The sequence below is a fragment of the Pocillopora verrucosa genome, chromosome 14, assembly GCF_036669915.1.
Source record: "Pocillopora verrucosa isolate sample1 chromosome 14, ASM3666991v2, whole genome shotgun sequence".
NCBI lineage: Eukaryota > Metazoa > Cnidaria > Anthozoa > Scleractinia > Pocilloporidae > Pocillopora > Pocillopora verrucosa.
Window position 1 is genome coordinate 15,509,753 of NC_089325.1, and position 132,808 is coordinate 15,642,560.

General features: G+C 38.6%; 17 protein-coding genes, 1 long non-coding RNA gene and 1 pseudogene across 27 annotated transcripts; 9 read left to right on the forward strand and 10 right to left on the reverse strand.

The window, feature by feature from the left end:
• Positions 1-469: 469 nt before the first annotated feature.
• LOC131785801 (beta-2 adrenergic receptor-like) lies at positions 470-1,513 on the reverse strand. The gene has a single exon (XM_059102745.2). It carries the CDS (start codon positions 1,511-1,513, stop codon positions 470-472), a length of 1,044 nt encoding a protein of 347 aa, XP_058958728.2.
• Positions 1,514-5,430: 3,917 nt separating this feature from the next.
• On the forward strand, positions 5,431-6,408 carry LOC131785780 (trace amine-associated receptor 9-like). The gene has a single exon (XM_059102722.2). The coding sequence runs from the start codon at positions 5,431-5,433 to the stop codon at positions 6,406-6,408; it is 978 nt and encodes a 325-aa protein (XP_058958705.2).
• A 1,459-nt stretch (positions 6,409-7,867) lies between these two features.
• LOC131785788 (protein SDA1 homolog) lies at positions 7,868-28,149 on the forward strand. The gene is made up of 24 exons (XM_059102731.2): positions 7,868-8,019; positions 9,567-9,671; positions 9,996-10,094; positions 10,333-10,388; positions 11,205-11,331; positions 12,369-12,527; positions 13,054-13,134; positions 13,709-13,810; positions 14,060-14,132; positions 14,827-14,930; positions 15,494-15,551; positions 16,038-16,096; positions 16,898-16,974; positions 17,205-17,302; positions 17,667-17,743; positions 18,133-18,216; positions 18,753-18,804; positions 19,137-19,216; positions 20,301-20,405; positions 20,876-20,991; positions 21,604-21,688; positions 27,186-27,269; positions 27,389-27,475; positions 27,810-28,149. Exons 1-24 carry the CDS (start codon positions 7,930-7,932, stop codon positions 27,852-27,854), a joined length of 2,103 nt encoding a protein of 700 aa, XP_058958714.2. The 5' UTR covers positions 7,868-7,929; the 3' UTR covers positions 27,855-28,149.
• Positions 28,150-29,217: 1,068 nt separating this feature from the next.
• On the forward strand, positions 29,218-36,264 carry LOC131785794 (transforming protein p54/c-ets-1-like). The gene is made up of 5 exons (XM_059102735.2): positions 29,218-29,493; positions 29,614-29,758; positions 30,316-30,391; positions 33,380-33,496; positions 34,422-36,264. Exons 1-5 carry the CDS (start codon positions 29,471-29,473, stop codon positions 34,691-34,693), a joined length of 633 nt encoding a protein of 210 aa, XP_058958718.1. The 5' UTR covers positions 29,218-29,470; the 3' UTR covers positions 34,694-36,264.
• An 893-nt stretch (positions 36,265-37,157) lies between these two features.
• LOC131785804 (putative beta-lactamase-like 1) lies at positions 37,158-55,108 on the forward strand. 7 transcript variants are annotated; one of them, XM_066161438.1, is made up of 15 exons: positions 37,158-37,386; positions 38,524-38,586; positions 41,682-41,801; positions 46,788-47,028; positions 47,880-47,906; positions 48,709-48,849; positions 49,521-49,661; positions 50,144-50,265; positions 50,735-50,896; positions 51,475-51,603; positions 51,805-51,919; positions 52,467-52,542; positions 52,899-53,039; positions 53,548-53,657; positions 54,145-55,108. In XM_066161438.1, the coding sequence occupies exons 4-15, from the start codon at positions 46,828-46,830 to the stop codon at positions 54,523-54,525; spliced, it is 1,746 nt and encodes a 581-aa protein (XP_066017535.1). In that variant the 5' UTR covers positions 37,158-37,386; positions 38,524-38,586; positions 41,682-41,801; positions 46,788-46,827; the 3' UTR covers positions 54,526-55,108. The 7 variants fall into 7 exon arrangements, with proteins under 7 accessions (XP_066017535.1, XP_066017532.1, XP_066017534.1 ...); XM_066161435.1 differs by having other exon boundaries at positions 37,159-37,386; positions 46,785-47,028; XM_066161437.1 differs by lacking the exon at positions 38,524-38,586 and having other exon boundaries at positions 37,159-37,386; positions 46,785-47,028.
• Positions 55,109-55,571: 463 nt separating this feature from the next.
• LOC136278213 (uncharacterized) lies at positions 55,572-61,884 on the forward strand. 4 transcript variants are annotated; one of them, XR_010716253.1, is made up of 3 exons: positions 55,572-55,784; positions 56,270-56,368; positions 60,908-61,884. XR_010716253.1 is itself a non-coding variant. In XM_066161676.1 (2 exons), exon 2 carries the CDS (start codon positions 58,560-58,562, stop codon positions 60,033-60,035), a length of 1,476 nt encoding a protein of 491 aa, XP_066017773.1. In that variant the 5' UTR covers positions 55,572-55,784; positions 56,256-58,559; the 3' UTR covers positions 60,036-61,884. The 4 variants fall into 4 exon arrangements, 3 of the variants coding, with proteins under 3 accessions (XP_066017773.1, XP_066017775.1, XP_066017774.1); XM_066161676.1 differs by having other exon boundaries at positions 56,256-61,884; XM_066161678.1 differs by having other exon boundaries at positions 56,267-61,884.
• A 1,966-nt stretch (positions 61,885-63,850) lies between these two features.
• LOC136278263 (uncharacterized) lies at positions 63,851-66,955 on the reverse strand (annotated as a pseudogene).
• A 746-nt stretch (positions 66,956-67,701) lies between these two features.
• On the forward strand, positions 67,702-68,775 carry LOC131785781 (adenosine receptor A3-like). The gene has a single exon (XM_059102723.2). It carries the CDS (start codon positions 67,702-67,704, stop codon positions 68,773-68,775), a length of 1,074 nt encoding a protein of 357 aa, XP_058958706.2.
• Positions 68,776-71,340: 2,565 nt separating this feature from the next.
• Positions 71,341-72,393, forward strand: LOC131785782 (histamine H2 receptor-like). Its single transcript, XM_059102724.2, has one exon. It carries the CDS (start codon positions 71,341-71,343, stop codon positions 72,391-72,393), a length of 1,053 nt encoding a protein of 350 aa, XP_058958707.2.
• Positions 72,394-75,797: 3,404 nt separating this feature from the next.
• LOC136277968 (uncharacterized) lies at positions 75,798-77,565 on the reverse strand. The gene is made up of 3 exons (XM_066160933.1): positions 77,541-77,565; positions 77,316-77,362; positions 75,798-76,837 (listed from the first exon to the last, which is right to left on the reverse strand). The coding sequence occupies exon 3, from the start codon at positions 76,833-76,835 to the stop codon at positions 76,182-76,184; it is 654 nt and encodes a 217-aa protein (XP_066017030.1). The 5' UTR covers positions 76,836-76,837; positions 77,316-77,362; positions 77,541-77,565; the 3' UTR covers positions 75,798-76,181.
• A 435-nt stretch (positions 77,566-78,000) lies between these two features.
• Positions 78,001-81,021, reverse strand: LOC131785791 (uncharacterized). The gene has a single exon (XM_059102733.2). It carries the CDS (start codon positions 80,858-80,860, stop codon positions 79,703-79,705), a length of 1,158 nt encoding a protein of 385 aa, XP_058958716.2. The 5' UTR covers positions 80,861-81,021; the 3' UTR covers positions 78,001-79,702.
• A 475-nt stretch (positions 81,022-81,496) lies between these two features.
• On the reverse strand, positions 81,497-83,548 carry LOC131785799 (uncharacterized). Its single transcript, XM_059102743.2, has one exon. It carries the CDS (start codon positions 83,425-83,427, stop codon positions 82,075-82,077), a length of 1,353 nt encoding a protein of 450 aa, XP_058958726.2. The 5' UTR covers positions 83,428-83,548; the 3' UTR covers positions 81,497-82,074.
• Positions 83,549-85,888: 2,340 nt separating this feature from the next.
• LOC131785783 (uncharacterized) lies at positions 85,889-89,595 on the reverse strand. Its single transcript, XM_059102725.2, has one exon. The coding sequence runs from the start codon at positions 89,236-89,238 to the stop codon at positions 86,968-86,970; it is 2,271 nt and encodes a 756-aa protein (XP_058958708.2). The 5' UTR covers positions 89,239-89,595; the 3' UTR covers positions 85,889-86,967.
• Positions 89,596-91,735: 2,140 nt separating this feature from the next.
• Positions 91,736-93,139, reverse strand: LOC131785796 (ubiquitin-like modifier-activating enzyme 5). The gene has a single exon (XM_059102740.2). It carries the CDS (start codon positions 93,093-93,095, stop codon positions 91,806-91,808), a length of 1,290 nt encoding a protein of 429 aa, XP_058958723.2. The 5' UTR covers positions 93,096-93,139; the 3' UTR covers positions 91,736-91,805.
• A 1,296-nt stretch (positions 93,140-94,435) lies between these two features.
• LOC131785792 (uncharacterized) lies at positions 94,436-98,135 on the reverse strand. Its single transcript, XM_059102734.2, has 2 exons — positions 97,374-98,135; positions 94,436-96,133 (listed from the first exon to the last, which is right to left on the reverse strand). Exons 1-2 carry the CDS (start codon positions 98,044-98,046, stop codon positions 95,031-95,033), a joined length of 1,776 nt encoding a protein of 591 aa, XP_058958717.2. The 5' UTR covers positions 98,047-98,135; the 3' UTR covers positions 94,436-95,030.
• Positions 98,136-102,742: 4,607 nt separating this feature from the next.
• Positions 102,743-105,577, forward strand: LOC131785805 (caveolin-1-like; the record flags this gene model as incomplete). The annotated part of the gene is given in 3 exon segments (XM_059102748.2): positions 102,743-102,776; positions 102,779-102,852; positions 104,999-105,577. Coding segments are annotated over 3 exon segments (462 nt in total), but the record flags the coding sequence as incomplete, so codon positions are not given.
• A 7,314-nt stretch (positions 105,578-112,891) lies between these two features.
• On the forward strand, positions 112,892-114,937 carry LOC136278154 (uncharacterized). Its single transcript, XR_010716222.1, has 3 exons — positions 112,892-113,007; positions 113,157-113,294; positions 114,233-114,937. It is a non-coding gene; the product is annotated as an uncharacterized lncRNA (long non-coding RNA).
• Positions 114,938-118,353: 3,416 nt separating this feature from the next.
• LOC131785790 (mitotic spindle assembly checkpoint protein MAD2B) lies at positions 118,354-123,814 on the reverse strand. The gene is made up of 9 exons (XM_059102732.2): positions 123,669-123,814; positions 123,145-123,263; positions 122,596-122,667; positions 121,406-121,444; positions 120,770-120,837; positions 120,500-120,594; positions 120,063-120,136; positions 119,497-119,586; positions 118,354-118,957 (listed from the first exon to the last, which is right to left on the reverse strand). Exons 1-9 carry the CDS (start codon positions 123,712-123,714, stop codon positions 118,889-118,891), a joined length of 672 nt encoding a protein of 223 aa, XP_058958715.2. The 5' UTR covers positions 123,715-123,814; the 3' UTR covers positions 118,354-118,888.
• A 2,729-nt stretch (positions 123,815-126,543) lies between these two features.
• LOC131785784 (melanopsin-A-like) lies at positions 126,544-127,506 on the reverse strand. Its single transcript, XM_059102726.1, has one exon. It carries the CDS (start codon positions 127,504-127,506, stop codon positions 126,544-126,546), a length of 963 nt encoding a protein of 320 aa, XP_058958709.1.
• Between the last annotated feature and the right edge of the window lie 5,302 nt (positions 127,507-132,808).

A 132,808-nucleotide genomic window follows, 5' to 3' on the forward strand; every position in this document is an offset into this window, starting at 1 on the left:
GATCAGTTTTCTACTCCTAGAGAAGCGTTTCATCCTCATCATGTTGGTCATGGATATATTTTTGATGCCTCTAAGTACCTTATTTGTATTATATATTCAACTCGCGATCTCTTTTTTGATTGGCCGAAAGCGTACAGTGAATTTCGAAATCAGCGCATGGGACGTCATCTAGCTGCAAATTATACAATAATCATGTCAAGGACACTTAAGGTTACGGGTAATCATGTCGTGTACGACCGCGGTGCATGAGTTTGTAAGGGTAGTTATGTCAAGTTGGCCTACTTTGGGTTGCTTGCTGATGCTTACACGTTTGGAAACAAATTATCAGCTTCACTTACTCTCGTGACAATTTTCATTTCGTTCGGCTTCGGCTGATAACCCCTACCTCGACCTTGATTATTCTGGATATCACAAACACCTCATCCAATTATGGTATAATATCGATCAGGTTGAAAGTTTTTCTCCCACCTTAGCCGGTGGGAGCTACCGGCAAAGCATCACTGGGATGGGGTCGATGATTATTTCGCTGCGTTTGCAATTCCACGTCCAAGCTGTCTTGTGCCCGCCTTAAATGCAGTATGTCAAACAACGCTCCACGAAGCTTTTCCAGTCGCCAGCAATAAATCAGTGGATTGAGGAGAGAGCACAAGAAGGCAAATGTGTAGGACCATGTTGACAATACGTACAACATATGCGGCTCCACCAAACCATCTAAGAAAGTTGCACTTCCAAAAAGTACGGTTACGGGCAGGTAGGAGAAGAACAGCGCCGTTAAGATGATTGTTAGAGTCTTAGCTGCCTTGTGGTTCTTTTTAAGGCGCTTTGCTTCTTCGTCAGGTAACTGCTCAGTTTGCAGACGACGTTTATGCTTTTTGGCTTCCAAGAAGACAGCTGTATGGGTGAAGACAATGATAACAATGTAAACAGTAATAACGACTATGAACATTAAATCGTTTGCGACCAGCAGTATTGAATATAAATCTGATTCAGTGTTTATAGACGCAAGAAGGATCATTGCAATTATGCCAACAGCTGAAACTAACCAGACCGTCACCACGCCAGTAAGGACTCTCTTCTCTGTTACGATGTCGTCATATCTGAGGGGGAACTTTATGGAAATATAGCGTTCAACACTGATCAACATAAGATGGCCAACTGACGCCAGGCACAATCCAATGCCGACCACCCCCAGTACTGTATCGAACATACAAAACGGCCCAAGACCAAAGATGTGCTTAATTTCTGCCGCCACGGTCAAGGGCTGCAAGAGCAAGCCAACTAGAACGTCCGTCACGGCCAAACACGCCAGGAGGATGTTGTACATAGTTCTCAACTGTTGTTTGGTCACTACCAGTAAAACAACCAGAGCATTTAACACAATGCAGATGACGGCTGAGGTAATGTTGACGCAGATAACAGCAACAAGATTATTATAAACAGTTTCTTGTAAGTATCTTGGCCGCCAAGCCGAGAAAGTAAGATGTGGGCAAACGTCTGATGACTTTTTGGCCATCAGAGGAGCTTTGCTAATCGCGTTCTATAGGGTTATTTATGAAGTGACTGGCCACAAGTTTTGGGAGTCCTTTTATTTAATGAGGACCAGTTCACTTTTGTCTTTCTCCAGGAAGTATAACGTACTGACGTTGAGTACATAGCCGCTTATTGGTGCATGTAATGTCACTTTTTAAGACTTTTAAAGATGAATTAAAAACTCAGACTCTTTTTTTCCTTTTGTTTGCTGTTAATAGTTTTTGGGAAACATTTGTAAAACTAAAGAAATCAAAATCGATTCTTCTTTTGCAAGCACCTCACAGGTGCTATTGCACTCTTTTCACTTTTGCACGCGCACAGAGTAAAAAACCCGCCGGCTTATTCCTTTCAACCAGAGCATCTGACTCTACCTTAAAGTTTTTTTCTTGATGAAATTGTAATAAGCTTTGATATACGAGCAAGCCATCACATTTAAGGTGAGGCAAGGCACCGATCAAGACCCTTTTATTGTCGCCTTCTATTTGGCAAATTTTTTTTTACAGTATTTCTATCTTCATCTAATGAGTCGACTCGAATGGCTTGCACCACCTGCGTACTTTTCTCATTTTTAAGGTGTCTGTTGTTGACCGTTGTTGAATTATTTTGGGAAAATAGAGATTAGTTTCGAGATAATTATGAATTCAATGTCCAATTTACCCCCTTTTGAAGTCACAAGCGTGTTTTTCTTGCACACATATGCTGTAAAAACAAAGTTTCACCTAGAAACCTTTTAGCTACTCTTAACGAAAACATTTTGAACTTTGGTAGTAGTATGAGCTGGTTCACTGACTAAAACTCTGTGGTTTTGTTGTATCGTAATACGTGTTTTGCAATATTGCTATCATGGTGAATCTGCTGAAACGTCCGCCACTGATATCAATAGATTATTCATAAAAGTCTCGTTTTACCTAGTTTGTGCGTATTCTCCTCTAATGAAGAGGAATCTAATGCTCAATTGCAGACATGGTAAATAAATCTCTTTTCTCACCTAGCTATGAATATAATTGTGAAAACTAAATATATACCCAAACACTTTGGATCCAGTTAAGACAAGCCGGTTTACTAAAGAAATTCCATACCTGGAAGTTGTTCAGCTAAGCACTTGCACCACATTAATTATAATTTATGTGCTGTAAATAACAAAGTTTAGTCGTTCTTTTTATCTGAATTTGGTCTTTAGAACAGGTGTACTGTGGCAATTCAAATGTTTTTTTGAGGTTCGGTTTCGCCATTAAAATTATGTGAGAAAATCAATATATTGATCAAATTTCTGTAATTAATTTGTTTTCATAATTGTGCGGGAATGAGAACAGGAAAAAGGTGCAGCTGTTATTCCTCTTACAGAAAGATACAGAAAGGAATATTGGTACTTGTTGTGTTCACTGAGTTGTTTCCAATCAATTTTCAACTCGTGCTACAAAGGAGAATGAAAGATAACTCACAACCCATGCATTTTTCTATGGCTAAATCAACATTATGGTAATTCAAAGCACTTGCATATGAATATCAGTGTGTTTATTTGGATGAATTTTGTTTTGGATTGAAAGTTCGTTCTTTGAAGAAACGTGTCCTCTAAAAATAATTTCACAAATTGATTGATTAACCTGTCTGCCGTTTATTGGATTTCAAAATTAAATCTTTTTAAACTAGTATCACACGTTTCAATGCTTGTCGAACGATTCGATTCAAAGAAAACAAAAAGATGTTCATACTTCTTTCTAAATGGCGGCTAAAAAGCTTCAGGAGCCATCATTGCCATGCTATTAAATGCGCTGGTTATCATCGTCCTAGCGACAAAACAGCAGCAGAGAACTCCTCACACCATCCATAGCGTCTTTGGCAGCAACAGGTTTTTCTGATTGGCGCGATCGTGCAACCTTTGTTCGTGGCAGCAGAAATTAAGCCCATCCTTGGTCTCGGGCTGTTTTGTATTTTCGATACAGTGGTGGAGATGGCCGGCATTGTAGATTGTCTGGCGTCAGTTGGCCATCTTGTTGATCAGTGTTGAGCGCTAAGTTTCATAAAGCTTCCCGTCAGATATGACGACATCGTAACAGAGGAGAGAGCTATTACTGGCGTACTAAGAGTTATCTACGGAATGTGTTCTTTGTGTTTACAGACCACTTAAACTATATCTCCTTAAGCTAACAAGTCTGTCTATGGATCTTCAAAAACAAATTCTACGCTTGATTGGTTCAATGATGACGAGGGACTATTCTGGGTTGCCATGGGGATAAATGGAACACCATTTGGTAAAGATGATAGTGCTACTAGTAGGCTAGTGTAGTGAACTAGTGTAGTGCAGTGTACAAGATACAAATCTAAATGCTCCCTGTAAATTAAATATTCTAAAAAAATGTCTACCTATATGTGGAGAAAAGGAAGAATAAAAATTGAATGGAATTCACTGTGTAAGTAAGGGCTCGTATAAACAATATTATTTATTATTACTAGTTACATATACTTGACTGTTGTTTAATCAGGTTGGGAAAGTGTAGTTTAGTATTAAGATAAAAATAAATTCATTGTCCAATTTACTCTCCTTTGAAGTTACAAGTGTTATTCTCAAGCGCGCATAACCCGTAATTAAGAACTCATTTTACCTTTCCATCAACATGCAATTCAGTCTGTAACCACACATTTTACTTTGGTAGTAATGTGAGCTAATTTCTTGACTAAAACCGCTCTCTGGTATTTTGTACCATAATAAGTGTTTTGCAATATTGTTATCTTAGTGAATCTGCCGAAACGTCCGCTACTGATATCATTAGATTACTTATCTTAATCTCGTTTGTCAGAGTTTGTGCGTATGAAGTTTGCCATGTTAATTGAAGTTCGATGCTATCCTCCTCTAATTAAAGGGTATTTGATGCTCATTTTCCGGTCTGGAAAATTACCCTATCTCCTCGTACCTTCTAACCACTAATTTGAATATCAAAACGAAGTAAGAACCAAAGTAATCCTAATTACTTTCGACACTTCATTGGAAATCGCTCTATCAGGCCCCACATAAACAATGTTACAGTATAACAACTACTGCAGCTGCAGATCGCTATGTAAGGGTAGTTGAAAAAATAAAGTTGTGGAAGACAACGAATGAAAAGACATATACAGAGGTGGTTCGATGCAAAGATTTTTTTAGATGAAATATTGTTTTTACAACAATATTGTTTTTGTGCAAGAAAAACACGCTGGTGACTTCCAAAAGGGGGTAAATTGCCGGACATTGAATTTATATTTATCTCAAAACTAATCTATATTTTCCCAAACTGATTCAACAACAATCAACAACAGACACCTCGACAACGATAAAAATATGCAGGTGGTGCGAGCCATTTGGGTCGACTCATTAGATAATGATAGAAATATTGTTAAAAAAAAAAGTTTGCCAAATTGAAGGCGACAATAAAAGGGTCTTCATCGGTGCCTTGCCTCGCCTTAAATGTAATAACTTGCTCGTGTATCAAGCTTATTACAATTTCATGACAAAAAAGTATGAGGTAGAATCAAGTGCTCTTGTTTAAAGGAATAGGCCGGCGGGTTTTACTCTGTGCGCGTGCAAAAGTGAAAAGAGTGCAATAGCACCTTTCAGGTGCTTACAAAAGAAGAATCGATTTTGAATTCATCTTTAGTTTCACAAATGTTTCCCAAAAACGATTAACAGCAAAAAAAAAAAGGAAAATAAGAGATTCTGAGGTTTTAAATTCATCTTTAAAAGTCTTAAGAAGTGACATAAAATGTAACAGTAAGCGACCATATACTCAACGTCAGGACGTTGTACTTCCTGGAGAAAAACAAAAGTGAACTGGCCTTCATTAAATGAAAAGGACTCCCAAAACCTCGCTGTGACCAGTCACTTCATAAATAACCTTGCAGAACACGACTAGCAAAGCTCCTCTTATGGCCAACAAGTCATCAGACGTTTGCCCACATCTTGCTTTCTCAGCTTGGCAGCCAAGATACTCACAAGAAACTGCTTCTAATAATCTTGTTGCTGTTATCTGCGTCAACATTACCTCAGCCGTCATATGCATGGTGTTAAATGCGCTGGTTGTTATAATGGTAGTGACCAAACAACAGTTGAGAACTATGTACAACATCCTCCTGGCGTGTTTGGCCGTGACGGACTTTCTGGTTGGCTTGCTCGTGCAGCCCTTGTCCGTGGCGGCAGATTTTAAGCGTATCTTTGGTCTTGGGCCGTTTTGTATGTTCGATACAGTACTGGGGATGGTCGGCATTGGAGTATGCCTGGCGTCAGTTGGCTATCTTATGTTGATCAGTGTTGAACGCTACATTTCCATAAAGTTCCCCCTCAGATATGACGACATCGTAACAGAGAAGAGACTTCTTGCCTGCGTGGTGATGGTCTGGTTAGTTTCAGCAGTTGGCATAATTGCAATGATCCTTCTTGCGTCCATAAACACTGAATCATATTTATATTCAATACTGCTGGTCGCATACGCTTTAATGTTCCTAGTTGTTATTGTTGTTTACATTGTTACCATTGCCTTCAGCCATACAGCAGTCTTCTTGGAAGCCAAAAAGCAAAAACGCCGACTGCAAACTGAGCAGTTACCTGACGAAGAAGCCAAGCGCCTTAAAAAGAACCACAAGGCAGCTAAAACCCTGACAATCATCTTGACGGCGCTGTTCTTCTCCTACCTGCCCGTAACCGTACTTTTTGGAAGTGCAACTTTCTCAGATGATTTGGTGGAGCCGCATGTGTTGTACATATTGTTCGCATGGTGTTATACTTCTGTTTGCGTCTGTTCAATCTTTAATCCACTGATTTACTGCTGGCGAATGAAAAAGCTTCGTGGAGCGCTGTTCGATATATTGCATTTAAGGCGGGCACAAATCAGCACGGGCATGGAATGATAATTAACTCCAGCAGAATATCCAACCAGTTCCTTGTAATGAGGCATGGGTTACAACCACTAATGGCTTAGAACTGAGTGTCGAACGAGCATAGCTATACAGAGAACTGTGTGTGTTTATCTTTTCGTAAATTCTGCAAGTTTAAGTGGTAATTTGGGTAACGTAGACATAAGAATACTCCCCACATTTTCTTTAACAAAGCAGTGGTAAAAACATGGTTCATGTGTATCCCTAGAGAAAGTTACAAACGGGTCAACTAGAAGCTATTTCACACATTCCCTTACATGAGTTCATTTCTATTATATAGATATTAGATTTTCAAACGATTTTTTTTGGTAATGGAGGTAGTGTCTCTGCCGTTTTATTTTGGAACTTCCTAAGTTCTAATGATAAATAATTAGCATGTAGTTATTTAATTTCTATTGTATTTCTAGTTTTCGTTTGGGAATGATTCATGTAGACTAATGTATTTGTCCAAATTAAACAAACTCAAATTTTCGTCTAACTTGCGTTAATTTGTTTTCGTGTATAAAGAAAGGTCGGCAAATGTAACCAGCAGCTGTTCAGCTCGTGTTGCCGGCTGACCGCTGTGCTACGATAATCCTCTAAAAGTGTGAGAAAAAAAGGTGTGAAGTGCCGGGGTAAAATTGATGCGATTGGGTTTCGGGGTTTTGATGTGGTAGAGAGTGTTGAAAATTTCTCAAGTCTCGTGAATGTCTATTGAACTACAAGGTTTTTCCTTCCCTCTTTGATATCTTTTTTGTACTTACACGCGACGCGTGGGATCTGATCATTGAGACAGTCACTTCCTCAGAACTTATAATAGAGTTTCTAAATGTTCAGTGTTGGAAACTATCTATTCCGCATCCATTGTTTACGAAGTCAAGAGAGCAGGGCTGAGGGAAGGGAGGGTTGTAGCTGAGGAAAGGGGAGAATATCTCCCTGTATCACAAATAGAGTTTGACGTAGTAAACCACTGACAAAGCTACTGACTCGGTTGATGTTGTGTGCTCGCCGAGACGCCTCGTCACTACGCGATCGGAACTAAATGGGTGATTCTCCGTCTGCAGTCTATGAACTATCGGTTTTCTTAGGGAATGGACTGACTGACAACCGATTTACAGTGTCTTGGTATGCCCCGAGTGTGGTGTTGATTGGAAATAGGACCCGAACTAAGTGTAATGCATTGTTAACTTGCGAAGAATTTGGGGTGATCACCTTTCATTACGTAATTTATGTAATTAGCAGTATAGATATCTTCAGTTGTCCATGTTGTTTAGGTTAGGTTAAGCAGCGATTAAAGTCTTTTCATGTTCTTTTTAAGCCTTGTTCGTTGCTTTATGCTTAGATCAAAGCGAACTTGACTATTGCAATCCACCGCTGAGTAAAAATTCCGCCATGTCACGCCAGCAGGTTTTGTTGTACAGCAGTCATCTTCATAAATACCTCACAACGAGGCTATAACATGGCGGATGATCACGATCATTTTATTTTAGTTATTTATTTGTTGAGAAAGTCGATATGAGCGACAGAAACAGAAACAAGTTACCAAATAACTTACCTCAGTTGCAGAATTTGGTGAAGAGGGATCCTGACTCGTATAAGGAAGAGGTAAGTGTGTGATCGGGCGCGTGTATATGGCAGCATTCCGAGCTCTCCGGAACATACACGTGTTCTGTATTCATCGTCATCATCATCATCAGGTCGAGCTTGCTCGGTATTCCATGACACGCTCCCTCCACCTTTCTCTGTTTTCCATTGCAATTGGTAGTTCTTCAAGTCTGCATCCTGAGTCATCCATCAATTGGTCAATGTAGGTCTTTTTTGGGCGTCCTCTCGGCTGATGTCCATGTTGGTGGTGTTGGCTTCTAGAGTAATACATCCCCTGCTAGTTCCTCTTTACTGCGCCAACAATGCCCTGGGAATCTCATCCTTTGTTGCTGTAGCGATTTACTGATTGGCGGGATGTGGCCGTAGAGCTCTTAGTTTGTGGTCCTTACACGATCTGTTTAAGGTTTGATTTCCATATCTTGTCCAGTTCATCTAGAGCATCCCACGCCTTTCCTAGTCTGATGTTAACATCATGTTTGGTAGAGGCGATGTAGCTTCTTAGGTATTTAAAATCTTCCACTTGCTTTATCTTCTCACCATTGAGACTCTTCATCTCTTCTGACGCATCTTGATTGAAGCAGAAGAACTCTGTTTTATCTGCATTGAGGTAGAGCCCTATCTCCTTTGCTGTTCTTAGAACCAGGATTTGAAATGGATGTTGAATAATTCATTTTTTCTCGAGTATCTAAATCTTTCATGGGTATTTGAACCAGCGAGTGATTTTCCAAGTGGTCACAGAATATGAGATCCTGGTAATTTGGTTGGGTGATCTTGGAACACTGTGTCTATCAAGGTTTTCTTTGGTTATATTTCGTTCATTTTAATTTCATGACCAAGAGAGAATTTCTCCTTACTATACCTATCCAATATCATTCATGGACAAGTGATGAGGATAAAGAAAAATATCAATATATCAAGTATCAAGTCAAATATCAAAATATCAAGTACATTTGACTGACAACAACCTTTCACTTGACTCTGATGATGACTTCCGCTCAGGTTGTCGAAATTTTAGTCACCATTACCGACAACAGTCCTTCTCAGGACTACACTCACCCGGATGATCAAACTACACTATTAGGGGATTGTTAGTTGTTAAAATACCAAATTCTCTATACTAACAGCATAGGAATTGTATGATAGAGAGCTGGAAGAATTTGTAAAGAGATCTTGGCAATGTTAGGGTTAGATATATGACCTGCAGATGCATCTATCCTCATACAAAGTTTTGGATCAGATACAAAACATTTAATACCCTCATTGGAAAGGCTGTGTTAAGGTGTTGTCAAGCTTGCTCCTTTGAAATATTTCACTTTGATCCTTGATGTCCATGCAATTTGTACATGCATGCACGTTTGGGAAAGATCTCTTCATAACCCTATACTGATCTAATTGTTTTGGTCATTGTTTTCTCTATCTAAGAACTGTATGTATAATGAGGTATGGAGCTGTGTGCAAATCTTACCAGTGTATGTAATATAATGGTGGAATTATCTGGATTGTGAATTAAAGTAACGTTTGTTCTCATTTTACTGTTTTTCTCATAGTTTGGTCAGCAGTTCCGGCACTATGAATCAAATCTTCAGATCTTTAAGCTTGATCCATCCAGTGCTAACAAAACCTTAGCTGATTTGGTTATGTTTCTCAGCCAGGTAAAGTTTATGCATAATGAATGCAGGCAAGTATATTTGTTGTGGGAGATATGGTAATCCAACAGTTAGTTTGCAGGACTCAGTTTAAACCCCTTAAGTTTGGTCCTATAATAAACTACTTACTTGCTTGTGTGGGCTGTGCTGGGGAATGTGCTAAGTTTTGGAAGTCTTTAAACAGACCGTGCTGGACTTGGTCTGTACTGCCTCAACCTCAGGCCAACATTCCCCAGTACAGCCCTCATGCTTTATTTATTTAATAAGAAGCTGATATTTACTTTGTGAAGTATTACTCTTGCATTTAAACATATTTTGTTGTATTTTTAGGTTGCGCACTGCTACACATATGAACTGGAACATTTCCCTCAGGAACTTATTGATGTCTTGCAAAGACATCACAGTGTTATGGATGCTGAGCTCAGAATGGTACAGTAATTTTAATGTTTATTGGCATCAATGTATGATAGACATCATTTATACCTGATAATTTGGGACTGAGTAGCATAGGCTGGTTTTATTTCTAGAAGTATCTCAAAGTTGTTTTGGTGATTTTGATTGGTACCTCTGATGACAAAGAAGGACAACTCACAATCAAAAACTCACCAACATGTCTAGCCAGCCTGTTTTGTAATGTGTGTTTCCATGTATGAAACATTTTTTGCAGACACTTTGTAGAGCTCTTATTCTCCTTCGAAACAAGAACTTACTGTCACCAACAAGGTAGAGGCAATTTGTTTAATACTTTAATTCTATTATATACCCCAAAATTGTATTAATTTTAATAATTCTCCATATCCCATTAAATAAGAAGACAAACCACACAGCCTCAAGTCCAAAATTTCTCCTAGTATCTGTTTGGAGCACTTTACCAGGTAGCTACAAGAGGGACCAGCATGGTGATTGGGGAGGTCTGCTAGTATTTATTTCAATTTTTGTGCAGTAGTCTTTTCATTAGTGCTTCCTGTTCCTACACTAAGTTCTAGAATTGTTCACAAATACAGTTTACATATAGAACCACTCAATTTTAGATGATGGTCCCTTGAAATTTGAGCTTCCAAACTTTATTCTTGTTTCTCTGGACTTCTGAGAATAAATGCTTGAGTTCTAAGGAACAGAAATCTCACATTTGAGTTGTACTGTATGCATGATCATAGTAGAAACCACACTGACTGTTCTTATACATGCCCTCTGTTGAAATTATTTTGACCATTTCAATTGACTACATTTTGATGTAGAGGAATTTATTCAACTGTGTAAACTAACTGGCACTGGAATTGAGGCTGCACTCTAACCCTCAACACGATAAGATCAGTGTGCATATTCTCCATACTGCTCTCAATACATTTCCTAAGGTGCTAACATGGAGAATTTGTTTAATATCAAGAGCCTCTTTAGTTGCTGAGCATTTCTTTTATTCTTGTGATGTTAGTGTGTGATTTTGGGGTGATGTTGTAAGGAGAAGCAGTAATATTATCGTCACTCTTGGGGGAAAGGGTCAAGTGAGCTAATCATAGATATTTTTTTCCTATTCCTCAGTCTCCTAGAGCTCTTTTTTGCATTGTTCAGATGTAAAGATAAATTACTGAGGCAGGTGTTGTACAGTCATATTGTCTCAGACATCAAGAATATAAATGCCAAACACAAGAATAATAAAGTTAATAATGTAAGTAATAAATTGCTGTACATTAGTTAATGTATGAAATGTAGGTGAAACTTAGAATCATGGTCTTTTTTGGAACTGCAAAAATCAATAATGATGATAATCATAGTAACAATAATTATTACCAGTAACAGATCCATGATTATTATCCTTTTGTCATGGTATTGGGCAGATTCATGAAATAACCTTTAGAACATTTTGACTTTGCACTGAATGGCATTTAGTCTGACTTACTACCAGTAATGACTGATAGACTGACTAGCTAATGGACTGACTGACTGACTGACATACTGACTGACTGACTGAATAACTGACATACTGACTGAATGACTGACTGACATACTGACTGACTGACTGACTGACATACTGACTGACTGACTGACTGACTGACATACTGACTGACTGACATACTGACTGACTGACTGACTGACATACTGACTGACTGACATACTGACTGACTGAATAACTGACATACTGACTGAATGACCGACTGACTGACTGATTGGCTGACTGATTGATGAACTGACGGATGGACTGACTGACGTACTGAATGACCGACTGATGGACTGAATGACAGACTGACTGATTGGCTGACTGACTGACTGACTGACAGATTAACTGACAGACTGACTGACTGACTGACTGACCAATGGACTGACTGACCAATGGACTGACTGACTGATGGACTGACTGACTGATGGACTGACTGACTGATGGACTGACGGACTGGCTGACTGACTGATTGGCTGACTGACTGACTGACTAGCTCACTAACTGACTGGGTGACAGACTGACTGACCAACTGACTATCCAATAAGTAAAGGGGGTGGGAGAGTATAACTTAGGAGAGTATAACAAAGCCTCTTCCACTTGTGACTTGTGGGCTGACTGATTTCACCAAGTAATTGATTGGAACGGACTTGTTAATTAATTTATTCATTGACAAACTGATTGACCTAACAACTGATCAATTGATTAATGGTTTGATTTATTGATTAATCAGTCATATGTAATGGCTTTCACCTTTCATTTTACTTCAGACTCTACAAAACTTCATGTACACAATGCTGCGAGACAGTAATGTTTTAGCTGCAAAGAAATCGTTGGATGTGATGGTAGAACTTTACAGAAAGAATGTTTGGAATGATGCAAAAACAGTCAATGTCATTACAACAGCTTGCTTTTCAACTGTTACAAAGGTAGTTACTTTATATGAATCAAATAAAAGCCTTTAGAAGTGTTTAGTATTGAAAAAGCATCAATTTTAAGCTTAAGTACTCAACTCTTTGACCCTCTAAGAGAGACTTGCATCTAATTTCTCGTCACAATATCACCCTTGAATTAAGCATTCTGATCACAATAATGAAAGAAATGATCACCAAATAAAGAAGCTGTTGATTGTTAAACAAATTCTCCTTGTCAGCGCCTTACAAAATTTATAGGGAACAGTAGGAAGAACATGTACTCTGATGCTATGGTGTAAAGAGTGAATAGTATTTCTCAAATGGTGATTTGCACTGATATTCCTCAAAGGAGATGCTGAAGAATAGTTTTTGGAGAAGAGTATTGTTCTAATTCCAGAATAAAGAAAAGGTACAGCAATGCAACTGTGGATTACTTGTGATACTCAATTGGAATTCCCTCTGTATATCTCACCTGGTGCAAATTCTTGTGCCGGTAAATTAGTCAGATTTGTGATTTATTTTTTTATTTTGGTGCCTTTAGATTGTGGTTGCAGCTCTGACATTTTTTCTCGGCAAAGATGAAGAAAATAAAGAGAAGGATGACAGTGACAGTGACCAAGAGGTAACAGTACTTTCTATTAACCCTGTAAGTCCCCAGATCTGATTGTTAATTCTCCCCTCCAGCTGCAACACATCTTCTTGTAAATTAGTTGCGAGAATTTGGTGTTGGATCAAGATAACAACTTCCACCTGATTAGTTTGAGTATTCTTACTACCTGTATGCAGGTTAATGTATGGATATTATAGGGAGAAGTTACATGCTAATCACTTCTGGGAGTTGAAGGGTTAACGTACCAGTCTTTACTCATCACCTGGAGGGAGGGGAGGGGGGTGTGCTCTGTTATATTCTTATGACACCCTCTCCCCATTGGCAGTTAATTTGCAGTCAGTTTTCCTTAGTCCCCTCCCCTTTATTCTCTGTTGGTGACGACTGATTTTCCCCTCCGTTTCTCTTGATGACCATGTGATGCCCTCCCCCCTAAAAAAAAACAAAATTTAAAAAATTCCTCGCTCTTCCAGGCGATAAAGAAATTCTAGTCGCCAAGGTACATGTACTAGATTCCCATTGCCAGTCTTGGAATTGTAACGATAATTTACATAAACTGTAGAAATTCATTTTGATAAAATTTCACCAGTTGGACCAGTCTGCTGTTCGAAGGATGCTCCATGCTGGTGGGGTGAACAAGAAAACGTTAAAAAAGAAACACAAAATTGAAAAAGCGATGGCAACGATAAAGGTAGTGACCTACATTTCTGTTAATCATTAAACATATTTACGCAATCTTACAAAACTTAACCGCTTACAATTTTTTTTGCTTTTAAAATTACTATTGACTGCAAACGGAGAGCCTTTGTTCCTACCGGCACCTCTGCTGGGAAGGATCGAAAACTGGACCCGAATAAGCGGCGGAGATCGAGCTCAGCCATGTACAGTCAAGGATGTTAGTTTATTTCAGAATAACGTTACTCTAAAATCTGTTTTTCAGAAACAAAAGAAGAAACACAAAAATCCATCAGCGGTAAACTTTTCAGCTCTTCATCTCATTAATGACCCCCAGGGTAAGACATACAACCACGCAAATGAAAATGTATTTAACAATGTTAACACTTTTCGCAAAGCTACTGCAAATCTTTTACCCTCAGTGTAAAGTGATCAGTTAGGAAATACAACTGAGCTAGGGTTCAATAACTTTTCCAGTGGCTGCTGATGGCGCGGTAGGCGACAGTGCCCGGAAAGGGACTGCAAGGTGAAACGCAAACGCGAGACCCTGCTAGCGAGCTAAACAGAAGGCGGAGGGAAGTCTTACAGGCGGCAGTAGACGGCCGTGAACCGGCTGTTAACCCTTTAACCCCTAAGAGTGACTAGCATCGAATTTCTCCTTACAATTTCACCCCCAAATCACACATGAAGGTCACAAGAACGAAGGAAATGATCACCAACGAAAGAAACTCTCGATTGTTAAGGAAATTCTCCTTGTCAGCACCTTAGGAAATGTATTGAGAACAGAATGGAGAATATGCATACTGATGTTAGGGTGTAAAGGGTTAATGATCTTGACATCTGTTTTGGCTTGATTTAACCACCAGAAGTTAAAAAAATAAATAAATGAAAAATAAATAAACGAAATGAAATAATAATGGAAAGGGTGTTTGGCCATCCTTGTGGATAAAGGTCTCTTCCGGGTTTGCCATTGAATTGCTAAATGGAATTTGTGTCAAACAAAGCTTGATGAATATGTTATATAATCCACAGGTTTCAGCGAAAGGCTGTTTAAGCAGCTTGAATCATCAACGGAAAGATTTGAAGTGAAACTGATGATGATGGACTTGATATCGAGACTTGTTGGGATTCACCAGGTGAGTCGGACATGTTGTCTACAGGACTTAAACCAAACTGAACAATTTACACCATAAAGCATTTGAGTGTCAAAAGCGATTTGGATCGCAAAAGCAAAATGGATCGCAGTAGTTTTGCTTTTTATCGCTCTGTGATTGGTCTGGAAAATCCGTGGAGCTCTCTCAACCAATCAGAAGGATTGTTTTTTCTGTTCATCGCCCTCTGATTGTTCTAGAAAATTCGCGTCAACTTCTCAACCAATCAGACGCAAAATTAGTATTAACGCGCCTGTTGCTTTGAGTTCTTGGCTCCTGTGATAGCTTCCTCCGCTCTCGTTCGTCTTTGTGATTACCTTGGATTTCGTTGCCCAGACACTAAATCGAACCCCTTAAGAAATGTTTGACCTTTTACTCTTAAGATTAAAAAAAAATCCCTTTTCTTTAAAGTATATCGTACTTTGCTTACATTTTTATCCAGCAGAATTTGGTGTAATATTAAAGAGTATCCCATAGTTAATATTTTTATTTTCTGTCATCGCGTTTTTGGTTAATTAATTGTCATTTTCACTCTTGTTTTCTGTCAGCTTTTTCTGTTCAATTTTTATCCTTTCGTCCAACGATATTTGCAGCCACATCAGAGAGGTAACTTGTGAAAACTTTGTTATTGTCTTCGATTAATATTTAGGAATTTTATCTTTGAATCTAAATAGAGCTAAAAATAAGAAAAAAAATGTCCTCTTTTCGGTTTTTGTCGCATAAAGCGACTAAAAGTATTGCAACTCCCCTTTTCCGTACCACGGAATAGTCAGGTCTTGAAGACCTCGGTGCTACACACGTCCCTGAAATGTTCCCCTCCCGCCTCACCTGTTTGCTGTTGCAGTTCCGCCATCTTCATGTTAACTGTGCGCTGATGAAATGGCCAACCACCCAGAACAAGATTTTGTGTCCCCTCGTCCTAATGAGTCCCTTTGGATATGCCTTTAGTGTCCAATTCCCCCCATGACTAATTGATCTACCTAATGAGTTGTATTCGGTATTCTTTAAATTATGCTGTCATTTTGTTTTCATGATATGTAGTCTGATATGCTCGTGTCTACATAAATACACGTTTATTTTGTAATTCAACAGAAGTGACCAAACTACTGACTTACTTTGCTCAGGCTTGTCATGATTTGGTTCCTCCTGAGGTTTGTCGTCACGAGCATTTAAACTTAGAGTTAGGTACCTTTACGAGAAAATAACGGTAAATAGAGGACGGCCCCTGTTGCATGTCTTTAGATATGCCGATTCTGATGATTTTTGTTTTATTTAATAGTATCTAGAACGGAAGTTCGTTTTCCGGAACGTTTGCATCATGGCTAAAATCGATCCGATGCCCCCCTACTGAGAGCAATATAATAGCAGAAAACTTGGAGACTGGTTTTATCGATGAAAAAGAATAATTATTCGTCAAAAATGGAAAATTAGAGAATGCCTTAGCGCAAATGTTTGGGAGACAACCTTCCTTTTCCGTTTGAAACTAAAATAACTTTGGTCGAATTCACACATCCCAGCCAACACATTGATGGTTCCTCTCTGTTCCCAACGTTTTCTCTTGGTAACTGAGGTCAACGGGAAAACGTTTCATAAATTGATGTTTGTCGTTATCGATAGATAATTTAATCCCATGTTTATATCTTCATGGACTAATTTGGTTGGGAGGATGGCTTGCAATTCCAGACTGACCAAAATCTATCGATTAGTTTCAACCTTGATAAATTTAAATTACGTATGAAATTATATCGATTATTTGTGTTGCTACACCTCTAGGTGTGGATTATTTTTAAGATTAGTGTTTAATTACTTATCTATTTCATTATTCACATTCATGTTCGTCTTATTAGTAATTAATTACTTTTCTCTCATTCATGTATGCCCTTTTAAAGATTTATTTTCGAGATATTTATTTTCTATAATTACGTGTTTGTTTGTCCGTTTTCTTTTTTCAGGTTATCGAGTCAGGTTTAAAAGCGATTGTAAATAATTTTGTGACTGAAAGGAACTCTAACGAAGTAATGGCCGTTGGGTGAGTTTCTGTCGTGTGTCGCTGTGGTGACGATTTAGTTATTTTTTTATTGCAGGTTTTTGTTGATTGTTATGGGATTGTTTTCTCAAAGCAGTTGCGCTATCTAGGTTTGTTAAGAACACATTTCATTGACAGACACGCGAAGTTTTCAAATTAACCACATACTTCCACACTAAAGAACTAACAAACTTCCTCTGACTGCTAATAACACGCTGCACTCTTCCATCTAGTTTGAACGCTGTCCGCGAAGTTTGTGCAAGATGTCCCTTAGTAATGACAGATGAGTTACTTCAAGATTTAGCGCAGTACAAGACATCTAAAGACAAAAGTAAGTTGTCCTACAAAACACGTTCCCTCTGCCCCTCTCTCTCTCTCTCCTGTCAGGGAAATCTCAAATGTTCCTTTGGCGATTTGAAACCAGATATCATTCAAATCATGGAGGACTGAGAGGGTTGGAGGTTTTTTTTTTTTTGGGGGGGGGGGGGGGATCACAGTCAGGGGAACAGAGGGGGAATCAGTCGTCGCCAACAGAGTATTCAGGTAAATTTTTACTGTGACACAACCAAAATCCTCCGACCCCTCCCCCCCTCCAGGCGATAGATAGATTATCGTTCCAGTGATTCCTTGCGAACTGCTCTATTTTGTTTTTCATTATAAAATTGTGATAATGGATTTGGATTTATTATTCACAGGTGTTATGATGGCAGCGCGATCGCTCATTCAGCTCTTTCGGTCCGTGAATCCAACTCTTCTTCACAAGAAAGACAGGGTAAGTAAAGAATTCTGTGCTTAAACTTTTTAACTCCTACGAGTGACTGAAGTATAATTTCTTCTTACAATATCAGTAATGAATCAAACACGGAAGTCATGAGAAATAAAGAAATAATAATCGACCTAAGAAGCTCCTGATGGTTAACAAATGCTCCATGTCAGCACCATACTGACGCTGGGAAAACGCGTCGACCAAGTCGTGATTGGTTTTAGTTTTTCGTCCAATTGGTTGGGAGAGTGGCACGAGTTTTCTGGACCAATCACAGAGCCAAATGAAACAAAACCAATGCAATGCCGGATTACTTTCGACACTATTGAAAAGAGCTTTATCCAGCGGTATATATCGGGGAAATTTTGCTTATCTGTTTTTATTTCGCGCTAAATAAGGGCAAACCAACAGAGGCAAGTAAAGAGATGACAGTGAAGCAGTATGGGGAGCTAAAAACAACAGACTTCGTTCCAGGGACAGAGGTAAATTGTTTGCGTAGATGAGATTACAGAATTTCGAAACCTGTGCACCATCCGTGGGATTGTAGTCTAATGTTACTGCGAAACCCTGTTATCCTCTAACAGTGATCCTTGAGATACATGATAATTTAAAGACTTGGTATTTATTGTGATTATATGACTACTCTGTAAGAGACAGAGTGATGTTTTTTCATCGACGGGGACTTGACTCTGTAGATGTTCACCTCACCCCACAAGCTTCACAAGTGGATAGCTTGAACGCAGCCACCCCTCCCACAATCTTCTAATGCCTGCTAAATTTTGTTCCTCTCAACCTCGTTTTGGGTTAAACTGACCTTCTCCCCAAATTCCCCCCTCCAATAGACCAAGAAGCTAAGATTTAACTTGTTATCGAGGAATGCCCCCCAACCCTCCCCACTTCCCGTTATTTTCTTTGAGGGGAGGACACTGCACTGTTTTGTCACTCGATTGTCAGTCTGATCTCGCGACGTGAGTTGATGAATGATGTAGGTAACAACTCAATACTTTAATTGCAATAGGTACTTGATGATGATCAGGATGAAGAGAAGCAAAACAGTAACGAAAACCAAGGTAAATTTGATTTCATTAGAGATCCAGCGTCATATCACTTGTTGTTCATTCTTCCTTTCAGCAAAATTATTAGTGATGGAAAGGGGGAAGTCGTGGGAATGATAACCTCAGTACAATTAAAACCAAAACAATAAGAAAAAAAATTAATTAGGAAAAAAAAAAAGGAAAAAAGGCTGTTTCGGTCTATGTATGGCATAGCTTATGTGATAGCTTTGGGTTCCCACAAACAGAGATGCAGAGGTCTAGATATATCTAACGCTGTAAGTGCTTTTACTAGCTAAAAGTAAATGTATACACTATAAAACTACAAAGGCGAGAGTTTTTTCCCCTAGACGGGTGGGAGAGTGACGAAGATGATGACGACGATGGTGAATGGGTGGATATTTATCATTCATCGGACGAAGAGGAAGAGGTGCAGTTTGTCTATTTTAGATTTGTTGGTTTGAATGTTTGCTTTTAGTTGACCTGCACTTTTATGTTGTTACTTTTCATAAAAGTTCAAAGCGAAACTAATTTTGGAGTACTAGAATAACTTACTGGAGATGCATTCCTGTTTTAAAGAGTTTTATACACTGCGCTTGGTTAGTTTATGTTGTAGTGCACCGGACTGCCGTGCGGCAGGTCGAGGGTTTAAGTACCAGACCGGACCAACACTCAGGGTCTTAAAATAACTGAGGAAAATTTGCTATTTTTGCTATAACATCCGCAAATGGTTGGACATTTTAGTCCCTTCGGGTAAGGACGAGAAACTGTAGGTCACGTCTCTTACATCTTCTCTGTACTGGTTAGCAGGGGACGTTAAAGAACCCTCACACTTCTCGCAAAGAGTAGGGAACTTAGCCTATGGTGTTGTGATCTGGTCTTGTTATTGTTTATACAGGTCCCCATGGTAACCAGCTTTAAAAGCTGAACGGGGCCAGCCTGTCTCAATATCGCAAATAAATAAATAAATTCACTCAGATGGTAGTGTATTGTACCTACAGTAAAGAAAAACAAGAAACTAAAGTGATGCAACAGGATTAGCATTAGTGACGTCCAAATAGTGGTCATTAATTCTTTCTAACTGATACAAGATATGATGTTGAATAATTTTGTTAATGTTCAAGCGCTTTACGGTTGAGTGTCGTAAAATCAAAACATAAGTAATCACAACGACCAATCAAAAGAAAGGAAAATACCTTTAAGAACCAATGAGAATCAAAGTAACCACAAGCAAACTGCCTAAAGTGCGGGAAAACGCGGGCGACCAAGACGAAATCGATCTTAGTTTTGCGTCTGATTGGTTGAGAGAGTGGCGCAAGTTTTCTGGACCAATCACAAAGCAGCTTAAAGCAAAACCACTGCAATCACGGATTACAGTACTATAAACGCTCAATTGGGAATAGCCCTGTCAGGGTCAAAATTTCACTTGTAAAAACATGTTAAGGTAATGATCTTTGATGCCCAGTTGGCACCCTGTACATAAAAGATGTTTTGTCTTTAATCAATTTGAACAGAATGAGATGCAGGATGAGGAAGGGGAAGAAAGCAACGAAGAGAATGAAGGAGAAGATGGAAGCGAAGACTTGAAAACTAAGGCAGCAAGAATAAGCCAGTCAAGAGTAAGAAATATTGTTCGCTTCTTGCGTTTTTCAGTTATTTCTCCTCAATTTTCCTTTTTTTTTCAAAGCGCTATTGCGGAGTATAACTGTATTATGAGTTAACACCGCTTCAAAGGCTGGTAGACATTACCAGCAGATAAAATAAAAATTTTTGCTGACATCGTGCTTAAATCAGCCAAGACTTCATTTGTTTTTCGAAATGGCGACTCGAGCCTGTGACGCTCATGATTCAGTCAATTTTGTTAATGATAATATCATCACTTTTTTGCTGCTTAAATAGACTTGTTCAGTTATTCATGATAACTCCACAGGCCTCCACAGCCAAAGAGGTGCCCGATAGTCATTAGCAGAGACTTTGTCATGATATAGAGCCTCTTATATCAAATAAAGGGTTTATTTGTTTGTTTGCTCGTGTTTATTTGTGGCTTTTATTTCACGAAGCATATCTATTGTTTACCCTTTTTCTGTAGTTTCTCACAGATGACGACTTCAAGAAAATCAAAATGCGTGAAATCGCACGTCAGATTGACCCCAAAGCGGGTAAGAAGCGAAAGAGGACTTCAGACACCACTGGGCCAGCTGAAAGGTTAGTATTTCTCTGTGAATAATAAAATATCTATGAGCTGTGGAGACGACAGTTTAATGTATATTGGGGTGGTAACAAAAAACATCTGGCACACTCATTTTTGTGGCTACTACCTCTTATAGGAGGCAAAGTTACATGTTTCGTCGAGATAAGTGAGTGAGTGAGTGAGTGAGTGTCACAACAGAATTACGATCTAGACCCAATTTTGACCCGATGTTCCCGGCGCTACTTATTGTTTGTTTCGGAGTATCTTAGTTGTTCGGACATTCGCACTCAATACACAGGCTAAATCTGCAGGATACCTGTATTGCTTTGAGTTGGAAGTCTCGAGTTTCCCTTTTCCCTGGTGTTGTTTCTTTTACAGATTTCTATGAACGTTTCAACTATCTTGCAAGACCACAGTTGTTTCTTATGTTTTCCTTGAAAATTTTGCGTGGGAAAGAAGCGCATGCTCGACGTTTGACCGCTGTGCCATGCGCTGGTTTATTTACCAACTCATTTCCTTTCATGTGTAATTCTATTCGCCTGTATTTTAGGTTTGTTGGTTTGACTATTTGGGTGCTTTTATATTCTTTAGCTCATTTATTTGTTTGTTTTCACCTCTTTTCACAGAAACGAACTTATTTCCGTGGGAGACATCGAAAATATTCACAAGAAGAGGAAACACGATAAAGAATCCAGACTCGAGACCGTGATTGTAAGTAGTCAGGAACTAACGGTAGATCAATACTGTTATTCTCTTCTGTGTTCTCTTTACATTTCCTATGGTACTGACTAAGAGAATTTGTTAGACAATCAGGGGCTTCTTGTAACTGATGATCATTTCCTTTATTCTTGAGACCTCTATATTTCATTCAACGGTAATATTTTAAGGAGAATTAGAAGTCAGTCTTTCTTATGGAATGAAGTGTTAAAGAAATAAACGCGATGCCAGTATGATCCGAACTTTTTCAAAGGTTGTATAACGCTATCCTTTGGATAAATCACTATCCGGTGGATAGCGCAGTACGGTTTCTTAATAGTTATCCTCTGGATAGCGATTTATCTGTTGGATAGCGTTATCCACTCTTCGCACAAATGGGCTCTAGTTTTACTTTTATTCGACACAAATGACGCTGAAGGCGTATTTAAGTGAAAATTCATCCTGTTCGACCTTTAGATATGGTGTGACAAATTTAGCTCTACAGGTAAATTGCAAGTTAAGAAAAAGGCCTTCGAATGGCTATAGGTCAATATTAGAAAAACTTAACCGTTGTCCAGGGAAAAAATGGTTCGATTCTCGTCAAGAGCCACAATTTTGTCAAGTTTCGATGTCGTCTAGGACCAATCATAATTATTGCTTAAGGGTTAGGGAATATGTGATTCGTTACCAACGAATGTGTCTTCATATAGACTGTAGATGAGGCAACTTTAAACCACCGGCTTTTAACGTTTTCGTAGCCATTCCATACAGAATCATACATCATTTTACTGCATTGTTTTAAAGTATCTTCGGAAAAATTTTTTATTGAATCCTTCTTACTAATTGAGTTGAAGGTCCATACTGTAAATTGGGACCGTGTCTTTTCTTTTCCACTCGGACTTATGGCCTAAGCACCAAGCGCGCGGGTCACAAATGTGAGCGGCAAAAACTGAATCGGTTCCGTGACTTACAGTACGACCCAAGAAAACGAGGTTTGTAACTGAAGATATTGATCATATCTGAGGGTTCAAATAGAAGGGGAAGATTCCAATTCAACCAATTTTTGAATATAGCAGGCCGCACAGTGAAATACGTGTCGCTAAATTGACCAATTATAGCTTACGTACCAACTGACGTTTTGAATACCTGAACTTTGGCAATGATCGTTAGATGCGCTTATTTCCAAAGAAACAAGAACCCCGAAATCACTCAAGTTGACTTAAAGAACACCAACTGATAAAGGTCAAACATGACGTAAATGGCGATCAGAAAACGGTCGAGTGAATTTTTTCACCGTCTGCTTTCAGCCGTCAGTGCACACGGACTAAAATATCTGCATTAGTTGTCGACTACTAGGGGTTTGAATCAGGGTTTGTTTAATGATAAAGGAAAAGTAAGCACCCTAGGGGTTATTTTTGGCGTTTGTCGTTGTCTCTAACAAGATGTTTAAATTCACTGATCTCTATTTCCGTTTCGAATTTCACTTGTGGTCTCAGTCGGCGACTTGCTCGTTTTTGTAATTGTCGTTTGTAGATTTGTTGTTTCAAACAGGAAGATGTGTTAAATATTAACGCTTTTTTTTTTTGTTATTCTCTAAACGTGCAGCATGAAGGCTTTTATTCTTCACAGCGGCACAGTTTGCGCAGGAAATTGCAGACATTGCTTCACGGTAGTACGTGTGCTATCTCTGTCCATCTTTGCACAATACTCTTTGGAAGTCACGATTTGTTTTTAATTAAGGAAATCGCAGTGGTTCCTTTTCATAAGCGGAATCTTGAGCGCTGTGCTAAACTGCTGGTAGAAGTTGCTTTCCTGTGTTAAGAGTTCCTTTGCATGCTCCGCCGCTGGTAACCCGATTAAGGCGTGTTCTAATCCTGCCTGATAGTATGGCTTACAACTTCCTTTGTGTCTCTTTACATGAGATGAAGCTCCCATGGTGGGCGCGCGCGCGATAACGCGTGTGGAAACGCATGCCGCACTCGTAATACGCGCGCGGAGGTGATTGCATTGTTTGGTGATGTTGGGCAGGAGCCCATTACTTGGGCTCCTGTGTTACGTAATTATCTTTGAATATGAGTAACATATCCCTCTGAAATTTTTTTGCTAAATTTTGAAAAAGAAAAATTGTTCTCCACGGGAAGTCTGGCTTTCGTTTGCCGTAGCCCCCCATGTTGCAATTAGATTCCATTCAGCTTTTGAAAGAAGTCTTTCTTGTCCAAGTCGTGATTTTCTTGTGATTATCTTGTGCTTATCCGCCGTTTATCGTCAGTTGTGCCCGTTTTTTAGTTTAGAAACGTATTCGAATTTTCCACGATTTGCCGCTTGCCGTTGATTTGCGAGTAAGACATTCGCGAAGTAAACAGGAACAGGTTATAAGTACTTAGCGGTAGCAGAAGTATTCTCCTGCTCTGCTAAAACGGAACTCGTGGAGTTGTAGTAACCGGGACGTGTTTCAAAAGGTGAAGTGTAGCGTGACTCGTTTCCCGTCATCAATAAATACCCGCGGGCTTGAAATTAGCATTTTCTCCGCCACCCTCTCCCGGCACCTAACCTACCCTTATACCAAGAGAAACATGAAGGAAGTAAACAGAAACTATAAGAGGGCACTCTTTTAGAAAAATGGTACACGAAAGGATTAACTTTCAGTCAAAAGTGGAAAATAACTGGGAAAAGGTTGGACCCCTGGGCGGAAACCCCTCTTTCTCCCCCCCCCCCCCCGTCCTTTGTACACACAAATACCCAGGTTAACATTTTGTAATTTTGTAGCATTCTGTTGCATCAGAGGGAGGGGAGTGTTTCACTGGAGTATAGAACGATCTCTTCAACTCACGCCGAAGAGAGAAATCGTCAAAGTTAAGGGAAACCACAAAATTTAAGCATGTAAGGGGGGGGGGGGGGTGGGAAGAGAGAGATATTAAAGAGATATGGTACCTGAAGAGAGGTAGCTGTGATATTCCTTAGTGGAGGGAAGTTTACGCCGATTGCAAACTACAGACTTTGCGCATTTGGGCTGCTTTTCCCATAATGCACAGATCGAAGGGTCGCATTTATAAAGTAAAACACCAGCAGCTTTTGCAAGATTGGGGCCAACATTGTAAGATAGGTGAGGGAAAACGTCAAGCCTAACCCTTTAACTCCCAAGATCTTATTGTTAATTCTTCCCTGTGGCAGCTACACATTTCCTTGTATATTAGTTGTGAGAACTTGGTGCTAGATCAAGATAGCAGCTTCTTCTTGATAAGTTTGAATATTCTCAATACCTGTTTGCTGAAGAATGTATGGATATTGTAGGGAAAAGTTTTATTTTAATCACTTCTGGGAGTTAAAGAGTTAAACATTTCCTCTTTACACGTGGGGTTATCGCATGAACTTCCTGCACTTACAGCGGGAAATTCCCCAGATTTTATGTACAGCTTCCTTGTGTTGCAGAAAGATCTGCTTATCCCAAGACTTCTTAAAAGAAATTTTTCTAAACCGTTTCTATGATTCCAATGACTTCACTGTCTCATCGTATTCTGATGGCAAATGGAGTGGAACATAAGTTGTCGTTGTATCAATGTAGAATCTGTAGCCTCTTCCTGATGCCTGCCTTTTATTCTGTTATTCGATCATATGTAAGGCCTTGGAAGCTCGTCGGTCTAATGTTTGTTTTGGATTTGTTTACCACGAGCATATGTCGATGACACAGTCGGGGTTAACGGCTGATTTGAGTTAAAATTACGACCTTTGTCACAGCATTTGGTGCTATTTTTACATCATTGGCTTTTAATAGAAAGAAACCTCGTGAATGGTTGTGTGCTTGGGAAGGAGATTAATAAAATGTTTAAATTTAACCATATAGACACAATTATGTGTAAGATGGCGGAGATCATGACACAGATTTCAATTGAAGAGCCTGGAAGATGAAGCCAAAATGTTCAAAATACGTCAAACTTGAGTGAGCTTCCTTGAGAGGTCATTTGGATTTCTTAAATGACATCACTACAGGAAGAACAGTTTGAGACCTTTGAAAAACATTTCCCTTTGGGAAGCCGTGTCTTAAGTGTAAAGATATTGATGCAAGGGGGAATTTGGATGACGCACATGCCACCGGTTGGATACACAGCAAACAGGTTCCAACTCTTCCGCATAAAATAAGAGTCTAAAAGAAAGACTTCTGAAAATATTTCGTCTTGTTGTTAATATGAATTTCACTGATTCGTGTAACATGCATAACCGTCGAACAAAGCGGTTGGGGATTAGGTTTTGTCATAGATCCGCACTGCTCTTTGTAAATTACGAAAATAATTACGTCAATCACTTTATTTAGAGACCTGCCAATACCATACGAAACTAGCGTGATCTCGACTCAGACAAGAACTAAATCACTATCGTCTGCTTTTCAATGGAGTCATACATACTTGGATTTGTGGCCACTAACATTGCATGCATGAACAGACAGGAATACTTTGAAAGCTTAGGCGGCGTTGGCACGTTTTTACTGCTGTGTTTGTTTTGCAAATTTTTTTCTTTTCATTTATCGTGATCAAGATATTATACCTCAAGAGCAAATGAAGGTTCCAGTATTTTCACTTTTACGTTCATTGAAGAAAGGGCCGGAAAAATTAGTCGTCATAATCGTGAGCTGTTTGTAAAGTGATGACGATATTTTTGCGTTTATAAGTTCTCAGACATATACAAGTGGTTGATATTGATCAAGTGTGAGACCGGCCGGTCAACAAATTGCGAATAGGGATTTAAAAATTAAAGGAAAAAAAATAGAGTCACGAACGGATCGTATGGTTTCCGCATTTCTTCTGATGGAAACTTTACAAAATGGACAGAAGATAACTTAAAATCCTCTTTTGTCCTCGAAAATACTCTGACGTGCATGCACTGAACTTAAAGATTTGTACAGCTTATCTCATTGAAGCGACCTCAGGCTGGTCATTTAGAGAGGTTCAAATGCGTTTTAAGTGAAACTCTCAGTTTGCGCATTCCTAATCACCAAGTTTGCTTCCTGTCTTAGTCTAGAGTAGATATTGGTTGACACAAACGTTGCTTTCTGACTTTCGAAAGCTACAGGCTCTTTACACAAGATTTAATATTTTTAGAAATTATGATCAGATTCCTCCACAGGGAAGAGGAATAGAGGAATCCTCTCAATGTTCCCCGTTTCCAACATGTGGAACCGTAGCTCAGTTGATAATAGCGCCCAGTTAGTATCTGGAAGGCACAGGGTTGAATCCCATCGAAGCCTGAATTTCTTTCAAGGGCTTCTTTCCTGCAATCTGCTTAAACTAGACCTCTCCTGCGAGGATTATTGCTTTACTCGCTCCTTACGCTGTTACCAGGTGGCAGTGTTGGAAAGTTTGTGCAAGTTATTTCCCTGGTGAACGGATGATGGATCACGTGTCTGTCCCAGCAATAGTGGTTTATGAGAATAGCACCCCTTCTGTAACTGACCAAATCTCCGGCTTAGAAAATCTCAATACAGTTAAAATTCACATACTCGTTATTTTTCTTTTTTCAGGCTGGTAGACAAGGTAGAGAAAAATTCGGCTCAAAGAAGGCTTCAAAGAAGCGTCTCAATCAATTTGCTAGCACATCAAACAAGGTCAGTGGAGACTGTTTTTCGTTACAAACATTTTGGAGCAATTCAAAGAAAGAGTTTCTCAGAATGTATTAAGAAAACAAGACCATTTTATGAAAACCAACTTTTCTGGACATTTGCAGGAGAAAAGGAAACACAAGAATTTCATGATGATGCGTCATAACAAAGATGTTAGAGGGAAAAACAAACGTTCCTTTCGAGATAAGCAGGTTGGTTCTTTTAAGCATTATTTTTTCTTTAACAGACACAACAGATTTTGCCAGCCCTTGTCAGTACAGTAACGCTCCATAAAAAAAAAAAAAAACTCGAAAAAACTTCGCCAATATAAGAAAAATGCTAAGTGCGTTATACTGATAGTGTTTTTTGTCAAGAATTGTTTTTCAGAGAGGTCCCTAGTCTTACTAGGAGTATTCAGACATTCTTCCGCTTTGGCACTCTCTCGTCTCTCTCCCTGATCAGATGAAGACATGAAAACGAAAAAGTAGTCGTATTTATTTTGAGTAACTTGGTTGTTTCTCTTAGCCTGTTCTTGCCTTTTTTCAGTTTGCACTGAGGCAAGCGCTTCTCAAGAACAAGAAAGCGAAATAGTGTTGAATGTCCAGAGTCGAAACTGTCGGGAAGTTTAATCACTGAACGTTGTGACAGCTCAGGTGGTGAAGTTGAACGCGTAGTTCCCCTGGAGAGTATTCTCTAGTGAAGTGGCTAGATCTATGTGAAAAATGCTGTACTTGAGTATTTTCGTCAAGGTTGCGAAGCGAGACAGCATTTTCAATTTGATTGAACTTGGAAATGAGATGAAAACTGAAAGGGCACAAAAGAAATACTAATGCCTTTTTATTGTATCTCAAAATGAATGAATAAATACGGAAGTGGTTCAAGTTAACAGCGTACTGTTGTATATTTGTGTAAAGTTGAAACGTGCTTGGGTAGTTATTGGATAAGCAGCTGTCAACAATTTCACTCAACTTGAGAGAGTACACCGATACATTGCACGCAAAAGAATGATACTTTAACTATGTTAAGAGACGTGAAATTGTCCAGCATTATGTTAAGCTTCCTCAACAAAGTGGTGAGCTTAAGGATGGCACGTTTGCAGGGAGGTTTTTCCTTCCTGTGTGAATTTTTGTCGTTTCTTAAACTGTTTTTAAAGATTTGTTAATTTTTTACCGAGAGCAATCGGAGATAGAAGCGTTGCTTTGACGAACCTGATGTAACGCATTACAACACATTACAGTCATAAATATTTGATTTTTTCCACATTTCTGTCTGTTGAATGGAGACAGCAAAACGCTTTGAACCGTGAAACTTGACCGGCCCGGCACGCATTTCATCGTTCGCTTATGAGTTGGATGATAAACACTCAGCTGTTTTGTATTTTCAAGGGTTCTCTAAATATAGCCTTTACCTACCCGAAATTAAACAGTCATATTCCTATTTTATATGAAAGGGTTTTATTCTGTTATTTTTAAAAGGACGATATTGGCTGATATGTATTCAAATATGTCATTGGAAAGCTATGCTCCCTCACGCAACTTAGCGTGTATCTCGATTTCAAGTTAGTCCTAAGGGCGACTTGCTTGGCAAAGGTCAAAATCAATTAAAGAAAAATTATGCGAGTGGAAAGGGGGATATGAAATGTTCGCCGAGACATTTCCTCCCTGATTCTCATGTGCAGAATGTTTCAGCACACAACTAGCGCGTGACATTTGTAAATTAATATCGATGAAAAAGCGTTCGCATACTTTACGGCATTTCTCGGAAGATCTTCGTGACCCGATCCTTAGGCGTGCCGTCATCGGCACGCAAATCTCGTGAAACCAAATTCCAAATTTGGAACGGTGACGATATCGCGAGGGAGGTATCAACCAAATAAGGCAGGCCGACAACAATAGGGCTTGATGTTTCCAGGACGACGGCCTCCTGGGTCTTAAAATACGGAGCAATGATTTCATTGCCTATTATAACATGACAATAGTCGTTGGATCAGCTTGGAGTTAAGGAAACAGCGCACGAAATGGATTCTACGCAACGATCCTGACGAACGGCGGCTGAACTTATATTTCAGCAGAGTTTCGTTCAATCTTTGACGATACGTCTTGTTAAAGCATTGATCGCGTCGGATTGGTGTCGCTAGCAGAAAGACCGCGGCCTGCATTACACTGCTTTGATTTGCGAATTTCAATATAGGAAATTGTTCCGAGACAATGAGCGATCCTGTTGCCATTCGGTAAGCTTTAGCACCATCCTTGTTTTTGTTCTTCTGAGGTTGTTTTTAGCATTTTACAGAGTTAATCTTTTGGTGCAGCTGTAGTAATTGGCTAGGTTCCATGTTTGCTTCTTTTCCTAGAGTTCTCATCGACGATGGCACGCCGCGAATGTCGTTTCCTTTCCGAATTCATCTTTCCTTAACGGTCTTCAGGCTGAAACAAATGATAGAGGCGCAAGAGGGTTTTACTGTTGGAGAACAAGATGTTTTCTTTCACGGAAATCCGGTTGGTAGCTTATGTTCCGTAGTATGTGCTAGAAACTGCATGCCGGAATGGAATTTTTTCATGTCCGCGCGCGATCGAGGACAATGCAAAGCTAATCGCGCATGAGAGTCACGCTGAAGTGGTGCGTGCGTTCGAAGCTTTACCTGATTGCTTCAGGTTTAATTCGTCGTCTTATTTCCTGGCTAAATTTTTCTTACCACTAAATCTTATTGAATCAGCTGCAAAGCAATAAACGATGAAAGCTGCGTTCGAGTTTCTTTCGAAATGTCTTTCGAAATGCACTCCCACATGCTACAAAGGATCGAAACTGTTCCTTGAAGCGAGCTTTGCGCTTATTAGAAGTCTCGTGCATAAGCTTGGTAAAGATCGTGCTCAAGAAAGTTATATTGAAAAGATTCATGCACACATATGTTTGGCGATATTAACAATGCAATCTTATATTTCTAACGTGACGCGCAGACTATTCGCGGCATAAATGAGCGTTGTTAGTATATTGTGTGATGACCTCCCGGGGATATGACTTTTAGATCAATACTTGCTTCTTTTCCGCTCTTCAGCTTCAAGACAATCTCACATTAGGACAGCAGGGAGTTATGGAAGATACCCAACTTGATATTCGAGTTAATTTCCAAGGTAAAGTATCAATCTAAAGTATTCGAGAACTTTATCAGTGTGCGGGTTTTGTTCTCTGTCATGACATGAATGTTTTTGTGTCATGAATAATGATTTGTTTCCTAGGTTAGTAAATCGGGTTAATACCACGCAAATCATGGATCTTCTCTTTATGCTGTTGTTGCTAGTGAAAGTGATTTAAAAGTATTGTTTTCGAAGAGATTGTTCGGTAATTAAATCTCTCAGTGATAATGTAATTTGCGTAGGCTTTGGGAATCACGCCGTGTAAATTTATGTCATAGTTCTCTCAAAGAACTTTTTGTTCCAGTGTGAGGTAAACTTTATTCCCGGACGCCCACAAGAATGCCTGTTATTTGCGGTTTCTTTCAATTTATTTTGCCTGGGAAACAGGGCAGATGTACAAGACATAAATCAGTAGAAGGAATGCACAAACTTTTGCCATGGCCTAACGAAACGATGGCGAAAAGAGTTGAATATGTTTTGACAAATTTAATTGTCTTATTGGTACATATTTGTACGACTAAGTTTATTTTAAAGGTTACGTTTTGTCTGCCATTGGAGACGGATTATTTTTTTCTGTATTATCTGTAGAATTAAGTTAGAAACTGGATCGGCCTGAGAAATATCTTGTCAAGATATTTGTTCAAGCAACACCGAAACCCACAGTAAGATTTTTTCTTTCAGAATATTGCAGATGTCGTTTCTCATGGATAATAGTTTAGTGTGGGCAGCGATCTAATCTTGCGTGGAAACTTTTCATTTTAATTTCTTTTGTTTTCTCCTAACTTGATAATTAGTGAAGTGTGATTTATTTTTCTTCAAGAGAAAATGAAGTGAAAATCAGTACCTGTTTCCAATTTTATTTGATTCGGATCTTTCGATAGTTAATTGCTACAGAGAGGTAAAAAAAAAATTTGATACTGATCAAATCCAAGTGAGTTATTTCTTATTTTAATGGGAAATACTAGGATTTTATTGTCGTTCTTACACCAGTGAAGGAAATACTTTCAATTCCCCTACTTAAATCACAGCTTAAAACCAAGTCGAAGTGCTCCCTGTGCAGCTCTTGAGGAAGTGAAACTAGTCTAAGTCTTTCACTTTCATGTATAATTTTTTGTCTGAGAAATTGAATTGAATGTTTCATTAGTGAGTGGGAGGGGTAACGAAACCTCTAGATACACTCCTCTGAAATAAAACAAAGGGTTGGCGACAAAAGAGATAAAATAGTCATGGTCAGTGATACTCAAGTGCCTTAATTTTTGGATTCTGTTGTTTGAAGTCTGCAAACAAGTGATGTAAATTAGATTGTGCATGATGTGTGCACTGAGGCTAACTCTAAGATGTATTTTTCAGGAGGGAAGTGACTTTGCCATAACCCCTCTGGTCTTAAGATCTCATCAGAAATTCTTGCGTCTGTCTGTTATGCAATTCTTTTGATGTTCCTTTGGAGAATTTTGTGTTAGATCAAGTTGTAATCACCTAATTGAAATTTTGGTGTATTCTCATCACTTGTCTCCTTGATATTGTATCAATATTGTAATGAGAAATTCTGTCTTGATCACTGGTCACTTGGTCACTTAGCAAACATCTGTAGTGGTTTCCATTATTTATCAGGGTCACCAACAGCAATTACTCAATCAATTTGAAGAACTCAATATCATATCTTTTTCTATGTATTTATTTGAAAGGAAATGTGGGGGTGTATGTAAAATGTTGCTGATAACACAATATTGCTATAAGTGAAAAAAAGCCACGTCTTTCCTCTAGTCCAATATTTTCCCAACTCCACTGTGTTTCTTTAAATAAGAACTGACGTAAATTTTTGGAGTTCTTGGAACCAATATTCGTTCATATGCAAAGAACAGTACAAAAATAGAATCTTAACTACACATGTCACAAGGAACTATTGTGAAAGACATGGATTCCTTCAAGTGACAGATTTTATCACTATAACATGTTTTTTCTTTTGCGTTAAAAGCATACTTAGCCAATTAGCTTAAGCACATACCTTAATTATCAGTTAAATAGTATTGGCCTACAGGCAAATGTGTCATAGAATTTTCCACCACGTGTGGAATCATAGGTGTATTTAGAGGGAGTGCTACTCAGGGACGTCTTCTCCCTAACCTCTCCCTCCTCAAAATGTAATTTTGTTACAAGATAGTTAAAAAGGAATTGTTTCAAGGCATTTATGTGTCATTCAGTTTTTATCACAATAAAGCTAAAGTTAGATTTGAGCCAGAAGTTTCACATTGAAAAACCTGAGTAGTTACTGTTGTGGTAAGGCATCACTTTGAACTGAAAACTTTGCTCTTTTATTAATGTACAAGACTGTGCAGTAAGTTATCATTTGCTCTGACAAAGGGCTTAGGTTTAAAATGTCAGCTTAGAAATTCTTTATGGTGGCCAGTTTATGTGATCAACTCAGTTCATGATACTAAACTATCCTATTCACTGAATTAGTTTCTTCTCAAAGCTCTAGCAGGTGGACAGGCAAAACCTCTGGGTGTACTCTTTTCTCTTAGTGTAATTGTGAGACTGATATGTTAAAAGCATTGTGTCCATCAATCTCATTCAACTTTTTTTTGTAAACAATAACTAATTTACTTAAAATGTTTCCTATGGGGGACAAGCTCTCAATAAACCTTTTTGGGCTTAATGCAAAGATCCCTTGTCTGAATGCTTGTGTTTGATAATTTTGATAGATATTTAATGCTCCTACTTAAGTTTCACCCTTTCCACCCTAATATCAGTATCCATATCCTTCATACTCTTCTCTACACATTTCATTTGGTACTGACAGGGGAATTCATTCAGTGATCAAAGCTTCTTAGGTTGGGGGTCATTTCATATATTTTCATGATCTTAATAAATGATTCAGCAGTGTACTGTAAGGAGACATTACAGCAGTAGGTGTGTAAATGTTTAAAACAATATTGTTGCTTCTGCCAGTGTTCACTGCTGATTTCACAATGTCTTTTTCCCCAGACATTCCGTCTCCAACAAGAAAGAAAGGTAGCACATCAACATCTGAAGATTGTGTCGTACCAGATATTGATGATGAAGATAATGTGTTTAACTTTGAACAGCCCAGAGTGCCATCTGGTAAGGAAGAAAATTAAAGAAATCCTTTTTAATTTGAATGATTCCTCAACCGTCACAAAACACAAAAACGTTTTGCATTATTTTGCTAAATGCAGAAAAACTGGTTATTGTTACACATTTACATGTATACAAATCATTAGGTGTGGGTGATAATATCGTGTGTGAAGATTGTGCAAAATTATCTGGTAATGGCAACATTGATTTAGATTTCTGTGCTGAAACCTCTTTGTACACAGTTTTTATTGATTTTTTTTTCTGATCTCTTTACTCTTGTCTTTATTTGATTACAATTAGTAGGTCTAAGGAAAAGTAGTATTTTAATTAAGTTATGAATTAATTTGCAATATCAGATTCCAGGCTTGTGCTTGTTTTATCACTAACCCATTCAGCTTAATATCAGGGGAGAGTATTTCAGTACTGAACATACAAATGTGATGGCTTTGAAATTATTATTATTATTATTATTATAGTAATATATTATTACTTTTTTGGGGGTGGGGGGTGTATCAAGAGCAATTCAACAAAGGATAACATTTTGTATGTATACAGACATATACAATGTTCAGGAAAAGAGTGTGATCAGTTCTGCCTCAATTTTTTAGTGATTCTTTCCTTGATAAAGATAGATTCTAGTAAAAACTAGAAAGTTTTTTTTGAATAAAGGCAGACTGTCTTTCTTGGGACCAGATGTTAACCCTTTGGTGCCTAAAAGTGACTAGATTTTAATTTCCCTTGACAATATCACCCCTGAATCAAGCATTAAGGTCACAAACTAAAAGTAATGACCACTGACTTAAGAAGCTCTGGATTGTTTTACAAATTCTCTTTGTCAGCACCTTAAGAAATGTATTAACAGCAGTTTGGAGAATATGCATTCTGATGTTATGGTGTAAAGGGTTACTTATTCTCTTATTATCTCATTTAGATCCAAGAATGTGGAATAAATGGGAAGTGATGGAATGGCTGAAATGGGCAACAGAGAGATACAGCATAAGGGATATAACAGCAGATAAGTTCTTGATGAATGGGAAAGGCCTGTGTATGCTTGGTGTGGAGGGGTTCCTCTATAGAGTTCCACGAGGCGGAGATGTTCTTCATGGTGATTTTAATAAACGGGTGACAGCAGCAGTGGAACAGTCACGCCATATGCAGAGCTATCTTAATCCTGGTGCATCAAACTTCTACTATGTGTATTGAAGAGATGAGATAATTTATTTGAAAAAGGACAGACTATTGAAAAGAGTATGATATAATGTGGGCAACCAAGAGTCACTGATGCTGCTTACAAAGATTGTACAATAATTATTTAAAAAAATTTGCTATTTGTATATATTGTGCATTTGAATGGGGTTTGCCTTAACGCGCTCAAATTCGCAGTTCATGTAGTCATACTGGTCAAGATTTGTTACAGCTTTTGAATGTTATTGTATTTTACAAAGACCAATTTCACAAAATGGGCTGGGGTTAATTTATTTATCTAAAAGATTTTTTTAAGATTTTTGTTTTACTCTGGGGCCTATCGTTCCTCATTATAAATGAAATTGAGAATTCACTTGTCAACAAGACAAGCTGATGTGAAAAATATTGTGTTTTTTGGATTGATTTATTTTTTCTCTTTTCATGTAACTTTTTATGCATGTAAAACTTTGTTTCTGTGTTTTTATTGTAAGGTCTGTGTTGTTTTATTTGTTTGGTTTACTGCCAAGTATAAATTGTGAAAGCCATGGATCATAAGAATCCACGAGTCAAATTTAATAGCTTTGAACCTTTACAGTGATTAGCAGTGTTCTCCTTTTCAAGAGGTAACTGGGAAATTTACCACCTGTAGTACCTTATTACCTACTAAAATTTCTAAAAGTGCAAGGAATTCTTGAAAATTCAACAGTTAAAACGAATGCTCTACCTGGAAATTTCCTTTACCTGTCTTACTTAAAATATGGGAGAATGCTGGATCAGAGTCAAATTTTTATTATTATCTTGAAGTATACAGTTACTATCTGGATGTGCTGGTAAAACTAGATCTTTAGTTCAAGCCAGAAATGTAGAGAGTAAATGTTTATGGAGTTGACACAAAATGGAGCCATGTATGCTTAGACTATGACATACATCTACAGCTAACCACTACCTAGAGTTTAGTTCTTACAAACTTGAGCTATGGAGATCATTAGAGGATTAAGACAGTCCAAAAATTTCTCTCTACCAGAGTTTTAAAAGAGTAGATAAACATTGTTGCAGGGAAGGAAAGTTGACAATTTGAGCAGCATCTTGTTGCCGAATTTTTTACTTTACCTTTTCTGTATCACCTCCAAAGCTTTCATTGGTAACATGCATATCCTCAGTATTTATTTTCATTCACACTTTCTTCTTGGTAAAAACTGTTGCACTTGTGTGGTAAAGTAATATTCTGCTTTAAAAAAAATGCTTACAGGAATTTAAGAAAAAAGATCTGTATATTTTAGCGTCGAATATTAATTGAATTGTTATCTCGGAAAGTATGGAAAGCCCAAAAAAATTAAAGAGCCTACCGATTATTAAGAAAAAAAGTTATGAATTTCAAAAAGTTATCTCGAAGTTGCGCCTTTTCATTTCACAGCAACTAAGCATTCTCCTGTCTTCAAACTGTTTTCTTTAAAAAAGAAAGACTAATTTAGATGTACAGTTGTTTAACAACGTTCGTTTTATTTACGTTACATTCAAAGCATGGTAAATCGCTGGGCCAGATTTTATTTCAATGAAACTGATAATAAATAAATTTTTGTTCTTCCTGATACCTGACTTGTCTTGCAAAATCTTCATTCCTCGAACGTCACAAAATGACCATAGACCATGTTTCCTGGATCACACCCCAATCATCCCGGGTCGGAGATCGAAGGGAGAAAACCCTGGTAAAGAGTTTAAACATCCTCATGATTTTTTGGTGAGCTGTGTTACGTCTTTTCCAACCGTGCTCAGCTTGAAAAATGTGTCGGATTTTGTTGGATTAAGATATTTTTTAATTGGAATATTTCGAAATCTCATTAAAATCAGCAACCAATTATCAGAAAAACATGACGAAATGCTGGGGGAAATTCTTCATTTATTTATCAACTGAGATACTGTAAAAAAAATCCAATTACGTAACAAGAGGCTGAAGTCCAAACTCCGCAGAAAATATGTATTAAACTTGGTAAATGAACCGCAACAGTTCGCAACAATAAAAAGACTTCGAAACTACCTAAAATCCACGTCAGTTTTCTAATAATAAGGTTAGAGTTCTTAAACGTGATTGGCTAGTTTGTGAAATCACGCGCATCGCGCGTGAATACAAAGATAGTGCAAAGGGGGGGGGAGGGGGGTGGGAAGAGGAAGAGAAAAAAAACTTGTATCATAAAAACGAAAGAGATTTTCTACAGATACTACGGGCGCCCTGATTGGTCAGAAGCCTGTCGTTCATTGCACCAGTAAACCTAAAGAAAAGTGAAGTTTATTTTGTAATTTACTACAGATAATATTCGGTTGTGTGGAATTATTTTTGTTTCGTTTTGTTTTCCTAGACCTAGATGACGATGAGGTTTCAACAAGTTGACGTTAGTATGACAAGTAACCATTTGGAATTATCTGATAAATTTATGCAAGTCGTGTCAGGTGCAAATATAATTTGCATAATCGAGCTCGCCGAATAACGAATTTTCGCGTGTTAAAGTGGAATTATTACGACACTACATTCTAACGTGTTTCTGCTTCAATTTATAGTCGCTCTTCCTTCTAAGTAAATATTTATCAAGCGGATAAGCGTCTTACAATTGAACAAATTACGCCTCACAAAGAAATAAGTCAGATTAAAATCACCACGGGATGTCTGAAGAAGCATGTGCTAACGAACAAAATGGCTCGACGGCCGGTCCAAGCAGGTATTTAAAAATAAAATAATTTACTTGTAGACTGTCTTAAAAATATTATTCCCGTATATCCCGGGTTCCTTATGTTAGAAATAACGTATTTATTGATATGTTTCTCCTCGATTTTGAGGGTAGAAGCGAAAATTTTTCATCTAAAAATCGCTTTCAACGGTGAAGATGAATCAATGTCGAATACAGTCCTTCCTATACATGCATAGATAAACAAAAGACTTCCCAGTAGGTTTTAGTAGTTTAAAGAAAGAAACTAGAATGGATGAATTAAATTATTCCTAATATGAAGGTGTGCTTAAGTAAACTCAGCTGAAAGCTATTTTATAGAAGCGTTAATATTCTACAGATCCTATCAAAAGGTTTGGCAAAATGGATAGCGTATGTGAACGTTTAGAGAGCCGTAAATTTAGACAAATATATGTTTCGGTTTCGGTCCACGTCCATAATTCGAGAATATTTGCTGCAGACTGTCCGTAGAGAGTGAATTCATTCAGCTAACTACCCTAAGCGAGATAAATATGAAATTTTGTAGAAATAAATTATTGGGAAGTGGCTAGTTTTGCATCTCAAGTCGCTTTTAAAGTAAAATACCCTGTTTGAATAAGATGTGAGGTGACGACTTTCGAATTCTATGCTGAATGTATTATGAATTTCAAAACTATAAAGATTTTGTCAGCGGAAATTTCAGAATTTTAGGCTTTCAATCGTTAACTTCAGTGAACAAAGCATTCCAGGATGGAAATGATTTTCAATTCGCGAATGTTGAGAATTTTCGTGAAATGCTGCAAGTTTATACATCAACAAAGCTTGGGAAGCCAAAAATAAATACCAAGAGAATAAAAAAGTCGAAATAAGTAATTTCAATTTGTTATGTATGGAATTATTTTTGAATTTTGGTCTTCATAACGACGCCGGCTGGGATAGTGTTTTAAATAAGAGATCTCTGAAGCCAGAATTTTTAATTCCATACTTTAACTGAGTCTTCAATTTTTTTTTCCACTTTTCTCCCATTTCTGCGTGAAAAGTTCCTTTTATTTGTAGTAATTTGATTTCTATTCGCACGAGCTTCCAAACTTGTTCTCAGAAAACGTCACTTTCATTCCGGGTGATAAATTCTCCATTTTTTTTCTCTGACAGTTCACAGAAATTAAATCTACATGGCTTTCCAAAAGTCAGAGTTATGTTACAAGAATAAAGGAGGTAGGTTTTTTAAGAAACTGTGGTGCTGCGTCGGTGGGAGAGTATAACTGGGTAATTAAGTGCTATCAAATGAGTTGATAACGTAAATTGGCCACGGTAAAGAGTTTAAAAACTGATCATGACGTTTCGAGCGTGAGCCCTTCGTCAGCGATGAAAGAAGGGCTCACGCTCGAAACTCAGTTTTATGTCAGCCTGTTGCAGCCTGTCCTTTTCCTTCTCTTTCCACGAAAGGAAGCGAATAAAAGGAGGACGTCTCATGGCAAGTTAGAAACTCCTTGACCGTTAAGACCCGTCATAACTACCAGTATACGCAGACCGTCACCACCACAAGTATAAGGGGAACGCTTATTACCTAGCGCTCACGATGCTAAAAGTTCATTTGTAATCTATGGCTCTCAACGTTGAAAGTTGTTGTTGTTCCTGTATTTATACAAAAACAGAGGCGTTTGACTAGCATCTTAGTGTTTCCCGGAGAAGGCAAGGTCCGTCATTATCAGAGGAGACGCCCTTTCACCTTTGGGAGAATCTTGTGGAAAGTTCATTTCAGGCGTCTAAGCGTGTCTTGCTGTTCCTTCGTGACGCGGGGCTCTTACGGATTTAATTATTGACAGACGCTTTTAACCGCTCCTCTAACTAGCACTATTTCAAAAAAGCGTCTACTTTTTCGGGATTCTACCTCGGCCACGATCTCTGTGGCACGTATGTTCTGAGAAGTTACCGCGAGTATCAGCAGTATTCAAGAAATCATAAACCGGATCACGACACAACTTCTATGTTTTGATCTTTCCCTTGTCTTACTCTAACATCAGTATGCATATTCTCCATACTGTTCTGTATACATTTCCTAAGGAGCTGACAAAGAGTATTTGTTTAAAAGTCGAGAGCTTTTCAAGTTTGTTATCATTTTCTTTATTCTCGTGAACGTAATGTTTGATTCAGGGGTGATTTTGGAAGGAGAAATTAGATGAAAGTCACTCTTGGGGGTTGAGAGCCTTAAAATGGTTATTCCATCGTCGAACCGAATACACTGTAGGAAATTTCAGTTGGGAAATCAGGTATTCTTGCGCAGTCTGGTCTTTTTTCTGTTACTTAAATACACTTACTATCTGCATAATTACCATGATCTTAATGTTCAGAACACAACTGCAAAACTTGCTCGATAGCTTTAACCCTTTATCCTACGTGTGACCAAAACAGAATTTCTGCTTACAGTGTCAATACAATATCACGCAGAAAAGTGATGAAAATAAGAAAAATCTTGATTAGGGGAATATTAGTTGATGCAATACCTAATTCTCCAAATTAACATCACAAGAACCATATGGCTGACAGTAAGGAGAATTACAAATGAGATCTTGGGAGTTAAAGTGTTAATACTCGCTACTGTTACCTACACTTGTTCCTCATTTTTTTTTGGTTATTGAACGTGTTTTCCCTGGGTTTTACCCATTCCTGGCTAGTTAATACTTTCTCGCAGAAGCTCCTCAAGAAAAACGCAGAACGTGACTAAATTTGTCTCACTCTACTGCGAAGTGCCATTTAGCTTGTTAAGAACAGCAGGGGAAAGTAAAGCGCTACGTGCCAGTCTTTGAAAGAGTTTATAATTAGAAGCCGGTGAGATTTCGAAATATGATCTTTACCACACACTACTTCTGTAACATCTCTAGAAAGGATATCTGAAATTGACGGATTCTGGTGAAGTTTGGCTCTTCAACGTTAACTGAACAGAGGAGTGTACCAGATTGTCAACATTTTTCCAACATTTCTGTCGTTGTGGCCTCAGAGTGCAACACGCTGGGAATTTTTTTATTGTGGAATCTGAAAGATCTATGAAAAGAAAACCAATTGGAATACGGTAGTGTTTATGTAGTGTAAGGGAGTAGTGTTTTGATGCGGAGCTTCAACGTTGAGCACTGACGTTTCATCAGAGATCACGTTTAATATCCGAATAATTCGATGGAGCTGGCTTGGAGTCAATTTATCGGCTTCCATCGTCTTATCAGAGTATTTACCAAAATAGGTTATACATTTTATTAAATTATGCGTCCAATAACCTCTTTTTTATCGATTTAAATTTATGATGGTTTCCTGAAAGACAACAGTTATCGTGTCCATCCTGTTCTTAAAATATTTGAACATTAAAGTAGCATTTCGAGGGTAACATGTACAGCTTTTTTGGTTTCGAAAAGAGTTTAATATTATGCTCTCTGGCTGTTAACTCCTTTTCCATCTAATTAATTAATTAATCCACCCAAAATCTTATTGTGAAAATGGAAAAAAAAAGTACCAAAGGGATGCTCATTTAATGATGAGCTTCTGTTGAACAACAGTTAACTGTTGGGGACTCATTGCTCAACCAGCCAAAGGCATGCCTTTACTTAACCACTCTTTGCCGTTTGCACAAGCAAACCTATTTGTAACACTGACAGTCTACAGTGTGTCTATAATCCCGCGATTCGTGAATGTGGCTAAGTATAGAGGTACCCCAGACAATAACAACAATTATAATAATTTAAATGATAATAAACTATTACATACTATTTCGGGATGTACTTTTTTTTTTTTTTTTTCACTTCTAAAACGATCACGTACATGCAGTGAAATAACAATGAGGCTAAATATTTTCCCAAGCCAGTTCTATGATATGCTTTTTCCTCGGCTCCACTTCCCACGATTAAATTTACTAATATTAACGTACCACGGTAAGTGAAAAAATAACCTTTTCTAAAAACGTTGAAATTATGACTTGTTTGTTGGTCAATTTTCTCGGTGAGCGAGCGACTCTGAGGATCAAACGATCCATTTTAATATTTTACTTAGTGTTAACAATTGACCAAAGCAATTACCGTATTTATTCAATGTTGTGGTTAATGAATACCAAACTGAAGCAACATCCTTCAAAATCTGGTGACAACGGGCGTCGCGTGTAGAGACAAGAGAGATTCCGACGTAGCAATACTGTTATTGCCGTCAGAGGTCTGTAGAAAAGGCCTTTTGCGGTACAAAAACCATTTAAGTGGAGATCACTATCTGGGATCTGTCGGAGTACTCTTAATTTGAGTGTGCTAACTGATAAATCTTTTAATTTTCCTCAGGTTACGACGCAACAGATTGGCATTAACTGAGATAAACGTGGTTTGGTACTCGTTTAATTATCTGGGCGGCAGCTTTGACCAGATTGTGAATGTAGACAAAGAAGTGCTTTCCTTTTAAAGGTGAGTTATTTAAGGCAAATCTGCATGTATCAAAGAGACCGATGAAAACTCGAAATCGACCTTGAAGGTTCTGTTGTGGTTTAATTGTAACTTGGCCGCCAGATGGAATCTGTAGTCAGATATTTCAAACATCTTTTTACAACACGGATGTTATACATATTCAATTGGCTGCTTTTCGATTAATCGGCGAAGTTCCATCTCGAAGCATATTTGTTTTGTATTAGAATGATTCGTATCAAACTACTACTAAATACGATGTCTTCGAAGGTTTGTGCGTGAGTGCTAGACGAAAGCTATTTTTAGATCTAATGCCTCGGACATATGGCCTTAATTTCAGTTACTTACAAATTTCCTCCATCCGCTCTAAATGCAACAAGGAAAGAAACAGGGAAAGCGAAGAAAAAAAAAAGTGAACAAAAATTAAAGAAAAGAAGGAACGGGGACATTCAGCTGAAGGGAATAACACTGAAATGCAAGAGACATATCACTTTACTCAAATGTGGAATTATGCTCACCCGACCGCCACTGGCAACAGTCCTTTCAGGACTCTTTTCACAGGGAGGGTTAGACTACGCGATCAAATGCTACTCTTAAGTTCAAGCACGCACTGTTTTTAATGCATCTTTCACTATATTGAGTCATTCCTGTCAATGGTTTCCTTTTAATTCCTACAAATTGATCTCTCAGAGACGTAGGGTCACGCAATCCTCGCTTACGAGCAAATTTTTTTCTTAGAAAAAAATCGCACACATCACCTTAAACTGTAAAAGAACTTAAAAGACGAGTAGGAAAGTCAATCTAGAGAGGCAGTAATCGGCAGCAATGAATAACAAATATTAACACTGGCTCTTCAGATCTGAAAGCTAATTTGCAAGATAACTACACGAAGTTCTTCCTGTTGGCTAGTCCTGTCCTGAGAATCTGGCGATTAATTCAGTCGATATTCGCTATTTGATAATTTTTTAAATTCTTGCTACCTTTATGTTGGATAGCGTATTAGCTTTTGAGGAGAATTTAACATTTGATCGATCAGCAAAAAGAGAAACGAACCCCATTACGTTACTTGACCCCATTGATCCCATTAGTGATCAAGGTTGAATTTCTCCTCACAATATCGATGCAATATCAAGCAGACAAGTGATGAGAATAAAGAAAAAATATAAATGAGGGAATTATTACTTGATTCATTGCCAACTTCTCCGAACTAGCCTCAAGAACCGTAGGAAAGACAGTAAGGAGAATTGCTTATGAGATCTTGGGGGTGATAGGTTTAAACTGATACCTAGGACTGAGAATAAGAATTTCAGTACCTTACATAACGTGGTGTATAGATTGGGTTGAACTCGGTGACTCTTAGAAAATAGTTTTTTGTTGTCTTGGAGTATATTGGTATTCGTTAGAGACGCCAAAGGCGTGGTTGCTGAGCCGAGTTTGTACAAGTTTACAAAGCGATCAATGAAGAATTTCGGATTTGTAGAATTACCAGTACATTAAGTTAATCGAGAGCTTTACTTTGCTCGTATCACACTTGAAAAATTCCTGCAAAATCAATTCAGAAATATCTCGTGACGAGGATTACATTGACGTCATTATGGCCGTGCGGTTTAAATCAACAGCAATATGCATGAGCAATTTCGTTCTATGCTAACCCCCTCTCGTGCGTTAAACAAGGTTTTCTAGCGTGTTTCTGGGGATAAACTCGTGCCGTGATCGTGCAGTAAGAGCCACGTAGCGTGATCAAACAGGTATGTTCTTGTTGATCATTATTTAAATGCACTATGTCTTCTTCTTCCTTGATTTTAGATATAACTGCTTTGTAAGTCGAACTGATGAATTTGCATACAGGGAGCTTTCATTTTGAAAGTCAGTTTGATGTTGATTTAACGAGTTTGATCGATTGAAAAGGAAACCCACGATTGTCACTTTGTCTTGTAAGAGCTTGTTTAACTTGATCTGTAATTGTTACAGAATTTCAGTAGAAGTGCAATGAGTGGTTTTCATCTCTTAAATATTACGAATTCTTATTCAAACGAGTGTTGTTCCTCTTTCAAAGTATTCGAGCTCTATCTATGGGTGCAAAGGTAAATTCTGCAAGATTTTCTCTTAACTATAGAAAATACTTTTGATGTAGTCGAGTCTCGGAAATTAGGCCGTCCAAGGTTACCCATCTTTCAACTTGGATCAACATTGCTCGTGTCTCAATTATAGATCGCTAAGAAATTATTCAAATCGTTGCGATTGATGTTGCTATGACTTGTATTAGAAGGGAATCTTAACGATAAGTTCCCAAAGTTTTCGTTACTTTCTAAGGATTAACTTGAATGGCATCTATACCTAAGACATGGAAATATTATGGTGCTGATTGGCGACAACATCAACTGGAAGTTCGGAGTCTGTGTTCGAGTCTGTGATCATAACTTCATTCATTTTGTTTATATATCTTAACCGTTTCTTGTTCATTAAAAGCCACGATATCCAGGCAATTCGAGAAATAAGTCTTAACTATTAGACAGTGTTACTTTCACCATGTCTAATCTTTTTCTAGACGTTATCTATTCATTTTAGAAAATATATATTTTTGTTAAGTGTAGCTTTGGTGGCTAAACCATGTATCTCCTCTTTGAAGGATACGAGTCGCACACTTCTAACTGAGCCTGATTTGTTTGTTTAGAACGTGTTAGCACTGTTATTGACATTGAAAAATGTCAAAATAGACCAGTGTTTGACAGACAACACTCAATTATCATTATACATAATTATTGAACCATAAAAGGTATGATAAAGACTTCTTTCTGTAATGTTCGTTTCGGTCTTGTGTTTATAAACCGGAGAATGGGAAGTTTGATCAATAGAAAACATTCGCATTCCCCGACGGCTTTGGATACAGTACCTCTACGCGTAAATGCTGGGTTCACCCGAAAATTGTTTGCCGGCATTTAGCCGGAAAGCAAGAACGACGCATTAGAAAAACTACAAGGATTGTAGGATATTTATTTGAAATAACGCTAAGAAAGATTTGCATGCCATCATTACCAAGAACTACAGCGACGCTAATTTCTCTTCATTTCAAACAAACCGAACTACGTAATTTGGTTTCGAGTCTTCTCATGGAAAGGCTTATGACCTTAAGATTTGCAGCATATGAGGAGAGACGGGGGAGAGGAGATAACAGCTTAAGGAAGGGGCTTGCAATTCTTCTCAGGATTTTTTGAAATGTTTCAGCAATCTATCCTTTTCATGCTCATTTTTTATCTCCAGAAAAAATTCGGCATAGCAAGGTCGCACTTTGTTACTTGTTTGAAAGGAAGTCTGTTGGACGTAAAGATGAAATATCATGTTCTACGCATGAAGAAATGGCTCGTTCTCTTCAGCTTCCATGTAGCTCGAAATAAAAAGGATGGAGAACGTGGAAATCTTACTGTTTTTTTTTATTATTATCATTAACGCTTCAGTAAGAGCGTTTCTTCACTCGCCTATAAGTTTGAGGTGTCGAGAAACGCAAGCTGGGTAGTGGTCTATTCGTGTCCTACGGCAAACTACTCCCCGACTCGTCTCAAACTTCTCAGGGGCAGAGAGGAGCTTAGAACCAAGTTTACAAACGGCAAACGGCAAAACTTGCTTTAGCTCTTTCGGCTGTTTTTTCATCTAAGAAAAAAAGTTAAATATTTGGACGTTTTGTGGTTAGGGGAAAATATTTTGAATTCTATCCACTCAAGGATTAAAATTAAAGAACCGAAAGCAAAGGTTAATTTTTCCCTTCGCGTTCGCCCTTTAGCATGAATCAAAATCCATGTAGGTATTGACACTCAAGTCGTAGAGCTTTCATTAGGGACCTTAAGCAAACCACGATGGCGACGGTAAAAAAACGTTTTAAAACTTTGTACATTTCTTAGCCGTCCTATGCAAAACAACAACGTGAAATCAACACAATTTGCGTCGTCTACGAACCGAAACCTCGACGGCAAATTATTTTAATTTCCATTTGGAACTCAACGCTTCTTTTATACGTTATCCTGAAGTTGAGGTATGGCGCCGCATGAGACGGCAAACATATGCAACCAATTTTGAAATTCTAATTAAAGGCAGAAATTTATTTTTTAATCGAGGTCTTCCTTGGCGTTGCCGTCCTGATTGCTTAAGGTCCCTAGTAATACCCAAAATCCAGCTGATGGTATCTGAGCCTGCATTGTATCTGCGGTATTTTTCCTCTGTTCGAGGTTTTTATGTTTCCGTTTTTGTGGTAATCAAAAAACTTGCTTTTATCTGTTGGTACCGAACTGCTTTCACCCTGTTAAGCCCTAAGAATGACGTTTATCAATTATTAAAGAGATTAAAACCGACAAGGTTTGAATACACTATTTGCATAGACCGTGAATAATAGTGTAGTAAACCGCCGCCCTGCGGGATTCTCCGATAGGAAGGAAAGGATGATTTTTCCTTTGGGTCTTTGGACGTGACACTCATCTTCGCGCTCTAGCGAATTCACCAGAGTAGCTCTTTTTTTACAATTAGTCCCTTAATGCTCTCTCAATTACAGAAATAGCATATCCGCCTCGAAAATTCAGCAGCACCTAGTCCTGCAAAGATATCGCGATCGTTGAATTAAGAGCTATTTGTTGTTGATTTACCCACATGAATGACCCTTCATTTCTGTCATTGTTCGGGGTCGCTCTTGTTTGAATCGATTATGTCTCAGTCATTGTTATTGTCACACTCCAAAGCATGCGTCTGACTTCGCGCAGTGTGACGAGTTGTCATGCAAATTTTCGTACGTGCTTGACGCAAAGTCTGTGCTGTTCCTATTTATGTTGTACTGCACGGTTATGTTGAGGAATCAGCTCGTTCATTATTGAACAATGGGGTCGTATATTGAGTGAGTTTCGAGTTTCTTTGCGATACTTTTTTGATTTAAAACGAAAGTCGGCGCGACTGCTATAAGTTTCATTTCACTGAATGATTACACGACGATGATTTTTCTTTCAGAAGCAGTGGGAAAATCCGAAAAACCGATCTTAACGCGAGCTTGATGACGGTTTCAAGCGACGATTCATCGGCGACTAGTACATCACAGTGTGTTGTTTCTTATCCCGATGTCAGCTCAAGCAGGGAGGCGAAGACGATAGCGCGGCTCAAACTGGCACTTGAACTTGTGGCTTTAGGATTCTTGACTATGACTGTGCTGTTTATTTGGCAAATCACGAAGAAACGGCCCGATGCTACTGTGCAAGTGAGTCTTAAATTTTACAGAAACTGACGAATTGAATATTCGATTTAGATACCTGTTTTATTTAGCTCTCGAGTCTTTCTTTAAGCTCTCGATCGATTCTTGGCACAGATTTGTTTACATGTATATCATGCGGCCTACAGGTTTTTGATTGGCTACGCTCGAGTGCGCCGTGGAATCTAAACGGCTTCAAAAAGTGCAGCATCTGCTAAACTCCTCGGTCCTAGCAAGCTCTTTCTGTGCTGGAAAAGTATCGATAAAGAACTTAGTTTACGGTCTGACATTTCAAACCGGCCATATCGTAAATGTAAAAAAAAAAAAATATGGACTCGAAGAGGTATTATGTAATGAACTTTGCATAATACCTTTTACTGAGTAAATCAAGAGTGAAACACAGATACATATTTTTTCTTACTTTCAAAGTAAGGCTCTTCCTGAACCTCCTACATCTATGAATAATTATATCAAACATATCTGTATGTAAATTTTATTTACGCAAGTATCATTTTTTGGAAATAGTCCTGATTTGTATACTTCTTATGACGCTTTTAATGTTTACATAGTTGGTATTTGTCTATTTTTCGTATGGGCACACTTTATTTGGATCTTCCCTCTGTTTTGTGTCCCGCACCTTCGTTCTTATGCCCTCTTCAAATGTGTCTCTTTTCCCCAGTCTTATTTTAGCACTGTGATCATGGTGAAAGCGATTAAATAAATGATAAGTTAAGGTGTTCTAAGGTAGCTGCAGAGAAGGTTGTATTATTGAATCTAGTCATACTTCTTTGTAATGGAAATCATGTCAGTTTTACGTACCGAAGGAAGTCCTTAATCATGTTACACATTTTCTTTGGCAGAACCCAGTTGATCCATCATCGACTCAGGTAAGCAGACTGATTGAATATAAAGTAGTTAGTTTACAATGTCATTTCCCCGCTGCAATGCACTGTTTCTTGATTTTTTTAAATTTACTACCAACGCTATCCCTGACCATATTGCATGGAAACGCGCCAAATTTCTGTCCAAATGCTTTTCAATGCTTTTGTCTTACCGTGGGAAATGCAATGGCTAAATGGCTAATATTGGATTGAAAAATGAATATATATTTTTAGTAAGAATTTCGCGAATGGCTGGATGTGTTTACCGTCTCTCACGGCGCCACATCTTGATTTCAGCATAACGTATGTGAGCAGCGTTGAGTTTTAATTGGAAATTTGAATAATTTGCCGTCGGAGTTTTGTTCATAGACGACCCAAATTTTGGTGATTTCACGTTGCTGTTTTGTAGAAGACGGCAAAGAAATGTACAAAGTTTTAAAACGCACGTGCTGAATTATTGTTCTGAAATTTGTTCTTTTCTTTTGCTACGTCCTCGATCGTTGCCGTCGCACTCGTATTTTGCTGAAGGTCCCTATTTATTGATACAAGTATTACGTAATATTCGACATCGCCGAGAAGCAAGGACTGCTCGTGGTCTACGCGTGCAGCAGTGTTTTTGAGACACACCGACAAAAAGCAGATTTAGACATGCCTAGTTTCGGTCTATTAAACGCAAACAATACCTTTCACACTTAATCCCGAAGTAGTGAGTTTGGCTAGGGTACTGAACCTAACAGTTGTTTACGTCTTTTTGCGTCACCAAGATTTAACCTTTTTTTCTTTGTCTCTTTTTCCTTTTTTGGTCCAGAAATATTTGACTTTCAAAAACTCCCCGTGCCCTATTATGATCGAGAGGGCTCAACCACCGTGGGTGCTTCCTAATGAAGTAAAGAGAGCTCTCTATCAAGCGGATGCCATCTTTGGCGCCTTTGAAGGCGTCCAAGGCCTCGTGAGTTATTTTTGTAACATGTTGTTACGGTATTTAGGTCTTTTACGCTATAGTTTGAAATCCAAAATACCTGACGTAGGATAACATTGAGACACTGACCTTAACTTACACTTGAGTAAATGGATTGACTTCTGCGTAAGGGTACGCAGGATCTCCCTCACTAGAGAGTCGCCTCGTTCATTATAGAGATAACAGATCACGAGTGGAGAACGTTGTAGAGCGAGGAGAAAGGGGGGGGGGGGGGGTTGGGGGGCTGGATGGGGGCGGACACCTGCTGCTTCGTTTGTGGTATTTCAATGACGTCACCGGCGGTCAAGCCTGTGAACTGAAAAAGTATTATAAACGGTTCTTTTTTTGTAGAGTTTTAGTGTTCTCGGACTGGGTAATTGACTGAAACTTGCATGTATCGTGTTTAATAGGTGCTTTGATCATCGTTTCGCAAGTAAAGTTGATTCATAATGCTGCTGAAGAGCTCCAGTTTTCAATAGAAGCAAGGAGAGACCACAATAACGAAAGATTCCTTTCCTGTTTTTCTGCTCCCGTCAGTTTGAATTACAAGGGATTGTTAAGAATCGAGATGATTCAGGAGAAGAACAACAAACTTCAAATTGACCCTAACAAGTTTGTTTATTAACTGACAAAATTACATGTTTTGCATGTGATGTCTACAGGTGGGGATGACTGCTAACGTTGTTTATCAAGACAGTGTGATATGGAGAAGTAACTACGGCCTGAAAGACAAAAACCATCCGGGGATCTCGCCTGATCAGGATACGGTATTTCGAGTTGCCAGTATCACTAAAATATTTACAGTAAGTATTCTTCTGTCATTGAAACTGTAGCTTAAAATTCAGATCGGATGATTATTGATCATTTGAATTATACAGTTCATTGATGAACATTATTTGTAGACTAGTTACTAGTTAGACTAGCGAATTCAGTTTAGACCGGTGTGCATGTTGATTCTTACTTCCATTACATGGATGTTACTGATCAATAATTAACAGTTAATAGACCTTTTTAAGACTGAAACGCTTATTTTCAAAATGTCTGCCGAACGATTTTTTATTGCTTGAAAGAAGTAGGTGAAGTAAACAATTTGATCCGATAATCGAATGGGCACAGAAACTCATTTTACTCATTACTTACATAAATAACCTGCAGTTTTTTTTTGTTATTTTTTTTATTGTTCCTGCTCTTCGTGTTGTTGTTGTTTATTTACTGTTGTTGTTATTGTAATTCTCGATGACGATGTCGTTGTTCTAAATGGGATTCGTCTTTTCATTTCTCCCAGGCTATATTTGTGTTCAAACTACTTGAAACCGGCGAAATAGATTGTTTAGACGACCCGTTAGAGAAATACGAACCCAGATTTCAGGTTAAGAATTCTTTCAGTCAACAAAAAATAACAATCAGGTGAGTTGGACGTGATGCTGAATTCAAATAATATGCAAAAATTAATACAAATTAAAATGGTAACTATGATGTTTATGATGACGATGGAATAGTCAATTGTTTGAACCCGGCGAGGAACCCATTGGATCGTGAGTGAATGTAGTCCTGAGAAGGACTGTTGTCGGTGGTGGTGACTGGCGTTTCGACATCCTTAGCGGAAGTCATAATAGTCAAGTGAATAGTAGTTGTCAGTCAAATGTACCAAGTCCAGTTCGTGTGACCTGATTTGTCGGTTCAGCGTAGTGTTATTGGCTGTAAGACTCAAGTGGCGTAAATTGTCTGTGATTGGCCAGTTTCGATCCGTCGTTGAGTTGTACTGTTTGGTTCGTTTGTGGTGTTGATTCGCGAATAAGCCGTTGGTATGGGGATCACTAATGATCAGTCCCAAAGAAAAAGCTCTCATAACGTTTGTCTTTGTGCTTCTCTATAGGCAAATTTTAGCCCACACCTCAGGCCTCCCGCGGGAGGTTCCATGCAGTGACGCCTACTCATACGGTAAAACTCACGTGTGTCCTGTTAACAATACGTACGTCCTAGAACAACTGAGTAGAACTGAACTAAAGAATCCCCCTGGAAGACTACCGCACTACAGGTAAGAAAGAGAAAAACGGAATCTGCCAATGGGTGTTAAGGAGTATACAGACTTTAAAAGTTAATATTTATTGGTCAGAGCTTCACTTCAATCTCTGCCCAAAGTTATGGCCAACAGGACTCTTGTATGAAGGTCGGTTAATGTTGAGTTGAAAGAAGTGCATCTTCCAACTGTATTTTAGAGGGACACGCATGTATAGAAGTAATAGATCATGTTAGGGAAATCTCCCCTCCTGATTGTGGGATTCCTTCCTGTCAGGCACTTAACGCATACCATCGTCCTCTGGGGATAGAAATGAGAGAATAACCTAGATTTCGCATTTTGGCTTCTCTATTCATGATAGAATGGACATATTTGGTTTACTGAATGTTACACTACAGTATTAAACAAACGCAAAATAGATTAAATCATGCAACACAACTCAATGCAATAGAAGACAATTGGATCAGTATCACATCTCAATTCGAATCCGTGGATAACGGTGGTTATTTTATATAGAAAATCAGTTCTCGTATATCTCTTCTTATAGGAAACCAAATTGCCTCCAAAAAGTCCAATGAATTGATTTTGTTTTTCAGCAACTTAGGCTATGCCTTAATCGCTCGGATTTTTGCCGAGAAATTTGCAAACAGCGACTACGAGGGCTGGGTGGAGAGAAATATTTTCCAGCCACTAGGAATGGGGAAAACTGGATTCAACCTCAGAAGGTATTTGAGCTTTACTTAGGCCGGTGTTTCTGAAACAAAACAAAACAGACACATAACCAACGCAAAGGAGAAAACAAGATTAACTATTCTATAACTATTATCAACCGCATGGGAATGTTCTCTGATTTTTCAATCGCTGAGGCCTCATTATGGGCTTGCAACTCGGTGAGTGGATTGATTTTTGTCATTTATTCTGCCCAGAATGTCCTCTAACAAAGCTGTGGGCTACGATGACGATGGTGAGGCTCCTCTGGTTGACTGGGATTGGGCCTCGCCGGCAATCCAAGCATACTCGACAGCAAATGATCTTTATAAGGTTTGTGATTTGACATTACTTTTTTTCACGTTATGAAGCAACGCTAACATTGATGTGGAATGAGTTTGCCCAGAGGAACGCGGTGTACAAGAGACTAATGACGACAGCCGGGTTGAGTTGAACAGGTTTAAGCCCCAGATTAGATTTTCGGTGTTTATGTACATCGCCAAACTACTGGCCGAGTTTTTTCAAGCACGATTATCACTTATCTAGGGTTAAATACCAAGGCAAAGTTTAAAATCTTGTATACAGATAAACTGGGTTTACAAGGTAATTTGGTGTCATCAACGTAAGATGATCCAATTGAGTTGATAACGTTAAGTGGCCACTGTGAAAAGTCTTTAAAGCTGACGTTTCGAACATTAGCACTTCGTCATTCGCTCGGACGCTCCCCGACGCAGCACCACAGTTTCTTTAGAAACTTCCCCCCTTTATTAATTTGGGTTTAGTTTTTTCGAGTTTCATATTAGTTATCACGTAATCGTAATTCAGGCAACAGTTACCCTTTTTTGACGTTTTTATTGAAGTGTGTTATTTCTCTGTACAGTTAATGACGTTTTTACTTGGCACGTCAAGCACATCAATACTAACACGAGAATTGGTACAGCAATTGATGAAGCCAGGTCTGTGGGTATAATAGCTTTGATATTTTCATATCTTTAGAAACAAAAGTCGTCTAACGACTTAAGCATAGTGAATATAAATCATGAGATACCTCATGAAAGAGCCTGGTTTTGTTCTCTGCAGACACTTCGGAGGAGAAAGGTTCTTCTTTCATGCAATGCGTTGTTCTAAAGTGTAACCATGTTGGTCATGCATTTACAGTTTGTCGTAGCCCTTAAGGCGATCTGTGCATTCTTCTTCAGCAGTGAAAAATAAGGAAAATGAGAAAAGCTATTGAAATAAGAAGTAGGAGGCCAAACCTGATGTCTGAGTGAACTCAGCCAGCTATCTTCTGTCCATTTCCCTTAACTTGCAGATTTCATGTACCCGGATGGTAGCACTGTGTTTGGGACTGGCTGGGAGATTATTGACGCTGGTACATATTCAGTTGTGACAAAGTCAGGATTTGTTCCGGGATATTCTGCTGGATTTGCATTTGTACCAGAATTTAAACTTGGTTGGTAATTCGTACTTGATAGATGCTGTCTTAAAATTGTTTTCTTTGAGAAATTTATCTTAGAACTGAAGTTTTAGTAGAACAGTAGAACACGACTTAACTCCTCACTGACTCCCTGTAATACTTTTGTTTTTGATTTCCACCCTCTAGTGGTTCTTTGGTTTTTGTTTCTCTACAATTAATTTAGATGCACTTTAACTTTTGCGTTTGTTTACCACTCTGCCATTGATTTTGACTAGCTAAACAGTCGGAACCCCTGTGTTAGTTGCACCTCACCAAACAAGCGATTGATACACATGTTTTCCTATTTCTATTTCGCTTTCATTGTTTGTACTTGTCTAACATTCATGCAAGACCCAGCTTTTTTTCAATCTTGGCACAAGTTAGTCTTTCGAATGAATGTTAATCTATTTTCTGCAAAGATCTCTTCAGTTTAGCTGGTAAGCCAGCGATCGTATCCTTATAATGTTCTCATTTTTGACGCTGCTATCCTTAAATACATTTGCAGGCGCAGTCGTCCTTGTCAGCGGTCGTGAAGTCGCTTGGAGGCTAGTGCATTCGATTGTTCAAACTTTGGCCAAAACGATGGATGCAGTGTTATTGCGTCAACAGTTGCAGGTAAACCAACTCTTAAATCTCTGCACTGTTGTGAATACAGTGCTGTCAATACGTCAAAGGTGTACACATGCTGTAGCATCTCGAAACAAACTGATTTGCGAATACATTTTAGGTTGTAAAACGTTGTTGTCGTCACACGTTTATGGCAAATATTTGCAATGACATACGCTGTTGTTTTATTTTTAATGAAAATGTATAACCGACGGTTAGTTTGTTTCTGAAGTTTTTTCATCGTTTTAATTAATTCGTAAAAGGACTTTGTGTCGTCCAATTCTGTCTGTCTCATACTTGTTATTAACAAATCGGACCAGCGCTTCGTGGTCGTCTGATTTTGTAAATCTCTTGTCTGATTACTAACCCGATTGGACTCCACTCATTCCCATGACCATAACTAATTAGAAACATTTTCTGTTAAAAGTAGTTACAAGGAAATTTTATTCTATGACAGTGCAGCAGCATTATAACTTTTCTTTGTAATGTCCTGTAGATCCAGCTCCTTCCCAATAACGAACAGTACCTTGGGGAATACCGGATTGTCTCTCATTGGATGCCGGAAGTAATTGTTAACATAACGCAAAATGACGGACTTTTGCTCTTCACCCAACTTCCGGGCTCCTTTGGTTTTTCCTATCTGAAACCCATCACGGACCACGTGTTCGAGGTAATTTACAGAGCTGGATTGGATTGCATGACTTATGGATTGGGACAGAATCGAGAAAGGGTGTCTTTCGATCCGCCGTCCGCTGGTAAAAAGAGTCCTGGTCTTAGATTTGGCCCGTTTATATTCAAACGAACGTTCCCTGTACATAATAATGTCCTAAAACCAAGGACGTCTGGTTCACATCTCGCGCCATCAAGTCTACTCTGACAGATTTCCGTGATAGTAGTTTTTCAAGTTTTTAACGTAAATATCATCAGTATACACCACACAGGTGAATAGTTCTTTTAGAGCGCGCTGATTGGGTAGTTCGGAAGTAAATAGCAAGTGTTATTCTCCTCCGAGCATCTGATGAGACAAAATTGCGCGTCAAGGATTTAATTTGCGACCATTTTTCGGTATTTTGTAAGATACATTATATCAGATATTTTGTATCTGTGAGGCATACAGTATATACCTTGGTTTCTGTGACAGTGGCGGATATTTACCGAGCCGCGAAGCGGTTCGGTAAATATCCGCCACTATTCACCTTCACTTTGGTGAATAACTGTTAATTGCTGTAGACAGTTTGCCTCTAAAGACAGATTTTCAATATTATTTCAATGCGTTTTCTTGGCATCCATACGCTCGCGCCATATTTGATCTAGGAATTTCCTCAAAGCTTATAAATATATTTAAGAGTCTGGCAATTTACGTCTGTCTTCTTTCGAATAAATTAGACTATTTAATAAATGTAAGTATAATTATTACGGGTACCAATTTACTCAAACCGAATTAAAATTGAAATCCTCAATGTTTCGGTCTGATGGCTTTTCCCTTTCGTTTCCTCAATTTTAAAATGACTGTTTGGTGAGGAACCCAGTAGGGAATATATGAGTGGAATCGTCCTTGTTGTTGCTTCAGCTTGAAGCTGGGAATGATTAGGCTACTTCAGTGTGAACTGTGAATGCTTCGCTCAAAAAACCACTACACAAAAGTCCTAATTAAAAGCATAATTTTTTTCCAAGTGTATGCGATAAATTTTTAATCATTTTTGGCTGAAGAAATGTTTTTACAGTCAAGTCACGTCCTCCAATGATGAAAATGTTCTTTCTTTTTTCATTTTTGGTGTCTAGTGCTTTAGCACGAAGACACCTATGGAAGAGTGCAAAAAATTTCGAAAAATACTTCATATACCACAAATTACGAGGTCATATTGGTAAGGCCACATGAAAGTATACATTTTGTGATGGTCGACATGAAGGGGGAAAGAAAATGTTAACCAAAAAATGTGTAAACAAATCGATTTATAATCGCGGGGAGTCGGAAACGAAAAAACTACGACGAATCCCATTCAAGAAAAAAACAGAGCGAGGAATAGTCGAGACCAATGGAATTTGGAAACGCGAAGAAAACAACAAGTCGATGAAAAGGTAATGTTTTCTTTCGACGTTGTGCGTAGTCAAACCCACGCGTGGATGGTGAAGTAGGTAAGTGAAGCGGTCTTTTGTGGAGTCTTTATAATGAATTTCCTCAAAGTTTGTTTCTCATTATGCCACAGTTTTCGAAGCACGGTTCAATGTGAACGAGTGAAAGGCTTCAGAAAATAAAGAGAGATTGGTTAGCGTGCATTACAGTGACATTGTAAATCTGAATTGAGGCAGTCAGATAGAAGAGCGGCTATGTGTGTTGAAAACATATTCTTTAAAACAAAGAAACTGCAAATGAAAATACTATTAGGAAATTCCCAAGTTGCTCTTAGAAAGTGCAAAGGGAATAGCAGAACTTTAAATGCAGCACAACTTAAACAAGAAGGAGCATTAGAGAAATTGATTCATCATGATGATGGATTTCAGTTTCTTAGAGCATTAAGAGGTTCCCTACCATAATTTGAAAAAGCAAAGAAAGACTTGTTTGCCATGATAAGACAATTAGGACCAGCCTTCAGTGTTATTTTGTAGTTTCTCTTCAGCAGAAACTCAGTGGATCCATTTGCTCAGAATACTTGGAGAGTTGGTTGACCACAAACAGTACACTGATACTCATCTGGAAAATATGAACTGGGATGAAAAATGTAGGTTAATTCAAAGTGACCCAGTATCATGTGCCAGACATTTTGATTATCAGATCAGTCAATTTCTCACTAACTTCCTCTTGAATAAGTGCCAACCTCTAGGAAGGATATCTGACTGGTTCTATAGAGTAGAATTTCAACAACGAGGTTCACCTCATATCCATATGCTTATATGGCTAGAAAGTGCACCAGTGTTTGGAATTGATGATGATGCAACTGTTACAACGTTCATTGATCAGATTGTAAGTTGTAAATGGCCAATTGATGACCCACAACTGCAGAAACTAGTGAACAGACAAATTCACAGGCATTCTCACACATGTCGAAAGAAGTCAAAGAGTGAATGTCAATTTAATTACCCGCAACCTCCTATGAGAGCAACTGAAATCATGTATCCTTTAGGTTCAGATATATCACAACACGAAATTAAAAAACATAAAGAAACTTGGAAAACTATTAAAAAGCAACTAAATGATTTAAAGGATGGTGAATCAATTACTTTTGAGGAGCTGCTTCTTAAACTAAGTATTACTGAAAATAACTATCGATTAGCTATCAGGACAGCTTTGAATTCTCCAACTATATTTTTAAAAAGAGAACCAAGTGAGTTAAGAATTAATAGTTACAACCCAACTTGCCTTAAAGCATGGAGAGCAAACATGGATATTCAATTTGTTCTTGACATCTATGCGTGTGCTATGTATATAGTATCATATATTTCTAAAGCACAAAAAGGAATGAGTAAACTTTTGTGACAAGCATGTGCAGAAGCAAGGAAAGAAAATTCTAACATCAAGCAACAAGTCAGGGATATTGGAAACAAATTTTTAAATAGTGTTGAAATTAGTGCACAAGAAGCTGTATACATTGTTCTCCAGCTCCCTATGAAGAAGTCATCACAACGAGTGGTATTCATAAATACTGCACCTCCCGATGAAAGAGTGCAGCTCCTCAAGCAACTTAATGAAATGAAAGAAATGGAAGATGATTGTGAAGAAGTGTATACAACTGGTCTGTTGCAGAGATATGTAAAACGTCCTTCAGCCTTGAACACCTAACATTAGCAGATTGGGTAGCATGGTATGACTTGTCTCAAAAGCCTTATGTAAAGAAATCTTTTCAAAATGACACAGATAAACTTCCTTTAGAAACAGGCATTGATGAAAATGATGATACCCTTCCTGATGAAAGTAGGAGCAATAAGGAAACAAATAGAAAAAGATCATCAGCTAGAATTATTAGAAGTGTTTGGTTTAACAAAGAAAAAGACCCAGAGAAATACTACCGTTAATTATGCTCTTCACATCATGAAGAAATGAGGAAACTGACTTAATATCCAATTGTTCTTCTTATAAGGCCCGATTTTTACTTATGAAAGATGCCATAAATGACCAAATGAAACAATATGCTGTTTACAGCGATGAAATTGATAAAATTCAGGAGCACATAAATGATAATATTCTGAGTGATGATCAGTTTCATTCAATAGCACCATTTACTCAAAATATAGAATACCAAGATGAGTATGAAGGTGTTCATGACCTACATCCTGACTTCAATGAGAACTATGACCTATCAGAAGATGTTGGAATTCCTTCTGTGACAACAAGTACTGAACCACTAATATTAAATGAGCTGCAAGACAATGATTATAGACAATTAGTACAAACACTAAATAAAAAGCAAAAATAGTTTTTTTTATCATGTCTTGCATCTTATTAAAACATCAGACAAACCATTTTACTATTTTCTCTCTGGAGGAGCTGGAGTGGGTAATTCCCATCTTGTCAAAGCATTATATCAGGCAGCATTAAAATATTATAACTCCAGACATGGAGAAGATTTCCAAGAAGTCAAAATATTGTTGCTTGCCCCTACTGGAAAAGCTGCTTTTTCTATCAGAGGTAACACAATACATAGTACCTTGCAAATACCAGCATGCCAATCACTTAAGAATGACAAACCACTAGACTCTAGTAGACTTAACACTTTGAGATGCAAACTTCATGCACTTAAACTAATATTTCTAGATGAGATATCTATGGTAGGAAATACCATGTTTAATGTACAAATAAACAACAGATTAAAAGATATTAAAGGCAGCAAAGAGGCATTTGGGGGTGTTAGTGTTATTGCACTGGGTGATTTATTCCAGCTAGAACCAGTTATGGATAGATAAGTGTTTAAAGACATGAAGGACTCAGAGTATGGAGCTCTTGCTCCCAACCTCTGGAAAGAACTTTTTACCATATTTGAATTACAAGAAATCATGAGGCAGAGAGAAAGTAAACAATTCGCTGAAATTCTTAACAGATTAATAGAAGGTAATCACACTACAGATGACATTGCCAAACTTAAAGAGAGATGCATTTCAGAAAATTGTAGAGACTACCCAACTGATATTCCCCATTTTTTTACACAGAATTCTAAAGTAGATGAGTGGAACAATAGAGTCCATATGGCAGCTACTGGTGATAAATACACCATTAGAGCTTTAGACAGTGTTATAGGTGCAAACTCTCCAGAACTCAGAAGTAAGATATTAAACCAAATACCCCTAGATCCTAGAAAAACCAAGCAGTTAGCCTCAAACCTTCAACTTGCTGAGGGTGAGAGAACAGAGATAGCATCAAATGTAAGAACTGATGATGGTATCACAAAAGGGGCAAGTAATATTATCAAAAAGATTACATTATATGACAAAAGTAGACCATCTGGTATAATTTGGGTACAGTTTGACCATGTTGATGTTGGAGAAAAAACTAGATATGATAACAAGCAATTGTATTTGCAAGGAATTGAAGCTACATGGACTCCTATCAAACCTATCATTGCACAATTTGCAGTAGGAAGAAACAGAACAGCCCAAGTTGTAAGAAAGCAGTTTCCATTAAGACCTGCAGCAGCCAAAACCATACATAGATCACAGGGTGACACAGAAACTAGAATAGCTGTTAACTTTAACACCAAAAGAGCAATACCTCATGTGCATTGTGTAGGATTCAGCAGAGTAACAACAGTTGATGGACTTTACATAACTGACCTTTCTGAAAGTAAAATAGCTGTTAATCATGATGTTAAAGTTCACATGCAGCAGTTACGCACAGGTCACCATACCAAACTTTCTAATACTCCGATCTATGAATTAGACCCAAATACTTTTAAAATTTGCTTCCTTAATTCAAGATCTCTGCATAAACATATTGAAGACATACGTAGTGACCTAAACTATTCAAATATGGATATCAATATATTCTCAGAAACAAGACTGTACCATTTAGATAGCAATGCCAGCTATGCCATAAGTGGGTATACTATATTTCGAAATGACAGTGAATCTGCAATACTCACTACAAGACCCTTTAGTGAAACAGCTGTATACACTAAAATCCCCTTTAAGCCTGGATATCTACTGGCCAAAAACACCAATGGAGTAGAAATAACCATTATCAAAGTTGTTGCCATTCCCCATGTTAATATCATAGGTGTGTACAGGTCACCGAAAGTGTCAGTCCAACAAATGTGTCTAGCATTGACCCAAATTCTCAATAGTTGCTGTTCTGATTTTAATGTTTTTCTTGGGGATTTTAATGTCAATTACTTAATTCAAAAAGAGAAAGTTCCCCTCAATAACTTGTTTATAAGAGAGAAAAATTACAGACAATAATTGGTATCATCCTATCCTAATTAAATTAGTGTTAATTTTTTAATATAATGTATGTTTTTCTGTTTTATTTTTCGATTGTATTTATATTTACATTTTTACGTAATTATATTGATTTGTAGTTACCTTTAGAGGACCCTTCTGTAAACCACTCTTTCTGTGATGTTGGCATCCTCAATAAAGATTAACTATTATTATTATTATTATTATTATCAATTTGCCTGAATCACAAGTGACTGTACACATTCTGGAAACATATTTCACTGATCATAAAGCAATATGTGCATTGATTAAAACTTGATGTTGTTAAAAATTGAATACACATGTAAGATGTTTGAGAATGTCATAAAGTACCAATAGAATTCAATGTAGGAAGATTAATTCAGAAATTCACTTGACATCCATCATCATAACTTATGCATGTATTGATAAGATGTTCCAATTTTTCAGATCACAAGCCAGTGTTTTTGCATAAATTGAAGGATAGAAACTTGAAAATAGGCACACATGTGAAGTCAGTTAGTTAACTGTCAAGTAACTGATCTAAAAATACTAATTTTCCTCAATGAAATTCCTCAATAAGATAACCTAAAACTATAATGCAATTCTGAAGGTTGTTTTGCTTTTTGGCAACCTTCTTACACTTTTTTCCATCAAAGAATAAACATAGGGATAGAGGTAAGCTTGCAATTTTTTTCCAATTTTATTTGGTTTCCCCTTTCTCTCAATAGTAGCAAACAATTTCCTAGCCAGTTTATATAATAACAACTAAATATACTTATTTCTCTGTTTAAATCTAAGTACCTTCTCCTCATTTTAAGTCTTTGTGTCAATACCAGTAATTTCATGTATTATCCCATTTTTTTCCCTTACAGCCTGTTCCTGAAAAATGGAGGATGAACTTACTGGCCATCTTCATAACATTTCTCCTCTAAAGAAAGGTTCTAAAACCACATGGTTTGATATGCAAATTCTTTGTTCGCAATTCATGGTTCGTGCAGAGGTCCCTAATAAGTTGTTACACATTCTGTTCCTCCAAAAGTTACTTGTAGAAGGGAGAAGACAATTAGAATGCACAGTAGAAACAAGGATTAATTAAATGCAGTATGTAATCAAAATTACAAATTAGAATCAAGTAATCGGTGTGAAATCATGTTGAATTATACGGATGAAAAGGGGGAAGTTGCGATTGAAGGTTACGAGATTATAATTAAAGATTGTTGCTGAATTTGTGTGGTCCCAACTGAAAAAAAAAGTACAGCAGTACATAAACTAAGAAAGTACCCTGGGAAATGCAACACATACCTAACTAACAATGAGACGATTATAAAGAGAACTGAGTGCGAGAAATAAACCAATGTAGTCAATACAGACCGAGAGGGAAATATCGTAAATGTAAAATAAAGAAAGACTTACTTTTGTCTAGCTCCTAACGATAGCAGATGAACATTGAAAGTAACAGCAGCAACTAATGACGATAAAAGATGAGATACAATATCTGATACATGTGCTCAAAAGAAAGTGATTGAAATGGCAAACTTATTAATTAATAATCATTAACTAATGAGGGATTAATTGTTAAAAAGAAGCCAGAACAGAAGACAAGAGAAAAGTACACGAACTACACGCTTCGAAACTAACACTCACGTGAATACAAACCCTATAATATTTTCTCTGGACCAAAAGCTATTGATAAAATTCAAGGAAAGTAAGCAAGAAATATATCTTTATTCCAAAAAGTCTTAGATAGACCGTTCAAAAACGAAAAAACCAAGGAATTTCTTGAACTTACAAGACCTGGGCGATATATGCACCATCGTTGTTTACATAAGTTCATGGCCATAGCGTTGTGTTAAAGATTCTGGAAGTTGAATAATTTAAAGACAAAATCTTCGATTTAATAATACCTTAAAAACATATGAACACTTAAAAAAATAAAATTATCAGTCCAAAAAATAGTCAAATATCGCAGAGTCTCACTTGAAGTTAGGAAGTTCTGTTTTCATTTTCGGGCCTTTCCCTACGCTTTTGAGAATTGCATTTTTTGTTACCCTAAAACTAATTCCGTCGCTTTTACGCTTAAATTTAAATTATTCCAAGAATATGTAGTTTCCATTTAAGCTCCGAAACGTCTGCTATGATTGGGATAGATCGAAAGAGGTAACAACTGTATGCCACAAAAAAAAGAAGTACATGTAAGCAACTAGCTCGCACTAGACACATGTATGCCTTTGCATACCTATTTTTATGAATGTTGTACGAAGAAGTCGTTTATTGGTTTGTAGGGAGAAAGTTAAGAACCCCAAATGATACCGCCCCCCCCCCCCCACACACCCACACCCACACTCCCACCCCCACAGGTATATAGTAAACAAGTTAATTATTGGTTATTAGCTTCAAGCGCACAAAACAATCCACCCTTTTATTTTCATGAAAGAAGCCAAATCTGTACTTACGAAACAGTTTGCTGATTGGTAACAGTTTCGTATGATAAAAATTTTCTAATTGAATTCATACCATAATGCTCTGTTTGTACGTGTAACAACAGGCATTTACTGAGTCTTTCATTTACAATCAGTACTAGCGCCTTTGTCTCGGTCGGTTTCAGTAAATTGCCAAGAGAAAACTGTATAAATGTCCTAGGAAAAAGTAATTAGAATGCAGGCGTCAAGTTGTGGCAGGTAATTCCTAAAGCAAGAGACTCAGTTTTATTGTCGTGAAGAGAATTTAAGAGTAAATGTCAATAAAAATCACAGATTATCGAAAAAGTCGCGGACACGGTCAAAAATCGATTTGGTTCATTTTTTGCCTGTGGGTAGCCTTATCTAGTAAACAAACGGAAATGGGGTTAGATTTTTTAAATATGCACTTTAACGGGAATAATTTGTTTTAACATTTCCGGGGGTAAATAGCTCAAATTTCACTAAGCGCGATCCTGAAATTATGCACTTTTCGGGCACTTGTCATGCTAACAAAAATGTAACGGAAGGACTTTTCTAGTCATAGAAATATTGAGTTGGACTTGCATTACCGAGACAAAGTGATAGTTTTTGTCTAATGTTATTCTTGGAGGAGCTACGTCCCTATTAAGAGACGACATCTTCGGCCTTTCGAAATTAAGGCAAAGGTGGCCTAGAATAGCTTGGCAAAAATACATGTGGTAGTGTCTCAAAGTTTACAATAACACTACCAAGAAGCCTTGAAAGATAGTTCTTTACGATGTGGGTTTTATTTCTTTGGGACCTTTGACTATCAAAAGATGACCACCAGCCAAATTTCAGTTAAATTACCATGACGCCATAATGAGATGCATAATAACAAAATTAAACGCGTCGGACACAAATAACTGTTTTGGTCAGTTATATCTTCACTGGCCGTTAAAATGACTAGAAACATATTAAAATGTCTATAACTACCCTTGAATTTTATATACGGAGACAGGAGAAACAATTTTCGACTTTTGCTACCCTTTGAGAATCACGCCATAATTCTGCATAATTCTATACACAACAGGTTAAACAGTTCAATTGCACTCAAAAGGTTAAATTTGGCACAAAGCCGTTAGTTTCCGTTTACTTCTCATCCGGTGAACATGGATTCGAGCATTTGCATCCCTTCTACGCCTTCTGCACTCGCCAGTTTCGAATTTACTAAAAATCGTCCAACACAAAGATGAGGTTTCACAAGCAGTGGTGAGCCGCAAGTGACTAAAATCCGATATGTAGGACTCTGCTGTCACGCAACGCCTCCATGTAAATAATACACGCACCGCTTTTATAATCAGCAGATCAGTTATTCGTAAAACGTTCAGTGCTCAGTTACTTGGAAGAGCAGGTACACTCCTGGACTAATTGCGTGAGTCGTGCGATGAATGGCTTTTTCCTCTTCTGAGGTGAAATGTCAGAAATATCCAGCCCAAGGTCTATGCACATGTCTCTTAGCCTATCCACTCTTAAAGTTGTGAGTGTACGTTTTTGTACAAGTTGACAGATGTTTAGATCGAAAGATACAATCGGATGTTGAATAGCCACATCTCTCATCACATTTGCACACACTGCAGATAGATGGCTCTCAGCTTCGGCGGAAATTTCGTCCTTGTCGACGCTCTCCATGTCCACTTCTGAGATTTCACTAGCTTTTGCTCGGTTACCGGCGGCTGTAACTTCTAATCGCTTCTTTACTGAAAGACGGCTGAAGAAGCCACTAATCTGCTGCGACGTAAGGACTTCATCAGGTTGAAATCGACGTCCCCCCGCTTGGTCTCTTGCTAGGCTCGTGGTTTTCGAAACTTCCTGTGGATCGCTTTTCCGTCCACTATACTCCCCTTTTTGAAATTGGTCAGTTAAGAATTCGGTCTGTTTCCTTGTAAAACGCACCTTTTTCTTAATTGTCTTCAGGGCCCAATCCATTGGAAGAGGCGGCAAGCCGTCTCTCTTTGATTGTGCAGCAACTTGAACGCTTGGTATTCGACTGCGTCCCTCCATCAGCTTGGAAGAATATTCTCTTTTAGCTTTATCGTAGAGAGTTTCCTGTTCGAGCATCATTTGGTGTTTTCCAGTATCTAGGTGTGTCTGGAGGTTTGCAAAGCGACTGTAGGCTTTTACACATCCTTCTTCTGGACACGGGAAAAGCATGTCATCTGGCTTATATTCCCCAATACAGCTTCGATCTTGGTTTTCGCTTTCAGTTAAGAAATTTGCTTTGACAGAGCTTTCCTTAATATTTCGGTGTCTCACAATCTTGAACGTCGGTGCGCCACTTGGACTCTGCGATGGCGAGTCTAGGATTTCCAATTTTTCGGGCTACTTCATGACTCCTTCGAACTTGGCCCATGGCACTACTTTACCGGAACCTACATTGAATGCTCTCCACACTCGTGTGTCACTTTCATCGTACTCAAAATTGTTGAGTAAGCTTATGCCATCCCATTTGATATTAAAGGTGCTTGACGGTTTGGCAGCAACATAACTTGCTTTCTCTCCTGTGGTTTCTTGGCCAGATTCAATGGCTGTTTTGAACTGTAGAGCGTTGATGACATCATTGCCTTCGTTTACGTACCTTCCAACGTACCTTCCCTTGATTGTTGCCGCTTTGCGATCACATACCCCCTTTCCACCTTGAGGGTCCGAAAAGTCGTTTCTTACAAAAGCCACTCCCATGGCATCACTGGCCAGCTTAGCTTAGATGATTGAATTTCCGCCGTGATAACAGCCAGCGTTATCTTGTTTGTAATAAGCCATTTCCAGCTCTGGAATTTCCTTTTTCAGGGTAGTGAGGCAGTCAAGCATAATCGAAGCCACAGTCACACTGTCTTGGGTGCAGCTTTGAAATACGTGAACAGGTGTCTGCGATTCAAAGTGCTCAGAACCCTCTGACCGTCTTATGGCAACACTAATGTGCCATGGCAATCCTCGCTTCGCAAACCAATCTGACTGCGCCTCAATATTTTCGGGGCATATATTTCATTGCCTAGTCCTGGACTAACAACACCGATCGGCTGTCGAGTTTGGCTAAAACTGAATGCTTCGCCTCAGCTTGGTGGACTGAACGTAGCTGATGGGCTTTCCAGCAAATGATATCATCCCTTGCCTGTTTGATGGTAAGTTGCATGTCAGCTTGATCTTCTGCTGACCAGAGCGCACTTAAACACTCATCTTCTATGGTACACAATACTTCCTGTAACTCATAACACTGCTCATATGACTCATTGTGGAGATGGTCGCAGGAGCCCCGAAATTCAGCATTGCTCTGGTCACTTAGGGTGTTTTTATGATCTCGCCAGTCGACAATTTTAGAAGTTTTTCCCCGAAAGGAACATCTTGAGTAACGTGTGGACTCGTTATGAAAGAAACAAAATGTTCTAATCTTACAGGTTCAATTTTCATTCTCCTTTTCTCCTGGTTTGGAAGAGGAGCAGCTCTTCCGCGTATCAGGCTTCGCGAAAATCCCGCTTCTTGCTAAGATAAGTTCAATCTCTGTCTCAGCACCTGAAAATTGTAAAAAACGCTTGTGGCTTCCTCTGCGCCACAAACGCCACCTACAATATCATGTAAAGATTAAGACATTCTTTTTCTGCTGGAGTTAAAGCAACCGTTGTCTTTATTCCCTTCACCGACGATTATTACGCTTTTGTTTTTTACTTTCGTTAACCCATCACATTTGTTTTCCGTGGGAAAATTGTATTGTTATTCTCGTTCCATAAGGTTTTCACTGTACGGTTTATATTTGTGAAATTTTGTAAAGTCTATTTCTTTTTTGTATCGTTCTCGTTCATGATGGCAATATATTTGTTTAGATCTTATATGTGAGGCAGAATGAATTGTTTGTTGATCTCGTTACGTGACAGATTATCATATGTCACGCAGAGTGACAGGAACCTGTGAAAAATTAAAATCCGGCAAATCGCTAGCGTTACCTGCCGTTTTGTGCGGGACCCTTTTTCTGTGAGACGTCAATAAAACCAAAATTAAGATCAAAGTAGACTAAACGTAACTGGGTTGTGACGCGCTGTAGAAAATGACAACAACAAGTAACTTTATTTTACTCATCCCGGCTCAGTGGCTTCAATGAGTTAGCCGGTCGGCCACCTTCACACCAAATTGCAAAGGACAGTATTTCGAAAATATCTTCCAAGCGGAATAACAAGGGCCTATAAAAGATTTCTAAGGTAAGGAACTATTTATGTCAAAGCAAAAATAAAAAGCTAAGTGCGGCTGCGACTCAAACAATGCTTTGCTTGTGTCATTGCAATGTTGATTTTGTTCATTTCAATATAGCGCCATTTACAATTTTAGCGAAGTTTGGTTGGTTGGTACATCAAAACAGCGCAAGATACCAGAAAAATGAAACAATGAATTTGAAGACCCACCTTATAAGCCCTCGTGATAGTATTGCTGGAGATTTTGAGAAACTACCACATGCATTTTTGCCACACTACATTAGGCCGGGTTTGGCATGAATTAAATATGGCGAACACGTTCACTGGTAATTAACCCGTGGTTTCGTCAGGAAGGACACGATACAAAAAATATCATTATATCTTGGTAATGGAAGGCCACATGTATATATTTATAGCTAGAGAAGTCCTGCTGTTGCATTTTAGTTCATGCAAGGACGGCCTGAAAACTGCATAATTTAGAGCTCGCAGGCACTCATTTTCGATCATGCAATTAGTATCGGTTTATTTCCGTTAAAATGAATATTTACAGAAACTAACCTCACTTCACTTTAAGTAGTACCTATAGCTACCTGTAGACAAAAAATGGGACGAAATGATTTTTTTACCATGTCCGCGATTTTGTTATTTTTCTTTGATTTTTAGAGACATTCACTCTTACCATTCAAGCTGAAGGCTGTTCCTCTTTCTAGTCGTGTTTACGGAAGGATGTTAGACACCTCAACTTCTCAAACAGTTTGGATTCTGCGTTGTACGGTTTATCCATTGTTCAGCTCATTGAAAGTGTCTGAAACTCTGAGAAACTAACACATGTTTTTTTCTTTGAAGAGAAAAAGAAAATCTGCAAATGTGTTATAACTCAATGCAGCTAGTGATCGATGCGAAAAAAATTATCGACAAGGAAAGCTTGCAGTTCAACTAATTTAGTTTCAAGAAAACAGAGGACAGAGAAGTAGATCACCGACAAGGAAGAGACACACTCTCACCTGCGCGATGAATTCCAGCAGGGCCGACAACAACTTTATTCCACCTGAATGCAGCGTCTACAAAACAGTGGGAGGGAAGCTATCCGATTCTGATACCCAAGCCAGAAACGTTCTTATCTTTATCGTAATCACCAACATCGTCCTATCTCCCCTCACTGCTACTTTCAACATGTTATCGATGATAGCTGTAAAAACTAAAAGGCGCTTGAGAGAGCACAAGTCCAACATACTGCTTGCTTGTTTAGCGGTGACCGATTTGGCGGTGGGTGTGATTGTTCAACCAATGTTAACTGTCGTTTCAATCATCGACCTGGTCGGCGAAATAACGAGAGAATTGTGTTTATTACAGATCTGCACACAATTTATGACGAGTCTTTTAGTTAACTCGTCTCTTATCCACCTGGCTTTGGTGAGTGGAGAAAGATATTTAGCCACGAAGCACGTTTACGCCTATGCAAACGGACTCGTTACAGAGGTTCGCCTGCTGGTTGCTTCAGGACTGGCGTGGCTCCTTTCCCTGATCTTGCACATTCCTCTTTTTGTTAAGATATCAGTTTTTTATGCCACAAACAACATTTTCATCGGAATTTCTCTCGCTATAATAACTTTCTGCCATGTAACCGTCTACCGCGGGGTTCGCAGACAGCAAAAGACACTTTCAACCCAACAAGTCACAGAAGAGGCAAGGCAGAAAATTCTGAAAGACAGGAAGGTTTTCAAACTGACAGCTACAATTGTTGCAGTGCTATTTTTCTGTTACTTACCAATAACAGTTGTTAGAATTGTATTAAACTGGTCAGGTTTAATGTCTATAAAAGTAAGGTTTACAATTTTATTCTTTTCCGTGTCGTTCACACTATTTAATTCATTCCTTAATCCACTTATTTACGCCATTAGGATACGACAGTTTCGCGTAGCCTTCATCGAATTGTTATGTAGAACCACAAACTTAGCCGAAGCTGAGGAAATGGAAAGGAACATGTTTAGACGGCCTAATGCTGTGGCAGTAATGGACAGAGGACAAAAACAAGAAGAAGAACATCATGATGAAGGACAGCAAATATCGATCGTGAGCACGTAATGATGTTCTCCCAGGAAGAAAAAATCATATCCGTACAGTTAACTACAACTAGAACTTCCATTTATTTACTTTCATTTTAGAAATATACTGCCTTTGTTTCCCAGTAAATGATGAGAAACTTGAAAGTTTGAAGAGTCTGTCCACGAAAGGACCAGGCAAGCGTGACACATGCCATTTCACCGATTTCTCTCAAACGTTCACAGTTTATGAGGCGTGAATACGAAAGCGATCTTCGCAGTAATGAATAATAGTAATGAGGGTCACTAAGTAGTTCAAGAATCCAAAGTAGTTCGGGCTCCCGGCTAATCCCTGGGGTATTAGAGCCCCCAAATCAAATCCCTGGGGTATAAGGCTTAGATTAGTTCGAAAAATGCAGTTCCAATGAATCTCTCTCACACTAACAGAATACGATGGATTTTAATCTTACTGAGTCACATGGTTGTTTGAACCTTTAGGAATTAATTCTTAAAAGTTTGGGTAATTTGATACGACTCTGCCAATTTATGGCAGTTAATTATTAACCATGTCACGCAACTATTCCAAAAAAGAAAAAAATAAGGTTTTTTAATTGCAAATATCTCCAATGGGCAACATTGTATGTCGACAAACATTCCATCACAGGAAAGACCTGTCCTAAAATTACGTTTGTGAGTAAAAAAATATTTGGCCTCTGTAAAATAATTTGTGATCACATCCCTCTGAAATACGTGACCTCTGAGGTTAATTTATGCAATTTTTGGTCATAAACTGATGTTTATTCACTCAATTTCAATTTGAGAATGGGATCGCCGACACTAGTTTTTGTGGTACTAATGTCTGAAAACAACAGATGTACAGCTGCCGATCTAAGGCGTCACTTATCGTAGAAATTCTGTGACACTGACACAATCTATTAGAAATATATATATATATATAAAAAGCGAAACTGCATTTAACCTACGGTTAAACAATCACAGAAACCATATTAAAAAGGGAGTGAGTAGCTGCGAACTCACGGAACACTTTTTACATAACAAACGAACTCACGACTTTAACAATAATGTTACCATAACCATTATAGAGCAAATCCGAAAAGATCATTTAGAGACTGACGAAAAGAAAGAAGTTCTTAGAGAAAGAGAGATTTTTTGGCAAAGAACATTAAACTCCTTTCAGCCATATGGACTAAACAAAAGAACTGGATAAAGCTTTTACGCGAAAACCTTTATAAAGTTTTAGGTACATAAATTGTTTATAACATACGTTATAAAGGTTTTAAAACTGTTAACCAATTAGAAACACTAATTGTTTACGAGAGATTTTACTCAGCATTTAATTAAGCAACATGCACTGTACTACGTCACACAATTAACCAATTACGACTCTGTAACAATTGCATGTTAAGGCCCCTGAGGAAGGCAAATGCCGAAACGCGTCGGGTCTTTAATAAAGCGTTGAAAACGGAAGCACATTCTCCATTGTGCAAATTATATATATATATATATATATATATATATATATATATGTATATATCATATATTAACATTACCGAATTGAGTAATGAACATCGGCAGTTGACAGCGACTTTTGCCAAATGTACTTTACACGAATGAAACACTTTATGTACCTAGTATAATTTTACTCAATGTGCATATCTTTTTTTGTCTGTGGGAAGCTTTAGAAGACTCCATCTAATTTTAGGAACATCACAGGAAAGTTGTTCTTGTTACATTTACGAATTGCGATGTGAAAATTGTCGACAACGATAGAAAATAAACCGGCAATGTAGCTGATAGCTGAACTGTTGTTCTTGTGTTTGATTTTTTCGCTTTTTTATGTATGAATCCTGATGTCCAATGAGAACAAAAATGTGAACCACGCGTGGTTTGGATATCTTATCCAAAACACGTGTGATTTTCATCTTGGTTTTCATTAGGTTTCGAAACTCATGCACGTGACGAAGTTGGATCGCTAAGACAACTAATGAATGAATTATTAGTTTTAAAATAAGTGTCAAAAGTTTCATTTCCCGAATATTTTAGAATACGACAGTGTAGTGGTGCCTTCGTATCCCTTGTTAACAACTATTGGCAAACTGAACAAAGAGGATGGGAAAATGCGTCGGCAGAGCAGGTGTGGAAATATACCAAGTAATTCTTACAGCTCAAAACTCAGGAACGCAATAGGAGTAGTTCATGGCAAGGTTTTATTGTAGTGGCGAGTAATTAATTTTTTTTGGACGTACTAAACCGGAATTTTCCTGGCCATGTTGACGGAAAGAGCTACAACACCCACGCTTGAGTTTCCAAAAGAAAGTTTGGATTCTGCGTTGTTCGTTTATTCATTTTGTAGCTCATAAAACTGCATTCAAGTCGTGGAAACGGTCAGACGCTTCTTTTTCGGAAAATAAAAAAAATAAAGGGTGCAAATATCATATCATTCGGTGAGACCAGCGATAGCGATAACGGTCAAGAGCTCACAGTCCAACCGCTTAGTTTCAACAAAATAGAAGAAAGAGAGGTAGATCCGCAACAAAAAGAGACAAAAGCTACACAAGCGATGACTTCGAGCCATGTAAGCAACGACATGACCCCTGCTGAATGCGGCGTCTACAGAGCAACGGGAGGAAAGCTTTCCGATTATTCGGACGCTCAAGCCGTTCGAATCTTCCTCTCGGTCACCTTCACGATCACATGTCCTCTTGGTGCCACTTTCAACTTGTTAGTGATAATAGCTGTGAAAACTAAAAGACGTTTGAGGGCCCACAAGTCCAACGTACTGCTTGCTTGCTTGGCGGTGACTGATTTAGCAGTGAGTGTGATTGTTCAACCAATGTTAATTGCCCAGTCGAGTCTCAACTGGGCGGGTGGAACCACAAGCTCGAATGTATCGTGTGCTTTACATTTGTGTGCACAATTTATTACAAGTGTTCTATGTGAATCGTCTCTTATCCACCTGATTTTGATAAGCGGAGAACGATGCTTAGCCATGAAGCACGCTTACGCGTACAGCAACGGACTCGTCACAGAGGTACGTTTACTGGTTAGCTCAGGTCTGGCGTGGCTCCTTTCTCTGATCCTGCACATTCCTCTTTTTGTTCATAGATCAGTTTTTTATGCCACAAACATCATTTTTATGTGCATTTCTCTCGCTATCATAATTTTCTGTCATGTAACTGTCTACCGCGAGGTTTGCAGACATCAAAAGACACTTTCAACTCACAAAGTTACGGAAGAAGCAAGGCAGAAATTTCTGAAAGACAAGAAGGTTTTCAAACTGACAGCTACAATCGTTATAGTGCTATTTTTCTGTTACTTGCCCGTAACCGTTTTTAGATTTGTTTTGAGCCAGTCAGGTTTCATGTCTTTAAAAGTAGGTTTCATCTTCGCATCCTTTTCTGTGTCTTTTGCAATATATAATTCATTCCTTAACCCGCTAATTTACGCCATCAGGAAACGACAATTTCGTGTAGCTTTTATCGAATTATTGCGCAGAAATACAAACTTAGCTGAAGCTCAGGAAATTGAGAAGAAAGTTTTTGGATCAGCAAATGCTGTGGGAGTTAGTAATGGACAGAGGAAAAAACAGGAAGAAGAAATTCAAAGCGAAGGACGGCAAATCTCAAACTTGAACTTGTAATAATATTTTCCTACTTTCCGTGAAAACTACATCCGACGGGTAAATTTTTAATTTCGTCGATTCCATCGAACTGCGTTGTCATAGTAAGTAAAACGTGCCGGAAACAAAATGAGCATCTTTACTTACAATTTGAGCATCAAACGCGCCAAAAATTGGTTTCTGATTTTTTTCCCTATATATAAAAATATTGTGCCTCTGCGTCCATGTTGAAATATTTATTCTAATACTCTCATCTGATCTATTGTACTCTTTCTATAAGCGGAGAAGTAATTTTATAACGTGAATTAGAAAAGTTAGAGCGCAAATTTTTTTCTGGCCTTATTTCCACTACTGCCTAAATCGTGTTCATTACTGCGAATATCCCTCTCATATTTAAATTTTGAATATTCAAATTTTGAACAGTTAAATATATCATTGTAAAGCTGTTTGAAAAACGCGTCTAGCAGCACTTAACTCTAAGAAATTGTTTAAGTTTTCAATTTGACGGATTTGCCTGCGGGTCGATTTATCTCTTTGCTCAAAACGAAAGCTACAGACTCATGTTTTTTGGGTGAAAAGGGAATTTTGATTTTGTGCTCCAAGCGTAATCACTGTGTGGCACAATAAAAGAGGGTTTTACCTTTGTAAAAAAACTAATTATGCGTATTTGCCTAAATAGGGATACAACATTTAAATAAACATGCAGCAAACATTCGTAGCCAAAGGAAACTCTATCCGATGGTGTGCGGATAAAATCTCAATACTCACTCCAATATTCACTCCTCTCACTTAAAAGACCTCTCACCCTCCCCTTCCCCCCCTCCCCCTCCCCCCCTCCCCATCAACCCAGTCTTTTGTTTATATTTACTTCACTTTTCTTGGATTTGTTTTGTTCAGGTAGCCATGACCGTTGAGTGTGTCCGTCTTTGAAAACGACAGAGTTTAGTAAAAGCTATAGAACGGATCTGAAAGGAAAGAAAAGAAGAAATTTCACCTGCACTTTTAACAAACTGAAAAACTAATTTCATGCTTCAGATATTAGCCAAATTTAGTTTACGGAGTATTCTATTTAGGTCGATAAAATTTCAATTAGACTTTTGAAAGGGAATTTTCTCGACGCTTATGAAAGTATGGCTGTGTGCACCAATCATAACATGTTATACCTTTCAGTTTTTCTAAAAAATTTAAATACCTTATTCCATTCTGTTCTTGATGAAGTGTGATCTATTCTTGGAAAAGGTCTTCATTTCGTTGTTGACACGGCTAGTGGTGCATGATAAAAAGCATCCGCTTTTGCTTTCCACCTTATAACCGAAATTGAGATTTCCTTGGACCTTTGAATTCGCTTTTGTCCTTAACTTTCCTTGAATGGCGAAAATTTCAGATAACTTGTTAATTTAATAGAAATGCAGTCATTCGTTGAGTTGTTTAAAAGTCATGAAATTCAGATCATAGTGCATGTCGCAGCAATTAGCTTTAATTTTACATTTTAGATGGTAAACAAAAACTAAATCTCCATAAGATTCTTTATCAACACAAGAAAGCAATACAAATTTGTCGAAATATTCTCTAATATCGAACGCTTGTGCCCTTAATGAGATTGGAAGTTACAATCATTACGTTACGTTGTATCTTTAAAAACTATTTGTTTTATCTATACAGCTACAAGCAGCGGATATGATTTGTTCTTTAGCGCTGTGCAACAAAAACCATCAGAACAACGCTCAAAATCTCAGTTCTGGGTTGCATTTACACAAAGTTCGTCATTTTAAAAATGAAAAATCCTTGAGCGGCCATAGCATCCACAACCGGTCGATCTACAACTTTTGAGCTGACTCCAGCAACAACCAGTGCGTTTTCGGGGCCATTGGGAACAGAAGTCGTTTGTAATTTTTGAGGATCTGCACTCAAGACCAGTTTTCCCGTGTTTTTATCAAATTCTAACCTTTCTTGCGTGGAATTGTCGCTGCGTGAAGTAGTATGGCTAGCCTGTCGCTGCTGCTGCGTCGAAAAGTTCCCGTCGAACGGTACGAACCCTTCATGCTGCGGATCTGCTCTATGTCGAAAGTTATCAGGATTCCAGCGCCTAAAAGGAAATCTTTGCTTGTCTTCCATTTTGAATTTCCGTTCTCAAGAAGCGTTTTGTTCGAATACTTAGCAATAAATACCAATAGTGAGAGCGGGCTGGAACTGTTATGTCCGCATGACAGAAATAAACCATTAACACGCACGCGCATTTACGGCTTGAACCATTTGACAGGTAACGAGTGGTACGCCCAGCGATGCCAGCGTCCAATAAGATCGTTTTCATCTTGGAGTGTCGTTTACTCTAACTGCAAAGGTGGAGTCTAGTCATTTAATTATGAGTCTGGATAAGTTAAAAGAATGGATTGAAGAAATACAGTATAATATATACAATATATCCTTCCTAACTTCCCACCGACGCAGGACCATAGTTTCATAAGAAACTTACCCCCTTTGTCCTTTTCCTTTAACTTCGAAGACATTGATATATGTCTACCTAATAACCTTACGTAATATAGGTTATGAAAGAACCCTTATTTGGGCATCCTGGAGTGGTTTGGTAAAAAGAAAACAGGTCAAGATCGATCGTGGTGAAACCTGCAATGTTATCATGGCGCCATTTTTGGCTTGCGGCGATGTTGGGACAGAGTCATCCACTCTTCACTCAAAGGAAAAAAATCATTACGTGGACTTTTTAATGACTCCAGTAAATTAAAATGAAATAAATAACAGCTTAAGTTAATATTTGAATATGTCATCAACATAAAAACTCTGAATTTATAAAAAATTATTGCTTTTGTCGTGCAACAATGCAATTTTTAGCAAAAGCTTGTTGCACGAAGTCTCTGAATGTTTCACCACGACATTCAATACATATTGTTATAATTAGTGATTCGATTTAGGATTCACACTGTTTACAATTTCTTTTGTCTCCTTTTCCGAGAAAGAACAACATTTTGCACTCAGTGATTATATACATCTTCCGGTTGTTCCCGGAAATTTAAGTTTTGATGATGTGAGCAGATCTTTTGTTGGCACTTGCTTACGCAATATCTGACTAGTTACGGATCAAAGACTTATTTTCACTTTCTTCGTATGAACATCACATGATTGCCAAATGACACGAAACTGGTGGCCTATAATAAGAGACCTATTCTTGCCTATTGCGTTAGTTTTAAGGTATAGGAGGTTTAGAGGTCGGTTGGTATGTCGTATTAAATTTCCATCCATCTTTTCTTGGAATTCCCTTCGTCCTATTGATTACATATCGATTTCTAAGAAATTCAATTATTGAGCGATTGAAGGAACTATCAATTCGAAAGGTCAGTGATACTGCTGTAAGCGTTCTGTGCTTCAAAACAGAGACATATCTGCAAGAATTTCACATAAATTTTCTTTAATTTAACAAATGATGCATTTGTATAGTGCATCCTTCAGATCAGTATGCTCTTATAAGCTTTACAACACTATGCAATGACTTTGGCTCGACTGGAGAGTTGAGCTGTTTACAATTTTGCAGAAAATTAAAAAGCATCGCTTTGCCATTGCACAGCGTTACGTTGAAGAAAAACACGTCGAGTTTTCGTTCAATTGGTTCAATTCGCTTTTATGCAGGGTACATTGAAAAGTGGGCGCAAAATTACAATCTGCCTTTTGACAAATTATCTCAGCACTACTTTCTGCACTAAATAGTCTACATGACACATGCCTAATTCTGCTGCTACTGTGGACACTTCATACCATGAAGGCAACCTTGATTTCTGACTAGTAGTTCCAGGCTGCGTTTAAGAAACATTCATCATCTTCAAATAGAAAAATCCTTGAGCAGCCATGGCATCCACAACCGCGTGACCTTTTTGGGGGTAAGTAGAGCCTGGGTAACCTCCAGAGGGAGACCATTCCACATCGTGACCTTTTTGGGGGTATGTACAGCCTGGGTAATCTCCGGAGGGAGACCATTCCATGTCTTCTTCCCCCTCAAAACTGTCGTCCAAACGACTGCGTGTATTGATGGTCCTAAATGGGCTTTCAATTTTCAGAACTTCAACGTCAAGGCATCTTGGACGACCTCTCTGTAAGTTGACGATATATGGCTCAAGCGTGACTTCTTGTCCTGAACGGTCGATTATAATTTTCATTTGAAGAAATCTTCCCTCTGTCCTATGGCTGCAATTTGCGACGTCTTTCTCACTCCTTCCTGAGCTAAAATACTTTGAAGAATGGCCATAATACCAATTACCGATATGCGAAAGGGAAGGATCCTTTTTAACTTCGCAGGAATGCTCTATTGAAACGATGTGGATCACAGGTTCGCCATTGGTAGTCCACAAACCAAACATATTTCCACTGGCCTCTCGCTCGGAATTGGAAAGAATAAGCTTCTTAATGGCAGCATGTTCCCTCTGGAAAATGTAAAGCTTCTCCTTAGAAGTAGCCATACCTGTTTAAAGAAGGAGAAGACTAAAACACAGAACGCCGGAAAGCATTGTTTACAGCAAGATTTCTGTTTAGCAAGCTCTTTACTCATGCGCAACGTGTCAGTGGATTTCTGGGAATTTCGGATGCTAATTGCATTTCAATGAATCTGGTTCCGTGGTCCGAAATCCACTTCCAATAGAATTAATTTCAATTAAGCCATGAAATTTAAGGAAGTTTATAAATTATTTTCAAGATTGTGACAGTTATTGGTGACTTTTCATTAAAAATTCGTCAGTACATCTTTCATAACTCAAATTTCGTTTGTAACTACGAGATTCATTAAGAATTCTGTTTTCGAAACTCGTTTCTAAGTCGAAATGTCAATGGTTGTCTATAAAACCAGTTGAATGAAAGGATCAACAACTTCCTTTGTCACAATAGTCATACATCTATTTCAATCGGTGTCGTGACATTCAACTCTTGCATGTCTGACAACTTACCGCGGCCCGATTTTCGTTGAAAGGTCGATAAAGCCTGTTTGTAATATCTGGGTTGAAAGGGGAAGGAAAGTCCTTTAAGTGAGTCAGCATTTATCCTCAACAAGGTACGGGTTTTAAAAACCGTTTGTCACACTGAATTAACAGATTTAGTCATTAAAGGTCACAAATAAAGGCTTAAGAATTTAGATTTAAAGTTAAATATTCCGTTATTGCGGTGAGGCTTACCTGGTATAGGTAGTTTTTGTCTCCTTTTCCGAGAAAGAACGACATTTTGCACTTGGTGATTATATACATCTTCCGGTTGTTCCCGGAAATTTAAGTTTTGATGATGTGAGCAGATCTTCTGTTGGCACTTGCTCACGCAATATCTGACTCGCTACGGATCAAAGACATATTTTCACTTTCTTCGTATGAACATCACATGATTGCCAAATGACACGAAACTGATGGCCTAAGAGACCTATTCTTGCCTATTGCGTTAGTTTTACGGTATAGGAGGTTTAGAGGTCGGGTGGTATGTCGCATTAAATTTCCATTCATCTCCTCTTGAAATTCTCCCTTCGTCCTATTGATTACATAAAGATTTCTAAGAAATTCATTTGTTGAGTGGTTGAAGGAACTATCAATTCGAAAGGTCAGTGATACTGTTGTTAGCGTTCTGTGCTTCAAAACAAAGAGACGTATCTGCAAGAACTTCGCAGCAAATTTCTTTAATTCAATAAATGAAGCATTTATATAGCGCATCCTTCAGATCAGTATGCTCTAGTACACTTTACAACACTTAAAAAGCCTGGGGAGTAGAGCTGTTTACAATTTTGCAGAAAATTAAAAAGCATCGCTTTGCCATTGCACAGCGTTACGTTCTAGCAAAGCACATCAAGTTTCCGTTCAATTTGGTTCAATACGCTTTTATGCAGGGTAAGTTGAAAGGCGGGCACAAAATTACAATCTGCCTTTTGACAAATTATCTCAGCACTAAGTTTTGCACTTAATAGTCTACATGACACATGCCTAATTCTGCTGCTACTGTGGATACTTCATACCATGAAGGCAACCCTGATTTCTGACTAGTAGTTCCTAGCTGCGTTTAAAAAACATTCATCATCTTCAAATAGAAAAATCCTTGAGCAGCCATGGCATCTACAACCGGTCGATCTGGAACTGGTGCTCGGACTTCGAGAACAGCCACGGCACTTTCGTGAACAGAAGCTGCTTGTGGTGCTTGTGGATTCCTGCAAACTACGAGTTTCCCAGTGTCTTTATCAAATTCTAACTTTTCTTGCGCCGAATCGTCTTGACGTCTATTGTTGTAGTTAACTGGCTGCTGCTGTGTTGAAGGGATCCTACCGAAACGTTCTTGGGAAGAATTATCTTGGCGTCGATTGCTGTAATTGACCGGCTGATGGCGTGCAGTTGCCCTTCCCTCCGTCCGCTGTGAACTTTCAAACCCGGAGTCTGATAGCCTCCTAGGTGGAAACTTCTCTCTGCCTTCCATGAAGAATCTTCGAAAGCAAGAAGTGCTATACTTGAAATCCTACAGAGGCTAACCGCCTTCGAGACCGAGTTTGTTGTTTCAACGCACGCAAGATGTGAAAGCGGAAATCTCTGCGCATGCGTATTTGCGTCGACATATTCCTAGAAACATTGTGTTTTAAAGTGCAACTTATTTAAAATCTACATAGACATTTTAAGGCTTCTACAGCTTGATACAATTTTGGATTTGTAAACCCATTCTGTAGCGATTGCAAGAATATTCTGGCGAGGAACGGTTTGAATACGACAAATGTTTTAAGTTATTTTATGCTCCCCAAAATATAATAGAAATATAACCTAGAATTCTTCAGAATGTTTATTACGTTTTCGTACGAAAATAAAAAATTTGAGTTATTTATTGTTAGAGAAAACGTCTGGCTGGTCCTTGTTACTTTCTTGAAGCTAAATTTCGCTTGGGAATGAAAATAATTGTCACTCTTCTTAGAAGGATATCGACAGAAATGTCTTAAGAATAGATTCTTATAATCTATTTCAGTTTTCATTCTTAATCGAGTGAAAAACAGTCGGTCAGGTAGTCCTGACGAATTACTCAAAAGCGAAATTCTACACTCATCCCTAGCCTTAGCGAGATGACAAAGCGGTTAGGTATGACTATGACTAAATGATACCGTAAAAAGATTGTTGTATCAAGTTCTGCACTTGAATGTTGAACTAAATTTCTTACAGAGAGCCAACGACCAGATAAGTAAAGGCTGTTTATTATTTACTTTAAAGTATCAACGAGGCGACCTCACGCTGTATATTTTCATTTACGTAAAAATTTTCAGGTTTGGCCGGTGTCTTGCTGAATTAAAAGAAATATGGGACACTCGATATTGAAATGGCTGCATTCTTTAGATACGTTTGTGTTGTTGAAAGGTTGGACTACCACGAGCATTAGGATCATCGACTTCTAACTCCGCTATTCCGCTTTCTTTTTCTTCTTTTTCAGTGTTATCATTCATTCTTTGACTAAATACGTTGCGACCTTGCAGGTAATGCATTTCAAGTGACTCAAAATCTGCGGAGCCTTTTTTATAAAGGTGTGGATGGATAGCAACTGATTCATTGTCTACCTTGTAAACCAGAATTAAAAGACCTCCGTCGGGATACTCTCGATGCATGTAGCTCGAGTCTTTGTCAGATGGTCTCTCACACTCTCCTGGGTTAAGAATATATTTTCCTAAGGGGTTATCTTGAGCCAAGTTTCCTCGGGTTTGCAAGTTGTAGGTTCCGCTCTTGCTGTTAGGTTCTTGGACCAGATGCAAGACAGGCATGCCGCGACTCGTCCATAAACCAAGCAATTCTCCCTCCATTTCATTCCCTTTAGATTGTAACAGCTTCTTCTCAATCATCTCTTTGTCTTCTTCAAACATGTAAGCGTATGCTTTGTTCTCGTAGCTTTCGTTGCCAGGCGGTTGTTCCGATCCCCAATTTTTAGGTGTCCTCTTGCGTTCATGAGCAGTGGTACTCCTATCTTCGTCTTTCTCAATATTTTCCTTTATGATATCTATTTTCCTGAAGGGGCTACATGGACTGCCAAGTCGTATGATCAATCCTTTTTCGTAGGTAGTCTGTCCTTGTCTGTAAAGGTAAGGCGAAAGTGTGACATCTCCAGATGGAAGAATATTGGCTATGATCAGGATAAACCCACGCGCTCCTCTCGGAAAGTTCCGAATAACGGTCGAAGAATCTCCTGAGCTCGGCTCCGATAAACGCAATTTGTGGTGGGAATGCCACTCTCCGATGTGACAAAGGAGAAACTGCTCGGTGAGCAGCCTTCCAACACGCTCTAAATAGGGAATGCTCTGGTAGAACGACACCTCTGTGCGAGTGCAGCCAATGGCAGGACCAAGCACAACGTGCAAGACTGGTTCTTCGTCGTTATTCCACAAACCAAACAGATTTCCGCCTGTCTCTTTTTCCGGGTGAAGCTTCACTAGCTCTTTCATCATTTGAATGTCTTCTTCGAACATGTGAACGTGAAATTGCCTTCCATGATTTGCCCCCATGTTTCGTCTCTTAATCCAAGGTTCTTAAAGCCGAAATATATCTTTACCCGACACCAAAGTTATAACCACAACTAAGCTTAGTTGCGTTACAAATGTATGGAAACCCCAATCACCTGAATCTTTCCAAGAAACGTTGTTCTTAAAATAAACCTAATCGTGAATATTCAGTGTATTTACGATTTTAACTAGTTATTTCAAATGAGTTATATAACACGTGTCAACTCCCCCTCTTTGACTTCTATATATTTATATATTTTTTACACTTATATATATATGTGAATTGTGGCGGAGTGACGGCTTGCGAGTATCAGTTTTCTTCCGGCTTTTCTCAGAAATGTCGATTTGTTTTGTTTATGTCAAGCAGGTCACAGCGAATATTCAACAGCCGTTTCAGAGAAAATCGATGAGCTGGAACGTATTTATCAGTTAAATAAAAAGGATTTGGCGATATTGCTACTAGAAATGGAAGCGGGAGTGTAAATTGATATCCATAGTCGTTAGCCAGCGCTAAACAGAAGATCTGAGGATTACTCAACAGCTATGAAAACCACAAAAATAAAATTACTTCGGTTCTCATTTTGCGAAGGTTTATTCCAGCATTTATTGGAATTAAAAAAACAGTATTTATGACTGAGAGTGAATGATTTTCGATAATGGACTTTATACAAGGATATTAATAATAATATTTAAGGATAGGAAAATGGTAAAGGTGAAAATGAAAGTAGTTTTGTTTTCTCAGTTAGCTCGATCTATGACTAAACACTCAATAGATTGTGAATTAAATTCACGAATCTTCTGTCGTTTTTTGCGGTTGTAATCATTCTTATATCTAATCAAATGGTTACATCTAACAATTACGGTATGTACAAAGATTCCTCATGAATATAAGGGAGGTAAATTCCCGAACAGCAGATAAAATGCTTTTTTTTGTGACTATTATTTTATCAATGTTTACTTTAGGCTTCGTCTTTTACATAAGACGCCGTCCCTTCGAAAGTGACAAATAAACTGAACTAAGAAAGATGCGTTTTGACTAAATATGTTTTTCGAAAGCTAAATGAACTTTCTTTCCCTCGGTGCATATTGAAATAGCTGCCCTTTGGCAGCTGGGAGTAAAGCGCGTTTGATGTCCCTCTGCTCTATGTTACTCATGATCTGTGTTACATTTGAAAATATTTATCGTTGCATTTTTAATTAACTCCGCTGTTGAAGATTTACCTCCATGGTAAAGGGCCCGTGGACTGTGGATAGTACTTTTTAGGCATCCTTCGAGGAGTTTGACTTCGGGACCTTCTCCCACGGGGGTTGTAGAAGGATTGCGGAGGACTAGGGAGTCCTGAATAACGTAAGTTTTCCACGACTTCACTATTTTGTCTTCCTTCCTTCATAGTTGTTTTTATCCTCTCGATTTTGTTGAAGGGACTTTCATTGTGGAGATGCTCTATTATCCCCTTTCTATCAAAGCTATATGTGGATCTCTCAGTGTAAAGATACGGTGACAATGTCACAGAATCAGATCGCTCAATGTTGCCAATGATCAGTAGAAAGCCGTATGTCCCTCGAGGGTAGTGTCTTATCACAGTCGTCGAATCCCCTTGGCTTGGTTGGAAAAGTCGCAGCTGATGATGGGAGTGCCATTCTCCAATGTGGCACAACAAGTAGTTTTGAGTAAGAAGGTTACCATTTCTTTGCAGATAGGGAATATCTTGATAAAAAGAGGTGCCAGTACGTTTGCAGTTCTTACCTGGTCCCAGAACAACATGTATAACTGCGTCACCATTGGAGGTCCACAAGCCAAACAGATCTCCTCCGGTCTCTAGATGAGGGTATGCACGAATATACTTTTTCATTCTCTCGATATCTTCTTCAAACATAAAAACCTTGAAATCATGAGATGGGAACCGCTGGTAGCCAGAAGAAAACAACGTGCTTCTCAGCTGTGTACCTGATAGATATTCATCATTGCTTCGAAGCCTCTCTTCTCCTACATCCAAATGCCTTGGAACAGCTCCACTTGGGTGATACTTTTCTCCATCGTGATCTTTTTGGGGGTATGTAGAGCCTGGGTAATCTCCGGAGGGAGACCCTTCCATGTCTTCTTCCCTCTCAAAACTGCCCTCCAAACGACTGCGTGTATTGATGGTCCTAAATAGGTTTTCAGTTTTCAGAACTTCAACGTCAAGGCCTCTTGGACGACCTCTCTGTGAGTTGACGATATATGGCTCAAGCGTGACTTCTTGTCCTGAACGGTCGATTATAATTTTCATTTGAAGAAATCTTCCCTCTGTCCTATGGCTGCAATTTGCGACGTCTTTCTCACTCCTTCCTGAGCTAAAACACTTTGAAGAATCGCCATAATACCAATAACCGATATGCGAAAGCGAAGGATCCTTTTCAACTTCGCAGGAATGCTCTATTGAAACGATGTGGATCACAGGTTCGCCATCGGTAGTCCACAAACCAAACAGATTTCCACTGACCTCTCGCTTGTTATTGTCAAGAATAAGCTTCTTAATGAAAGCATCTTCCCTCTGGAAAATGTAAAGCTTCTCGTTAGAAGCAGCCATACCTGTTAAATGAAGGAAAAGACTGAAACACGGAGTCGGATAGAACGCCGGAAAGCTTTGTTTACAGCAAGATATCTGTTTAGCAAGCAAGCTCTTCACTCATGCGCAACGTGTCAGTTGATTTCTGGGAATTTCGGATGCTAACTGCATTTCAATTAATTTTCATTCAAAAATTCGTCAGTAAATCTTTCACAACTCAAATTTCGTTTGTAACTGCGAGAGTCATTAAGAATTCTGTTTTTCGAAACTCGTTTCGAAGTCGAAATGTCATTGGTTGTTTATAAAACCAGTTGACTGAAAGGATCAACGACTTCCTTTGTCACAATAGTCATACATCTATTTCAATCGGTGTCGTGACATTCAACTCTTGCATGTCTAACAACTTACCGCGGCCCGATTTTCATTGAAAGGTCGATATAGTCTGTTTGTAATATCTGGGTTGAAAGGAGAAGGAAAGTCCTTTTAGTGAGTCAGCATTTATCCAAAGCAAGGTACGGGTTTTAAAAATCGTTAGTCGTACTGAATTAACAGATTTAGCCATTAAAGGTCACAGATGAAGGCTTAGGAATTTAGATTTAAAGTTAAATATTCCGTTATTGCGGTGAGGCTTTCATGGTGTAGGTAGTTTTGTCTTCTTCGCAGCTGTTTTTCCGACTTGATTATTAAATGACCTTCTCTGATAGACACTATCGAGCCATTGAGACGTTTCGAATTACGCATCATTTGGTATATTGGACAGAACAAATCTGTAAATCTAAATTGTCTGAAACTGAACAATGTTTATGAATTTAATTTCAGTTAAGCTTACCCTTTCTGAGTGACAGCTTTGGAAAAAAAAAAGAAACAAATATGCCTAGGTATTCTTTGCGTTCATGAGCAAATCTTCCAAATAGTTTGTCTTTTGGTCCCCAGCTTATTTTGTTTTCTTATTTTGCTTCCTTTGGAAAGAGCATTTTAATGAGACTTGTATGTGAGGTCTGACCTTCCTGCATTTCTGAGAAAGAGGTTGGGTGACGTCAACATTTTAAAAAGTAATCCAATCAGAGAGAGATTTCTCGTCGAAGTCACGCCATGGATGTCTTCTAACAAGGACTTAACGTTGTTTACAGTTCTATAGTGTATCAGCCACTGGCCATCAGGGAAGCTCGATCAGTCTAGACCTAAACTTGCAGGATGGCATCTCAAGTACCCACTCTCGCAGTTTACTTTGCGAATCCCGAAAACTTTACTGACTATGAAGTTATAATGGTGATGCAGGGAAGTTAAAAGTTGTCATGACGGCAGAGGCTAGGACGCGAAATGATAGGAATGTTTTTACCGGGATTTACAAGCCTGGGTCTGGTGGATTCTTCCATTGGATTTCCTTCTACACTACACAGGTCTCAATTGAATGATACAGATTTTGTGCGCCCTTGATATCTTAACATTTGGCGAGGAGCTCAATGTTTACTGCTTCATAGGGCACAGAGGCAGCGCATGTGACAGAGAATGTGACAAAGGACACAATTTACGTACTGCTTTTAAGAGTATTTTTAAAATACCCGAGTAGACACCGCTCAAGAACTTGTTTTTTTTTCTGTGTGTAGTGCTAGCTTTGTTGTTAACTATTCAGAACTGTGGGTCTGTTCTAAAATTTTGCCACCTAGAACGATGGGCATCAATTGTAGTTCCTTACTCAGGTGCTTTAATTTTTCCCCTCATTTTCCCCTCATTTTCAAATGTCTTAAAACTTATATTCAACGGCCAAAAGCTGTATTTCCCGGAAACGATTAGGGAGTAGCATATAACTGAAATATTTTCAATGTATGTCACATTGAAGAAATGATTTGCTGTGAATTAATAGTCTATTGACAGACGGTCGAGTTTACGAATTATTCACTTTTCCTGAGAAATGAAGGATAGCTTTAGCTTAATTATTGGTCGTAGAAATTACGTACTGCTTTCAAAATATTGCTGTAAGACATGTCCAGAAATAGTTTTCCTCTAAACAACGCATCAATCGTGATTTTGCGAGACATTGATTGGTTGTTGTTGTTGTTTTAATAGTTCGCGACCTTGGTCAATTCTAATAACACACGATTCCGTGATCCGGTTATGATTGTTTATTAATTGTAGCAGGGTACTGAGGTACCATTGGGAGAAAAAATCCATACAATCACCTTCCAACGTTCTCATAATCCTCCTGAGTTAGTCAATATTAAAAAAAATTATTCATACCTTTCAACTCATAACGATTCTCTATATTTCTGAACCTAAGAAACAGCTTCCTTAATTATTTGCGTGCCAGAATCAAACGCTTTTATATTACCCGTCCTGCTCCGTTTCCCTTCCTGAAAAATTGTTCCTGGATACCAGCGGCTATGGGAAGGGATTTAATTTGTACACGATGTGGTTGTGATTGTTCCTTTACAGAATAGCTTTCATTTGTTGGATGATCCGGTAGAATGGAACAAAAACACGATTAAACAACAATAAATCTACTGCTTTATTCTATCTGACAGAGACTTAATTATGGCCTGGTGACACCATGTTAAGATAAAAGAAGGGGGGGGGGGGGAAGAGTGCATGGAGCCTCCTCTGACGACTTTGCATTGTTCCAATATTTCGAAAGCATTATACCCTTGATGGGTAGCTTGTGGTCTATCAAAGTTAACCATTATCCATTACAAGTAAAAAAAGCTGCTGGGAAATCACAACCTCATCAGAGAGTGGCGGTTGAATAAATTATATTTCTCTCTACAGTCGAACCTGTATTAAGCGCGGTCACTCATCGGGAATTGCGTGGTGACCGTTTAAAACAGGTTGACCGCTTGATACAGGTTCACCAGCAAATGATTTGCGTGATATTTGTCCTAACAGTCTAAAGATTAAGAAGAAAAAAATAATCTGCAATGCGTTGAGGAACTGTGAACTCAAAGTACTAGTATTGATTCCGTGAGACAACCATAGGATGAATTTTACTTGAGAGATTATTCTTAGTTTTTCTGAGTGGATCCGCTCTAAGTGACCGTTCAATACAGGTGGAGGGCAATACAAACAGGCCGTTGGGACTCAGTCAATGGCAAGAGAATATCAAATGAGATATCAAATGAGAATATCAAATATCAAATGTTGATATTCTCTTGGTCAAGGGTGACCACGACCGCCTAATAAGGTTGACCGCTAAATAGAGGTGAAAATTAAAGTACCTAACGGGAAAAAATTCCGGGTTTTTGACAACTGACCGCTTAACACAAGGTGACCGCTCAATACGTTGCCGCTAAATACAGGTTCGACCGTATCTCTAATAATGACCCTTTTTTAAAACTTGTGCAAAAAAAAATTGAGATATCATCATTCGGAAATGCTATATGAAGTCGAAGGTCCATGATGACCAATGTAAAGCGAAAATTCTGCTAAAAAACAAAATCTCTAAGTTGTTTTGTTGATAGAAAACACAACGCCGAACTCAAATTTTTTGGGCAACTCAGCGCAGTCCTTCTTTAGAGTTGCAAGTGAAATCATTATTTTTAGTTTCACAGAGGTAGTGTTCAGTCAAGTTTAACTTTGATCCATCGGTTCATCGTTAATGTCATTGTTTGATTCCCTGCGTGATTCAGTGAATTGAGAGGAAGTCTCTGTTATCTGAGGAAAGCCATGATGTGGGGGATTCTGGGCCATACCTCTTTGGAAGTTTGAATATTGTCCTCTTCCTTTGCTTATTATTGAAGCGTTGAATTGAGAGGAAGTCCTTGGTATCGGAGGTAAGCGACTGTGATGGGAATACTGGGTCATGCCACTTTGGAAATGTGACCGTTTTTCTCGTCCTCTGCTTATTGTTTGAGCAATTTCTGCATCCCTTTTGAAGGCATTCTGAGAATGTAAGAGAACTAGTTTTCCTTCTTGATAAGAATCATATTGTGATCTTGCTGTGTAAAGGTAAGGCGACAGACGAACATCGTCTGTCAAAATATTAGCAATGATCAGAAGAAAGCCACATGTCCCGTGGGGATAATGTCTGATGACAGTGGACGAGTCGCCATGACTTGGCTCGTAAAGGTGCAGTTGGTGATGTGAGTGCCATTCCCCAATGTGACACAGCATGTACTTTGTAGTAAGCAACTCCCCTTTTTCCTGGAGGTAAGGAATATCTTGATAGAATGAAGTTACCGTCCTCTTGCAGTTCTCACCAGGGCCTAGTACCATATGAAGCACTGCATCGCCATCAGATGTCCACAGACCAAAAAGATCTCCGCCGGTCTCAACGTTAGGGTAACGGAGAACCAGGTCTTTCATCATCTCGTAGTCTTCTTCGAAAAGGTATACCTTTAATTCACGCGGGTTGCATGCAAAGCCCGTCTCGAATCTGTAAAAGTCAGGGATTGCCAAGTCAGAACATGATTGTCTCTCTTGATGGATTTTGTCTGATGTTTGATTTCCATGACTTTCTCTTTGGTTAAGGGCTTCCGTTTCCTTTCCATTCCCTCCTACTCGCTGTTTTGTAGCTAAGTCTGCTCTGTTAACGTCGTCTTCCCGAAAACTGCCTCTTTCGTTGAGGGAGTCAACAATATTTGCTATGTCGTCATCTTCTCTGAATATACTACGTCTAGGAAGTGCATCTGCCATTTCTCCTCTCTTTGTTGTTGAAAATTGCGATAGAAAATACGGATTTAGTTCCACTTTTGATGACTGACCATCATAACTTGCCAGTATGAGTAGAAAATCCTCCATTCCGGCCTTTTCAGGGAGCCTTTTTTGGCCAACCGTCGCAATTTCAGTTTGCCCTGAACGAGGCATATATTGCCATTTTCCTAAACGAATCAAGTGGAACTTACGATACAGTTCGTCGCCAAGATCCTTAATTCTCGAGTCAAGGGAAGCGTTATTTGATGACAACACTTGTTGAGGCGAACTGACAGTTTCTATTCCCTGGCCAGTAACTATGTGAAGAACAGGTTCACCGTCGTTTGTCCACAGACCAAACAGATCTCCGCCGGTCTCAACGTTAGGGTAACGGAGAACAAGTTCTTTCATCATCTCATAGTCTTCTTCGAAAAGGTATACCTTTAATTCACGCGGGTTGCATGCAGAGCCCGTCTCAAATCTGTAAAAGTCAGGGATTGCCAAGTCAGAACATGATTGTCTCTCTTGATGGATTTTGTCTGATGTTTGATTTCCATGACTTTCTCTTTGGTTAAGGGCTTCCGTTTCCTTTCCGTTCCCTCCTACTCGCTGTTTTGTAGCTAAGCCTTCTCTGTTAACGTCGTCTTCCCGAAAACTGCCTCTTTCGATGAGGGAGTTAACAATATTTGCTATGTCGTCATCTTCTCTGAATATACTACGTCTAGGAAGTGCATCTGCCATTTCTCCTCTCTTTGTTGTTGAAAATTGCGATAGAAAATACGGATTTAGTTCCACTTTTGATGACTGACCATCATAACTTGCCAGTATGAGTAGAAAATCCTCCATTCCGGCCTTTTCAGGGAGCCTTTTTTGGCCAACCGTCGCAATTTCAGTTTGTTCTGAACGAGGCATATATTGCCATTTTCCTAAACGAATCAAGTGGAACTTACGATACAGTTCGTCGCCAAGATCCTCGATTCTCGAGTCGAAGGAAGTGTTATTTGACGAGAACACTTGCTGAGGCGAACTGACAGTTTCTATTCCCTGGCCAGTAACTATGTGAAGAACAGGTTCACCGTCGTTTGTCCACAGACCAAACAGATCTCCGCCTGTGTTTCTCGTGGGGTGAAAGCGAACAAGCTCTTGAATCATATCATAATCGTCTTTAAAGAGGTAAACTCTTGGGTTTGTTTTATCATCAGCTGCCATTGCTGCTTACTTCGAACATGAATCCATCGACTATTACTGCGTCTAAATCACTTTCAAGCAACGCTTTTCTGACTTTTGTTAACAAATGATATACGCGCATTTATCAAATGACCGAAGCTCTTCCGAGAAAAGGGTATATTTTGGTTTCAATGTCGTTCAAGGTCATTTATGTTCAATCGAGAATCTTTAAAGAAGTTTAAAAGCAATTGCGACCTAGAGACGTTACTTTCGATCTCGGGCATGTTAACAATAAAACAAAAATTTCATTTTCGATTGTTACCTCAGTTTCGACCAACGATGCTTATAACACCATCATTGTTATTCTTAAGTGTTCCGCGTTTTCCGGGAAATGTTTTTTACGTTTACAACAATGATATCTTCCTTTTGCGTGACAGCTAACAATGAGTTTCTCGGAAAAAAAATTTCACTGCAAGGAATATAATTTTATTTATCACGTTTTCTGGGAATTGTTTTTGAAGTTTACAACAGTGATGTCTCTGTTTTGTGCGACAGCTGCCAAACATTCGGAGAATCTTTCACTGACAGAAAATATAATGTCAGTCATCGCCTGATATGCAAATAACAAAAATTCAAAATTGCATATGTATTATAGCCTTCACATGGCATACATTTCCATCTACGTGGGGTCCTTTATGTGTCTCTTGTAATGAATCATGCAATTCTTTGCCTATAAAAGTTTTTATGTGATCAAATTATTTAAAAAGAACGACTCTCCCAAGCAAACCATCCACTGGAAGCCATGCCTTCTATGACCTGTCTGTCCCCTGATGAGTCTGGCTCACTTTCCACGGTCAGTGTTCCAGTCTGCAGATCAAACACCAGCTTTTCTTTCTTTCCAACATCTCCTCCTTTAGCGATAACTTTAAGACGGCTAGCCACAACTTCTGATTTCACTACATTTGTCACGCCATTCTCCCCTTTCATTTCTTCGTCTTTCTTGATTACAAACCTAAAGTCGAATTCTCTTGCATCCTGTTCGTTCTTTTTCTCTGTTTGGTCCATTGCGTTACGATTCTGACAGCTTACAGCTACTAAGGAAATTTTTATCAAGGAAATATATTATATAACATTTAATAGATATGTAATTGCCAAAGGGGTAAAGCCCTTGCGGAACAATTGACTTCGCTTTGCTATGCAAAATATTATTTTACATCGACAATGGGTTTGGAGAACTTTAGTCACGCAACATGCCTACAAAGTCCTTTCTAAGAAAAATATAGACATGACGTCATTTCGTGAAACCGAAAGTGAGCGACGCTGTATTATCGCAAAGCGACAGCAACCATTATCGTCTACGCGGAGAAACGAAAAACTTACCGAAAGCTGATCTCGAAAATGTCGTCAAATCCTCAACGCATTCAGCAGCACCTTGAGAACAGAGGAAGCGGCTCTGAGGCGCTGGTTTTCGACCCTGCTACCGGAAAATTGATGGTAAAGTCGCAACAAGAAGCCCAAAACTCCGATCGCACGGTTATGCTGGACATGAACAAGAGTGGATCTGGAGGCTTCTTTAACTACACTGTATACGCCTTCCACTTGCGACAAAGAATCATCAAAGACTATGTTTTGTGTTCTTGAACTATGACAACGAAGAAGGAAAGAGCATCTTTGGAACAATTTCTGGTCTGGTCAATAATGGTTGACGCGACATTTGCTTCGAATTTTGGTTTCATTGTAAAGGTACTTCATTCTAAAGGACAGACTTCTTTCACGTAATTCTTGCTTCATGCAAAGCAGTATAGACTGATTGAACTGTATCAAACGAGTTCGTTCAAGTATTTGATGTCAGTTGTTGTTTAGTAACGTTGTGGAGATATATTGTATCAATAAATGTTATAAACCTGCTATACACGTTTTACTTCCTTTACCTGAATCAAATATTCCAGAAGGTAAACTTCATTTTAAGGAAAGTTTCACATTTCAAAACAGTGTTGTCGTGTATAGAGTAAGTTGAACTGGAACTTTCTTCGGTAGTAATGAAATGTGTGCTTGAAATATGCTTCCGTTCGAATCAAAGAAACCGAAGCACTGTATCGGATATATTCATCGGCTGCAGTGCACTGAGCGCTTACTTCATTCAATCACTTTAATCCCTATTTCTCAGAAAAAGCCTCATACGGTTAGTGAGGGACTTTTAGCCTTTCTCGGAAACTGTGTAAAAAGGTATATCTACTTGTTTAAATAAATCACGCGAAAGTTGGATAAATATAGCGACAATGCAGAAATTGAAGCTATCACGAGCACCTTCTAGATACAACATAGATATTTTATCGAATATAACTTTTAGCTAACAGTGATTTAAAAGCAATCTAGTTTCTATACTAAAGAAGAAGTTTTCCTATTGTGCAGAGACCATCAATAACTCTGAGAGTAGCCGGTGATATCTTCCGTTTTGGCAGACGAATTATAACAGGTAATTTAAGCTCGATGGCAATTTTGAAGACGCTAAATTAACTAAAAAACCAAACCAATGACAAACAGTGAACATAGTTTAATCATTCTTTCATTGTAACAAATTGTTCTTATAGATCTAACGTATAAGTCAATTATCTGTCTGAAGACGAGAAAAAGTCGACATTTTCTGCACTAGCTCCCATATCTTGGCATGTCTTGCAATCGGGTTTTCTCTCGCTCGTCATGGGATACCATCTCAGAATTCCAGGCTGATCAAACCGGTGAAAACCTTCGGGCGGGTATCCAGCGTACTGCTGCTCTCTGCGGTTTGCCCACATGTAATAGGGAGCTTCTAAATCCTTCTCCAATGTGGCCAGTGCACTATCCTTACCCCGGCACAGTTCCACTAAGGCCAGCTTCACCAGCATGTTAGCGACTGGAATGATGTCAGAAGACAGCCCAACTTGAATCGTGGCTTTCACTTCGTCGTCTCCAATGTAAGGAGGATTGGCTTCGCGGGCTTGACGGAATGAGGACATCTCCTCTGCGGAGGCTTCCATCGCGGCATCAGCATAGATGCACGAGAAGCACGGGCCAGCCTTTGGTCTCACTCTCAACACTTCTCCTCCAGCAGCTCTGACAGCACATTTTCCGTAGAGAGTCGTGATACCAAGCTCAATTGATAGCGTATTGATGTTGAGCCTGCTTCTTATGTTGTCGGTCGCGGCGATAATAACATCGCATCCTTTCAGAATTTCTCTGGCTTCTTCTAGGCTGTTGATGTTGGTGTTGTGTATTTCTACCTCTGCAAATGGATTCTTGTCCAAGATATGGTCTCGCATGACATTGGTCTTCAGACGTCCAAGATCGCTCAATCCGCAAACATGGCGAATGATGTTATGCAGCTCAATTCGATCATAATCGACGAGGACAAACTTTCCAACTCCAGCTTTAGCAAGTTCTATTGCCACGTGGGAGCCACCACTTCCAAGACCAACCACTGCAACTTTTCGTTCCTCCAATAATTTCGACTCTAATATGCCACGGCTTCGTGAATAGAGTTGCGATTTCCGCGGTTGCCGCAAAACAGCCGCCTGCTCCAAAGGATCAGTTGACTTTGGTCTCACACAAGCTCTGACATGGTCATCTTCAGATACCAGGATTGCAATCTGTGGTTCTTCGAGCGCAGGAAGAGTGGAAACTAGATCAGAAGCAATTTTCTGAACCTCTTCACCCGAAGGTAATTCTCGAAAGATCTTGAAGGCGACTCGCTTTTCTGGTTCATCTTTATTGTTACTTTCCACGCGGACATGGATTGTGTCACAATCGTCAAATACTGTCACGGAAAACCGCTTTTTAACAGCTTCTTTATCTCTAAGAAGATCGGTAAAATTAGGCTGCAAAAAGCAGACTACTTTGCGCTGATCGTCTTTGTCGCTCATCGTATGTAAGTCTTGTTCCTCCTGACAAAACCAAAACTACAACAGTTTACTGAAATTGAAATGTATAAGTTGATATTTATCATTTCTGGGAAATTCAACTATGCTTTGATTGGTTGATCAATTTCGTGTGAGGCTTGCTTTTTCTCGGAATTCAATAAACAACAGAACAAATCTAGTTTCAAAACTCTTTTTATCTGGCCCCGCTTTTGTTTCACGCACAAGTCTTCTTGGAAACAGCCTCGCAACATTACTTTGTGAAAAAAAATTTATACGATTGCAGTCATTTTTTTTTCGACATGCCACTCGCTATCTTGCTCAGCCTGAAGTCCTCAACGCAAAACTGCAACAACATTTTGCGTTAGTCTTGAAAAACATATACTGTTGTTTATTTTAGCGACAAATATTCGGCATATTTATAGGAAATTGTAGTGTCATGCTACAGAAGTTTCGAGTTATGAAACATCTTCCTTAATTTCCGGGAATCCTCCCTACACGAACCAAGCATGTCAAGTTGAGGTGTTTGTCACGCAGAAAGTACGAGAGGACGCATGTAGTAATGAGAATCATTAAAAATTGAAAGCATCTATTAAAAAAAAACACAAAAACACAAAAACACAAAAAGGAAAAATCTGTTTCATTGATGTAATATTAAGAGCAACAAGATAAAAATTTTCAATTTTATTAACCCGAGACATCGGTAATTCAGGAGCGTTACAGGCTCATATGACAAAAATAGAAATTTATTAATTTGCTTAACCATCCTTTTAACTCAAAACTTTAGATTGCACAAAACTCTTTTTATAGCTTAGGTTCCAAAAGGTGGAAACTTAGTAAAAGAAGTGTTTCCTCAAGGTCTTTACGGATGACAGGATTGCCCGATGGAATTTTAAGTAAGAATTTAAGAGAGCAGGGAATCTGACCCGAATTACAACGGTCGGAGGCAAGTATCCCATCTCCTCGCTTCTTTCCCCCTTTTTCATTGGGAGTATACTTGGCTCGCTCTCTTGGGCAGCGTTGAGGAATACTTTTGCGGGTCTCCAATCTCGCCTCTGATTAGACCTGCGAGCTTTAAGTTCGCACGAGAGTTTGCGAGGGAAAGGGTTTTGTTTAACCGCAGAGGAACTTATGATATCTATCATCTTCGATCACTCAAAAACCCCATTCGGTAAAAAGAGTAGGGAAGGAGGAGCAGGTTAGGTAAGACGAAACTTAAAGTGAAATCTCTATCCAAAAGAGAGTCATTGTTCCCTATCATTCTCACGACGCAGGCATAAACGACCGCAAAATTAGGATCTGAAGCATCATTATTCAGCTCAATGATGCAATGATGATACATCGATCATTCCCTTCAAAACACTGAGCACCACAGCTGATCTCGCATGGTAGTACTTAGGCTGTATGACAACGTGTTTTCGAATATTGTTGGATTCAGGTGAATAAGTCTATAACTGTATTTGTTCTAGAGAAACAAACAGCGTAACAAAATAAAATAAAACAGACAGGATTTAGCAGTTGAATAAATCAGTAAATGAGGGAAATGAGACACGTTATTTTAAGTATCATGGAACCGACCGAATTTTATTTGGGAGATTGAAAACTTGAAACAGGCCACAATAGACGATATACATTCCCGGCCGAAGTCTGGGCCAGGTCACAGATTTCATCTGTTTGAATATTCAAACAGGAACTTTTTATCCGGAAGCGTGAATGGCCAAATCAACTTTTGGAACATTAAGAAAAGCACTAAGTATCACAATGAACAGAGCAAACCAAAACGTAGCTACATGCTGTTTGCTTCCATTCATACTAACTAAATTTCCCTTGGAGTTACGATTAAGCAGGTTATTATAAACTGACTTAAAATTTCTATCTGTACTGAAGAAAAAATTCAGCTCGATCTGTATCAGTACATCGTATCAACTTCTTTCCTATGATCTACATTACTGAGCAGCATTTGCAGCACTTGGTGGCCGGGGTTTTTGACTCGTCACGAACCATCAAGGGTTGCTTGACATCTCGCTCCTCCCTGTAGCCGCTAACAACTTCTTCCGGAGAATTTATTTCGCTACTTTCATTGAGACCTCCTACTGTGCAGTGCTCGGCGGCCGGGTTTTTTGACTCTTCACGAACCATCAAGGGTTGCTTGACATCTTCTTGCTCCTCACTGGAGCCACTAACAACTTCTTCCGAAGAATTTATTTCGTTACTTTCATTAAGACCCTCTGCTGTGCAGTGCTTGGCGGCCGGGTTTTTTGACTCTTCACGAACCATCAAGGGTCGCTTGACATCTTCTTGCATCTCACTTGAGCCAGTGATAACTTTGTTCAGAGAATTTATTTCGTTACTTTCATTAAGACTTTCTGCTGGATACTGCTTGGCAGCCAGGTCTTTGGACTCGTCACGAACCATTAAGGGTCGCTTGCCATCTTCTTTCATCTCACTTGAACCAGTGACAACTTCGTCCAGAGAATTTATTTCTTTATTTTCATTGAGACCCTCTGCCCCTTCTATTAAGCTTGGGTTGCGTACACATTTAGAGCGGAAAGGGCTCTCTGTTGGCAAGAGCTTAAATCTTCCTGAAAACAACTTTCGATGACTGGTTTTGCTCTCTTTGAATAAAAAACAGCCGACACTCACCGAGTCATATGTACTCTCGTGTGTTTCAAAATTGGCAATGAACAACAAAAAGCGACTCAACCCATACTTAGGCATGTTTGTCCACACTGTTCGTTTATCTCCGTTACTCGGTTGCTTGAGGCCGATTTTATGATGGGAATGCCATTCGCCAATATGGCAAAGTCCTTCCTTACCAGTCAAATGAGAGCCAACCTTCTCTAAGTACTCCACGTCTTGGAAGAACGAGGTGGTAGTTCTCTGACAATTTGTACCGGGACCCAACACGAACTGGACCACTGCCGTGTAATCATCGTACCACAGACCGAACAAATCTCCACCCGTCTCAAGATCTTGATTTTTGAAAACCCAAGCACAAATTTGCTTGTACTCGCTGACATAAATGGCCACCGTGAATTCTTTATCTGTGGACATAAGGAAAGTAAACGGGTCAACTCGATCCTTTTGAAATAGAAAAAAAGACCTGTCTCGGGTAGGATTGTGTCTGATCTACAGAACATTTCCTAGAAGCGAAACAAGGCAACAAGAATTCGTTGAGATATTAGTATTTCTCTCAGCGTAAACCTAGCGTTTCCCGCGAATAGGGGCGAATAATCTCAGTGGTCTCTTAGAAAAATGTAGCTAGCTTTCATGGAGTGCTTGTGAGGATATGACATGACTACCTTATTTGTTTAACCACGCTAACTTAGTTAAAAAATATTCTTCGTCACTGCAACTGTGCAGAAGAAAGTTCATTTTCATATGTTTTGATGTTACTAAATTTAGATATGATAGATCGCTTTCCGGGAAACAAAGGAAGCCCTGAGTCTTCATTGCGTTACTCTGTAGTTGCGTCACGCACACCCTAACAATCAACAATCAACTTGTTCAATCAAATTTTAATAAGCTTTATCATCATGGCAGTCTTTGCTCTACGACTGTACAATTTGCACTAGGCATGATAAATGTACTTTGCTCAGAACTGAATGGAAAATGTGCTATAAATTAACCTTCTTCATCTTCTTGAAATTTATTACCTCAGTTAAAAATAAACTTATCATTTGCAACAATATTGACTCGCAAAATGCTACTTTCTATTCAAGCAAAGTTGATTCATGGTATCAAGAATCTTTTGCTTAACTACCTTAGGTGCAAGTCTCGGAAGCTGTAAAGGCATTCTTAACTTGATATTCAGAATATCAAGTATAATAAGCGTTAATTCGCTAAATTCAATGTTTCTTTAACTAACAATTAACACTGAACTGAACTAGCTGCGACTTGCAAAATCTATGATTATGATTGGTTTTGAATAACACATCTGCAATTATATCCATAATGTCGCATTAACAGCTCTTCTCTTTCTTCAGTTCCTGTTCATTCGCTTAACCAATGAGTTAAGAATTATGCTAAACGTCTTCCATTTGTAAGTCCCCCTGCAATGTCGTTGCATGTTTATGCTGGATTTTAGTTGAATTTTTTGTTGAATCTAAGTAATTTAACTGATCCAAAAAACCTGCTTTCTCAATAAATAAGAAAAAAACAACAGGAAAAGCGTTCGATTTTTATCACCACTATGAAAAGCAATCTGTGTTTTGTTTTACAGCAATACACAGCGGAATTGAAAAGGCCAGCGCCTTCTTATTTCATAAAGAATTGACAGCCTACCATCTTCATTGCCACCGCCCCGTTCTTCATCAAATGGCTGCCTTTGTGTAACTACAGGCCGCTCTTTGGGCACGGAGATAGCCTTCTTAGACAATTCCAGTAAACCCACTTTTTCCTTCTGGTTCAGGCACTCTGCATCTCCCGCTAAAACCTCAAGACACCTTGAACGGAAGGGGCTTTCATTTTGCAATAAAACGAATTTTCCCTGCCGAACCGGCTTCCTCTTATTGGTATTCTTCTCGAATTCGAACAGGAAGCATCCTGTGCTGGCGGATAAATTTCGGTTTTCAATGTTTGCAATGAACAGTAGAAAGCGACTCAGCCCATATTTAGGCATGTTTGTCCAAACCGTTCGTTCATCTCCGCCACTTGGTCGTTTAAGACCGATTGTGTGATGAGAATGCCACTCACCAATGTGACAGAGCCCTTCCTTGCTAGTCAAATGGGAGCCAACCTTCTCCAAGTACCTCACATCTTGGTAAAACGAACCCGAAGTCCTTTGACAATGTTTGCCAGGCCCCAAAACGAGCTGGATCACTGCAGTGTGATCATTGTTCCAAAGCCCGAACAGATCTCCGCCGGTTTCTAAACTTCGCTCTTTTAAGACCCAAGCGCAAATTTGCTTGTATTCACTGGCATAAATAGCCACACGGAATTCTCCTTGACTCGACATCAAGCGGCAAAATTAGAAACCACAAATGATTTATGAAAGTGGCTAAGTTGAAGCTGATTTGGTTTTCTTCAAAGGAAGAAAGAACACCCTGTTTTCGAAAACAGCGAAAATAAAGCAATGTGTTCACGAGTCAACATAATGGTTGTTTTTCCAACGTGAATAATTATGGTTTCCCGGAATTGCTTAATTTATTCACTCATGGATCTAGAGCGTATCGAGACCTATTTTTGTCTTTTTGCATAGAAACAAATTCAACTCTGCCTTTTAAAGCATCTTTGTCTTTTTCACTGAATTTATTCGGGGAGCTCTGACTAAATCTTCTGTGGCTGTGATGTATCTGAAAACTTTTAAAAACTACGATGCTTCACAGCAAATGGTTTTAATAATTCAAAACTATGAAAGGCAATATTTGTTTGTTAATGATTTCTCAGAAAGCTATTAAACTCTAGCCGTTATGTCGAGCAGAACTATGACCTCCAGCGTACAGGAAGTTGTTGAAATAATAAGATTAAAATAATACGTGTCGGCATACATCACTAACTCAGATTCTACTCTCTGAATATCTTAATAAGTGGATACATTTGTGCGGTGCTTTCCATTTTATTCTAAATACCTTCAAATCTTGGAAAGAACAAAAAAAGGCAACTATCCCCTAGCTAACCATATTCTGAGTGTCACTGAATGGAATGACTATGATTTCTAAGAAACCAGTTTGGTTATTCGTATCATTAACTCAGTGGCTAAGATTATATTTCAATTCTCATTTCGTGACACATGAAAATTGACCATTCGTTTCTAGGAAATTCGTACTTCGTAGAATAATTTTGATTGTATGAAACAACCAAGCAGGACTTCTGTAACACTCATCAAGCCATCCTCAAAGTGAAAGCATCGAGGAGAGTCGCCCTCTTAAGGATGAGTTGGAGCAAACAGCAACAAACACGCCTGGGATTTGAAAAAGACATAATAGATGGCAAGCTGAATAACGTGACTTGGATCAACCCCAGGTCTGCTGGAAATACCAGAGTCGAGTGGCGAGTGAACACAAACAACGGGAACAATTACACGCTTCGTGTTTACGTCCCGGAGGAGTTTCCAAACGAATGCCCTGTATTAGTTGTAAGTTCTCCTTCTTCTGTTTTACGGAAGAAGGACGGATCTCTTCTCCAGTTTTCCAGCAGCGAAGATCACGTTTATGGCATACACGATGATCTGACGGAAATTTGCCATTTTAATAAGGGCATTTGGTCGAGTGAAAATACCATCTACCAAGTGTTGATGAAAGGTCGCATCTGGCTGGAAGCGTACGAGATCCATCGGCAAACCGGTGAAAATCTTGAGAAATATCTCGCACACATGAATTGATTCAAAGGGAAATCCTATTTTTGAACTGCGTTGCAACATGAACAGTACGTAGGAAAAAAAGCCGTTGAATAGCCTAGAGATGAACAAACAATTGCGATATTTGTAGCATTAGATATTGATTCTCATCCACTGTTACCGACCTTATAAGCATAAAAAAGCGTAAAAGTAATAAGTTGAGAGACTGTTACTCGATATTTAAGTCAAGAAAATGTCTCATTTAAGGGCAATGTAGTAAAGGATTCCTTTAAATTGTCTGTGTGTAGGATACTTCGGTGTTTGTGTGCAAGGAAGCTTTATATTTCTTAGCAAGGTACTAACTCTGACAGATCTATTTGGGGCATCGAATGCTAAAGAACTAAAGAGACTGTCATTAAATATTTCCTTCAAAGTTGGAGTACTGATATATTTAGATTTAGCGGTCCATGTGTGCAGTAAATTAGAAAGGTTTTCGATTTAATACCTCAACAAAAGAGAATCTTGTTTACTTTCATTTTTCTGGGAAAAAAGATGATTCATCGCATTGAAATCCGGCGAGGTGGACATTCCCTCGAGCAATAAAATTGTATTGACGCATTAGATAAAGTAGACGTGATAACCCATGCTCTTTATAAAAGCAGTATCACTCGTGCGAACTAACTCCTTGGAAAACCCTATGTACGAAGGACTTGTTTCCACTGCAGTAACACCAACATTGTTTTCCTTGAAAGCTGATACTGACTGACAATAGCATGATTTATGGAATACATGAATTAAAAAACCAACTAGTGCCTAGTCGCTCCATTTTCTAGTTATTTAGAGAATCTCCCGTTTAAACGATAAAAGGTCGCTAAGAAGCAACAAGTAAAAGACAAAGTCTACTCCTTTAATAGCGATGTTATTTCTCCCTCGCACGGACTACAAGTTTCCCAGTCGTAGGGTCGAACATCAACACTTCTTCTGTGGAGCTTTGCAAGTTTTCCCAAAAGTTTTCACTCCTTTGATAGGGATTTCGTACCACCCTATCGCGGGCTTGAATTTTTCCTGTTGCAGGGTCAAATACCAAAACGTTGTCGCTATTGGAAGAAGACTGAAAGAAGTCTGTGTTCAATGAGTCGCTGTTATCAGAAATGATTTTAATCTGTGCTGCTTTGGCGCGCGCTTCCTGTCTTGTCATAACTGCCATCTTTCCTGTGGAAAGGACTACGACTAAGATGAACCCAGAATACCGTTCAGGGTTTTGGGAGAACTCGGTCACCGATGGACGACGTGAGCTTTGACTGATATTATTAGCTTGCTTATAGAAAGCGGAGATGATGTCAGGCAGTGAGTTGTTATTTCGAGGCACACGTCTACTTTCCTCAGCACCCATGATCGATTCGAAGAACTTCACAAGCGATATTAGCAAAGTTTTAAGAGTTTATCTTTCACAAGTCGTCGCTCATCATTTGAATCTCAGGAAATTCCAATGTAACAAATAGAAGAACTGCGAAATAAATGCTTATTACAAACCTCAGGTCTATCAACTTATGATTTCGTCATTCCTGAATGCCGTTTCGTGGTTCAACATTCTTCGAACTTTTTGGTCAGCGGAGGTAAAATGTTTACACTTTCTGAGAAATTCGGGAAGCGCAGTTGGCGACTAGAGAGGTTCTATTCTCTCATGGTACCATATCTTTTTGATAAAATAAAGTTAAAAAATTTTTTTTTTGAAATAATTTAATTCAGGGAAAAGCAAGGGCATTAAAATCGGCAAAGAAAGAGAACTTACATTCGACGTAGAACAGGGTAAAATATGTGACTGCGGTAACTGTAACTTTCCAACACCACGATTAACTAATACAAAGTGATTTAAAATTTCGACAATTAATTAAGTAAAGGTGATAGGAAAGAAATTCAACCAACTTGAAATGACGATACTTACATTGTTACGATTACTGAAAAACTGCACTTGCACTCGACGAGAAAACATTGTCCGAAGACGAAATGAATAACGTAAATACTGCTCGAAAGCGAACTGTGACTAGCGTGACTGCAGAAAAAAAGGGAAAGGCCCCCTGAATAAAGAAAACTAATTTTATACACGCAGGAAAAACTGAAAATTAATGCCTGCGAAACTGGAAGTGTAACTGGCGCCAATAATTATAAATGGAACAATAATGAACGAAAGTATGCGATATGGAAAACAAAAGAAGCTTACTAACCGGTGTAACAAAACATTTATTGAGACGACGCGAAACAGCAACAACACTCTAGAGACACCCCTAATTAACAATTGACAACACTGATTCCGCTCGCTAAGACCTTACAATATAGTAATTCGCAGCCTCCAATAATTTCATTCGGACGTGACATAAACATATGCAACTTTTTGGTCAGAAGTTAATTTCAAAGCAATGACCAACCTGGAACTTTCCAATGCGCTCGCTCACGATGCAAAAATTGTCCTTTCATTCATAGCGCAGAGAAAATGTCGGGACCCAAGAGATCCATTACGATCACTGATCACCTCACGTGTACCTCTGCCAATGTCATCTACTGCGTAATGAACTTGCACTTATTGCAAAAAGTTATACATCGGTGAAACGGGAAGACGACTAGATGACCGATGCCGAGAATACCTTCGCGATATGGAAAGAAATGATAAGGACGCACCCTAACCAGTCGCTAGACACTTCATTTCCGAACAGCCCCATACTACATTATGCATTCAGTTCTTGGATAGAGAAAACAATGACAAAGACAATACATTTCCACTGGGAAAAACAGATTTGTTTTACAATAGTATGGAGCTCTGCGGAAATTTAACCGACACTTTAATCTCCCCAACCGTTCTAAGCAACATATGGCAGTTTGCGGCCTTCTCTACATCTAAGCAGCTCGGAAAGCCGCAAAACTCGAGAACAAAAATTTGTCTTTCAAATCGGCACTCTTATATTAGTCCTCGCGGTATCAAAGAACGCTTTTCATTGAACTAATTCATTCTTGTGTTCTCGTCACTATATTCCCACCAATAGCGTAGCTCCATTTTCTGCAAATAATCCCACAGGAACCCAAAATTCCTCCAGTCGCTCTAATGAAGTCTAATAACGCTCGAAACATCAGCTTTTGAACTCTTTACAGTGGCCAATTTACGTTATCAACTTAGTTGATAATTCTAAATTACCCTTTCACACTCTCCCACCGACGCAGCACTACAGTTTAAGTTTAGAAACTTACCCCCTTTATACTTTCGAAGTAGTTTCGAAACTCTGCAGAGTATATAAAATTCGAATGTCTAAAACAGCTCCCCCCCCCATAGCGACATTTGGGTTTCCACATCGTACCTGTCACAGTTGTACACTACACCTAACTGTTTATCGAAGATTTGATGAAGGGATAGGTCATACCGAAACACACAGAATGGATACTACAACATTATTTCATGAAGACAGGGATCCACAGAATAATAACGCTTTTTTGAAGGTAAGAGGTTTACGTATGTACATTCGCACGATTTTATCTAACCATCATCAGTTTTCATGGACGATTTGAACGCAGCAAAGTCAACGATAGGAAATTCTGTTTGAGATCAACCAAAATGTTTAGATTTATTGGTTTTTTTATGCGGTATTTGATATTTTTCGGCGGTGATTATCGATATTCACGATTTTTTTTCAAAACGTTAAGACTGAGGCAAAATTGAAGGAACGGAATAAATTAATGATATCGGAAGAAGTTACCGCGACTTGTTTCACGGTTATGTCACTCTCTGGAGCTACGCGAGTAACGAAACTAATTTCTTTGATATTTTCACAAGTTTCCAGAGGAGGTAGTAGGTTTGGTTATCAAAATTAAATAAATTGTAGTTTCAAATAAGTTCGCCCTCACGTACCTAAATTTTTTTCCAGAGTCCAGCTCAGTTGCTACTCATCTCCAAAGACAAACGAACTCACAATTGAAAACTTAATTCAAAACAGTTTTCATTTCATTCTCCGAAAGTAATTATTCTTGATCAGACAAAAAGCACGTGCCTCACTTTTCAAGCTTGCGGCTGCAAGCGAAACTGAAAAGTTATATCAAAGAATAATGTCACGACCATAAGACGCGCCAAGCTGATAATAAATTTAAAAGGATATTAATAGCGGGTGATGTATCAGACTCCTGAACTTCCTTGGGTTTCCCACAAATATGAATAATCTCGTCCTTCATCAAGTGTGAACAAACACTTGACTGGAGCCTCGAGTTTTGATGTTTATCAAAATTATTCCCTTTTTCGTAACTCGCTTAGCTTCTGATAGTGACATAACGAAACAAGTCAGGGTAAATTCTTTCGCTATCATCAATTCATTCCGTTCCTAAAATTTTGCTGAAAAATATTTATTCCGCATTATAGACAATAAATCTAAAAAAATTCCCATTTATCATTTCCTATTTGTATTCCCATCTCATTTTCCCATTCCTCACTCCCCATTCCTCATTCCTCATTCCTCATTCTCCATTCCTCATTCCTCATTCCTCATTCTCCATTCCTCATTCCTCATTCCTCATTCTCCATTCCTCATTCCTCATTCCTCATTCTCCATTCCTCATTCCTCATTCCTCATTCTGCATTCTCCATTCCACATTCCCCACTCCTCATTCCCCACTCCCCGTACCCCATTCCTCATACCCCATTCCTCATACCCCATTCCTCATACCCCATTCCTCATACCCCATTCCTCATACCCCATTCCTCATACCCCATTCCTCATTCCCCATTCCTCATTCCTCATTCTCCATTCCTCATTTCCTATTCCTCATTTCCTATTCCTCATTTCCTATTCCTCATTTCCTATTCCTCATTTCCTATTCCTCATTTCCTATTCCTTATTTCCTATTCCTCATTTCCTATTCCTCATTCCTCATTCTTCATTTCCTATTCCTCATTCTTCATTTCCTATTCCTCATTCCTCATTCTCCATTCCTCGTTCCCCATTCCTCATTATCCATTTCTCATTCCTCATACCCCATTCCTCATTCCTCATTCCTCATTACTCATTCCTCATTCCTTATTCTTCATTTCTCATTTCTCATTCCTCATTCCCCATTCCTCATTCCCCATTCCTCACTCCCATTCTTCATTTCCAATTCCTCTTTCTCGCTTTTCTTAACATCCGGTTGTTCGCCATCAACTTTACCAATCGTGACATCTTCAAGTTGTTATTCGTTATCAGTGCGATATCGTGACCCCAGACACGAAATATGATTAATCCAAAAAAAAATTAATCAATGATTAGTGATTAAGCATAAAAGTTATAATCTGGCGTAGTAGGAAGATATGTTCTCCTTTTGCTTTTAAATATTTACAAAACTCTCGTTGTATAGCCTACCAGTCAATAATAGGATTATTGATTGGTATTATTTTGCTACCAATGTTTGTTCTTTGTACATCTCAGCGTCTCTTACACCTATCGCAACGATTTCTCTCTGTTAGGTAGCGCCACACAAATATATCATGAACAATCTTGTCAATTGACTCCTGCAAATGGTAACACCTAATATGTGGTTTTCGTTTGAAATTGATGAACTCGAGAGTCTCGGTTAAGAAAATTTCCGTTAGAACACTGACTAAGTTTTTTCGTTTTTATAGGTGGCTTATTCAGATGTGATCTGCGAGCCAACAGCAGTTGGTAGCCCTCGGTGCCTTCACCAGTTTACCAAAACAATTTATGAAGGCACTATCCTCGGCACATACTGGGTACTGACCATTGTGTTCGGCGGTCTTCTGTCCTTTAGCTATGGCTTGGTTTGTGGTTTCCTGAGCTTTTTTATGATTTGGGTGGCCTCTCCATTTGTCCGCTTGTTTTTGATCCCACTGGGGCTGTATGGTAAAATCTGGAAGTTTTTTGTCGAATGCTTCTACGATCCCCTGTACGAGTCATGTGGTAGGATCTTCTCCAATGTCAACATAAACTTTAATACCAGAGCTATCGAACATGTGTAGTTATTTAATGCTCGACGGTCACTCGATGGTGACCTTGTATTATGTCATATCTAGACATAAAATAAAATACCAATATGTTTGCTGTAATGACCAATTTGACCAAACAAGCTTGGTCAATGAAAGATTTATTATGTAGCATTAAGATTTCCCCTTATTAAGAATCAAGAACTACTTGTTTATTTCGAGAAACGGGAAAGAAAGCCAACTGTTTTGTAGCACAATAAACCCACGAGAGTCGTTTAATTCTCCTTTATTTTGATTGTCTTCCACCGCTTTTAGCGACTCCATCTCCGACCATGTCCAAAAATTACGAACTTTTTTTCGCTGCAAGCAATTCTCTTTTTTTGCACGGAACCAAAGCGGACAATCTCTTGCCCGCTCGGGTAGCCAATCAGAACATTGGATTCGCTTGATACCACCCGTGGGCACTGCCAGCGATATAACAATTGAGCAGTACAGAGCCTTGAGCCAAACTGCGATGAAGTAAATTTGGAATGCTGATTTGATCACTAAGTCTACCATTCAAATGCTATCTCGTCAATAGCGGTTCATAGTTCCACGCGGCGTGTAGCCCGGTCAGTTTGTACCTTTGAGCAATTTCTACCATCCTCTTTGGGACAAAGGGTGAACTACCAAGAAATGATGATAAAACTTTAAGAGAGTAGAAGAGGAATGTGTCAAGAAACGTGTGTCTGAAGTAGTCCAAGTGGGCTCATTAGCTCATTCATGCTGAAAGCAATGAATGAGGGATCGTGGTGGAGGAGATGTAGACGGAAGTTGTCGACCGTGGACGGAAGTTGTATTCCGTGGACGGAAGTTGCATTGTGGACCGTAAACGGAAGTAGTCTCGCATGCTATCCCTCCCCGCTTAGTGAAAGTCAAAATTAATTTCGATGAAGCTCAGAAACTCGCGTGGAAAGAAATAATATGTCTTTATGGTTTAAAAAAATAACAACCTCAAATCACATTTCCGAACTTCTAAAAATGCAACTTGAATCGAAAAGGCAAAATGTTCGCACCTACAGTAAGGGACCCGTAGCGGGTCCATTTCAAAACAGGCGGTGACCACGCAGTAGAGCATCAGCATCAGAGGCAGCCATATTGGCAAGCCGCACATTTGCGTTCGTCTTCAGTTGGTTTAAAATAATCATTGCTGTATCATTGTGCTTGTCCTCGGGAACTCTTCAACATACAGTCAACACATCAATTATAGCGGCCAAGTTAGTGTAAAATTTCCTTTCGAGCTCCATTATTTCGGTCCGGACTCGAGGCTCGCTCAAACAAAAACAGCAATACCAATCCGGTCAGTACAAAATGCAGAATGCAGACTGGGTACAAAATGCAGACTAGGTACAAAATGCAGACTGAGAATTTATACTGTCTTTTCGTCTGATACGTGATCATATGTCATCTTACAACTTACCGAGTGTCACGCAATCGCTTTTCCGCAACCATCTTTTACGATTATTTGCACTATGTGGAATATTTCCAGCCCGTTTCTTGATCACAGACGTTCTTATTTCAAGCCTGATGTCTGTACAGAATTCACCAACTTGATAAAAGAGGATGTAGTTGTAAATAAGGTCTCACTATCGAATATTTAACACGAGCAATATTCGAGAAACAATTGACAGCTTTGCACGTGGTCCATAAGTCTCATCTTTTTAACCGATATGTTTTCACTTTGTTGCCAAAAATGCGGACCGGGACCAAAACTGTTCCCTCGACTTGATATTTTCAACGTTCAGGGGTGTTCACACACTGATTTTCACATATGTGCCTTATATTGTTATTGGCTTACACGAGGAACCGGCGAATTTTTGTAGGGAAAAATGGCGTTACTTTCGTGACTAGCCTTTTGTTTACTTTTCAGGTGGTTTTATCTCTCATCTGGTTGGTGACTACGAAAGTATTAATATGTGAAAATCAGACAATATGAAGGCTTGAAATTCTATTAAGAACGATTGTGGCCGCTTTGTTAAAAACCAAATGCAACGGCCGCTTTGTTAAAAACAAAAGATATCCAGAAACGGGCAAGGAATATTTCAGAATAGTGTGAATGATCGTGAAAGATGAGGATTACATATATTTTGCTGCTAGAGCAACATTTGATGCCCGATCATGCCCACCCAGCCCATCCTCCGCCCCACAAATTCGGCACACAAACCAACAGGAAGGGCACTGTCTGTCTGATGACCTCTGCCCATCCCACCTCCTGCCCACACAACCTTATTTCCAATTCCCATAACTGCCCAAAAAGAAAAGAACATTTATTCCAAAAGTCTTGAAATTTCACATAAACCGAATTCGCCTGTACCAATATTCAACAAGTCCAAGATATGAATACAAACTTAAGCCATAACATGAATGAGCTGGCTCCAAGAGCCACTTGATTTTTTTCTGTAACGGATTGTGTTTACCTTTAACTGTCCCTTTCCTGGGAACAGAAAGCACCTTACACTAATGGGTTAAACAATTGGCATTTTGAGACTCCAATACGGCATTATCGGTGCTTAGTTGTGACAAAAATATTCAGTGCTCATATCGGAAGGAGTAACGAAGTGCAAAACGTGCGACGACCTCTCATTTTCTCTCAACGTCGCTAATATCATGCGGTATTACCGTCTAAAAATTGCAATTAGTTTTATATCGCGAGCCACCCATTATGAAGGTAAATATAAATGTAAAAACATCAGTTTGTGTCTGTGAAACGCATCCATGGAAAAATTATCTCAAGGAAGGTTTGTTGACAGATCAGCAAAAGCTCACCCTAGATCTCTCCATGAGGAGTTTTAGATCCGAGTACGAACTAAATTATGCCCCTTAAGCGTGTTTTGAAACGGCGGAGGTCTCTGTCTAATCGAAACAGATGCCTCCGTCATACTCCTCGGTGGTCTGATCTCCAACATAGTTCTGCCGAACTCGCTGATTTAATCTTTACCGCAATCACAGGGGATCTCGTAAAACTAGCCGTTAAATTTTTTAAGCCAAATCAACAGCATATTCCGACCGCCTTCAGTGCAGTCGCAGCGTAGTCTCAGACTTGGAAACACTACCAGCCAGAGGGGCAGCTTATGTGTGTGAAGTAAGCTTGAAATCATAAACATTGTTATGTTTTAAATGAATTTCAAGTAAATAAATTTTAAACTAATCAGATTTGTATTTTCTTTGGTTGTGGATTCATTTCATTACAAATATAACCAGTTTTAGATTAATTTGACTTGAAATTCATTTTAGACTCGAACATGTCAACCAGATTTACTGAAGTTTGTTATGTAACACTCTGCATAAGTATGAGTGGAATTTCTTAGAACAGAACAGTTTCAATTTTCATGATATTTTTGTTTGAGTAGAAGTATTGTAGACAAGGCCAACCATTGTCTGAAATACTAAAATCAAGTCATCTTTAGGTTTTTAATTAGGATTTTAATTCACCAAATTGACATTTTCCAATTTTATTTTCAATGATATTTAACAGCATGTATGAGAGTATGAAAACCTTAAGGCAAGTTATTCTTGAAAATATAAAATGGTCATCTACTATATATATAGAATTTATACAATTAAATATTTGAGATTAACTTGTGCTTGTGTTAATTATTGTATTTTTTAATAAAAATTGCTATTATTAAAAGAAATAAAACCTTTCTTATTTGAACACCAACAAGAAACTGACCCTTTGCTTATTGCCTAATAATGCCTGCTTTAGTTTCAGCTGATTCCCCTTAAAGAGTCATTTGATGCTCATAGTTTGTGTGCTGTGCCATCAAATAAGCAGTGATAGGTACACGACCAACGAACAAGAAGATATTCTTGAAAAAATTATTCCAATGTAGTAATGAAGACTAAAAAGTAAAATGCAAAGCAGACTGTAATAAAAATTAGACAAAGTCGATTAAATATGTGAGCTTTACCTGAAGTATTTTTTAAGCCTCCTTATATCCTACCAGCTAGAGGTTAAGACTGAATAAATATGCAAGCTGTACCTCTAGCCGGTGGTATTTTCAAAGCGTCCTGAGATCCTACCGGCTAGAGGTACAAGACAATAGAAATTTAATCTTTGGGATCTTTCTAACCAGTATGACAAGGTCATTGTAGTAGTGATACTATTCATAAGTTTTGTTCACCTTCGCAAGCGTAGGTCTTAGAGGCTACAGTGTTCAATTAACACTTTGCTGAACAAGAAACTTAAGGGTGACGAGGGTGAAGGAAACAGCCATACAAAATTTTGTGAAATTTCCTTGATTTAAATTCAATAATGTATTTTTCACATGCTAAACATGTTATGATGTTCATGTCTGGTTCAATCACGTCGTTTGACTGTTGGTAAAACTGGAATAGTCCGCTGTAATAGAATAGCCGACAATTCTGATAATCAACTCGTCACTAGTGCTCCTCGGGCGTACCTCTAGCCGGTAAGATTTAAGCACAACCCGGGTGGGGCAAAGTTGATCAAATGGCATGTAATAGGACTTAATTTTGATTAAGCGTCACACAGCGGAAAGAATTGCGTGACTAGTAGTACTGTACGGTTATGACTCCAAAAACCATGAAGAAAAAAGCAATCTCAAATTAAATAACGATAAATCCTTAAAAAAAAACCTGAAAGAAAGCCTGAAAGCCCGTTTCTGGTTTTTATTCGTATTCAGGACAGCTTGATCTCTGATTCCATGAAAAACACTGCTGATCATGATCCCCTGGTCCCGGAACTGTGATCCCTGATCCCACCCCTATTTGTAAGGTTTTGTAAAGGTTTATTTTCGGACTTCCTTTCTACTGACTCACTCGAGCTCACATTCAAGAAGCGATCATTGAAGCACATAGAATGACCATATTGGGAAATGTCAATCACACACTATTTAGGCGTTTGATCCCTGATTCCACATTTGTGTAACATCGTACCTGTCACCTGACAGCTTTGCGCTACACCTTACCGTACATCAAAGACACACAGAATGGATGCCGCAACTTTGCTTATCGTCACTGATGAAGACAGGGATCCACAGAATAATAACGCTTATTTGAAGGTAAGACGTTTAAATGAAGTAGCTGGTCTATGATGTTTTCTACTATAGGTGACTAAAGTCAGCCATATTGTGAAGTATACGGTGATTTCTATAGCACCATGCAGGCAGTGTTGTATCGGTATTTGGCAGAGGTTCAGTCACTGAACTTCTTTTCAGTGCTTTCTGGTCACGTAAATGTATTTGGCGACACATTTCTCGAAGATGAGTCGTTTCAGGAACCTTCGTCAATTCTGTGAGTCAGTTTAGAATTGAGCGTGGCACGAATAAGATTTTGTATGTAATGAACTCAAATTCAAATGAACTGCTCACATCAGGCTTGATAGTTGATTATTTCGTCCTGTTTCATCATGGAGTCGAAGGAGAATGTTATTATGCATTATAATTATATTACGATAAGCGAGGCTGTCCGCGTATGAACCGACCACTCGAATTTCGGATCACAGAATTCCTTGAAATTTTTACTGTGATATGATTAGTCTATTTAATGGCAAAAATCGCATTTATTTGGCTCGTAGTGCTATTTCGCCAAAATTTAGCGACGATATGCAAGGACGGTCTAGGACAAAGAAAATTGTTTATTTCAGAGTCAATTTTAAACTTTTCGCTGAGGGCTCTAAAACTTGACCCATTGGATCAAATGACACAAAACAGAAATATTGTATAATTTTACATTTCTTCTATTGATTGATGGTAAAATATCTAAAGTCTGACCCAATAACTGAGAAATACGTTGTTTCAAAAATACCACACAGACAGCTCATTTCAAATTTGAGCTAGCGTGCTGTTGTTCCAAGAAGCTTTTCTCAAAAGTATGACGGGATCTGGAGTCCTGATCATTATACATGTTTAGTAATAGGGCTAGTGTTTCAAAAGCAAGAAAAAAATTTATGGGGACTGGTCCTTTCGAGCCGCAGGAGCTCGATAAACTTTGCTAACATTCCATGGTCAGAGTGCGCATGATTTAATTTATGCATATTTGTGGTTACTTCCTTTCTACCTGAGCTACGCGAACGCCGATTTCAGTCCTGTGTCACGCGGGAATGTCACGGATTCCTACATCGCACACACTTATAAGTAGTCGAAATAAATGTTTAACGACAAGAGTGATAAATTGCCTTTTTTACCGTAATTAATCTTCTAAAATTACCTTACTATGCACCGAAAGTGTAACTTTATTGAAAACATATCTGTTTTTTTTTCAAGCGATCTTGAAATGCTTTACAGATCTCAAGTTTAGTGTTTGGTTTGCTCTGGGTCAGAAGACGAAACCATGTTTTGTGACACTTAAAACTTTTTTCAGCTCGACTGCCGGTCAAGGTTTTCAAAACAGTAAATGGCCGGCAGTCCTATATTCTTAGTAAATTTCACAAAATCGAAAAATTCCAGCTAATCTAAACTATCACTAAATCGACATATGATAGTTTGGATAAGCTGGAATATTTCGATTTTGTGAAATTTACTAAGAATATAGGACTGCCGGCCATTTAGTGTTTTCAACACCTTGACCGGTTACTGGCCATAAAGCCACAGCGTTTCTTTTAACTGAGCTAATTTCAAATACTGCTATATGCAAATTTTATACTCAATACGTCGGAAATATTTACATTGCGACGGGGATAATTGAAAATTCTTATGGAGAAGATTCGCATTATTTGCATTGAAGAATGGCCCGGCGCTTTATGTTCGTTTTCGAGCATTACGAGAAGCAAATGTGAAAGTAGTCGAGGATGTAAAGAATCAGTACATTTGAATGGATGTAATGCTAATATCAGTACGCATCTAATTAAACACCACCTTTTAAGGGAAAGTGTGTCTGAAAAGGACCCAATATTTGCAAGGGCTGGTTTGTTGGAGATCACTGAGGAACAGATGCAAAAGATGACGGTTTGTCCAGCTCATCGTCATGGGCTGGGAAAGTACTGGCAGGCACCGAAAACTTGCCAATATCCAAGACGCGAAGGAAAAAAATCGGAAATTTTTGGAACACATGTTATTAATTTCAAGACAGCTAGTGAAATAAAAAAAATATTACAAGCCGTTTTTACTAAGCTGGAGATCCGAGGAGAGAAACGCTCCTTGTAAGGCTTGGTTTTCGCCGTTACGGACAAAGCGTAGATTCCACTGGGTTTCACTTTATTACGTACTGTTGTCGATCTCATCACTTTGTGTTCGTCGTGACGTGTTACGAGCGAGTGGGTCCAGAACACATATTAATTTGGCTTATATTGAGAGTTAAGTATAAAGCTAGAAAAGAAACAGAGATTCTATTGTTGCTGAAGTCTTTCAAGTGGGGAAACTGGGTTGTTATTTAGAGGTCCCCCGAAAGGAGGGTGTGGTGGGGGTAGGAAAGGGTAGGGGGGAAAAGCAGACGGATATGGCTGGGTATGGATCTTACTCTCCCTGTCTTGATTTTGTTTCGATCCCAGTGCCCCATCCCAATTTTAACATTCCTGGTGTCAATTTTTCCTGTCGAGAAATTAAAAATCCAGTGTCGATTTGACAGAAATCGTCTATGTGTGAATTACTAGCAATGAGCACAGACTGCAGAAATATACACAGCAAAGACATTTCTCGAAAAAAGGATTGGCTGTACCCTGAGGAACCTGGACAACATGTACTTCCTCAAAGGTGTGTTTTAGAAACGGTGTGTTTTTTTGTTCGTTTGTTTGTTTTTAATTTCCTTCTCTGTGGATCAAAACATAAGGCAACCAGATAGATGCCCATTTTCAGCTTTTTTTTTTTTTTGTTTTCTTGTTTTTTTTACGGACCTGCTAAAGAGGCTGGTATCGAAACCATAAACCGCATGGCCCCTTCGATTTTTTTCGAGATTGGCGGCTGCAAGAAGGAGACAGGGAAGCCGAGAAGTTGAGACGGAGGACATTTACGCAGACGAGGAGGAGCAACATAGACGTGAGGTATTGGAAAACGTGACCGGCCAGCTTGGTCTTCAACACCCCATTTATTATGACTCTTACTGTTTTGTGTGACATCTCGCATGATAAAAAACTTGAAACTTTCATGGTGAAAAAAAATGCTTAAATACTTCGTTATTCCTTACAGTTTACGAGATAGAAAATAACTCTGGTAACTAAGCTTTCGACATTCCTAGAGGGATGTGACTGTCACCGATAGGATAGCGCTGTAAACTTTTTTGTTTGATGAGAGACTAGTTGATGTTACAAAGAAAAATGTAAAACTAAGAGTGGTTAGTGGCTAAAAAAAGAAAAATACACACACACGCATAAGTGTAATAACAACTTCTTCTGCCGACTCAAATGACTGTATTTTAAAGTCCTATTGAAAATCACGCGATGTAAATGAATCTTTCCGAATTGTTTACTCGAATATGATCACTTCAAAAGGGCCCCTTAAAATTTAAAAATACAAATGGTCACATCCAAAGATTTAACCGCCTGAAGGTGATAGTCAAAACGAAAAGGAAAATCTTACTTTAATTTGTATTGTTCATGTATACCATTTTTTATTTACTACTTTTTTGTACCACTGAATAGCATTACAAGGTGCTTGCCGGTAATCGACATCTTTGGTAACTATGTCTTTAACAAAGTTACATTTTTCAATACATAATGTGGTAAATTTTAGTATAAATTACCACAAAGATGGAATAGTATCACTTTTCACGTCAACCATTTCTTTCGATAACTGTAGTGACTCAGTGTTCGATGTTATTGAAAATGGTTCCGTGACATTCTAAATGTCAAAAGTATCGCCTGAACTGAAATCAATAACTTCAAGCTCAGGTAAACACGAAGTTGTCTTCGTCATGACATCTTATAAATAAGCACTTCTAGGGTTAATCCGTAAACCAAAGCATTTTAATTTTTTTTTACAGCATAAGACTGGTCAAGACTAACTGGATGGAAGTTTGTCATCATGTTTTTAACAGTCCGCCTGGGACAGTTTAGCATAATGTTATGCAGAAGACGTCCCATTATATCTTCGTAATTTGTAATTTTGAGGCACGGTTTGATGAATTTATGGGAGTTCCTCGCCTCAACAAAAAGGCTGAGCTAGTTTTCAAAAGAGTCACTTCTTCGCATTGATTTTGAACGAGAAAGGAAGTAACCACAAATATGCATAAATTAAGTCACGCTTTTTGACCATGGAATGTTAGCAAAGTTTATCGAGCTCCTGCAGCTCGGAAAGACTAGTCCCCAAAAATGTTTTTAAAACAATAACCCTGGTGCTAAACACGGATAGTGATCAGGACTCCACATCCCGTTATCCTTTTGTGAAAAGTTTCCTGGAACAACAGCATGCTTGCTCAAATTTGAAATGAGCTGTCTGTAAGAAACATTGAGACGTCCCACGCGAGACGTCCCACGCGAGAACGATTAACGTAACGAGATATATTGTTTTGTTTGTACAGTGCAGAAGTGATTTTGTTGATTGACGGACACGTGAGCCAAGTAATATAATCACATGTACATAATAGACTTTGATGAGTACCTTTTCGAAGCGAAGACGAGTGGTTATGCGAAGTTACGAAGTTTAGGTTTTACGATACGAATTAGATGTTGTAGTAAGTACGAATCAATAAAAGGAATCAAGAAATTACGTCTCGAAGTTTACAATACTGTCTGTGTGGTATTTTTGAAACAATGTATTTCTCAGTTATTGGGTCAGACTTCAGATATTTTACCATCAACCAATAGAAGAAATGTAAAATTATACAACTACAGAGGCGCCAAGCTGATTATGACTTTAAAAGCGGGCGATGCATTAAACTCCTGAACTTCCGTGGGTTTCCCCACAAATATGAGTAATTTCGTCCTTAAAGTGTGAGCAAACGTAACATTTACCAATTAGGACATCTTGAAGTCGTTATTCGTTACCAGTGCGATATCGCGACCCCAGACTTGAAATATGATTAATAAAAATGAGTGATTAATCAATGATTAATGACTAAGCATAAAAGTTATGATTTGGCGTAATAGGAAGACTTCGTTGAATAGCTTACCAATCAATAATGGGATTAATTTCTCTTGCTACCGATGTTTGTTCTTTGTTCATCTCATCATCCTTTACACCCATCGCCACGATTTTCTCTGTTAGGCGCCACACAAATATATCGTGAAAAATCTAGTCGATTGTCTTTGTGAAAGGCGCTCCTGCAAATGGTAATCACCTAAATTGTGGTTTAAAATTCGTTTAAAATTGATGAACTGGAGAGTCGCGGTACGAAAATAGAGGTTAGAACACTGACCAAGTTTTTCCTTTTTATAGGTGGCTTATTCAGATGTGGTCTGCGAGCCAACAGCAGTTCGTAGCCCGCAGTGCGTTCACCAGTTTACCAAAACAATTTATGAAGGCACCATCCTTGGCACATACTCGGTACTTACCATTGTGTTCGGCGGTCTTCTGTCCTTTATCTATGGCTTGATTTCTGGTTCCCTGAGCTTTTTAATGATTTGGGTGGCCTCTCCATCTGCCCGCTTGTTTTTGATCCCATTGGGGCTGTGGGGTAAAATCTGGAAATTTATTGTTATTTGCTTCTACGATCCCCTGTACGAGTCATGTGGCAGGATCTTCTCCAATGTCAACATAAACTTTAATACCAGAGCTATCGAACATGTGTAGTTATTTAATGTTCGACGGTTACTCGATGGTCACCTTATATTATGTCATATCTAAACATACAATAAAATACCGATATGTTTGCGTTGTTGACCAACTTGACCGAACAAACTTGATCAATGAAGGATTTCTTTTATAGCGTAAAGATTTCGCCTTATTAAGAATCAAGAATTGCTCTTACATTTCGAGAGACGGGATGGAAATCAAACTGTTTTGTAGCACAGTAAACCCACCAGAGTCGTTTATGTCTCCTTTATTTCGATTTTCCTCCACCTCTTTTAGCGATTCTATAGCTGACAATGTCCAAAAATTACGAACCTTTTTGTAAGTTCGCTGCAAGCAATTTTCTTTTTTGCACGGGACCAAAGCGGGCAATCTCGACAAACGTGTGTCTAAAGTAGTCCAAGTGGGCTAATTTTCTTCTGTTACGGACTGTGTTTTCTTTCAATTATCCCTTTCTTGGGAACAGAAAGCACCATGCACCAACGGCATTTTGAGACGTCAATACTGCATTATTGGCGTTTAGTTGTGAAAAAAATATTCATTGCTCATTTCGGAAGGAGTAACGATATACAAAACATGCAACGACCTTCTATTTTCTCTCAACATCGATAATATTAGGCGGTATTATCGTCTAAGAATCGCAATTAGTTTTGTATCGCGATTCACCTATTACGAAGGTAAATATAAATGTAAAAAAGTCAGTTTGTGCCTGTAAAACGTATCCATGGCAAAAATATCTCAAGAAAGGTTTTTTGATAGATTATCAAAAGCCAACTGTTTGGCAATCACGATGGAAACTGGACTCTCCAGGGTTGCGCCATCTGTCAAATTGAGTCGTTTACACTGGATTTGTGTAATGACTTCAACGGAGGTCAGCAGAGTTAGCCTCTAATGGTTGACTACAGGGCTTGGTTCGTTTCTAGTTATGTGGAATGGCTTGTTCGACTGCTTTCAGGGTCTGCTGTTCCTGCCCTCTTCGAGGACCAAACTGTTTGCACAAGGACTCACTGAATTTCCTTCTCCGGCTTCTTCTCCCCACCGCAAAATCAGTTTCTGCAGTTGTTGTCAGACTTATTGCCTCGCTCTGCCGTTCGCGTTCGCCTATAGCCGCAGTAGTCGGGTTTTTCCCTCAAAAACTTACTTTGTGCTTTAAACTATGCGGCGAATAATCAAGTATTTGCGCTTTTTCTCTTTGGTCAACTGCAGTAACCACAGCATAGAGGCCACGCACCAGGCTCCTAATCTTGCGAACTGGTCGGCAACACTTCTTAAGAATTTTATTTTTCTTATCGGGCCTCAAGTTCCTCCATTTTTGCTCTTTTGTCATTGCCCAAGACCTTTATTCTTCGATTTATTTGTGCTTTGTAGGAATCTTTTTTCTCGTAGCATTCTCCCTCGCACTCTGAATCCAACTTCACTCTTTCCCTACCTGTCCACCATTTCAATTTTTGTTACTTTTTCGCCACTCTCCCGTCAATCAATTAAATTCACTGTTCTGCCACAGCTTTGTACTGTCTGACATAAATGAACTTGTTCTCAGTCATTAGACATGCTACTATTTGTACATTTACATTGTTGAAAGGATTATTTATGAATTTTGAAGTAGATGATGCACAAATTTGGTCGTTTAATGAATGGAAAAAAATTTTCACTTTTATTTTAATTCGCGCTTTACCTCAGAATCTGGCTAGTTCTTTTGTTAAGATAATCTGTTTAATAGCAATTTTGCAAAAACGTCTCTACGGTCTCACTGTGTAGCAAGGCTCGAAATAGTTTCCGGAGATGTGACCGGCCGAATATATTATAGCTCAGTCGTGTATCGTTTCTGGTCAAACTTATGAGATAACTAACTCTTAAAAAAAGGAACCGATAAACCAAAACTGACGTTAAATAATTCCAAAAAAGGTCGTTGCTTGGGGCTTAGAGCTTTTTAGAGCACTCACTATCAACAATAAAAATTAATTACTGCGGCGAAATGAAAATCAGCTTTTGTGTATTAATAGGTCCATTGTTTGCAATTCAAACCGTAACACGTTAAAAATCATTATCGTACACATCAACCTTGAATGTTTATATTACGCACGCGAGAGATAAACACGTAGATAACCTTGCGAAAAGAGGAACAATTATTGGTTTTATAAAGTATAGTTCCTTAGCATTGATTATATTTATTCTGGGCCGAGTAGTTACTGTATATGCAAGGAGAAATGTAAAACTTTAAAATTAACTAATAAAAGTGAACTTATTTTTAATACTGTGACCGGAAGTGACCGAACCCACGTCTGTTTCAATGCGCGAATTGTTAACGATTCTAGTTGCATTTCACCCAGGATTTCAGAACAAAGTTGCGTAATACACAGCGACTTGTCAAACGTGACCGGTCAACATTATCAGCAAGACAAAAGTTTGATCGGTCAAATCCCCAATCAGTCCGGACATTGTCCGTTGACCGGCCGTTATTTCGGTAAGATAAGACACTTGTTAGAGATCTTTTATTGCAGTGAAAACGATTGACACAGTTTTCCATTGTCTATACTTTTATTCTATCGAAAAAAACTAATAACTACTGTAAAAAGCACGACGCTGTGCCTTGTTGTTTCGCTGTTCCGCTTTAGGTTAGTGAATTTGTAGTAGCACTGCTGAATGTGTAGATGCGCCATAGATTGATCTCGACTGATTTTCCACCTGCCATGTGGTAAACACTTAGTTTCCTCAAAAATATATTCCTTCATCGTCGGCTCACATGGATGATGCCAGCAGAGAAGTTACCATCTACTACTTTTCCATTTATTTTTAGCCATTTAGAGTGTATTCAAGGCGTGGCATGAAAACGCTAAGTTTGCTATTTTTTTTTCTTTTTCAAGTCTGTGGAAGGCGTGATCTCTTTGACGGGAAGAATGCAATCACATCAAACGTCTTCAACCTTGTCTCTACCATTCCTGGTCCTCTCAGCACATTCCTCGACAAAAAGCTGCATCTTTGGAAATAAAAACATGTTTTCAAAGCGATGCCTATCTATAAACGCATGTCAGGACTTCCCGAGGCCTTTTTCCATTAGAAAGCCTGTAAGGAGCCAAATAACTAACCAACAAATTATACTACTGTCTCTGTAAATATGTGCCTCTGTATTAACATACTTGATCTAGTTTTAAACACTGTTCAACTCCTGGTTGTAAGATGATTGTCTCCAAAACGATGCCATATATAACTGGCGGTGCATGTGTACTTTTGGTGCCCTGGTTATCACTATTTTTTTTTTGCTACAAATCCTTTCAGCGCCCTCGTGGATTGTTAAGGCAGGGAAAAGGCACGGAGAGAAATGTCCTTTAGCATCAAGCATGGGGACCCTTTGAGTGATCACTAACTTGAACGGCTACAAAAAACGAGCAACAAGTAATATCCCGTGATACAACAATCATTTCCCTTAGAAAATTTGTTTAATTAAGACCACAAATTTAAGAATACGTACGCATTTTGGGACCCTAATATTCCGCTATTCTGTAAAACATCGCTTACCTTTAGGATTCCAGTGGAAGTTGATTTAAGAGGTATAATGACCGATTCCTTCATTTTCGTTCGTTCATCTGCCTCAACCCAAGGAAACTCCTACATCCATAACAAAATAAATTTAACAGTTACAGTCTTTGCTTTGAACTCCGACAAATATCGTTACAGTATTATTTCCTTTTATTTCTTTAATACAAGTACGAAATGGTTTGGGCTCGACGGAAGAAGGAAATCAGACGGAAGGCCTCGAACCAATCACGGTCAGTATCCCCAAATGCCGATAGTTTTTAGATAATTACACTCTAAATGGTTAAAGGAAGGATGCATCTTCTAATACCAATATTGTGTGTTTATGGAAAAAATAAGTGACACCCCCTGGGTCAACGCAAGGCAATACATTATATAATAAGCCGCATTACGCACGCATAAAGTGGCACGCACGTGCGCCACTTCTTCGTTCTTACCAAAACTTTGACGATATCTGTGATCTATTACTGAACTGACTCACAGCAACATGCAATCTATTTATTAAATGTACTTTTCCATTTGAATACTTTTCTCTGGTCCTGACAAACCTGAAGATTGAGACCCTCCTGCAGTTTTAAGAAAGACGATTCTTTGGTGTATACAAGAATGGAAAATGTACATCCTGCAAAAGACAATTCTTAAACTTAAATTATGAACCTTAACTGTTTAACTCTCAAGATTTCATAAGTAATTCTCCTTACTATCTACCATACGATCCTTGTGATTTCAGCTTGGAGAATTTGCTATTGCATCAATTAACAATCCCTTAATTATGATTTTTTTTAAATTCTCATCAGTCGTCTGCTTGATTTTGTATTGATGTTGCAAAGTGAAATTCAGTCTTGGTCACTCAACGGAGTTAAAGGAGAGTTTAAGTTATCTTAAGCCTTAATGTGTTGCAGTTAGGATACTAAACTCAAAACCAACAATTAACTCCTTACCTTAAAAGAACATCACAAAAATTAACTACCTCACTTGTATGTACCTTTCGGGATTGGCTCTAACAGTGCATCACATGAATTGATCTTGAGGAGAAAACCTCTGAGAGCTCTCTCCGTGGAGAGTAAGAAATTGTCCGGGCTGAAAAGGAAATGAACCACAAATTTATAACTTTTTTACAAAAATAATTATTGTGCAAAATAACTGCCACACTTACATTTGCCTTCCAAAAATTATTTTTAATTAGAATATAATGTACCAAGAATAAGTGTACATAATGTAGTTGGTCAGTTACATTGACCAAGGCAACACTGACCTTTCTGTTGTGCTGACTCCTTCTGGATTACCAACCTCAAAAACAAATCGTTCAACAGGAATGAACTTCTAAGAAAGAGAGAATGATATACCTTCAGTTGAAAATACAGTACATGTTTTAATTTTACCTCTTCCAGTTTAAGTCTGCATAGACATTAACTTCTGTTATTTAAAGACTCTTAAGAGTTTTTTTCAAAGCTTGTTTTCAATTGTTATGAAGAAAATCAACCCCAATGGCTCTCACCCTGAGAGGCACTTAGTGACCTGGCATCCCATGTATAACATTATAAGGTTAAAACCAAACAACGCGAAACAGGAAACAGGAAACAGCGTGTATCCTTAAAAAACAGTGGGTATTTAGGTTACTACTTGTCATCATTTTGTTTCCAATGTCTTTATCATTTTCCTAACAATTTGATATAAATTGATCTTTGGAAAATTCTTGCCTTAAAGGTAAATGCTCATAAAAGAGACCCACTACATGTTCTTTATGTGTACTTAACATAAAAATGATCTTAGCACATTCAAAAAGACCAAACATCCATATGAGGTGTTGTTTCCTCACTTAACACCTTCAGCATGTACGTCATAAGTTAGGCACTATATACTGGTGTTTTTACAAGCAAAAGTAACTTACTTTGTCTGAAATAACCAAGGCAACCCTCTGAACTTTGCCCTAGTAAAGATATAATGCCACAGGCATAACTATGAAGAACACTAAAAAATCTACAGGAGTAAAGGAGCTAAAAAGTAACCCACCTAAAGCCCTGATTACATGAAGGTGGGGGACCCCAGGTTGGTGAGGTTATCTGCTTAGCCATGGTAAAAAAATAGCCCCCTGCTAACATATTGTCTTACATTCCAAGATCCTGGGGTGAGGTTGTTGGTTTACTTACCAATGCAACATGAATGCGAATGCAGGTAGGCACGATACCCCACCTTGAGACAATTACCTAGAAAATTATGACCCCAGCTGACAGGGTTACCCTACCTGCCAGACCAGGCTACCCACCTAGGCAGGTTACCCCACCTTCCATGTAAACATGATCAAGATAAGAGATTGATGGACAGGTGGTTTTAACCAACCTGGGTAGGATACCTCACCTGCCCAGGGTGGAAATGTCATAGTTTGTAATAAACTATGATTGTGATTAACTCTAACAGGCATTATCATAAGTTGGATTTTATTGGAATTTTTGACCAGTTCTAACTTATGAGCTATTAGAGGACAGACATATTACAAGATGGCATCACCATTGAAAACACTTTGTTTTTTTTTATTATTAGATATAAAACAAATAGTCAGTAACACACTTGGTTGCACATCCAGTGCCTCTTTTTAGTCCTTTCTATATCTTTACATCATCTGTGTTCTATCACTAGAGGTACTCTGCAATGCAGAAACTATTTGTTTCGTAAAATTTTTTAGAGAGTTGGGCTGAATACAATACATGGAAGCTATCTTAAGTTGAATTTTAACGTTTTACACCCAAGTTGGTGATCATTTCCTTTATTCTTGTTTTGTATCATTCTTGTAATCTTTAAGTGTGATTCAGAGGAGATATTGTCAGAAGAAATAAGAAGTTAGTGACTCTTATGGGTTAGGGGTTAAAGAAATCTGGCACAATAAAACAACAACAAAAGAATTGGTAGAAGCTTTTTAAAATCTTTGCTTGTGATGCAAAAAAGTTTTAAAATGCCTACAACTTTATTTACCATTTTAAGTATTGGTGATCCAAGATTCAAAAGAGTTCAAGAAAAACAAAAGAGTCATTAAACTGGAGAACAAAATTATAATCATCAAGCAGCTATGATTTAAATACACACCTCCTCCAATAAGGGCTTCATGGTGTGAAGCACGTCTAAGATATACTGGTTCAAATCTGGGTGACAACACATCTGCAGAAAGAACACTCAAATTCAAGAAGATGCCAAAGGAAAAAAAATAGAATCCAGGGTTACTGGAAAACATAGAGACCTTGCATTTATCACTGCTGGTATTTAAGTTATTTTCATAAATTTTATTGGGACCACATATATTTTCTCTGTGAATTTACACCTAAATAATGCATGGGAAGTTAAGGATAAAACTGCTAATTCTAAGGTCAAAAAACATCATCCAGAAACCATCTGATGTGTAGCCCTCTCTGATCCCCCAAAATCAAATTTTTATCAGTAATCACCAGCTCCAAGTGGGTCTCCTACCCAAACTCATGAGTAGAGAAGAGCCATGATATTTGCTACAGATTTCAACAATACATGTAATTGCAAACCCTTCATAACTGATTTACAGATAAAAAAACAGCTTTCCATGATAAGTTGCAATAAGAGGTATTTTTCTTAACCTTAACAATTGACAAAAATTTGACACCATACCTGTACAGGAACATTATACTTTTTTCTTCTCTCAAATACCACAGCAGGATAGACTTCCCTCACATATAAGATGAGGTGAAATGCTACTTCTAAGAACTCACACAAAACACCACCTGAAACTATTTTAACAAACTCTTTCATACGCTGAGCTTCAACAGATTTTGTCAAGGAACATAAATGAATTATTTGACCCCTTAGAGTGTCTAGCATCTAGTTTGTCCCTAAAATATCACCCCTGAATCACACATTTAAGTCACGAGAATTGAGGAAATGATCTCCATCTAGAGAAGCTCTTGATTGTTAGACAAATTCTCCTTATCAGCACCTTAGGAAATTTCTGTAGGGGATCATATACTGTATTCTCGTGACCTCAATGTTCGATGCAGTGGTGATATCGTAAGGAGAAATTAGATGCTAGTCGAATGGTTAAATAAAGGAACTATTAAATTTGCAGACCGACCAAACAGCAAATTTGAAGTCACCTACTCGGTGCATTCACTCGATTATAGTAAATAGATACAAACCAGTTAACAGGTCAAAATTCTGCTCTTCTCCTTCCCCTTGTTGCATTTCCTTTAGTAGACGCTTAGTCTTCAATGATAAATGCTCTAGATAACACTACACCTGCGCAGGCCATCCTTTATTCGGGAGTTACTTCGGTACAGGTGACGAGCGGGGTTAAGAAAAAAAAGAGCGAAATACGAGTGGTCAGCGGTGAAACAACTTTAATAATTCATAACAGACAGATCATGTGTAGTTGCAGGAAACAATCGTGTTGTAACGCTGAAATGTTAACAGTATACTTCGCTAAATACAATGTTAAGCAATTTTTCAAAAGTTTTGATTGTACATATAAGATTTAATACTGTAACAAACAACGGAGGCATCGGAAAAAGCTTTTGCCCAGGTTGCACTAGAGCTTTTTATTGTTTGTTTCGTGAAAAATCTGTCAACAAGTAGGGTACCTCCGATTTGAAAGTACAAGCAAGTAACATTGCCAAATTTTTGCGGTCTTCAATCGACGCGATGTCCTCGGAGGCCTCCAAATTTTGGCAAAACAAACAATCATGTTTTTTTTTTTTCAACCATTTAGCTGTCATGTTGTTCAAGACACGATGGTTTATAATTTCAGTGTGAAAAAATCCTTGAGTTCGCTTCCCTAGTTTGGGGCGCGACGACAGAATTTTCCTCGTCCATCTAACCCTTTTTCTTTCGCGGGAAACGAGGCATGTGAGCACCGTAACAATTTGGAAAAAACAGATAGCTTCAACGTGAAATTCTCCTTCCATCACAAGTATTAAAGCCAGCACAAGTAGCGCAAGCGTCGACCAAAACGCACTGAGATCAGCACGAAAAAAAAATTCCGTTCCTGCGTAGTACTGATTCTTGCGAGATCTTTGGTTATTTTACCACGACTTTTCAGAGCAAGATGGGTTTGTGATTGACGTATGAAGCAGTCAGTGAAGTTTTGGTCAAAGAACACTAGTTTGATGCGACCGTCGCCCAAATTTGGAAAACGGGAAATTTTTGCCAATTTTGGACTCGCGAAAATTGGGTAATATTTTATCATACAAACTACGGTGTTATACCAGGATTTCCAGCCCTGACAAAAGCCGTAACAACACACGTGAAAAAAAAACGATATTTTTTCACGTGTGTTTGATATTGCCAATCAGTTGCTGACACTTCACACGCCTTTCGCGCCACTTGGTCGTTTGTAGGAATATTTTCGGATTATGGCTGCTAAAAAACTGAAATATCCATATCGACGCTTTCAGACAGTGACGTTCAAACTTTCCTAGAAAGAAAGATAACCAAAATACGAAATGAAAAACCGAAAGTTACGTATTTAGTGACTTTGGTAATGGCATTTCTCGCGGCTGAGAACAAAAATCGACAACTGGAAGATTTGCTAGAGGCCGATTATGGCTGTTTACCTGAAGGATTTCTTCTGTCGGCAAGGACCATTTCAATACTTGAGAATTTTGTATATTGAAATTAGGCCCATTGTTTGTTTTTGTCGTGATTCAACGCATGTTTTCATCTTAAGTGCGCCAACGCACTCTACGATTTTTTTTCGGAGATTGCCGATCCTTTTATTTTCATTCTTTAATAGAGTCGACTTTTCTTGACAGTAAAGGGCTCTTGTGTTTATATGATAAACAAAATAATACACGGTTGCTTGTAGATATGAAATTTCTCTTCTCGTGATCAACTCGACATCTCGAGTTAAACACTCGCCCATGTATTATTCTCCATTTAATTCACTCAAGTGTGACCCGGCCCTTTCTTGGCGGAGAGCACTAGATGGTCTCGTTACATAATCAACAGCGCTCTTCGTTCTTTTGATTGACCGTTGATACATGTGATCGCACTAACTGCTGGTATGAACCACTGTAAAAGAAGATCCTGATTTCAAAGAAGAGCAGATACCTGAATGAGAAGTTGCCGTAAATTTGCCAATAACAAAGTGTCTGAAATTGAGGTGACTTTTTTTCTCGAAGAAGGAGAGAGTCTAACAACTCTCTTAGTGCTTAGGCAACCGATTCATTCAATGTTACTCCTAAAGTTTGATACCTACGTTTAATGAGGTGCTCGTTGTGGTTTTGTAATGAGTTAAAGAAACAAAGGAAAAGTTTGACGGGCGTGAAACAAAATGGCAATTTATTTAAAGACTATTTCGAGTTGAGTTCAGAGTTATAGAAAGTCTTGGAAAATCGTAAGCACCCTTACCCGACCGTGAGCCTTTATGATAGATTCGGTTGATGGAAAGCATTAAGTGTTTTGTGGTGCACTGGTGAGATTCTCTAAAAGTGTTGGGTTAATACAGCGTTCTAACAACAAAAATTAAATCTTGCGTAGTCGGTTGGCCGGCATGCCCACTCATACCTTCCTATAGCGAATGTATAAGCATGTACTTCAAAGCGTTTACTTGGTGACAGTAGCCTTCAGCAATAATCAACGACAAGTAGAGTGGAAACTTTATAAGACAGGTCAAAAGTCCTTGATACCCGTGGTAATGGCGTGTTGTGGGGTCTGCAGCTAGTTTTCCCCGACATTGCGGCCCAACATACTCGGTGAAGGACTTGCTACTGACGTAATTATTGAGTTAAGAACATCACGTCGTAACTATATGATGAATTAAATTTACGGGCAAAAAGAAATATAATTTATATAGACGTTTCTCATTATCTTAGCATTAGCTTTCAAGAACTCATGTGCTATCGTTGAGAGAAAGTTACAACTGAAGTCAATCACAAGTGAATCAAAATATCTTTGACGTTTTAATGACACGAAAGGCTATTGAATTAAATCAGAGTTGAGTCAATGAAAATAATTATTTCAGCGGGAGAGTTCAGAAAGGCAATATTAACTTTCTCTCTGTCAAATGGATAGTTTTCACAAAGCCAATGTTGCTGAGTTTTGAACACAAGTAGTTGGTCTCACCTCTCGATTTGGCCTGGTCATGGGAACAACGCGAACCATCCGTCGTCGAAACTTGCGGGAAAAAATAGCATACAGAATTGGATTCAGGATAAATGAGATCTTTGCAAACACACTACATGTGCTGGCTGCAATTGGGTGCACTTTTCTCCCTATCACTGCGAGGAAAGACACAACAGCGTAGGGGGACCATGAAACCATGAAAGCAATTATGATAGCCAAATAGTACATGGCTGATTTGCGGTGTTTCCTCAGCAAAGCTTGTGTCATCGTCAATCCAATGCAACCAATCTGGGATGAAGTGCGAACGATCCCTCTGGAAACCTTGTGGATCTTGTAATAAGAAAATGTGATCACTGCGATTGGAAATACGTAGCATGCTATAAAAACAATTCCAAAATATGCCTTATCTCCTCCTCGAGTAGATTCCCACTTTATAGAGCAGGTAGCATTAGTTCCCTCTAAGCCATATCGCGACCATCCCAACAGAGGCGCAATGCTAAAACCAAGCGAGAAAATCCAAGAGGCCAAGATTACCAGTAGAATTTGTCTCTTGCTAAAGTACGAGTTCTTGTAAAGAGACCGTGTAATGTTCAAATACTTTCCGGCAGAAATATTAGCCAAGTGAGTAATAGAGACGAGAGCGAAAAGGAAGATCATAAAAGCATGAGCTTTGCATCCAGCCATGCCAAATGGCCATCCCTCTCTAAAGTGTCTTGCGATCGAAAATGGAACAGCCACTGAACAGGAAATAAAATCACTGATTGCGATGCTTAGAATGAGATAGCTCGGTGAGGAAAGATGATGGATGCTCCTACAAATTGTAAGAATTACCAAACCATTGAAGACGATTCCTAAAAGGCACACCACAAACTCGATGACCAAGAAAATGGTATCCCAAGTGTTTATCGCATACATTTTCAGTTAGGGAAGAAGCTTGCGATTCAACCCACTCCTTGGTTTTGGAAAATCTGAGATAAGTCAATTAATTTGAAATCCAAGATCGAGGCAGCAAAGTCTCTTATAATAGACGAGTCAAGGAACGATGAAAAATGAGCAAGGTTACTTTACCCCAGTGCCTTTGATCACTTGCTTTCTACGAATTCTGATTTGCTGGGGTTAATTCGCTTTCTAAGATCCTTTTTAAACATCAGCAGGAAACTTGCTTGTACGTGCGATATCAACCATATCATTTTCTTTTCATCACCCACTGCACTCTGGAAATTTCAATATATCGAAATTAGACCATTGACTTTATTTGATGTAAGGTTGCACAACAAAGCCCACCACTATACCCACGCAACTTCCGAGAACACGGGTTCCTGAACGGTTAAGCTACTGTTTACACGTGATTACTGTTAAATTTCGTTTGATATATTCCTTTCTATCACTAACACATATCATTACGTAACTGTAAGATAATTGTGGAAAAAAAACACAAAGACAATTCAGTTATTTTATCTAGTATTACCACTGCTTAATACCGTCTGCCTAAGTGACCTAAGTTAGTTCTTAGAGGCGGATTAAAACTTTTGAGAAGATCGCTTTTATTAAAAGGAAAGAAATTCGCATTTTTATTGTCAAGTAATTGCTTTTCACCATGAAGCGGAAGTATTATCGGCAAAGGCTTGACACGTGCCTTGCAATAATTCAAGCAGTATATACACGTGAATGCTAACTGCAGACAAAAACAGAACATCGATACTGTACAAAGATCTTCTTCTTCGGCAATCATTGATAACAGTCGTGACTTGGTCGAGCTCGCTGGTCTAGCAAGAACGAATCTGCTCGCAAGGCTCGCATTTCGGCAACAGCTTAGTCCGCCATGGTATTGAAATGTAGAGTAGGCAAAAACATGGCGTTAGTCTTTCTGAAGAAGATCACAGGTGTCAATGAAATCGTATACATCCATTTTTGTTTATCAGCTGAGTGCTTCCTCATCACAGTCTATGTATCACTCCACGGACTGAACAAAAATCTAATTTTTATTTTGGAAATGAACCATTTCTAGTCGAAAAAATACAGCATGAATGCGGGTGTGCCATTTTCTCCTAAGTGATCAGTTTACTAATATATTCTTTCGTGAAATAAAAACAATACTAAAAAAATTCATTTCAAGTTACTCTTTGCCTCTCACCCTTCGTTTCCGTCCATCACAACAAGAATCTAATTCTTTTAAAATGATTTCGTGAGCTCCAAACCCCCTCATCGTATCAGTGCCCGGCGGAAATAAATAAACCTTTCCATTAGAAAGGGTTTTTGAAATTTTTACAATATCAACATCACATTTGGGGAAATCTTCTCAAGCGAAAGACTTTTATAGAATGTTCAAGACCTCACGTCATGGGTGTTCACATCCCTAAGGGCCGTTATCATTTGAAAAATAAGGAAGCACCTTCTTCGCAGCCTTACAACCAAAAAAAAGACACTTCAACACCCCAAACAACATCTTCACCGTTAACTAGTTTCTCCAATTGCTGAAATTTTGATTTTTCATGACAATTCATACGGCAATAATACCACACAGACCGGACTGAATCGAAAATCATGAGTTATTGGCTAATTATCCGGCGCAATGCGTGGTGAAATAGATGACAGTTGCTGTTTTCTGCTTGCTGCTCCTAAACACTGCCCTGCGTCTTCAACTAAAATACTTTTGGGTCTTTGAGTAGGTCTGTTTGCTTATTGATCTGTGAAAAAAGTAGCATTCAGACATTTCGTACAAGGTAAAAGATACATTGCTAAACGTTAGCACAACCAAAATTTCAAAGTTGAAGTAATTAAAGGCTAATGTTCCCGAGGTGGTCTCCAAAAACCAAAATGAGCTGTATACCGTCATTTTAACCATTTTTCATTTTGGTCTTTTCTCACGACTGGGAAAATGAAGAAAGAGTGGGATAATTGAGGAGTCGACATAAATCTCTCTTTGAATTTAAAACAAAAGACACGTAAAAAAGCTTTTAAAAAGAAAGCAAAAAAAAAAAAATTAAAAAAAGGAAAAAAAACTGGGCAAGTTCCTTACATTTACGCTAATAGCAAACTTGGGTTTTGCGATTTTAGAAATCAAGAATTAGATACGAGCACTTCTTAGCTTCTAGCATAATATTAACTTACTCTAGAATAGCTCTTTTTAAGAATCTTTAAAACACCTCTTTTTTTCCAAAGATTTAAACACGTTGATAAATAAATGAAATCGAAATATGAACGAAACTGCGTGGTAGTTGTGTGTTAGTTCTCTTGTAATAAATCGGCTTTTAAATTGCCAGATCATAATGAGAAGCAAAGAAGGTAAGATTCGGACAGTGTGTCTCTCTGCCAAGTGGCAAACAAGCAAATGTTTAAGGTTTTTTTTAGGGTTGTAAAAAGAATTCCGCGATAATGTGAACGACACTGCTGTCTTATGTTTGTGGCTTTAACGTTAATATACATGCTAGTCACGTAGTAGTCTTCCATTGTACGAGTCCCTGAGTCAATCATCTAGTGCGAGTACGTGACATCTTTTCTCTTACTCGGATTTTCCATTGGACCAATATTTTCTTGCACAATGACAGTAGTATATTTGCAAAAATAATAATAATAATAATAATATAAGTATATTCATTTATGAAGCTCAAACTGTAATTGTAGCTGAAACTCAGAAAGATGTTGTACTTTCGCTCCAGAGTAGAACAATGTCATGCAGAGAAGTCATGAGTGGGGAAATTTTAACTGGGGATATCATATGATTAAACACCAAACTCCTGAACGAGCATTAGAAATATTAAAAGCACACAATGGGGAGAATTAGAATGTAGATCTTAATTAGAAAGAAATAAGAAACAAAGAAAATAGAGAATAGGTTCTTAAACACCATGCGACAAGTAAAAAAAAATGTCTTCCTGAATCGACCTCCATTATCGAATCGACCTCCAGAATCGACCTCCATTATCGAATTGACCTCCAGAGTTCTCTGTAAAGAGCTGTTTGCAATAAATAAATTTCCTTCCAGTTTTTGCAATAAGACATCTTAACATTGCTTACTAAGGCCAACGTTCATTATCGCTAAATATGCGATAATTTTGACCGCAGTTTTTCAGCTAAACTTGGTTTGCATAACCGATCAAATGTTTTTCTTTAAACATTTCACGTTGAACGTAAAGGTGTTTAGCCGAACTGCATCATTCAACGAACGGAAGGGCCACGAAGTATTATCACTTACGTAAGAGAATAATGGAATAAATAGTAATTACACAAAGGTTGTGAAAGCGGAATTCAAGTATTCTTTCGGGTATTATGAGAAGTTCGGGTAACTCAAACACTAGCAGTAAAAAACCCTCCAAAGTTAGACTCAACAAAATCTTCATTTCGAAGACATTTCATAGGCAGCACAACCTCCTGAGTCAGTGATACGTGAATCAGTGCGGAGGGTACTTCTGCCACTTTCCTTTTTTCCGCCATTCAATGGAAGAAACACATAAATCTTCAGTTCTACCTGCATCTTGTCAAACGATTTGTCAAATTGCTTCGGAAAACGTCGTGAAACTGTTTAAAGAGAACTATTAATGAAACGTGTACATCCTGTATGCGTGGATTCACTAACTATTTTTACGTAACAATAGATGTAAGCGGAAATATAAGATCTCGACGCCACCAGAAACCACGCATTTCTTACTAAACTATCTCCCACTTAGATTCTTTGAGGATCTACCTTTCCTCTGAAAAATTAACTTTTGCGTATAAAGTAAAAAAACCGAGTGTAAATATTGCCTTTTCACGAGCTGCGAATAATACAAAAAAAATCAATTCACATTTAAATGCAAAAATCCTCATTTTCACGGTCACAGGTCAAAAGCATTACGATGTAAATGATGTTTAGCAATAAAATGAATTGCGTGGGTTTGCTTGTTTTCCAGTTTGAAGTGACAAGAGGAACAGGAGAAAGTGAAAATGAGGAGTTAAATTTAAAAAAAAAAAATTGGAGAGAAAACAAAAACACGTGCACCCAAGTGCATAGTCGTGAAACAAATTAGACAGAAAGAATGAAAGAAAACCCGTGGTTAAGTGCCGACACTGACAACTTGCCAGCAGGGACGATGTCACTGTTGGAAGGCATGAGATATAACGGGGAACAAAATGGATCGAGATGGACCCTACATAGGTTAGGCCCTAACTACTCAGCGTGAAATTGAAGATGTACTAATACTTTCGATTGTTTTGGGTGTGATCAGTGCTAAGAGGAAAAAAAATGCATGAAATCTCTTGATAACATCTTTAGTGGACCTCGTCAGTTGTTTCACTTGAATTCTGAAAAGAACATAATTTAGACAAATTGAAGTGACGAAGCCTAACGGTGTGAAAGAGTGAAAGAGAATTGAGTTCTCGGCAAATCGATTGTCACGCAATGTCACGCTATGTGACTCGCCAAATGGCACCGAGACTACCAACGCATAACCTAAAGAAGTGCAACTTGTTATCCTACTTAGGCACAGGTTACTGTCTGGCAGGTACATATCAATTTTCAGAGAAGATAGCTATGCTCAGAGATTAATGAGATTAGAGTTTGTAATAGCTGATAGGAGGAGACGTTTCTTCGTTAACTTTGGCTTGCGTTTAGTCTCTGTTTTACATCAATATGTGGACGTTAAATCTACACCACTGTTAGGTTATGTACAAGGTGACTTATATTCATAATCGATCCTTTCTAGACGAAACGGTCTTGACTTAGAGGGATAAGTGCAAGCTCAATCCCCGAACAGCGGTTGGTAATTAAGCGAGCAACTGCTGCGTGCCCTCGATCATTACCTGCGGTATGAGAGCGCCGCAGCCAGGCAGAAATGGCGCGAATTCAGAGATGTTCACTACATTACATTTTGAGATTCTTAGGATAATTGCCTCCCATTCACACTAAATAAGTTTGTCTGAATTCGTACAACAATAGTTGAAGCTTTCTTTTACACAGCTGGTTTTTCCACATGCTGCACGGATGAGACGCCTGCATAGCTGGCCTGCGCGCCCAGATATCATTTAACAATTGGTTCATACGTCAGCGTGCGCTCATCGAGATATGAAGCACTCGGGAAGTTTGGAGAGCACGAAAGATGCGTAAGAGTTGCTCGAGACGTAGCCGAGAGTAACCCTAGCTTCTTGAGTGCTCTCCAAACTTCCCAAGTGCTTCATATCTCGATGAACGCACAGCTGACGCATGAACCAATTGTTTTATGACATTTTCAACCCGATGGAA

Bases quoted from the DNA above. Each gene is read 5' to 3' on its own strand.
- LOC131785781 (XM_059102723.2), top strand. From the start codon at position 67,702: ATGAATTCCAGCAGGGCCGACAACAACTTTATTCCACCTGAATGCAGC.
- LOC131785804 (XM_066161434.1), top strand. The intron at 50,897-51,474 runs GTAAGAAAGAGA...TTTGTTTTTCAG, and splicing joins GGAAGACTACCGCACTACAG to CAACTTAGGCTATGCCTTAA. The intron at 51,920-52,466 runs GTTTGTGATTTG...TTCTCTGTACAG, and splicing joins CAGCAAATGATCTTTATAAG to TTAATGACGTTTTTACTTGG.
- LOC131785782 (XM_059102724.2), top strand. From the start codon at position 71,341: ATGACCCCTGCTGAATGCGGCGTCTACAGAGCAACGGGAGGAAAGCTT.
- LOC131785780 (XM_059102722.2), top strand. From the start codon at position 5,431: ATGGCCAACAAGTCATCAGACGTTTGCCCACATCTTGCTTTCTCAGCT.
- LOC136277968 (XM_066160933.1), bottom strand. From the start codon at position 76,835: ATGGCTACTTCTAAGGAGAAGCTTTACATTTTCCAGAGGGAACATGCT.
- LOC131785799 (XM_059102743.2), bottom strand. From the start codon at position 83,427: ATGGCTGCTTCTAACGAGAAGCTTTACATTTTCCAGAGGGAAGATGCT.
- LOC131785796 (XM_059102740.2), bottom strand. From the start codon at position 93,095: ATGAGCGACAAAGACGATCAGCGCAAAGTAGTCTGCTTTTTGCAGCCT.
- LOC131785790 (XM_059102732.2), bottom strand. From the start codon at position 123,714: ATGCAACAAGGGGAAGGAGAAGAGCAGAATTTTGACCTGTTAACTG. The intron at 122,668-123,144 runs GTATGGTGTCAA...TTCTTTCTGCAG, and splicing joins AGTATAATGTTCCTGTACAG to ATGTGTTGTCACCCAGATTT. The intron at 121,445-122,595 runs GTGTGTATTTAA...TATCTTTACTAG, and splicing joins TGAAGCCCTTATTGGAGGAG to GGCAAAGTTCAGAGGGTTGC.
- LOC136278213 (XM_066161676.1), top strand. From the start codon at position 58,560: ATGAAGGACTCAGAGTATGGAGCTCTTGCTCCCAACCTCTGGAAAGAA.
- LOC131785791 (XM_059102733.2), bottom strand. From the start codon at position 80,860: ATGGGGGCAAATCATGGAAGGCAATTTCACGTTCACATGTTCGAAGAA.
- LOC131785801 (XM_059102745.2), bottom strand. From the start codon at position 1,513: ATGGCCAAAAAGTCATCAGACGTTTGCCCACATCTTACTTTCTCGGCT.
- LOC131785788 (XM_059102731.2), top strand. From the start codon at position 7,930: ATGAGCGACAGAAACAGAAACAAGTTACCAAATAACTTACCTCAGTTG. The intron at 17,744-18,132 runs GTAAGTAAAGAA...GCGCTAAATAAG, and splicing joins TTCTTCACAAGAAAGACAGG to GGCAAACCAACAGAGGCAAG. The intron at 27,476-27,809 runs GTTGGTTCTTTT...GCCTTTTTTCAG, and splicing joins GTTCCTTTCGAGATAAGCAG to TTTGCACTGAGGCAAGCGCT.
- LOC131785794 (XM_059102735.2), top strand. From the start codon at position 29,471: ATGAGCGATCCTGTTGCCATTCG. The intron at 29,759-30,315 runs GTTGGTAGCTTA...TCCGCTCTTCAG, and splicing joins TTTTCTTTCACGGAAATCCG to CTTCAAGACAATCTCACATT. The intron at 30,392-33,379 runs GTAAAGTATCAA...CTTTTTCCCCAG, and splicing joins TATTCGAGTTAATTTCCAAG to ACATTCCGTCTCCAACAAGA.
- LOC131785783 (XM_059102725.2), bottom strand. From the start codon at position 89,238: ATGGCAGCTGATGATAAAACAAACCCAAGAGTTTACCTCTTTAAAGAC.
- LOC131785792 (XM_059102734.2), bottom strand. From the start codon at position 98,046: ATGTCGAGTCAAGGAGAATTCCGTGTGGCTATTTATGCCAGTGAATAC. The intron at 96,134-97,373 runs GTAGGCTGTCAA...TTATGTCCACAG, and splicing joins GGGCGGTGGCAATGAAGATG to ATAAAGAATTCACGGTGGCC.
- LOC131785784 (XM_059102726.1), bottom strand. From the start codon at position 127,506: ATGTATGCGATAAACACTTGGGATACCATTTTCTTGGTCATCGAGTTT.